Source organism: Prosopis cineraria, unplaced genomic scaffold (genome assembly GCF_029017545.1).
Source record: "Prosopis cineraria cultivar Desert tree isolate PC_DT_omini unplaced genomic scaffold, ASM2901754v1 PC7, whole genome shotgun sequence".
Classification (NCBI taxonomy): Eukaryota; Viridiplantae; Streptophyta; class Magnoliopsida; order Fabales; family Fabaceae; genus Prosopis; species Prosopis cineraria.
Window position 1 is genome coordinate 2,685,163 of NW_026555338.1, and position 144,179 is coordinate 2,829,341.

The 144,179-nt window shown below is 33.1% G+C and overlaps 1 protein-coding gene and 2 long non-coding RNA genes across 3 annotated transcripts; 2 read left to right on the plus strand and 1 right to left on the minus strand.

Annotated features, from left to right (window-relative positions):
• Positions 1 to 46,825: 46,825 nt before the first annotated feature.
• On the plus strand, positions 46,826 to 50,299 carry LOC129315406 (uncharacterized). The gene is made up of 3 exons (XR_008594483.1): positions 46,826 to 49,404; positions 49,482 to 49,976; positions 50,061 to 50,299. It is a non-coding gene; the product is annotated as an uncharacterized LOC129315406 (long non-coding RNA).
• Positions 50,300 to 52,567: 2,268 nt separating this feature from the next.
• LOC129315407 (uncharacterized) lies at positions 52,568 to 55,079 on the minus strand. Its single transcript, XR_008594484.1, has 2 exons — positions 54,534 to 55,079; positions 52,568 to 52,964 (listed from the first exon to the last, which is right to left on the minus strand). It is a non-coding gene; the product is annotated as an uncharacterized LOC129315407 (long non-coding RNA).
• A 9,056-nt stretch (positions 55,080 to 64,135) lies between these two features.
• Positions 64,136 to 73,358, plus strand: LOC129315657 (uncharacterized). The gene is made up of 7 exons (XM_054959535.1): positions 64,136 to 65,246; positions 65,369 to 65,496; positions 65,578 to 66,039; positions 66,405 to 66,881; positions 66,969 to 69,682; positions 69,909 to 72,076; positions 72,130 to 73,358. The coding sequence occupies exons 1-7, from the start codon at positions 64,136 to 64,138 to the stop codon at positions 73,356 to 73,358; spliced, it is 8,289 nt and encodes a 2,762-aa protein (XP_054815510.1).
• The last annotated feature ends 70,821 nt before the right edge of the window (positions 73,359 to 144,179 follow it).

Consider the following 144,179-nt stretch of genomic DNA (forward strand, 5'->3'; position numbering starts at 1 on the left):
TCAAATCCTTGAGAAAATGGAAGGGGAAAGGAGGAAGAGGCTTAGAAATCTTATCTTGGATGATTTAGAGCTTCAAACCTCCTCAAATTCTCATCTAAGTCATGCCTTAGCAGAGCATTGGCACATCTCTCTATTTTCCTCTTTTCTTTCTCTCTATTTCTATCTCATTTCACATCTAATAAATTACAGAAAATGGCCATGCAAAGCAGCACATGGCACATAGAGGTCCTCCCTTGCTTAGAAATGTTTGTGCGCTGTGGCGGACGATTTTCATGTCACGACGTGTGGTACAGCAACATCAACTCTTCCTTTTCTTCTCCTTTTGATGCTCAGGTGGCCTTCCTTGATACTGGACCCACAACTAGGGCTGAAACATCATCAAATATGATTATTAGACCTCTCTGGCCACACACACCACTTCAACTTACTTAATTACCCTAATTAGGTTTAATTAATCAGGGGATTAAAAATCAAAATGTTACAACTCTCCTCTCCTTTTAGGAATTTTGTCTCCAAAATTCACTTAATTTAGCAAAGCTAGTAAAACCTTACCTCATTGAAACAAGTGAGGATATTGGTTTTTCATCTTCTCTTCGATTTCCCACGTAGTATCACCAGAAGTCATCCCTTTCCATGTGACTTTCACAAGATAAGTTTTCTTGTTTCTAAGTTATTTCTTCTTAACATCCACAATTTTCTTCGGCTCTGCCCGATATGTTAAATTCTCATGTAATTCCACATCTTAGGCTCAATCACATTTGAAGGGTTAGGTTGATATTTCTTCAATTGAAACATGTGGAATACATCATACACACCCAATAGATAAGGAGGTAGGGCAATTCGGTATGCCAAAGGCCTAATTCTCTTAAGAATTTTGAATGGCCTAATAAATTTAGGAGTCAATTTCTTTGCACAAATAGACCTCACAATTCTAGTAATAGGTGTGACCTTTAGAAATACGTGATCTCCAACCATAAACTCTAATGGTCTCCTCCTCTTATCTGCATAGCTCTTCTGTCGACTCTGAGTAGTCAGCAACTTCTGACGAATAATCTCAATTTTTTTAATGGTTTGATCCACCAAATTAGGACCTATTATGCTTCTCTCACTTAACTCAGTCTAACAGAGTGGCGATCTACACTTCCTGTCGTGCAAGGCTTCATATAGAGCCATTTGAATGCTCACATGAAAACTGTTGCTATAAGAGAATTCTGCCAAAGGTAGGTGCTTATCCCAACTGCCACTCCACTCGATGGCACAAGCTTAGCATATCCTCTAGAGTTTGGATGGTCCTCTCGGTTTGACCATCAATCTGAGGGTGATATGCTATATTGAACTTCAATTTTGTACCCATAAGCTCGTGCAGTGCTTTCTAAAAGTTTGAGGTAAACCTCGGATCACGATCTGACATAATTTCTTTTGGCACTCCATGTAACATCACAATCTCTTGAATATAGACCTCTGCAAGCTTGTCTAAAGTATAGTTAGCTCTAATTGCTAAGAAATGAGCAAACTTGGTCAATTTATCCACAATTACCCAAATAGCATTATGATTTGCTTGGGTACATGGCAATCTCATAATGAAATCCATAGAAACACAATCACATTTCCACATAAGAATCTCTAATGGTTGTAGTAATCTTGGGGGTCTTTGGTGTTCAATCTTCACCTTCTGACAAGTCAGACATCAAGATACATACTTCATCATATCCCTCTTCATACCAGGCCACTACCACCGACTCTTCATGTCTTAATACATCTTGGTAGTTCCTGGATGAATGGTGAACTTACTCTGATGAGCTTTAGCTAGAATAGTCTCTTGAACCCTTTTATCATTAGGTACACATACCCAATCTCTATACACTACCAACCCATCATCATTGAACCAAAAGTCCTTAATCTTGTTTACCTCAATATCATCTCTAATCCCTAATAGATACTTGTCTTCAAGCTAAGCTTTTCTTAAGTCTTTCTAGAATTCATTGGTGATTACCGTTGTATTCAATTTGTACATGGCAAAATCTGGACTATTCTGGTGTTCACTAAAGAAATCCTCTATTAGCTTATACTCATGGATCATCAACCTCGCAACATGTATGGTCTTGCAACTCAAAGCATCGGCCACTACATTGGCCTTCCCCAGATGGTACTTCAATTCAAAATTATAATCTTTTAAAATTCCATCCACCTTCACTGTCGCACATTCAACTCCTTCAGATCAATTAAATACTTGAGGCTCTTATGGTCATTAAATACCTCAAACTGTGAACTATAGAGATAGTGCCTCCATATTTTCAAGGCAAATACAACCGCTACTAACTTAAGGTCATGAGTTGGATAACTCTCCTCATATGGTCTCAGTTGTCTCGACACGTAAGCTACAACTCTATCATCTTACATTAGCACATAACCTTAGTCCCTCAAGTGATGCATTAGTGTAAACCACATATGGACATTTGGGATCTAGAATAGTTAACACTGGTGCTGTAGTCAACTTCTCCTTCAGAGTCTAAAATGCCTCTTCACACTTCTCCATCTAGACAAACGGTTGATCCTTCTTTATCAACTTTATCAAAGAAGAAACAATCTGAGAGAATCCTTTGATGAATCTCCAATAATAACCAACCAAACCCAAGAAACTTCATATCTCGGTTACCGACGTTGGTCTCTCCTACTGTAGTACTGCATCAACCTTGTATAAATCTACTACTATACTGTCAATAGAAACAACATGTCCTAAAAATTTCACTTCTCATAGCCAAAACTCACATTTGCTCAGTTTGGCATACAACTTGTGCTCTTTCAACACTTGTAGCACTATCTTAAATGCCTTGCATGTTCTTCCTCATCTCTGGAGTATATCAAGATATCATCAATAAAAACCACTACAAATTTGTCTAAATAGGGTTTAAAGATCCTGTTCATATAGTCCATAAAGATTGCAAGAGCATTTGTCAGACCGAAGGGCATTACTAAGAACTCATAGTACCCGTATCGTGTCTTAAACATAGTCTTAGGCACATCATTTGCCTTAACCCTTAATTAGTGATATCCAGACCTTAGATCAATTTTAGAAAAATTACAGCTCCAACAAGTTAGTCAAGTCATCAATCTATGGTAACGGATACTTGTTCTTAATTGTCACTTTGTTAAGTTACCTGTTAATGCACAACCTCATACTCTCATCTTTCTTCTTTACAAACAACACAGGTGATCCTCACGATGATACACTCGGCAGGATGAATCCTTTCTCTAAAAACTCTTCTAACTAATTTTTCAATTCTTCCAATTCTGCAAAAGCCATATGATATAGAGCCTTGAAAATTGGCTCGATACTGGATACTAAATCAATCGAGAATTTAATCTCTTTTCTAGTGGCAATCCTAACATTCGGTCATCAAACACCTCTGGGAACTCATTTATTACACCAATTTTATCAATTCCCCCGTCACATACTTCATGTGTAGAATAGTAGATCATGAAAGCCTAATAACCCTCTTTCACAGACTTCTCTACTTGTAGGGCTGACAAGAACTTGGGAGTCTTATAGTCCACTACTGACAATGACTTGAAAGGTTCAGTGTTAACAGCTGTCACTATGTAAACCAGTAGGGAAACTATCTTTCTATTATAGTCGAGTGTTGCACCATTGGCAAACAACCAATCTATCCCTATTATCACGTCAATGCCACCAAAGGTAAGTAGATTAAGTTAATAATAGAAACTCTATTACCAAACTTCAACTTTAGTTTCAAACAAGCCCGACTGGTCCTCATAGAAGTACTAGCCGGCGTAGACACATTTATGGAAAATGGCATTTCAAGCACTTGCAATTTTAGTCTCGTGGCATAATCATCAGATATAAAAGAGTGTGTGGCACTAGAATCAAACAAAGCATCTATCTGGTGACTATAGAGTGAGATTGTACCTCTAATCAGCTTTGGTGAAGCCTCATCCTCTTCTCTGGTCATAGCGAAGACTCACCCTAGGACATCAAATCTCTAATCAGGAGCAGGTATGTTCTCCGAGAAAAACTTGACTATGAGTCCCACCTTATTGCATTTGAAGCAAATCCAACACTGCCCTTAGTGATGTTTTCAGCATTTATGGCACTGTGGAGCTCTAGCTGGCCTCATAATAGATGGAGCTGTAGATCCCTACTAGGACGTCTAATTTCTGACCCTGCCCATACTAAGACATTGCTCCTCTAGTTGGATCTCCTAGATTGGGACCCCTTCTAAAAGCTCTTCTTCTTGCTTCCTCTAGCTCTGTACCTCCCAGACATACTCGAGTTGAAACCTGACTTCTTACTCACTCTGCCCATGGGCCTGTGTAGGAAGAAAATCTCCCTTGACTATCTCTCTTCTTCTCTTCTACCACTTTACTCCTTCTGGCTATAGCTCTGAACTTGTTGCACATAACCTTGAAGGAAGTAATGTCAAAAGTAGCTAACTGCTGGCTAAATTCAAGCCTCATCTTATTAAGAAACTGCTCAACCTTTCAATACTCATCATTGTGATAACTCAAGTAGGTGAAGTACTTCAATAGCTCATTGAACTTTGCTATTAACTCCTCCTCATTCATATTTCCTTACTGGTGTTTGTGAAATTCCACCTCTTTCTCTGCTCAAAATGAGGTTGGGAAGTAGTGGGTGAAGAACCGCCTTTTAAACTCTATCCAATTCAACTGTGAGCTATCCACTAGCCTCACACTTTCCCACCATTGCTTTACTGCATCCTCAAGCATAAAAGTGCTTAAGAGAACCCTCTGCTCAGTCATATAAGTCATGACTGAGAAGATGGTCTCAAGCCTATCGATCTACTTCTCAGCTACTCGATCCTCCATAAAGCCTTTAAAGGAAGGAGGATTCAACCTCGTGAATCACTTCAAAGCCACGTCTACGAAGCCTTTTGACTCACTTGTCTTAGGCTGTACCAATTGCATCGGCCTCTTAAGAATACTTTCCTCATAATACTCCTCATCTCTATGTCCATGTACCTTAGCGTGCACATCATTTTAGGCTTCCTCTTGATCAACCCCAACTCTCTCTATCATTTTACTACTCTCCCCAGGTCTTCTTCTAAGGATCTCATCATAACCATCCATTCTCCTCTAGATGTCCATCATCATACACCTCAGTCCATCCAGGGCATTGTCTTTGTTACCTTATTATGGTCCTAGTTGTTGCTCTTGGTTTATCGATTCTTGTTCCGATCTTTGTACATTCTCTAGTGCATTTCCTACATTTGTGGTTCTTGTTTACACTATATTCTCCCTTCTTACGGATGGAAGCAATCCTAAAAAGGAAAAAGGGAGTTAACACTAGCTCGATAAGGGAAATAACAAGTGTAATAGGATATTGCCAATTCTCTATATGCAATGCACAATAAATCTAAACCACTCACTCATAGAAACCACAGACCAACTCTCAAAACTAGAGAAACTAATGCAAAGTTGAAACATTCTCACTCTATTATACATAATTAACCAATATAACACCTGGTAATCAAAGACTTAACTCAATAAGATGATTACCAAGGTTCAGTTCAAAAGTAAAGAATCCCAAGTTTTCTAAATAAAAGAGTTTGAATCAATAAAAAATCTTTCATATCAGAGTAAAATAAGTTATGGAAGAATGGGATACCTCAGAGGAGTGAAAGAAGTCAAAAACAGTTGAAAAACAAAACATGTATTGTGATATAAGGCAATATACTGTGACTTGTGCATGTTATGCCACGGCATGTTGCTCTCTATGCCACACACTACGGCTCAAGCACCATGCGCCATGGCTCAGGTGCCATGTGCTATGGCATGTTGCATGAAATTTCTATTGATTCTGCTATCATTTGAAGTAGAATCGAGGAAACTTTCGACTCGCCCCGAATCTTCATCCGACATCCAAATGATGCAATCTAGGTGTTTATAGAAAGCTCTTTACATAAACTAGCTAATGGAATAAGTTTCACTTACAAAACAAGTCATACTAGAAAGTTGGACACTTAAACACATTTCAACTACTTTTCACCACTTTAACACCAAACGGGTGTCCAAAACCCTCAACATGTGCCAAAAGCTTTTCCTAACACTTGATGTAAAATTTAAAAAATTATAACCCTGATTTATTAACCTAATGAAGGTAGTTAGTGAGTTAATGAGATGTGTGGCCAAAGGGGCTTAAATTGGCATAATTGATGTGATTTCAGCCTTACAAGTGGGTTTGGATCGAAGGTGGGCCACCCGAGCAAGGAAAGAGGATGAAAAAGTAAAGAATTGTTTTATGTGCCATACGCTATGGTGTGTAGTTGGTCTGCTGCGGTGCATGAAGACAATTTAAATGTAATGAGCTCTTCTGTGCCCTGCACCGCAGCGCACAGCTAAAAATCAGATAAATCAATTCATGAGCTGCGTGAAAATAGAAGAGAAAAAGAGGAAGAAAATGAAGAGCTTAGTTTTAGCTCTGCTAGGGCACAACATTTGGTCCTATTATTGATAAATTAAAGCTTTCAAACACCCAAGGTAAGATTGTGGTGCCTTCTTCTTCCTTTTCCTCTCTCATTTGTTATGATTTATGGTAGGGTTTGAGTACGGAGATGGATTTTCAATCCATAGGAGTATGGGTCCAATTTCATTAGTTAAAATAAGTTAAATAGGAGTTATTTAATGTATTGGAACACCACATTGATGATTTTGGAAGTGGTTGGTCCATGGGAGCATTTGTTATTCAACAATTGATATTTATGAGGTAGTTGGGAGAGATTAATATGCATTAATGATGGTTTGAGGTGTTATTAATAATAATGTACATTTATGGAATCTAATGAGCCTATTGGGTGAGAATGGGTATTGATTATGAGTTGATAAAAATAGTGTATGTGGAGTTTTATGTTGATAAAGTTTCAAGAGCTAGATATTGATTATATCCTTGTGATATGGTTATAGAGAGGTTTGTTTTGGCACCATTCGAGCTTGTTGAAGCTTTGGAAAGTTGGTAAAGTGAGGGTAAACCTTTGACCTCTTAAAGGTTTGAGGTAACCAAGGGAAACTTAATATAGTTGTATGTTAATTATGTTTGTGAAATGTGATTTGTGAGTTAAATTGATGATGTATATTGGTAAGTGCTTGATTTGTGAAATTGTTTTTAGTAAAGAAAACCTTGATTCTACCACCCTTGATGTTTTATAAAATTACTTGTGATTTATTACTATGGGTGGAGAATTGTCATGAATTATATATTAAATTATGGAGCATATGTGTTATGTGAGTTTATGTGTTGAGAAATTGATGGACCCCATGGCACGAATAACATGGCATTAATGGCAACAAAGCTTGAGCATGGTAATCATGAGTATGGTGACATGGAAGGAGCCCAAGACAAGGAGCAAGGAGCCCAATACTTCTAATCCAACGTACCTAAAGACCCATTACAACATATTGGAGGTCCAATGACAAGAGCCCAAACTAAAGCCATGAAGCAAGCCTTGTTCAGTCTTGTGCAAGAAGTCCAAGAGCTTGGAGAGCATTGGGGCACTCCTCTCAAGCCTAAAGGAAAGTATGTATACATGTATAATGTGCTTAAGATTCAAATTCATGAAGAGTCAAGCCCAAGAGATGCAAACCTTAGCCCAATGCAAGGAAGACTATAAGTTGAGCCTCTTGTAAGCAAGGAGGCAAGAAACCCTTGTGAAGTAGCTAAGGGTGGCGTGATTTTAAATCCTTTATGATCCCTTGATTGTCTCCTAAATTATTTTCTATTTTAATAGTCCTTTGATTTGACTACCTTTCTTAAGAAGCAAGATTAGTCTTAGTTTCCTATTTTGAGTCTAGTCAATTATTAGAATTAATTATATTATTAATTTTTATGTTTTGTAATCCTATAATTTTAGGATCACATCTCCTAAATTATGTGGTGAATATTTTATCATTATTTTATATTATTTCTCCTTTTAGTATTAGGAAATTAAGGTTTTAATTTTAGGAAATAGTCTTCTCTATGAGCCTATATAAATTAGGCATGCTCCATCTTGTAAACAGAACTCTTGTGAGCCTTTATAAATTAGGCATGCAAGAAGTTGAATGAAATTATTTATTTTAGAGTTTATAACTCTTGTAAGCCTTAGTGCTTTGTGGTGGCATCCCGTGTGAGAAACAAATGTGATTAACAGCATGATCAATTCTTGTGATGTCTTCGAAGGTTGAGGTTCCTATAGGTAGGTGCTTTAGAGGATCTTATCCTTGATCATTATCCTGTTGTTTATTTCCTTTCTTTCTTTATTTTTTGTCATAAATTTCATCCCTTTCTTTTTATTGTTGTGTTTTTGTTGTGTTTCATTTGTTCTGTCCCTAAACTAGCACAATTCTACTTCTGCGTCCCCTATCAGAAATGATTGTTAAAATGTATATTATGTGTAAAATGTGCATAGCAAGATCATTGGTGGGAGTTCGCCTAGGGAGAGGAGTAGATTGGTTGAAAATCCACGTGGTATTGGCAGTGACCGCTGGAATCGGGAACTAGGTTTGGCACCGACCGTTGGAATCAAGAGATAGCCCTTGTCCTATGGTTGTTTTAGGACTGTCCCACTTGTTCCACGAGGGACTTGAACCTAACTAGTCTCTATCGGTTCATGAGGAGGCTAGATTAGGGGTATGACACCCCATGGTTGTTAGTATTGGGGGAAACCAATTACATAAGTGAGTGAGTTAACCCTAGCCCGGTAGCTCTTCACAAGTAGAAGGTTGGGTTAGTCTGTGAAGGACGTAGCCACATGATAACCATCAGTTTCATGTTGGAGGTAACAGGAGGATATAAGGTTGGCATCTGATCATGCATATAAATTCAGCCACATGGCTGTTATTTTTATGGTCCGACATGTGTTGAGGATGTATGGTTGTTATTGTTGCAGCCCTATGTTATGTTTTCACTAAATAACATGACAAAATGTTTTGTGGCAAGCCTAGTCACATGGTTGTTAGTTTTGTGAACTGTGGCCTAGTGTCATATGATATATGTGTTTATTTGCCAAATTACATCTGTTTACAATTAATATGTAACTGTAAGGGTTAAGTGAAACTTGGTTACTGAGTGGTTGTACTCACCCCTCAATTCTCAATATTTTTAAGAACTAGCTCATCGAATCTGAGCTGGGGAAAACATACAAAGGCTTAGGATATGTGGAGTAAATCCTCTATATGCCTCTCTTTAGTAGGTTTCATGTGTAGTATTTGCCAACTAGGATTAATTGTTATGATTTGTGCACTACTTGCATGACTTTGTGTATAACTAGTATATTTTATACCCTGAGTTAGTGAGTTATGGTTGTGAACTCATGGATAGAGCCAAAATACTTGTGCAAGTAAGAGCATATGTATTTTTGAGACATATGAATGAAATGATTGATTTTGTGCAACTTTTCCTTCCCTTTTATGTTTTATGAAAATTGAGGTTGAGTCATGGTTTTATGAGATAAGCGTTTTTGATTGTGTGTGGTATGTTACACGAGTCTGTAAGGGTCCATTGAGTGTGGTTGGATAGTTTCTGTAAGCTATTGGCACATGTGATTGAATTGTAACACCCCATTGGGAGATTTTGTGAAAAAGTGGTCAAAATGGGTTTTGGTGTCCAACTTTTTATAGAAAATGAGTTTGAATGTAAAAATGGTGCCATTAGCTAGAACTAGGAGAAAGCTCCGTATAGTCACCGAAACCACCTCAATCAAACGTCGGACAGAGATTTAGGATGCATTAGAAGTTCGCCTCCCGGGTTGTCAAATGACAACATTGATCTATCAAATTTCATGCAATGCGCCATGACGCACAAGTTGTAAGCCGCAGCACATGTGTCCTTTTCTGCACAGAATTTGTCTTTGAGTTTTAAAACTCATTTTTTTGGGTCCCAATTGATTTTCAAACTTCCGTTTTGTTTTCAAAACTCTAATTTGGAGTTCTTAAATTATGTTTGGGATTTGAATTGACAAAAATTGGGATTCCTTTGAAAGATTTTGAGAAATTTCCTTTATAAAATCCTACAGTTTGGTGATTCTTGAGGGTTAAGCCCTGGATTACCATGATTTGGAGTTAATTGTGATTTAACTTCAGGGAGGTTACACCTAGACCATGTTTAATGGACCTAGGATTACCAATACAACACGTCACAAGCACTGAAATATCAGTATAACAAAAATTCACTCAACCCCATTTTACTGAAAATAGAAGGGGAGATAATTTGTCATTGCATTAGTCCAAATTGTTCAAAACATGATCAAATCATTATTTCTACACTCACACTAGTATTTTGGCCTTATAAACATATATATATATACATATACAGAGACTAAGGGCCCAAAATACAAAACTAACATTTCTAACTAAGTGCATGCATCTTAGAATTGGCAAATCATATACTATTACCCAATTAAATATAAACTAGAGGCATACAGTAGGAATATGCTAATTCCCAGCCTCTTTAGCCTTCTCCCTCTCAACACTACAGCTAGAGCCTGAAAAATGTTGAATGAAAAGGGTAAGTCTAGCTACTCAGTTACCAAGGTTAAAACAACCATATGCAGTTATATATCAATTATAAACTAAATACATACACAAGGAAATCAAGTATGTAAAACATGCTGGCATATATCATATTTTGTCATTTATCACTAAATAACTTCTTTAACTCTTATAAACTAGGTGCATTGTCACTATATGCTCAGATATATGACATGACCCATTATTCACATGACTTACCGCCACTTAACACGTGTGACATGTCATATATTTACTTAAGCAATGATCAACCAACTTTATATCCTCCTTATTTCCTCAGACCAAAATCGTGGGCTATAACACTGATTAGGGCTCCATCCATATAACTGGACTACCCAAGCTCTCCAATCGTGAGGTATGACCTGGCCAAAGATTACAAGACCCATTCTTGGACTATGGCTTCCCCATTCTCAAATTACTAGGGTGTCTCATACCTTAGGCTATTTTGCTCATTGAATCAGTGGAGATAGTTAGGTTCTAGTCCCTTGACAAACTATAGGACAGTCCCTCAATAAACTGTGGGACAAGGCTATGCCCCCGTACATTGGAGGGCAGCCTAAATACCATATGAATTTTTCTCTACTCCCAATCTTTAGGTGAACTCTAGCCACTGATCATGCTATAATCAATACTCACTTATTTTAACATTTTTACTCATCATCACAACAATCACGTTAGACTCACGACCATGCGCTACACAAGTGTGTACTCTCATCATCTTCTCAACATTATTCTCACTTATCTCAAAATTTACTTCTCATGAACACATAATTACTTCTACACAACAACACATTTTGCATTTTCAAACCAAAAATGGCATTATGCACATACAAATTTTCATACTCTCATTGAAGCTAATATATAGTTTTACATTAAAAATCAATCTCATGCATGTAACAGTTACAATTCACAATTAATAATCAATTAACATATAACTACCTAAAGTAGGGTTCCCCCAGTTACCTCAAACCTTTGAGAGGTCAAAGGTTGACCCCTCAATCAACTAGCTTCCAAGCTTCATATTTCTAATGCAATAGGTGACCCAAGAGCCAATACTACAATCAATCAAGTTGAATTTCATCAACATAACCAACTCAAGCATTTGAACCTTCAATCTCTACTTCTAAATTGCCCAACATTCACTCTACATGAGTTGGAGCCTATTCATTAGGTTTGATAATTATCTTTAGTCCCCAATAGCATTAATGAGCCATTAAATTCCCGTTAATGGCACCACAAACTTCCAACCACTATAATAAATGAGATTTTTGGATATTAATGGTATCCAACAACCTAATACACCAAAACTCATTATACCTGGGTTTAAATACTCTAATCTACTCCCATTAACTCCATTTGAGTCAACAAATTCAGACCCATACCCTATATGGACTAAAATCACCATCCTCATATAAAACCTAACTCAAATCCTTGAGAAAATGGAAGGGGAAAGGAGGAAAAGGCTTAGAAATCTTACCTTGGATGATTTAAAGCTCCAAACCTCCTCAAATTCTCATCTAAGTCATGCCCTAGCAAAGTATTGGCGTGTCTCTCTGTTTTCCTCTTTTCTTTCTTTCTATTTATGTCTCATTTTGTGTCTAATAAATTGTAAAAAATAGCCATGCGTCACGACGGACGCACAATATGCCGTGGCGTATGGCACAGAGAGGTCCTCCCTCGTTTAGAAATGTCTGTGCACCATGGTGGACGATTTTCACGTCACGGCATATGGCTCTTCCTTTTCTTTTCCTTTTAATGCCTAGATGGCTCGCCTTGATACCAGACCCACAACTAGGGCTAAAATACCATCAAATATGATTATTAGACCCCTTTGGCCACACATACCACTTCAACTTACTTAATTACCCTAATTAGGTTTAATTAATCAGGGGATTAAAACTCAGGATGTTATAACTTTCCCACATGATATCCCCCACACTTCTAGCATTAAGGGGTTCTAGCTGTGCTAAGAGTCAACACAGGCATTGTAGAATCTTGCTGAGATGGCTGTGCACCACTAGCACTATTCTTTGGCCCACTGCTCCTCTAGAAAGAACCTCAAGACTATGATCCCCTCTGAAAAGTCTTCTTCTTCCTAAAGCTCCCAGAACTACCGGAGCTAAAACTAGACCTCTTACTAACTCCACCAGTAGGGCCAAGCGATTGTGAGAATCTGCCCTAACTATCCCTTCTCTTCTCAGTCTCTGCCTCTCTGCCCTTTCTCACAGCTATTCTCAGCTTATTGCACATTTCATCATAAAATGTGATCTCAAATAAGGCCAACTGCTGTCGATACTCAAGCCCTATCTTCTCAAGTAGTATCTCAGCTTTCCATTTTAAGTCATCATTTCTTATGAGATAGGTAGAGTACTTTAACAATTGATTGAATTTAGCGATAAGAGCTTCTTCATCAAGATTCCCTTGCTTAAACTTGTGGAACTCAACCTCTTTCTCTACTCTGAAGGCTACAAGGAAGTAAAAGTTAAAAAACCTCACTTTAAATTCATCCCATGTCTACTTAACTCTACCTTTTGATCTTACCGATTTCCACCAATATTTAGCCTCTTTCACAAACAACACCAAGGCCAAAGTCACCTTCTGTACCTCTAAGCATGGCACAACTTCAAAGATTATTTCAATTATCTTGATCCACTCTTTGGCTTTGCCCTCTTTCATTGTTCCATCAAAAGTCGGTGGATGAAACCGTGAAAAACTCTTCCATGCTCGATCCATGAAATTCTGTGAACCACTGCCACCGACAGCTCTAGATTGCTTGGGTGTGCTTTCCTTATACGCTTCATCCTCTTCCTCATATATCTCTTCTTCATTTTCTATTATTCTACTATCACCTCTTGCTCTATCATTCCTCAATACACCTTGACCCCGCACCGAATTGCATATTTCTTGCATCAAATTTCTCATCTCCAAAAGCAAGGCCTCATTATGCTACAGCTTATTCCTCGATTGTTCCAAGTTCTGACTAACCAGAATGTGATTCTTTGGTAATAGCTCATTAGTCTCTGGTACCATATCAGTATTAGATAGGTTACCACCCGTAGCAATTCTGGTGACTCTTCTTCTTTCCATCCTCTCTCCCCTCCTAAGGATGGAAGTAACTACATAAAGAGCAAGCATTAAATGAGATAACTATGCAAACAGAAGGTAAGTGTAACAAATATATATGCCAACTTCTAGACATGAATGCAACAATAATGCAATCCAACAAAACAATCACACATACCAGTCTCAGAATGCTTGAAACGGATACCAAATTGCAATGTCTGCCTTGACATTACCAGGACAACATCCTTACATGCTGTTTTGATAACCAAGATTAGATAAAATCCCAAGCAAAGGTTATCACGACTTAAAGGTTTTAAAAGATAATTAGTTAAAATAATAGGACCTCAAGAAAACCCTTTTTGAAATATTGTTTGAGTTTAAACCATGGTTAAAAATTAATTAAGAATAAATATGGAAGCATGAAAATCAAACCACTTCAAAATAGGCTGAAACAAGCCATTTTTCCAAAAATCTAGCCTGTTCGTCGTGGCGCAAGCCACACTTGTTGCGACAGATGGCATAGAGGGACAAGTGCCACAAAGGCTACTTACGTCATGGTGTAACTATCATACGCCACACCACGACCCTATTGTCATGATAGTAGATTGCTGTCATGATAGCTTTCTGAATTTTTGGAGCATGCCATTTCGCCATTCGACATCCAACTTGAGTGATTCAAGTGTCCACGTGAAGCTCTTTGAGCCCTCTAACTAATGACACTAGCCTCACACTTAAACAATCATCCATTTAAAAGATGGACACTCGAAACCAAAATAGTTCATTTTCACCTCAAAACACACACAAAGGTGTCCAACTCACAATGCCAAATGCCATTAGCCCTAGAGACACTTTGACCACCTCAAATGGACCACACACAACATGACAATTCAATTAAAACACACAATTAAGCATTCACACTCAAAATGACCACTAAAACCCTAATTCACAACAACATAAAGGGGTGGATAAAATCTAACACACATATCAACTTGGTCATTTTGGCACATAAATCACTTCAATTATATCACTTGTAATTGTAATTTGGCCAAGCACACACAACATCAACCTTGGACTAAGATATGCACACTTATCACAAATTCATACAAGTGATATCCTAAAATAATGTCATATTCCTAAGTTTGTATTATATAATGGCAATATTCATTACAAACACAAAAGAGAAAGGGGAAGAGCTATACTATAACACTCTTCACTCTTCAATTGCCCCTACCGGAGCCCTCACCTGTAAAATATAGCCACGGGATAAGATAAACATCTCAGTAATAGAATAATCTACTACTATTAATTAACATGGATAACCATCAGGAAGTAAAGCTATTAAAACACCAAGAATATTCTTTTACCATATTATAATATTCTTTTTCATCAATACAAATCATTTACTACTAGCATGATTATTTTACACCATCTGATAACCTTGCTCCTTAAAAAATATTTTGTGATCAAATCTGCACCTTTACCACAAATTGAATTTGCAGTCCCTACTCCCCATAGACCCTTTTACATTTACCAATTCCAATACGTACCGATCCATCAACATCCAAACGTACTTCACTCGCTGCTACCAATTTCGAAAGGCTAGACGGCTAAAATAATATCACTGTTTACTTGAATCCGTGAGAGAGGAAACAGTAGTCTGTCGTCTTGTTTGAATAAGCAACATCGGTCTGACTGTAGCACATGAATGACTAAACTCTAGCGAAAGTATCTTTGATTCCCTAATCCCTGCGAGTTAATCTTTACTTCAACCATCACTTATGGCTTCTCCATTTCATAGCTTTCATTAGAACACCCTATCTTTGGACCCAGCCTCCCATTCTTCGCATCTGCTCACCCCATCTCTTCCACCTTCTTTTACCGTGTTCTCCCATCTCTTCTTGGCATCATGGTTCTATTGGTCACCGTTACTTCATCTCCATTAGTGCCGTCAACATTAGTCCCCATTTCATCCGTCCATTTTGTTGTTGTGCCGGGGATTGTTCTCATTTTCTCTGTGTCGCATCATCCCGTTCACTTGCTCGAGTTTGCCTTCCATATGGTTGATGCAATTGGGGTTCTCGGTCGCCCTCTCAGGTTTTTTTCCCCTATAGCTATTTTTATCATTCTGTTGGTGTGTTTAGTTTCTCGATTTTCCATGCAATTAAACTCCTCCTTGCTGTGTTTACTTCGGTCGACTGCACTACCGATCAGTATCCCTCTCCATTGTATCTCATTTATGTGTAATCACTGAGTAGGACATGTTCTTGGGTTTTAATGTGATTGTTCAAATCCTTGGATGCTGTGCATATTTGGCTGCTTTGAATGTTGTTTGGGTTGAGTTCTGCAAATCTTTGCATGATGAATTCTCTATTTTGAGCAAGATTTGGTCTGATTATTCTTAATACTTTATTGTTAGGCACATTTAACTGGTGTGAATGCTCTGTAGTTCTGAGGTTACCTGCTTTTAATGGACTTTGTCATGTTTTTGCTGCTTATCTGAGACAGTTCTAAATGCTTTACTGTTATGCACTTTAACTGGTGCGATTGCCCTGTATTTCTAAGGTTACCTGCTTTTCATAGACCTTGCCCTGTTTTTGCTGCTTATCTAAGACATGCTTTATGTCTATGGTTACCAATGTGCTTACGCACTTGTCATTCTGCCCTTTGATGGGCAATTTTATCTGAGTGTCTGGGGTTTGTTATACAAATCCTTTGCTTCACCCAACTGTGCCTTCATCTTATTTCTATAAAAAAAAGGAAAAAAAATAGCCCTTTTGTCCGAAGCAAAACAATTTTCCCTCTTACCATTACTTTACAACGTGCTAAGCATTATGATCTAGTGAAGGAATTCAAGGAATAGAAGCAATTAAAATTATCATGTTGATTTCTAAATTTTGGTGTATATATTCAAAAAAAAAAAGGGAAAGGAAAGGAAAAAAGTTTAGAAAAATAGAAGTAAAAAATGAAAGAAGAAGATAAGGGAAAGGATAAAAGTTGATCCTCACAATTGCAAGTTGGTTTGAGTGAATGAGTTCATCCCATGTTTGGAATTTCTTCATACAGATGCTTAGCGCAAACTATAGTTGTTGGTTTTACCCTTTCATCACTTTCACTTCATCTAACCTCACACATTATGACTCTTGATAAAGTCCTTTTAATTTGTATGTGCAATGAGATAGCAAAGTAGAGATTAGGATGAGAAACAAATTTATGGTAGATGGATTGCAATATGTAAAACTGAGTGAAACACAAGCCAACAAACACATTGAGCGTTGAGTTCAAACACTTGATTAGTGAGGGACAACCTATTGAGATTAATCTTTTCCTAATTAGTTTACCTTATTGCTTGCATTCTTTTAGAGTGTAGAAGGTATTCCTCTGAAGACTAACTTCTTGAAGGTCTGAAATAATTTTGACTTGGCAATGTTTATAGTCTTTTTGCTTATTTTGATTCTCTGTGTTTGGTTGTTTTCATTTATTTAGCATTGAAAAGAGTACTATCTGTTGGTTATCTTAATGTCATTAATTTCTTTGTCATTGTATTGCTCATACATGAGAATTTTTATTGTAATATGTAGAAAACAATAGTCATTTTTTGAAAAATATATCGATGGCCCTATTGGATTGCATGAAATCTAATGAATGAATTTAATTGTTCAATGTGTGCAAATTAATATGAGTAATGATGATGTTTTTATGCATTCAGTTAGCTGGTCAATAATGTTGAGGCATGTGGTGAAATTAAAGATGAAAGTGCTCAAGGGATGCACGGAGGGTACTACCATCTTGGTTTGCCTCTTTCATACCTGTAAGTTTCTTTTTTCTATACTCTCTCTCTTACTTCTTTGGATTCTTCTTCATCTTTCTTTGTTCTTGTGTTGCTTATTTATGGTCATAGCCCTGGTTGATTTTGGCCTGTGACTATTCGTTATCCATGGCTTTGATTTCTTTTGTTGATTGAAATTTTCTATTCAGCTCTTTTATTGATTGAAATTCACAAGTTTAGTTAAGGAATTGAGGAGAATTCAGGAAGTAAAGTATGTTGACTTGACTACAAGATCTAAATTCTGGAAGTAATAACATATAAATTAGATTGGCTTCAAGAAAAGAAAATAGGAACAAGAGCCCAATTCCAAAAGTAACATGTATAATATTTAATATTCTAGTATTGAGTATGATAAACAAGTAAAGTACTCAACCTCGATATAAACAAAAAATTATTTTAGGGTAACCTCACTGCCGGAAGTAAGGTTAAGAATAGTGAAAGTGATAAGTTTAAATATTCGAAATAATATTGGTACTTGAGTGAAAAACATTTAACATGTGAAAATACATTTACTGATAAACTTACAACCAATATACCTTTTCTTTTTGATTAAATAAACCTTTTAAACATACAACCTTCTGTAATTTATCATTATCAAAACTAGGTTTAATATTTGTTCAACATTTCTCCCCCTTTTGATGATGATGAAACGTAGATGCAATGAGAAGAGATTGAGTCTCTGCTTTTAACAGATAATGAACATAATTATAGCTTATCAAAATCCCAAAAGCTCATATCCTCAATCGTCCTCATGCATCTTGACTCTTCTCCCATTTGAGGGAAAATGAAGGGTCAAGATCACCTAGGGATGCTGTGTTTGCAACAACAGTACCTCAATCAATCACATGTCCACATCTGATAATGTGTCTTCTGTAGATACTTTGTCCTTTAACTCCTTTAACTCATCTACTACCTCACCAACTCCCAGAACATAATATGATGGAGTTGGCTTGAGGGAAGAGCTCATGCGAGATGTCAATTTAGACCATCTAGATTTAATTTAGACGGTCTAAATTTAATATTTTTATTTTTATTTTAAATTTATCAAAATAAAAAATTTACAAGGCTATTCATATTAAATCTGAATTATTCAGGGTAGTAAACAAATTTATATAATTTTTTTTATTTTAATGAATTTAAAATAAATTTAAAAATATTTAATCTGGAGGGTCTATATTGTATAATTTTATTTTACCATTTAATATGGACGGTCTAGATTTGCACCTCTCTCACCCTCTAAATTTGATGTCAGGTCTCATCATTGTATTTTTTTTAGGATTTAAACTAGGTGCCAAAAAATATGAATCTTTTTATTCTTTCAATTCTTCTACCAGCACCTCACTTCCTATGCCTCAAGCTTTTACTCCTGTCGACCCCTTTGTTGTATCTCTCCTTCACCTCCTCCTCCTCCTTGTCCAACTTAAAATTGTAGTAGCACAAGACATTTTCAAATAATTGGATCTATTTTGTGCTTCATATTAGCTTTGTTGTTGAGATAGAATAGTTGTCTTTTGAATAAAAATGTTGCTTTGAATCAAAATTTGTCAAAAAGCTAATATAGATTTTTTAAAAGTTATCCATGGTTTTTACCTTTAAATAATGTTGAGTTATTTTCTAGTGATAAAAAAATAATTGTTACTTTCCATACAAGTTTTAATTTATTAAAATGAAATTTTTAAAAATACACCTATACATTAATCTTCTCTCCATATCAAATATTTTATTAAGCGGTGCTTTGAAAAATAAAAATTTGTTATAAAAAAAATAAACATTTAATAGATAAGTTCTTGAAAAGTTGTAATCAAATCACAAAAGGAAAGGAAAATTTATAGGAAAAGGACAAGAGGGTTGATTCGGTTTTGAACAAGTCAAGGGTGTAAGACTAAGGGTGAATTCTATCCTAATAATTTATAGGGAGGAGTGCATGTATAATTGCTATGGATGCATAAAAAGGAGAGGGATAAAATAAAATGTTCACGATGATTTTTTTTATCATGTCTTTGCTTTATTCTTGTTTTTTTATGAAAATAAAATATTTATTAATAACAAAATTAAGTACATAAAAAATTAAAAAAGGCAAAAAAAAAAAGAAATATACATATCATCTTCTTCTCAATTCTGAGGTTTTATAATTTGATTACATTTATCTAATATATAAAAAATTATTTCCCTACGTCGAGAAAGATGAATAAAATCATAATTATTGTTATATAGCAACCCTTTGAAATAGTTAAAATTTTCATGGCCAAAAATGCGTTGAGCGTCTTATAATTCATCATCATTAATCTTTTTATTGTTGAGCATTTTTGTTAAAAAAGTAACTGTCGGCGGACATTGTGGTGGTGGATGTGGTTGGTGGATAACGAGAGCTTTTTGTTGTTGCTTCTCGTTGGGAAATATTATGCATAAAGCATTTATAAATCTTCTATGTGGTCTGTCATCTAGCTCAAGACCAATAGTATTTTGAAGTTGGTTTGGCTGTATAAATTATAAAATGAAATGATAAGTATTAGAATGATAAATATTAAATTTATTAAAATAAATAAAAAATTTTGTCACTTGTGAATAAAGAGCATAATATAAAAAATTAAACTTTTTTGTTTAATCTGCTCACGATTGTATTTATTAGCATTAAATATGTTATTTAATGTATGTGCTTATTAGTTTTTGACTTCATTCGTAAGGTCATATGAAATAGACATGTCTATGTTTTCATTTTTATTTTGAAAAATTTAAATTAAGTGCTTGGTTGCTTCAATCTCCCAAAGAAAATGAGAAGACATATTGATAAAGAAATGATACTGTAAGGTGAGTGAGTAAGAAAAAAAATAAATATGAAAATATGGTATTATTTAAACATTTAAAATGGAATATATTCAGTAGCCAAAATTAATGTAATAATACATTAAAAATCATAAAAAGCAAACTCGTTTAGCATTTATAAAAGACTCAAAACACTTTCAAAGTAAAATTGTTCTATTCAAGTCTTGGGTCTGATTTTGAATAAAATTTTCAAATTGGTATAAGAGCATGCATCCTATCTATCCCAATGAAGAGAAATAGGGAGAGCAAAACATCATTAAAAATAATAAAGTACTTTTGCTTTTTTGTTTGAAAATAATAAAATAATTATAAAGTTAAATATATCTATAAATGGGGTGTAATCAGGTTGCATGCTTAGGGGCCAAAATTTTTAAAAAAGTTTTGTACTTGCATCTATTTATATATTTATTAATAGGTATAATAATTAATTTTTATATATTTTTAGGTTAAAACTTATGCATAATCTGTGTGAAATTATCTCCATTGCATACTCGATTTGTTAGCATAGAAATTTTGTCTTTCATACGCCAAGGTCCAATTATCTTCTTTTATGGATTCGATTAAAAATGCTTTTTTTTAACATATATCATTTTGTCAATTCTTTAATTTTCGAGCATATAATTCTATTTTATTTGAATCATAATATAGGGTATTGGTAACTAATTTATAGTTTATAAAAAATAATTGAAATTGTAATCTCTTGAGAAATTGTATATTTTTTAATTATACTTTTATTAAATAGTTTGTATAAGTCTCTAAACAATGACAATTAAAATTTCAATGCATGGTTTTTTTCCCAAAAGGACTAATAAATAAAGTATAGTTGAAAAATTAATTGTAAAATTACTTAATGTCTTATATTTTGAATCGAGGAGGGTTTCTGAAAAAAAATGTCCTATAGATGTTGTGGATTTGAGGGAGTTTGTAATTTTTTCTCTAATGATTTTCTAAGTTATAAAATTATATAAAAATTAAGTATTATAATTGTTAATGAATATATAAATACATGCATGTCTATCAACTTTTTCGGCCTCCCTTAAGTGTGCAAATTGGTTGTGCCGTTATTTATGGATATTTTTAACTTTAGAAGTACTCTATTGTTTTTGGTCAAAAAACAAGAAGTACTCTATTATTCAAAATGATGTTTTGCTCTTTTTGTTTTTGTTTTTGTTGAGAGATCGGCTGCATATAGTTCTAATACTAAATTGAAAATTTTATTTATGGCGTGACCCAAGAGTTTAGAACAATTTTATCTTTAGTGCATTTTAAGTCTTTTATATATGCTGGGTAGATTTATTTTTTGTATTCTAATGAGTAATGTTAAATTATATTAATTCTGGATATTTGACAATGTTGTCCCTTTTTAATGTTTAAGTACTTCAAATTTTGACATTTATGTCCTTTTTCTCACTCACTGCCTTGCAGTAGTATTTCTCCGTCGCTATATCTTGTTATTTTTGATGGAGGATTGAAGCAACCAAACGTTTGATTGAAATAATGTTTTAATATTTAAATGAAAACATGAATGTTTTTATTTTGTATATAAGATCAATGGGTATATGCATTGAATAACACATTCAACACTAATGAATATAATTTTGTGAGAATTGAATGAAAGATTTTATTTTTATATTAGGCTCTTTATTTGCAAGTGGTAAGTTTTATTTATTTTTAATAAATTTAATATTTATTATTTTAAGACTTATCGGTACTTGTCATTTTGTAATTTATACAGCCAATTGGAATGCTGTTGTTGGGCTAGATGGTGACTCGCATAAAAGATTTGTAAATGCTTTATGTATAATATGTATAATATTTCTAAATGAGAAGCAACTGTAAAAGACTCCTGTCATTTAAAAGCCCCTGCAACATCCTACGTCAGCATAAATGGTTATTTTTTAAACTGAAATGCGTAATGGAGAAAATGATGATGAATTTCAACAAGTTCAACGCATTTTGGGCTATGAAAAATTTAGTTATCTTAAAGGGTTTTCATACAACAATAATAATGATTTTAATCACTTTCTGCATAGGAGAGTATTTTTTGATAAATTATATGAATGTAATCAAATTATATAGCATAGAGATGAATTTGGGGAAGACGATATGTATATATTTTTATTTATCTTTTTTTTATGTACTGAATTTTTTATTAATAAATATTTTATTTTTTAAAGAAAAAAGAATAAAGCAAGGGCATCTAATAAAAAGATTATTGTGAATAAAGTCTCATTTTTTGTGTACCAATAGCAATTATGCGTGTGCTTTTCCCTCCATCCATTACCAAGATAAGATTCATCCTTACTTATTAACACCTTGATTTGTTCATTCGGGTTTGTCTTTTTGTCTTTTTCCGATAAATTCCCCTTACTTTCGTCTGTGTTTTGATTTTCAACTTTTTGTTTTTTTATAACAAATGTTTATTTTTTAGCAAACCATTTAATAAAATCCAAGACAAATGGGCAAAAATACTCATGAAGTTGTTAATCAGGAGTATCCAATAGCTTAAAGTAGGAAAAAAAGGGCAAAAATATCCATAACTTTGTATAAGTTAGTGCAAGAGTGACTATTCTGTTAAATTCCTCTGACGTTGACCATTTAATGACACTTAAGCAAATGTTAACCATTTTTTTGTTGACGTAGACTAAATAAGGTAAAAATAGCCATGAAGTTATTGACTAAGGGCATCTAGTAGCCTAAAGGGAGGAAATAAGTAGGAATATCCTTACCATTACTTTAATATGTACAATAATGATCAATTTGTCAATGTTTAGCTGATACTCAAATAAAAGTTGACCATTTTTTTTGTTGATGTAGACCAAAAAATATTCTTAAATGGAATTCTGCGCAGGTTGATTGGTCATCATATGATGATGAGTCTCCACTTGAAGCTTTGGTTTTGACGACAGGAAAATGTTTTGATGGAATAACAAGTTAGATCACTCACTTTTTTTTTGAAATTCTTGTACCATTGAAGCTTCTTGATTATTTGAATTGATAAAGGAAGTTCCTTACAGCTCAATGTTCTTTTTAACTTCATTTCCAACATCGTATCTCGCTTTGGCAAGCTTAGCAACTAGGGTTTAATGCCTAGTTGAGAGGGTCTAACAAATCGTGTTTCATTGTTAGAGATTTTTTTGAGAAGTCTTCGCTCAAGAAATGTTTGAAATCTCTATTAAGGGTATTGCCGGATTGAAAGAAATGAGATGGCATGGATTTTGATGGATTGATCACATTTGATGAAAAGACATACAAAGAAATCAAAACTATACATCCTATCTCCTATAACCTGGCTTTCAACAAATGATTTTTTCAATGTAAGACCAAAAGTAAAACATGTTCACCATCATAGTCTACTAACACATGCTTGGTTCTCAAAATCATGAAAGCTAGAGCCATGTGCTTGTGCTCTCTTGTCTGTCTCCTACTACCCTTTTGATTATACATTTTTTCTGTCTCCAAGAGAAATTACTAACTACTATCAGCTTTTACTTTTGTTACTAGGAAATTTCTGTGTTATCATTTACATGGCAGAACAAACACTGCTTCTACAGTATTGTGTAGGGTAATAAACCTCAGCCATTCAACTGAATTAAAAATAAAGTTATAGGCAGATCTAGTCCTGCCCATGTGACCAAACATGATTTTCCATCCAACTGAGAGAAAAAGAGCAATTTGATTTTTTCTGTGTTTAAAGTTTACACACCATACAAAATGGTCTAAAGAAATGTAATGCATGATTTAAAATACATTGTTTTTGGGATATATCCCAAACAAAGACAAGAAAAAAACACAGCCTTGGTTTCTTTGGGATTTTTGGGGAGGGGGACTTCAAGTTAATTTTATTTTCTTGAAAAGAAAAGCTGATTGGTTGGTTCCATCATAAGCTCCTTGTTTTACTTTACTCCATAAAAAGAGCAGCACCCAATTGTAAAACATGAATCAGTGTCAACAAAAGGTGGAAACAATAGCAAAAACCATACTCACATGATAAAGAACTTGATAAATTAAAATTTTAGTACGACTTCAGCTTTAGCCTTGTCTTTTCTACTGTAGCCTGCCTTGGTCGGACACTTGCTTGTAAGAAGGACAAGCTTTTTTCATTTCTTTCAGAAGCAAAACTATCAGACAAAAGCTAGGTAGTGGCAGAAGTTTTGAGGCCTGTGAGGTTAGCAGCAATTAATTTAGAAGACAACTAAGAGCCCTTTTCACAATATTTGCACCATCCTACAAAAAACAAAAATTATGTTTGACACATATTTAGTTAAGCAATGAAAAATTTGTGTTATTGAACAGAAAATGATAGTTATGAATATTTCTCAATTAAGAACATAGATAACTTGGTATTCTAGATAAGAAATTCTCTCAGTTTTCTTCTGTCATATAGTTTGAATGTTGAAATACGCCCATATGGAAAATAGGCTCATTTGTTTTACCTAGTTTTTCCAACTCATTAGTCAAAAATTAGTTCCCATGTCGTTAACTGAAATAACATTGGAAAGACTAATGAAAAGCACAATTTTTCTTTGTTTACTACTTAAACAGAATTTTTTTTGTGATATAAAGTTTATATAGATTAAAACTTTTCAAGGCATCAACCATTAAACCTTTTTAAGGCATCAACTACGCATTACTTTAAAGTTGCTTGGGCATTTTAGTGTCTTCCCTTCTGCCTAAGCAATTTGTTCCAAGTTGTTATGCACTTTTTTGATGCTTTTTTCAAGCATTCTGTCATGTTGATGCTTGCAAGGATGACTTTGGGCTTTGGGACTTCTTCAAAATGGAATTGAGCTTCTCACGAAATTGTACGACAATTGGATGAAGTATTTTGATATTAGGATGCATTGGGCAATGAAAAGGTTGTTAAAAACCATATTAAAAGAGTTACAAAGAAAAAGGAAGCTCTCTGAGCTCTACTAATCTAAATAACTCCATTCCCTTCATCCTAATGGGATCAATTAATAACATGAAATGCATTTTGATATTGTACACAAATCACATAAGCTAGTTTGCACATTTACTTCAAAAATACATGTATGATCAATAAGATGTTCCAATCATTCTAGAGATAATCTGGGTTTTGTTATTAAGATGACTAAAGAAATACATTTCTCTGCTCAAGGCCCCACAAATAGAAAAATGCCTAGCTGCATGAATAAGGTCAGCTTATATTAGAAGTTCTCCTATCAAGAACAGTGTTTCATTTCAGTCCATAATGCATAAATAGGTCTTGAATTTTCCCATGTTAATTATCTATTGATTAAAACCAGAAATAAATATATCATTCTGCCCCAATTGAAGAATAAGTTGAACTTATAGGTTAATTGGTTGCACTTTGCAATCAATAGATGTTGCTATGACTTCGTGGAATGCATAAGAAAACATGTCCAATGGCTTTTTTGACATGAAAATCATCTGAAATTATCAAAAAAGGGTGTAAATTGAAAGACTTAAATGATCCTAACAATAAGATACATATTTTTTGCAGCAAAGCTGTAACTGACAAAGAAATTGTTTTGCAACAGAACTAATAAAATGATAGGTGATTTTATCATTTTAATTTTCTACCTTAAATGAGGCTAATAATAAGATGCATCCATTTATACCAAGAAATATACCATCTAGGTTCCTCAAAATATTCAATTAAATGTAATATATTTGAGCATGAAACAACATATTTTTTAGATCAAAGGATCATATGGTTTTGAGAGTTTCAAACCACTAAAGTAACTTTCTTTAGTGACAACGACTACCATCATCGCTCAAGTCATCAAAAATAAAAATTAAGCATTAAGTATAGAAATTGCAACATGAAAGGATACTTTTAGAAATACCACAGATATTTATCCTACAAGCTAGTAGTGAAAATATATTCTGGTGCTTCTTTAAACTGCAGGAGGCAATGGTTTTATATGTCATAACCAGTGATAGGTGTTCAAATGTTTAAAAGAAATAAGAGGAATAAATCTATTAAGATGATATAAAATAAGAATCTCATTTTATATCTCTCTCAATAGTCACACTTAGGAGAATCTTCAAAGAGTTTAAAGGACTATTTTATTAATCATGATATGCTAGCTTCAAGATTGTTAGTCATATTTATAATGCTAAATACAATCTAAAATAAAATCTAGATAACTAGATAACCAAAGAAAATCTCCTAAAATCTAAAATACGAATAACATCTAAATAGATAAAATACTAAATCTAAATAAAATCTAAAGAATGAAATAGAATATGAAGGAATATCTAAAAACTAAATAAAATACTAAATCAATTAAAATTAATCCTAATTTATCTTCTACTGCTTCCTTCTTGAATAAGTTTGAATTCTATTCAGAATTTTATCACCTAGCCAAAAGGTTTTCATACCAAGGTAGTTATATATTCTCAAAAAGCTCCTGTCTTTCAACTTTGTGAGATCAACCACATCCACCGTGCTCTCCAATGGCCTGACATTGCAAAATAGAGTAGAAAAAGATGAAGAGGGTTAGGAAGAAAGAAAAATTGTTGGAGAAAAAAAGGAGCATAGAAAAATATTAATAAATTAGTAGAGATTGAAAGCGAGAAAAGAAGTCCTTTTGCTCGAAAACAAAAAAAAAACAGAGAGAGAGAGAGAGAGAGAAAGGAGGAAGAAGAAAAAAATGTAGCCACTAGAAACATATAAAAGTAATAGAATGAGGAAAAAGAACAGATTAATGATATGATAAAAGGACTTGATTCAACATAAAATTGGAAGGGAGAGGAGTGAAGATCATTGGGTTTAGGGCTTTTTCAACTCGCTGCTTGTTTTCTTGCTTCGAATAGGCAAAGGGATTGTATTTCACCCCTGACCAAATCTGAAAATTATTCTTTTTTGGTGGTTCATGTCTTGTCGGGGCCTTTGATAGGGAAGAAGGCAGTTGGTCATTGATGGAAAAGAAGGTGGTTTGTTCCCTATAGGAGTGAGAGAATAATTGGGGTGCAGAGTAGCAGGGAGAGAAGAGAGAGAAGGATGTGGGGAAAAGGGAAAAAGTGATGGGAAAAAAGATAGTTGAATCCTTGCAAAACAGGGAGTAATTAAAAAAAAAAAAGAGGGAACTTTTCACATGCCAATGTATTTTTTGATACTTTAGTAAAATGTGATTTAGTGCAAAAAATATTTATAAAAATAAGGAGTTAGAATATTGAGTGGTTAGATGTGGATCAATATCATTTTTCATTAACAAAATATTGAAATATAGTATTGAAATATCATATATGAATTTTTCTTTAAGTGGGTAATCCCTCACTTGGGGATATCATTTGGAATTTCAGATGCTCAGTTACAATATGCTTTTTTAAAATTTTAAATTATTGTAATGTGTTGTTTTTCCATTGTTTATTTTTGTTAAAAACATGGATGCATGCGTTCATAAGTGGGACTCTACTTCATGTATACATATACATATATTATTCCTAGAAATTTGATAGGATGCATGCTATACCTTTTGCATATTCTCCTCGAGATTCTGTTCAGTTGATTGAATGGCCTCTAGTTTGTTGTCCACGTGCATTGTTAATAGCTAATTTCCATGGGAGGGTGACCATTTGGACTCAACCATCTCAAGTAAGAATTGTTGATCCCATTCTTAAGGCTACATAAGTGGATGATGCATTGCAAATTTCCTGGCTTAGTTATTAAGTTTTATATAACATAATGTTCTTTGGCATGGTTCTTTTTGCAGTAGTTGTGTAATCACAGTTGAACCAGTAATTTTCAGTTGTATAATCTGATTTAATTCCAATAATTTCAGTTATTAAGCTTGCTATAGATATATATATACATATTGTCAAATATGTTACTTAATCTGATACTTGCTTCCAATGGCTGGTTGGTTTTCCAAATCTTGATATTGAATGACTTAATTGTACAATATAGCTTTGTTGAGATGGAACTTAATTTAATTGATTATGTCTATCTTTTGGTTGACCTTTTGTCCACCTTCTCTCTTTTCCTGCCTTCACCATTCCACAGCCTCACTTCAGTTTTATGTTAGTTGCTGATTTTTATCAAGATGGCTTATTCTCTATCCATTCATGATCCAGCTAATCTTGTGCATGATATTAGTTGCTAGCGGCATGAGCATGAGTGGCAGCAGGATGTTGTAGTTATTACAAAGTGGCTATCAAGGTTGTCTCTGGTATGCAGTTAACATCTCTTGTGTGCTGATCTGATGCTTAAATGTTCTGAAGATTTAGAGAAACGATTGCACGTTTATTGTTTTCAGTTTTGTTTCTTGGTCTAATTCTTCCTTTACAAATTGTTTGGATATCTAAGATAGTTGAACTGATAATTAGTCCCCACCCAAAAAAAAAAAACTGGTTAGGTATGACTCGCCATTGTCCTCCAGAAGAATATGTTCCACAAGATTGTTCAACCAACTCTATATGGACTTAGATCATTTTTTTTAATGAGGCTAGTGCTCTCAAGTTGAAAGGAATTATTTTTTTTTTTAACATCAACTTGAGCATTTTTGGTGAGGACTAAAGAAGGCAGGCTTTATTGCAGTTTGCTATTTTTGCAGTCTCTTGGTTAAACCAAAATGCTAATATTATCAAGAATATTTCTCAGCACTTAGAACAGATTTGGGACATTGTTGCTTATGTTTGGTGTTTGACCTGTGGTTATTAGTGGAGTCTCCTTAATAGACGTGTTAACAAATTTGGAAGATTTATTTTGATACTGCAATAATTTTTTCTTTGACGTGTTTTTTTCATCTTTTGGAGGAGGTTCTCTACAGTAATCTTTCTTTTATCCAAGATTCTTTAGCATCTGCATCTTATGATTCTTCAGGAAGATAAAGTCCAGTTTGAAATTTTCTTTCAGTATGATGACGCATTCTCTTTTTAATGGTCTCTGCATTGACTTGCATGGCTTTTAGGACTAGGTATTGTTTTTCCATAATTATTGGATTAAGTGTTGTTTATCCATAATTCAGTCCTTTGCTCTTTGATGCTATGCACGTGTGAATTTATTCTTATATTTCTCTTTTTTAAAGTTTATCCTATGTGTGGTGCTATTTTTGAAGAGCCAGTATGGGAATCCTTTCACTAATACTCAGGTTTTTGTGTACGGATTTTGAAAAAAAGATCATTTTTTTAATTCCTATATATTAAGGTATTGCTTTTAATAACTATAGCGCCTAGAAGCTCGTCTTTTGTACCGGGCTTTTAAACTTATGCCATGCACATGGGGTGGCAATATTCTTCATTATGTTTCTTAAAATTGGACATGTTTGAAGACATGACCTCTTATTGTCCAGGATTACTTGCAGTTGAGGTCTGCGAAGTCTTGCAAAGACCTATTTTTGGTCCCCACCCCACTAGAAAAAGCTCAACACCGAAGTTGCTGTTAATCAGTTGATGAAACTGAGTTGTGCCTGCCCCAACATAACTGTCTGTGAACATAGTTTCACGTCAGCAAAGAAGAGAGCCACTAAGAAGATCTTCAAGTTAGCCATGAAAAGGTTGTCTCATCGCCCTTAATTGAATTGTAGGCTTAATTTAATTAAATTGGAAATCATGAGGAGCATTGCTGTAACAGAGGCTTTTGAGTACTAAAATTAAATTATTATAAAACTGGGGAACCAAAAATTTAGTTAAACTTTTTTTATTTCTGATTTTGTTTGTTCGACTTAATTTTCTTTTTTTAGGATATATTACTTTTGAGTACTAAAATTAAATTATTATAAAACTGGGGAACCAAAAATTTAGTTAAACTTTTTTTATTTCTGATTTTGTTTGTTTGACTTAATTTTCTTTTTTCAAGATATATTACTAATATGACAATTTCTATTATCAATTACTTTTCTTTTTAATCTGAATTTAGTTTTGAAACATCAGTATCGGTGGCTTTCATCCAAATCAAGTGTTTCTACCATTTTGACATCAACATTTGTGGATAAATTTCTTTTACAGTAATCTCAAAGTTCAGGTTCTGTTTATATTATCATTTCTTTATCCTTGTTTCATCTTGTAATTGTCTTTTCAGGTTTTACTTGCTACCGAGAGGTGAAATGTTGTATTACATTTACATATGATATTGTAGAATCTTTTAATAGTTAGTTAAACGGTGGTAATGCAATATCTGGGAGGAATAATACCTTCTGTTCTCTTGAGTTTTAGTAACTTCTTTACTAATAAAAAAAATTGGAAGTGTAGCACAACTTTTTATTTTGAGATAGGCTTATTTATATTTGGAAATAGAGGGAGGTTCAAGAATTTACTCAAAGATTTTGTGGTGTCATACCATATGGTAAAAGTCATATCCCAACTTTATACATGTATACAAGTTTAAATTTGTAGCTACATTTTTGTTAACATTGTTATTTACTAATAAAATCTTTTGTGAAAAGTATGCATGCATACATGCATGCAATGCTCCTTGAGTTTTTGGGAATATTGTACATAAAAGAGGGGAAGATCTGTTTTTAGATTGTTCTTTCCAATTTTAACTTGATAACTTCTATAATCTTTCCAGTTTTAATTATGGTGGTGACTATCAATATCAATAGCAGCAATAAAAAATATAAAAACTCAAATAAGCCATACTATTTATTAGTTGCTAATACAGTGCATTCGAGACTCTGCAATATGCAAGGTCCTTATCTGGTTATAATGATGCCTTAAACGTGAACAGTATTGTCATCTCTTCTCTATAGGTTCCGTAATTGCTTGTTCATTCATTTCATATGGCTCTCTTTTTTGTTGGTTAAAATTGCAGTTCTATGTATTTAACAGCAGTGAGCTTCTGTATCTGATACAAAAGTTGTTTTGATTTTAGCTCGATGGCCCTATTTTCTTTGCGTCTGTTCCATCATCAGCTCTGTCCTAATGGCCTCCTAGTCAAAATGGTGAAGCAACCAAATGGTTTCGCACTAGTAAAGGGCTCTTAGGTTGTGGGCCCCGTGGAATTATGGTTGCTGACACTATCGTAACGGCCAGTGGCACCATGCATATGGCAGGCATGCCACCTGTGAACCCATCCACCATTGTTGTTTGGGAGGTTACTCTTGGGCACAGAAATGGCTTCCGAGTAACTCTAAAGACGAGTACTAGTAATGTTGTCCTACCTTTTAGCCTACCTAGTTGGGCAGGTTTTGCACCTTTAGCTGCATAAGGCATCTGATCCATCTGATGTTCAAAGTGATGTTCGAGCACTTTCTCGAGTTGTTTACTCTACTCAGGGTGCTGAAATTGCCATTGCTTTTCTTCATGGTGGAGTCCACATCTTTTCTGGCCCAAATTTTACACCTGTTGACAGTTTTTGGATTAATGTTGGATCTGCAATTGCCGCTCCTGCTTTTCTTTCAATAAGCTACTGTGCAGCAATTGTTTGGCATGACACTAGCAAGGACCGTAAAATATTGAAACTAATCAGGGTTCTTCCTCCCACTGTTCCAGTTAGTCAAGTAAAGACCTATTAAGTATTTTGAAGCATCTCATAAATTTATTGCTTATCCCCATCTTTTTTCATTTTTTCCCAAGCTGATCAAAGACTAGATTTGTCGCATGTTTCAAAGATTTGCTCTGTCCTCATATCTGTTGGGATAAGCTGGTTTTGGTGGAGCCTTATGGTTGGTGTTGATTGGTGGGATACTGTAGGCTGCACACACAGTGTTGCTGAGGATGGTGTAGGAAGTGGTTGCATAGTTATAATTGATGAAATAGGTAAATGTGTTGTGTTATTTAATATACGTGTAAATACTGAGTCACTTTAGAATTCTTTGCAGTAGGTTTTTAGGATTCTAAAGATTGGTGGCATGTTTTTTCAAGTTATGTTTATTTGATTAGTTACAACCCATTCCTTTCTTGAACCTTGTAGTTGGATGGTGATTTTGCTTATTTAGATTTAATTTGTTTTTTTCCTCTTATGTAATGAAGACTTTAAATTTCCTATGTATAAACAATTTTATTAGCATAAATTAATAATCTTTAGTTAAAGTATTTTCTCCCCGTGCAACGCACGAGGGAGTAATTGTTAGTTATATGATATATAGAGGAAGAATGTGCATGGAAAAAAGCATAGAAGAATATTGATTTGACTGCTCTTCTCTTATCTATCTGACCTTTCTACTATGTTCTTTTCATTCTAATATTGTAATAGGCTTTTGCTGAACAAGACATTATAGAGATTTCTACTGACTTTTCTACTGTGTTTGCGTTATATAGCATGTGTGTATATGACTTCGGCAATTTGGAGCACCAACACCGGTGAATTCCATATGTGGCACAAGTTATTTGTCAACGGCATTTTTGCGCTTGTCATGCTTATAGAGATAAGGTTTAAAGAACAAGAAATGCCAAATGATTTTTATTTAGAAGGTTGCATGCTTTCCATAATGCAGGATGTTTGGCTTTTAGTGGATGCTTTTAAATGGGGCATCATTAATACAGCTTTGAGAGTGCTCTGGGGAATATGGGACCAATTCTTGTGCTGGGGACAAGCTTGTGAAAGACATTGATCAGTTCCCCATATATTTGTATATTTACTATCGGGATTGAAATTCACACACCTTAACGGTGCTACCAAAATTTTGTTACACTTGGGCTTGCTTAATGGCAAATTTCTTTGGCTCTGCCATTATGGGCAAATGGATAGTTTAGATGTGTGTGGATTTAAAAGCCAAGAACTATAAAAAATTCATATGTGGTCGTCTAATTCTAGATTATTTTATTCATAGCATTGCCTTTAATCATTCAGTTTTGACCAAGTTATTTTATTCATAGCATTGCCAGGACTGCATTCCAAGATGTGCTTGTGCCTAGTGTCAGTTATGATAATGTAACTTGGTGTTTGACTTAAAAAATTTTAAGTACCATTAACCCAATTAATTGGAGAAGAATTAAAATCAAAATTAGGAGCAAGGATTAGGTAGTTGAGTCATCCAAGAGAAGTTTATATCGTTGATTTTACTTACATTTTTACACTTTTTACTTCATTTATTCCAATTTAGTTCATCAAAATAAACAAAAGAAAAAATAATAATATTTTTTATTGGTTTTATTTTAGATAGTTTGAACAAACTATTGCTTGTTTTATTAATGTTTTTAATCATTAAAATTTTAAAATAGCAACTACTTAAAGGATTCAATCTTAGTTGATTTTAAACTATGTTAGAGTTAATTTTATTAATTTGAACTTATACAACTAAAGGTTATCAATATTGTAATTATGTGGGTGGGTATTATAAATTTAAATTTTTTTAAAAAAATTTTTACCATCAAGGTAGGTACTGTATATTTATAATACCTACCTATCTTTTTCCTTTTTTAAAATTTTTATTTATTAATTTTTTTAATATAATATTGTGGAGCGGTACTATTCATCTATAGTACTTATACTATAGATATCCAGTATTATAGTATCCATTTGAATTTCTTTAAATTTTTATAAATTATATATTATTGTGGGATTTACACTACTCATTCGAATTTTTAATTTTTAAATTTTTATTTGTTAATTTTTGATATGATATAGTAAAAAAGGTAAGGAATACAGTATGTTACAATATTGATCTACAGTATCACTTTCTTTTTTTAAACTTTGTCATTTCCTTTCTTTTTTTATTTTATTTTAGATGGGCACTGTCCATACAATTGTAAATGAATAATATTTTAAATGCACTTAATGATATTATATAGATTGCCTCTGTGTTGCTCAACTCTATATTATTCGTTTTAGTGTTGTCATACTCTTGCTTCTTGTTGCCTTTTGTTCAACTGGTCGCATCGCATACATTCTCCTCCTCTCTTGACCCCTATGCCCAACTCTCATATTACATGTATGTTTTAATAAACTATATCTATACATATATAGATATAGTTCTAAGCTCTCTCTCTCTCTCTCTCTCTCTCTAGCTAGATAATCAACATTATTATTATTTTTTTAAAAAGGGAATAAAAGTGTAAGAGTGTGTGTGTGTGTGATAGAGCTAGGAGAATAATCAACATTATTATTATTGTTTTAAAAAGGAATGAAAATGGGCCCTTGGATTGTGTCCCATTCATGATATTATTATTATTTTATTATTATGTATACATTTTTACATGCGCACTAACATATTATATAAATATTTTAATTTTTTTTAGTTATTTTTTTCTTTAATTGCTAATTTTTAGAATTTTTTTAGTTACATTTCCTTTTGATTGCTAATTTTTTGGAAGTGACAAATCTGAAAATATTTAAGGTGGGTTTATACTTTAGCCATTATTTTTATTTTCTCACTTACTCATTTACTAACTTACAGTTATTAACATATTCTCACGTGTTTGTTGGGGTGTGATACAAACACGATACTTTATTCAACTAATACTTGAACGCAAAAATGAAAATATGGATATAAATATGTCAGATAAATTTCTATCAGGATTGAAGGAATATTGGGCAGAAGCTTTAAGTCATTAATTTACCACTAACCAATACACTCATGCAAGAGGGAACATAAAATTTTATTTTTAAAAACTCATAAAAATAATGTAAGTTTCTTTATTTATTTTTAATAAATTTAATATTTATTATTTTAATATTTATCATTATTAATTATTTTATAGTTTTATACAGCTAAGTATTCTCGCCCGTGCTCTTAGTCAAGATGTAAATAAAAACATACATTCTAGATCTCTAAAAGCCTTAATTATAATAATATTTTCTCCTACAGACGAAGTTTTGTTAGTTTTAGAGCCACAATCAGTTTTACCAACTCCACAATAACTGATTAATTTTTTAATAAAAATATTTGAAAATGGTGAAATAACTTAACCAAAATTTGATAATGTTCGTAATTAAGAATAACTTGAGCATTCTGAAATTTCGGTTCTGTTATTTAACCATTTTCAAACATTTTCATTAAAAAATTAACCAATTATTGTGGAGTTGAAAAGGCTGACTATGGCTGTGGCTTTGAGACTATCGAAACTTCTTCTGTAGGAGAAAATGTTATAGTTAAGGCTTCTAGAAATCTAGAATGTATGTCTTCATTTGCATCTCGACCAAGAGCACGAGTGATAATACTTAGCTATATAAAATTACAAAATAATTAATAATAATAAATATTAAATTTACTAAAAATAAGTAAAAAAAACTTATATTATCTTTATGAGTTTTTAAATATAAAATTTTATATTCCACTCTCGCACGAGTGTATTGGTTAGTGGCAAATTGATGATTTAAAGCTTTTGTCCATTATTCCTTCAATTCTGGTGGAAGTTCATTTGACATGTATATATCCATATTTTTATTTCAGTGCTCAAGCATCAATCGAATAAGAGATTATATTTGTCTCACACCCCAACGAATACGTGAAGACATGTTAAAAACTGCAAGTTAGTAAATGAATAAGTGAGAAAATAAAATTAATGGTTAAAATATAAATCAGCCCTAAATATTTTAAAGTTTGTCACTTCCAAAAAATTAGCAATAAAAAAAAGAAAAGTAACTAAAAAAATTTAAGAAATTAACAATTAAAAAGAAAAAGTAACTAAAAAAATTAAAATACTTACATAATATGCAAGTGTGGGTGTAAAAGCGTATACATATTAAAAAATAAAAATAAAAATAATATTATGAATTGGATACATGAGCTATTCTCTTTTTAATCTCCTAGCTCTGTCAAGTGGAATATATATATATATGTATATAAGTTTTTAAAAAAATAAACAACCTAATCTCCCTCATCATCCTCTATCTTCATATTACAAAATAGAATGTTTAAACCAAAGAAAAGCCCAACTTTGTCAAGAGTGTGTGTGTGTGTAGTTTTAGAAATAAATACACTTGTGAGATGAGAGTTGGATGTAGGGAGTCAAGAGAGGAGGAGGATGTATATAATGCGAACACAACAAGCAAGAGCATGACAACACTGAAATGAGTAACACAGAGTTGAGCAGTGCAATGCAAAGCAAGGGCAACCTATATAACATCATGAAGTGCATCAAAGATGTTGTCAATCTATAGTTGTATGAACAGTGCCTATTTAAAAAATAAAATATAAAAGAAGAAAGGAAATATTACTTAACAAAGTTAAACAAAAAAGTGATACTATACATCGGTACTGTACTCCCTACCTTTTATATTATGTCATATAAAAATTAACAAATAAATTAAAAAGTCGGATGAGTAGTATAGATCCCACAATAATATATTATATCATTTAAAAAAAATTAATAAATAAAACTTTTAAAAAAATTCATATGGGTATTATAGTACTGCATATCTATAGTATAAGAACTATAGATGAACAATACTGTTCAACAGTAATATATTGAAAAAAGTTAATAAATAAAAATTTAAAAAAATGACAAAAGTTAGATAGTTACTATAGATATACAATACCTACCTTGATGGTAAATATTTAAAAAAAAAACAGATTTATAGTACCTATTCATGTAATTACAATGTTGATAACCTTTAGTTATATAAGCTCAAATTAATAAAATTAACTCTAATATAGTTTAAGGTCAACCAAGATCAAACCTTTCAAGGAGTTGCTATTATAAAATTTTAATGGTTAAAAATATTAATAAAAGAACAAGTAATAGTTTATTTAAACTATTTAAAATAAAACCAATAAAAGATATTACTTTTTTTGTTTATTTTAATGAACTAAATTAGAATGAATGGAGTGAAAAGAGAGTGTATAAATATGAGTAAAATCAATGATATGGACTTTCGATTGACTTAGCCACCTAATACTTACTCCTAATTTTGATTTTAATTTCACTCCAATTAATTGGGTTAATGATACTTAAAATTGTCTAAGTTGAACACTAAGTTACTTATATAGCAACAATAAACAACCCAATGCTATAAAAATTACTCAATTACTTGATAGATTAATTTGGACAGTTTTTAACCTTTGTTCCAACCATAACACAATCTGTGTTCAATTGAGATTTTGAATACTAACCAATAAATATAACAAGCACAATTATGTCTCACTGATTAGTCACATATTTTATATACTAAAACACTTGATTTTTGGCATCAAATTGTACATATTAAGGTTTTATTCTCAGTTTTAAATTATCTCTTTCATATCAACTATGTAAACCCTAATGTTGCTATTTGATGATTGATTTGTCACTTTCAAAACCATATATTGGTATCTTGGGCATTAATTCTTTTCTCTTCCTTTTTAATTCTCTTTTTAAAATTTGTTTAGTCTTGTATTTTGATTTTTAAATTTTGTGAGGGCAATCTTAAAATTAATTATCAAAATCAATTCACTTGGAGGAATTAAAGAAACGAAGAGATAAGAGGGTGATGTGGCGCCATTTTCCAGATTTAATTAAGAAAGAAACAAATAAATAAATAAATAGCAAGGAGCATGAGATGCATTGAGGGATACATCATCAAAGGAGGAAAAGGCATGAGAAATGTGACATAATTAGATCTTAAGAGAGGACATGTGGCAGTTGATTAGAAGCTTAATTGAGTCACATTCTCCACACCTTGATCGTACGTTCCATGCATCAGCTCATTTACACGCCATTATTACCTCAATTTTCGGGCAAATTGTGCTAACTTTCCAGCTCATTTCCAGCTGGATATTGAGCATTCAGATCTGATCCTTCTTTGGTTTTATTACCTTTCACATTGTTCTTATCACCTTCACATTTTCCATACTTATATAAGTCTTAATTTCATTTTTAACTTCATTCTTCACCATTCTCTTCAGCCACTTTTCCAGATTCTCTCATCTTCCTCAAGCATCAAGTTCGTCCAGCCTATATCTTTCATAATTCCAGATTGATTCTTCTTGTTCCATCATTCATCATGTCCAGATCACATTTTCTCATCCAAACCTTAATTTCATTCAACACTTCCTCCATTCCAGCACCCATTTCATCCAGATTCAAGGCCAATTCCAGATTCTAATCTTCATCTTTATTCATCCATGGAAGCTTTTCAAACTCAAGAACTCAACCAAGTAATGGAGAGGAGTATGAGTGGCTGATCTACATTGAGCTCCAAGAAAGAAGACTTATCAACTTGAGAGTTCCAGATTTATTTTCCACATTTGCTTTCTCAACTCTATGATTTCTTCTTATTCTTATTTTGTGTCGCACCCGGAAATGCGACACAGACGGTGCGAGAATAGAGGTTCCGGCCTTCACAAAGAAGACCGAAGAGATCAAGACTCATATTGAGCATCAAAGTGCAAAGGGAACCGAATCTCATATTGATTCTGCACATCTTGAAAGTTTCTCTTTTCATATTGTTGATTCTTTTCACTCTCATGACATGATTTGCATTTTGGATGATATTGAGTATGAATCCTTTTTGTTTAATTTTGAGGATTCAATTAATTCTTTCATATACGCTATATTGCCTTTAGTTCCTAGCACTTTTGATTCTTATGCACCTATTGGTATGATTTTGGGAGCTAGAGATGATTTAGGCATTTTTTTACATGATTTTACTTCTCCCCATCTTGGTGAACTTGAGTTTTATTTTGTGAGCTTACATGATTATATACATGATGCTATATTTGAGTTCTTAGTTAGGGAATTTGCATTTTATATACCTTTTCTAAGAATTAACCACATGCTTAACCCCAAGTGTGGGGTGTAATTTATGAGTTGCCTAGCACTTCTTATTCCGTATATGATGATTTGAGTTTGTTAGATTTCATTGATTGTGTAAGGTACTTAGATGCTTCTAAGTAACAACAAAATCCAGTAGCAAACTTGATCAAAGAGATGACCAAATGCTCCCACTACAATACTAAATTCTAGAATTAAACAAAAATTCAACACAAATTAAAATGGTAATTGAATCAAAACACAAGACTAAACAAATTCTAAAAAGAATTAAAAAAGGAAAAGAAAAGAATTAATGTCTAAAATAGCAATACATAGTTTGGAAATGACAAATCAATTATCAAATAGCAACATTAGGGATCACATAATCAATATGAAAAAAAAAAAACAACTCAAAACCAAGAATGAAACCCTAATATACACAATTTGATACCAAAAATTAAGTGTTTTAGTATATAAAAAATGTGACTGATCAGTGAGACGCAATTGTGCTTGTTATATTTGTTGGCTAGTAGTCAAAATCTCAATTGAATATAGATTGTGTTATGGTTGGGGCAAAGGTTAAGAGCTGTTCAAATTAATTTATCAAATAATTGGGTAATTTTTATAGCATGGATTGTTTATGGTTGCCATATAAGTCATTGGAGAGAAACTAAAATCAAAATTAGAAGTAAAGATGAGATGGCTAAGTCAACCGAAAGTCCTTATCATTGATTTTACTCACATTTTTACACTCTTTTTTCACTTCATTTATTCCAATTTAATTCATTAAAATAAACAAAAGAAAAAAATAGTAACATTTTTTACTAATTTTATTTTAGATAGTTTGAACAAACTATTACTTTTTTTTATTAATGTTTTTAACAATTAAAATTTTATAATAGCAATTCCTTAAAAAATTTGATCTTAATTGACTTTAAACTATATTAGAGTTAACTTTATTAATTTAAACCTATATAACTAAGGGTTATCAACATTTTTTAAATATATGGGTGGGTACTATAAATCTAATTTATTAAAAAAATATTTACCATCAAGGTAAGTACTGCATATCTAGAGTACCTATCTAACTTTTTCTTTTTTTAATTCTTATTTATTATTTTTTTAAATATATTACTATCAAACAATACAGTTTATCTATAGTATCTATACTATAGATATGCAGTACTATATTACCCATCTGAATTTTTAAAAATTTTTGTTTATTAATTTTTTTAAATGATATATTATATTATTGTGGGACTTACACTACCCATCTGAGTTTTTAATTTTTATTCGTTAATTTTTTATATGATATAATAAAAATTGTAGGGAATATAGGACTCTACAATACCAATGTATAGTATCACTTTTTTTTTAACTTTGTTAGACAACATTTCCTTTCTTCTTTTTATATTTTATTTTTTAGATAGGCACTATTCATACAACTGTAAATGAACAATATATTAGATGCACTTTATGATGCTATATAGATTGTCTTTGCGTTACTCGACTCTTACTCAGCTGTGTTACTTATCTCAATGTTGTCGTGCTCTTACTTGTTGATATCTCTCGTTTAACTGGTCGAATCACATACAACATCCTCCTCTCTTGACCCCCCACACCCAACTCTCATCTCACAAGTGTGTTTATTTCTAAAACTATATATATATATATATATTTTTTCACTTGACAGAGCTAGATTTTCCTTTAGTTTAAATGTTTCATTTTACATTTTTGATTATTAACCATCATCTTTAATTATGAAGATAGAGAATGATGAGGAAGACCAAATTGTTTATTTTTAAAAAAAAATTATATACACACACACTTGACAGAGTTAGAAAAATTATCAACATTATTATCATTTTTTACAAAGGAAATGAAAATAGGCCATTGACTCATATCCTATTCATAATATTTTTTTATAATATGTATGCATTTTTACACACACATCAACATATTTTATAAGTATTTTAATTTTTTTAGTTACTTTTTCTCTTTAATTGCTAATTTCTTGAAATTTTTTTGGTTACTTTTTCTTTTTGATTGCTAACTTCTTAAAAATGACAAACTTGAAAACATTTAAGGTAAATTTATACTTTAGCTATTATTTTTATTTTCTCATTTGCTCATTTACTAACTTACAATTTTCAACATGTCCTTACGTGTTCATTGAACTGTGAGACAAACACGATACCTTATTCGACTAATACTTGAACACAAAAATGAAAACATGGATATAAATATGTTAGGTGAACTTCCACCAAAATTAAAGAAATATTGAACAAAAGCCTTAAATCATCAATTTATCACTAACCAATACAATCGTGCAAAAGTGAAACATAAAATTTTATATTTGAAAACTCATAAAAATAATGTAAGTTTTTTTATTTATTTTAAGTAAATTTAATTTTATTATTTTAATATTTATCATTATTAATTATTTTGTAATTTTATACAACTAAATATTCTCGCTCGTACTCATAATTGAAATGCAAATGAAGAGATATATCCTAGATTTATAAAAGCCTTAACTATAATATTTTTTCTTATAGAAGCAGTTCCGATAGTCCCAGAGTCACAACCATAGTCAACTTTTTCAACTCCACAACAATTGGTTAATTTTTTAATGAAAATGTTTGAAAATGATAAAATAACTTAACCAAAATTTCATAATATTCACAACTAAAAATAACTTGAGTATTATAAAATTTTAGCTAAATTATTTTACCTTTTTCAAACATTTTTATTAAAAAATTAACCAGCTATTGTAGAGTTGAAAAAACTAACTGTGACTATGGTCGACTCTGATACTATCAAAACTTCTTCTGTAGGAGGATATATTATAGTTAAGGCATCTTTATTTGCATCTCAACCAACAGAATGAGCAAAAAAATATTAAAATAATAAATATTAAATTTACTAAAAATAAATAAAAAAAATTATTATCTTTATGAGTTTTTAAATATAAAATTTTATATTCCACTCTTGCACAAATGTATTGGTTAATAGCAAATTGGTGATTTAAAGTTTCTACCCAATATTTCTTTAATTTTGATAAAAGTTCACCTGACATATCTATATTTATATTTTAATTTTTACGTTCAAACATCAACCGAATAAGATATTGACTTTATCTCATATCCCAATAAACATGTGAGGACATGTTGAGAACTATGTTAGTAAATAAGTAAGTGAGCAAATAAAAATAATGACAAAAGTATAAATCAACCTTAAATATATTCAAGTTTGCCACTTCCAAGAAATTAACAATTAAAAAGAAAAAGTAATTAAGAAAATTCTAAAAAATTAACAATTAAAAAAATAACTAAAGAAATTAAAATACTTGCATAATATGTTAGTCTGCATATAAAAATATATACATAATAAAATAATAATAATAATAATAATATCATGAATGCAACACATGAGCAAATGACCCATTTCATTTCCTTTTTAAAAAATAATAATAATGTTGATCATTCTGTTAACTCTATCAAGTAAAATATGTGTATATATATATATATATATATAATTTTTTAAGAAAATAATCAACCTAATCTCCCTCATCATTATTTATCTTCATAATAAGAAACGATGGTTGATAATTAAAAATACAAAATGGAATATCTAAACCAAAGGATAGCTTAACTTTATTAAGTGATATATATATATACACACACACACATAATTTTAGAAATAAGAAATAAACACACCTGTGAAATGAGAGTTGGGCGCGGGGGGTCAAAGGAGAAGGAAGATGTATGCAATGCGACCAGTTGAATAAAAGACAACCAAAAAAAAAAAAAACAAGAGTATGACAACAATAAGACAAGTAACACAAAGCTAAGTAAGAATCGAGCAATGCAGAGCAAAGCAAGAGCAACCTATATAACATCATAAAATGCATCTAAATACCATACATCTACAATTGTATAACAGTGCCCATCCAAAAAATAAAATAAAAAAGAAGAAAGGAAACGTTACCTGACAAAGTTTTAAAGAAAAAGTGATGTTGTAGATTGGTACTGTTACATACTGTATTCCCTATCTTTTTTTTATTATATCATATAAAAAATTAACAAATAAAAATTAACAAAATTAAAAAGTTGGATCAGTAATGTAGATCACACAATAATAGATCATATCATTTAAAAAAATTAACAAATAAAAATTTAAAAAAATTCAGATGGATACGATAGTACTAGATATTTATAGTATAAGTACTATGATGAACAGTACCGCTCCATAGTAATATACTAAAAAAGTTAATAAATAAAAATTTTTAAAAAAAAGGAAAAAGAAAGGTAGGTCCTTGATGGTAAAAAATTTTTTAAAAAAATCAAATTTATAGTACCCACCTATATAATTACAATATTGATAACTCTTAATTGCATATGCTCAAATTAACAAAATTAACTCTAATGTAATTTAGAATTAACCAAGATCGAATCCTTCAAAGAATTGTTATTCTAAAATTTTAATGAGCAAAAACATTAATAAAATAACAAGTAATAGTTTATTCAAACTATTTAAAATAAAACTAATAAAATATATTACTATTTTTTGTTTTATTTATTTTAATGAACTAAATTGAAATGAATGGAGTGAAAAAAGTGTAAAAATATTAGTAAAATCAATTATATGAACTTCCTTGGATGACTTAACCACTTAATCCTTACTTTTAATTTTAATTTTAATTCCTCTCCAATTAATTGAAGAGCACACGCATAATTACTATTGGTACACAAAAAATGAGACTTTATTTATGATAATTTTTTTATCAGGTGCCCTTGCTTTATTCTTTTTTCTTTAAAAAAGATAAAATATTTATTAATAAAAAATTAAATACATAAATAAATAAATATATATATATATATATATATATATATATCATCTTCCCCGAATTCATCTCTATGTTATATAATTTGATTACATTTATACAATTTATCAAAAAATACTGCCCTACGCAAAATGATTAGAATCATTAATATTGTTGTATAAAAACCCTTTAAAATAACTAAATTTTTCATGGTCTAAAATGCATTGAACTTGTTAAAATTCATCATCATTTTCTCCATCATGCACTTCAGTTTAAAAAATAACCATTTATGTTGACGTTGGATGTTGAATAGAACAATTTTATTTTGAAACTGTTTTGAGTCTTTCATAAATGCTAAATGAGTTTGCTTTCATGGTTTTTAACGTATTATTACATTAATTCTAGATACTGAACAATATATTCCATTTAAATGTTTAAATAATTCCATATTTTCAGATTTATTTTCTTGTTCTTACTCACTCACCTTATAGTTTCATTTCTTTATCAATATATCTTCTCATTTTCATTAAGAGATTAAAGCAACCAAGCACTTAATTGAAATTTTTCAAAATAAAAATGATTTCGTATGATCTTACGAATGAAGTCAAAAACCAATAAGCACATGTATTAAATAACACATTTAACACTAATAAATACAATCATGACAGATTAAATAAAACAGGTTTATTGTTATATTATGCACTGTATTCATAAATGACAAAAAAATTTTATTTATTTTAATAAATTTAACATTTATCATTCTAATACTTATCATTTCATTTTATAATTTATACAACCAACCCAACTGCAAAATACTATTGGTCTTGAGCTAAATGGCAGCCCATATAAAAGATTTGGAAATGTTTTATGCATAATATTTCTCAATGAGAAGCAGCAACAAAAACCTCCCGTTATCCACCAACCACATCCACCACCACAATATCCACCGACATAGGTACTTTTTAACAGAAATGCACAACAAAAAGATTAATGATGATGAATTATTAGATACTCAACACATTATCGGCCATGAAAATTTTTAACTATTTCAAAGGGTTGCTATATAACAATAATTATGATTTTATTCATCTTTCTCTACATAGGAGAATGTTTTTTTTATATATTAGATAAGTGTAATCAAACTATAATACCTCAAAATTGAGAAGATTATATGTATATTTTTTTTGCCTTTTTTTATTTTTTATGTACTCAATTTTTTATTAATAAATATTTTATTTTTGTAAAAAAAAAGAATAAAGCAAAGACATGATAAAAAAATTATCGTGAATATTTTTATTTTCTCTCTCTTCTTTTTGTATACCCATAGTAATTATACATAGACTCCTTCCTATGAATTATTAGGATAGGATTCACCCTCATTCTTACACCCTTGACTTGTTCAAAACTGAATCAACCCTCTTATCCTTTTCCTATAAATTTTCCTTTCCTTGTGATTTGATTTCAACTTTTCAAGAAATTATCTATTAAATGTTTATTTTTTATAACAATTTTTTATTTATCAAAGCACCGTTTAATAAAATTTTAGTTATGGAGAGAAGATTAATGTATAGGTGTATTTTTAAAAATTTCATTTTAATAAATTAAAACTTGTATAGAAAGTAACAATTATTTTTTATCACTAGAAAATAACTTCAACATTATTTTAAGGTAAAAACCATGGGTAACTTTTAAAAAATCTATATCATCTTTTTGACAAATTTATATTCAAAGTAACATTTTTATTCGAAAGACAACTATTCTATCTCTACAACAAAGCTAAAAATAGATCCAATTATTTGAAAATGTCCCGTACTACTACAATTTTACGTTGGACAAGGAGGAGGAGGAGTTGAAGGAGGAGAGTAAAAGAGTAAAAGGGGTCGACAAGAGTAAACGCTCGAGGCATAGGAAGTGGGGTGCTGGTAGAAGAATTGAAAGGATAAAAAGATTCATATTCTTTGGCACCTAGTTTAAATTCTAAAAAAATACAATGATGAGACCTTACATCAAATTTGGAGGGTGAGAGGTGTAAATCTAAACCGTCCAGATTAAATGATAAAATAAAAGTTATACAATATAAATCTTTCAGATTAAATATTTTTAAATTTATTTTAACTTCATTAAAATAAAAAAAATTATATAAATCTATTCAACAGTCTGAATAATTCTGATTTAATATGAATGGGCTCATAAATTTTTTATTTTGATAAATTTAAACTAAAAATAAAAATATTAAATTTAAACTATTCAAATTAACCCAACTCCATCATATTATCCTTTGGAAAGAAGGTGAAGTAGTAGATGAGTTAAAAGAGCTAAAGGACAAAGTATCTACAGCAGACACATTATCTGATGTGGACATGTGATTGATTAAGGCACTGTTGTTGCAAACACAACATCCCCAAGTGATCTTGACCCTTCATTTTCCCTCAAATGGGAGAACAATCAGGATGCATGACAAGGCTGAAGATATAAGCTTTTGGGATTTTGATAAGCTACAATTATGATCATTATTTGTTAAAAGCAAAGACTCAATCTCTTTCATTGCATCTACGGGAGAAATGTTTGAACAAATATTAAACCCAGTTATGATAATGATAAATTACATAAGGTTGTACGTTTAAAAGGTTTATTTAATCAAAAAAGAAAAATTATATTGGTTGTAAGTTTGTCAATAAATCTATTTTTACATGTTAAATATTTTTCACTTAAGTACCAATATTATTTTGAATATTTAAACTTGTCACTTTCACTTCTTAAGCTTACTTCCGGCACTGTGGTTACCCAAGATAATTTTTCATTTATATCGAGGTTGAGTACTCTACTTGTTTATCATACCAATACTGGAATATTAAATATTATGCATGTTACTTTTGGAATTGGGCTCTTATTCCCATTTTCTTTTCTCCATGGTATTGAAAACCGAACTAAACCGGCCGATCGGACTGGCAACTCGGCATCTAGTCCGATTTGGTTTAGCTGGGCAAAATGGACACCCTTGACCCGGGTTAACGTGGGTGACCCAAGATTAACCCAAGTAACCCTGCCCAACCCCTCGGGTCAGGAGGGTTGGGCGGGTTATTATTTTTTAAAAATCTGACCCCCAAAACGACGTCATTTTGGGGGTCATCATATAAAAAAAACTGAAGCATGCGTTCGTGTTGCCTTTGCCTTGAATCGTCTGTCTCGATTTTGCCTTGGATCAAAAATGATCAGAAGCCCTAAGCACCCCAAAATGACCTGCCTCAAAGCCTTGCCCAGCCCTCATCTCGTCTCCTCTCTATGGTTGTACTTTGTCTGAAGCCCTGAATCTGAACCTGTGAACTAAGAAGGCAAGAACTCTAGTTGTACTATGTTTGAAGCTCTGAATCTTGTCTCCTCTCTGTGGTTGTCTCGTCTTAGCGTCTTTGATCTTCCTTCTTTCCTCTTTAAGCTTGGAGGGTCTCGTTTCACCTGCTGTCGTGTGTCGTCCTTAGGAGCTTTAACGGTCAACTTAGGTAGCTACTCTCTTTCTCCCTCCGCTTGATTCAGGTATGGCTTCTCTCTCTCCCCTCTTCAAGCTTTATGTTGCTCATTGTTGCTATTGCTCTATCTCTTCAAGCTTCATTTATGATCTGCGTACTATATTCTGATTTACTCTATACCTATTATTACTTTGTATCTTTGAAATCTGCTACTCTATACTCTTAGAGTAGTATGTGTTCGAGCTTCATTTTAGTTGAAATTAGTCTAAGGAGTGTTTGTTCGAGCTTCACTTCTTGAAATTAAATTAATTGAAATTAAATTGCTCTGTATGTTCGAGCTTTACTTCTTGAATCTGCACTCTGTTGGCATGTCTGCTTTAATCTACACACTTGTTGAATCTACTCTGCTGGCATGTTCGAGCTTTACATTTTTTTGTATTAGATATTTATTTATGTTGACATTATTATAGCTTGCAGATTAAAGCTATAACATAGATATTGTAAATAATTATAGTAGTGAAGGAACTGAGAATCCCACTCCTAATTCCAATAATCCTACTCCCAATTCCAACAATCCCACCCTTAATTCCATTAACCCCCTGCAAGTCATAATGACTCCGCATCTAGAACCCCATCAGTTCGTGGGAAAAAAGATCCTGCATGGGCACATGTTGCCTTAAGAAAAGAGGGCAACAAAAATGTGTATATATGTCTTTATTGTGCATTGAGCTATAAAGGAGGTGGAATAAATAAATTGAAGCATCATCTTGCTAGTGTAAGTAAAAATGTAGTTTCTTGCAACAAAGTTCCTTTTGATGTTCGTCATCAGATGCAAGAATCATTGAAAAGTGGGGAAAAGAGAAAGCTTGCTGTTGTACAAGCAGACATGGGGCAACATGTGTCTAATGCTAATAAACCCAGTGCACCTACTCCATCTAAGTCAATCCCTAAGAGTAGTGCTAGTTAAAAAAAAACCTCCTACTATTCTAGTTGAAAATTATTTCGCTTCTAAGACAACTTTAGGTTCTTAACCAGGCATTAAGAGTGCATTTGCAACTAAAGAAGCATAACACAATGCAAAAATGGCCATTGCTGAATGGGCTATCATCAATTGCATTCCATTAAATGCATTAGATTGCCATTTCTTTCAAAAAGCTGTAGATGCTATTGCTTCAATTAGGCCGAGGTTTAAGGATCTTAATACTTATGAATTTAAAGTTAACTTGTTGAATGATTGGAAAAAAGAATGTGAGCTACTTATTGAGAGTCATCGATGTAAATGGAAAACTTATGGATGCACATTCATTGCTGATGGTTGGACAGAGGTAAGGCAACGAACTTTGATAAATTTTCTTGTCTATTCTATACATGGCATAGTATTTGTGAAATCTATTGATGCTTCTGATTTAGTGAAAGATGCCAAGACTTTATTCTCATTGTTTTCTAAAGTGATTGAGTGGGTTGGTCCCAAAAATATTATGCATGTGACTGATAATGCTGCTAATTATATAGCATGTAGCAAATTGATTAAAGATAAATATAAAAGTATTTATTGGTCACCTTGTGCTGCTCATTGCTTGAATCTCACTTTGAAAGACATTGCAAGCATGTCTCATGTGTCACAACTTGTAACAAAGGCATCAAAGATCACTATATTTGTTTATAATTATATGGTCTTCTTGTCATGGCTTAGGAAAAGAAAGGGTTGGAAAGAAATTATGCGTCCCAGTGTGACAAGGTTTGCTACAACATTTATCACATTGCATAGCATATATATGCACAAGCATGATTTGCAAGCTTTAATCACTGATAAGTATTTTGTGGATCACAAATTATCAAGGACCGAAGCCGGAATAATTGTTAGTGCCATCATATTAGATAATTAGTTTTGGAATGAATGTCTTGAAATTGTGAAGATTGTGTCTCCTCTCATAAAATTGTTGAGAATTGTTGATTTAGATGAGAAGCCTTTTTTGCCTTATGTTATGAAGGCATGCAAAAGGAAAAAAAAGCAATTAAGGCAATTTTCAACAATAAGAAGGATCAATACAAGCCTTACACAGACATTATTCAAGCCCGATGAGATAAGCACTTGAAGACCACTCTTCATGCAGCAGCATATTTGTTGAACCTTGCCTTCTTGTATGATGATGACTTTGTTCACAAGAGAAGGTTAATGGATGCTATGCTTTCAGTGTTTGAGTCAACTGAAAATGAAGATGTTGATTATATTGTGATGATGAAGCAATTGAGCTTGTATCGTGATCGTAAAGAATCTTTTGATAAAGCTTCATGTCATAGAGCAGCACAGAAACTAAACCCTTGTAAGTATTAATATTTAACATGGTCATGATAATTTTATTTATCATATAACATATAACTAGTTGTCCTTTATTTGCAGATGAATGATGGTCATTTTATGGAAGTTCTGTTCCAAAGTTGCAAAATCTTGCAATGTGTATTCTTAGCCAAACTTCTTCTTCCTCTAGTTGTGAGAGAAATTGCAGCTTGTTTGAACGCATCCATACCAAAAGAAGAAATAGATTGGAACATCAAAGACTAAATGATTTAATCTTTGCAAACTACAATCTACAATTGAAGCATAGGAAAAAATGAAAGTTATGAATGTTTTTAATAAATATGAATTTTATTACTATTTTATGGTAGATATATACTTATATTTGATTGCTTTGACCTCATCAAAGGAGCTAATTGAAGAAAAAGACAAGTTTTAATCCAATTGATTATGAATCTATTGACAAATTGGACTTTTGGATTGTTGAAGAGGAACAAGAGCCAGCTCTAGAGTTTGATGCGGATAATGTCACTAATATGGAAAGTGCTATGCATAATGAAAATGTTGTTGCTTCATTAGCTTTTGAGAGAAATAATGAAGGTTCATACTTACTAACATGTCTATATTGCATAATATATAATTATTTTTTACACAATGATTAATGTTAATTCTTGTCATAAATAGGTGAAGAAGATATCAATATTCTAGAGCATCCACATTTGATTGATGATGTTGGAAGTGGTTTAGGTTTCTCTCAATCATCTCCTAATGTTTCAATCCCTACTCCTGGAGATTTGAATGAAATTAATGAAGATTTTAGTGTTAATTATTATTAGCTTTAGACTTTTTGATGATTAAAGGACTGTAATGATGAATATTTTAAATGTTGTATTTTTAATGATGTTTTGATGATTGTGTTAGACTTGTATGTGGTATTGTATAAGATACTAAGTCTTATAGAATTTATTTTTATTTAAATCATATTATTTTATTATGTTCGGTTTGAACCCGGGTTGACCCCCGGTTGAACCCCTGACCCCTATCCTTGACCGATTCAATAGCCAGTCCGATTTTTAGTACCTTACTTTTCTCAAAGCCTATCTGATTTATATGTTATTACTTCTAGAATTTAGAAATTGTAGTCAAATCTACGTACTTTACTTCCTAACTTCTCCTCAATTCCTAAACTAAACTTGTAAATTTCAATCAATAGAAAAGCTTAATAGAAAATTTCAATCAACAAAAGAAATCAAAGCCATGGATAACGAATAGTCACAGGCCAAAATCAATCAGGGCTAGGACCATAAATAAGCAACACAAGAACAAAGAAAGATTAAGAATCTAAAGAAGCAAGAGAGAGAGTATAGAAAAAAGAAACTTACAAGTGTGAAAGAGGCAAACAAAGATGGCAGTACCCTCCGTGAATCCCTTTAGCACTTTCATCTTTAATTTCACCGCATGCCTCAACATTATTGACCAGCTAACCGAATGCATAAAAACATCATTACTCATATTAATTTACACACATTGAACAATTAAATTCATTCATTAGATTTCATGCAATCCAATAGGGCCATCGATATATTTTTCAAAAAATTACTATTGTTTTCTACATATTGCAAACAAAAATTCTCATGTATGAGCAATACAATGATAAAGAAATTAATGACATTAAGATAACCAACAGATAGTACTCTTTTCGATGCTAAATGTATGAAAACAACCAAACACAAAGAATCAAAATAAGCAAAAAGACCATAAACATTGCCAAGTCAGAAGTATTTCAAACTTCAAGAATTCAATCTTTAGAGGAATACTTTCTAGATTCTAAAAGAATGTAAGCAATAAGGTAAACTAGCTAGGAAAAGACTAATCACAATAGGTTATCCCTTACTAGTCTAAGTGTTTGAACTCAACGCTCAATGCATTTGTTGGATTGTGTCTCACTCAATTTTATATATTGCAATCCATCTACCATAAATTTGTTTCTCATCCCAATCTCTACTTTGCCATTTCATTGCACATACAAATTAAAAGGACTTTATCAAGAGTCATAATCTTAGAAGCACCGATATGCGAAAATGGCCGGCGTGTCCGTGTCAGATACGTATTCGACACAAACATGCATTCAGGACGAGGGGACAGTGCATCCCTTTTCTCAATTTTTGGCAGACGCGAGCAGATGCGGGTCGAGACGGGTTGACAGGGGCGGACAAAGGTCGGACGTGAGCTAACATGAAACTCTATATTTTTCACCTCTTTTTACTCAGTCCCAACTCCAGAAACCTGATGCCCTAAGATATTCATCTCCAGTCGACCCCCTTCTCGTGTTTTCCACTCTATCGCTCACTGCCTGTGTCAATCACTGTATCGTTCTTCAACCCTATATCATTCTGAGTCAGATGCGTTTTCACTTCTCACTTCGTACGCTGCCTCACTCTCACGTCTTCGACCTCATCGTTCTTCAGTCTGCAGTCTTCTGCTTCAATCTTAGTAATTTATTCAGCTTCAATCTGAGCTCTGCCTCAATGTCTTCGACCTCGTCTCTATCTCTTCTGCTCTTCACTTTTTTATTGTTCAATGTTGTGTTGCTGCCTGATGGATATTTATTGGGATTATTGCATTGCTGGATAATGAATATTTATTGCTCAATTCTTCACTGCTGAACCGAGAGAGGCAGAGCAACTGATCCGTTTTTCAAATTTAATACTGAATTACTAATTTAAACTTTTTTTTATTTAGATGGATTATTTTGTTGAGTTAAACATTGATTTATTTTAAATTTTTATTGGCTCTCTTCATGTTAAAATTTTTATTAGAATTACTTTAAGTTGATAATTATTTTTTGCCACTTGATAGTGTTTAAGTGCTTAACTATTTATTGTATTATATTTTATGATGGCATTAGATATCTTGAAATTGTATTTTTAGACATCCAAATATTTAATATTTAATTATTTATATAGCCATACCTATATCCTAAAATTTTGAAAAATAGCCGTGTCCACTCGTATCGTATCGTACCCGACACTCATAGCCGTATTGGTGCTTCTTAGGTCATAATGTGTGAGGATAAATTTGTTTCTCATCCCAATCTCTACTTTGCCATTTCATTGCACATACAAATTAAAAGGACTTTATCAAGAGTCATAATGTGTGAGGTTAGATGAAGTGAAAGTGATGAAAGGGTAAAACCATGAACTGTAGTTTGTGCCATTGTTTTTAAAACCAGACCAGTCGATCAGACTGACAAATCAGCGAACCAACCGTGCATCCAGTTTGGTTTTCTGTTTCAAGGTGGACACAGTTGACCCGAGCCCGCCTAAGCCCATGGGTCAGGCAGGTTGGGTGGCCTGATATTTAAAGAAAAAAAAGGGCTGAAACGATAAAGAAAGAGAACCCAAATGGAAGAAGAATGAAGAAATGTATGAAGATCTGGCAAAATGAGGAACAAAAATGAAAGAAAAATGAAAAAAAAACTAGACTTTATTGTTGAAATTAAACTCGATGCTCGACTGCCCCAGTGAAGCTTAACAACACGATCTTGCCTTCCATAATAAAATGCCGAAGCTAATCCCTCGCTGTCGCCTGACACAGATTTTAAATGGAAAGGTGAGAGCATAATAACAAATAGAAAGGACAGAGGAAATAGCCTTCAGAATCGCGGCTTGCTGACAAGGGCACGTTGCTCTCACTTGTCATGTCTATTCAACGGCGATACTACCTTCTTCTGCTCAGTAGAAAGGAGGGAGGAAATAGCCACATAAAAGAAGAATTGAAAAGAAGTGAGTGACTCCTTCACAGCATCCAACACTCTTTTTTTGCTACAACAGTACACGTATCCATTGTTTATTGCTCCGGCTCAGGCTTTTTTGTTTTTTTCATCCTAGACTTAACCTCTAGAAATCTATAACAACATTATTTATTATTTACACATTTAAAAAACTCTTTATTTTTTCATATACAAATATTAATAGTAATTAATTATTAAAGTATAATATTTTATATTTTATCAAAATAATATAATATTTCATTTTATTTTTAAATGAAATTATATTTCCTATATCTTTAATATTATAGACTAGTTTTTATTTTTTTAATCTGCAAATTTTTCTCAATTTAATCTTATTACTAGGTAAATTTCTTGTTTTTAAAATATTTTTATTTGAATTAATCTATGTAAAATTAAAAATAAATTAGTTTCTATGCTCCTAGTTTCACTCCCGGTTGAACCCCCAACCCTTGATATTGACTGATTCAATCATGGCTCAATTTTCAGTATTTTAATTTGTGCTAAGCATCTGTATGAAGAAATTCCAAACATGGGGTGAACTCATTCACTCAAACCAACATGCAATTGTGAGGATCAACTTTTATCCTTTCCCTTATCTTCTTCTTTCACTGTTTACTTCTATTTTTCTGAACTTTTTTCCTTTCCTTTCCTTTTTTTTTTTTGAATATATACACCAAAATTTAGAGCTCAACATGATAATTTTAATTGCTTCTATTCCTTGAATTCCTTCACTAGATCGTAATGCTTGGCATGTTGTAAAGTAATGGTAAGAGGGAAAATTGTGTTGCTTTGGACAAAAGGGCTATTTTTTTTCTTTTTTTATAGAAATAAGATGAAGGCACAGTTGGGTGAAGCAAAGGATTTGTGTAACAAACCCCAGACCCTCAGATAAAATTGCCCATCAAAGGGCAGAATGACAAGTGCTTAAGCACATTGGTAACCAGAAACATAAAGCATGTCTTAGATAAGCAGCAAAAACAGGGCAAGGTCTATGAAAAGCAGGTAACCTTAGAAATACAGAGTAATCGCACCAATTAAATGTGCATAACAATAAAGCATTTAGAACTATCTCAGATAAGTAGCAAAAACATGACAAAGTCCATTAAAAGCAGGTAACCTCAGAACTATAGAGCATTCCCACAAGTTAAATGTGCCTAACAGTAAAGTATTCAAAATAATCAGACCAAATCTTTCTCAAAACAGAGAATTCATCATGCGAAGATCTACAGAACTCAACCCAAACAACATTCAAAGCAACCAAATATGCACAGCATCCAGGGATTTGAACAATCACATTAAAACCCAAGAACATGCCCTACTTAGTGATTATGCATAAATGAGATATAATGGAGCGGGATACTGACCGGTAGTGCGGTCGACCGAAGCAAACACAACAAGGAGGAGTTTAATTGCACGGAAAATTGGGAAACTAAACACACCAACAGAATGATAAAAACAGATATAGGGGAAAAAACCCGAGAGGGCAACCGAGAACCCCAATTGCGTCAACTAGATGGAAAGCAAACTCGAGCAAGTGAAAGGGAAGATGCGACACAGAGAAAACGAGAACAGCCCCCAGCATAACGACAGAATGGATGGATGAAACAGGAACTAACGTCGACGGCACTAATAGAGATGAATCAATGGTGAACAATAGAACCATGATGCCAAGAAGAGATGGGAGAACACGGTAAAAGAAGGTGGACGAGATGGGGTGAGCAGATGCGAAGAATGGGAGGCTAGGTCTAGAAATAAAATGAAAGCTATGAAATGGAGAAGCCACAAGTGAGGATCGAAGTAAAGATTAACTCACAGGGATTAGGGAATCAAGATACTTTCGCCAGAGTTTAGTCATTCATGTCTCCCACTACAGTCACACCGATGCTGCTTATTCAAACAAGACGACAGACTCTAATGTTTCCTCTCTCACGGATTCAAGTAAAAAGTGATATTATTTCGGCCTTCTAGCCTTTTGAAATTGGCAGCAGCGAGTGAAGTGTGTTTGGATGTTGATGGATCGTTACGTATTGGAATTGATAAATGTGAAAGGGTCTGTAGGGAGTAGGGACTGCCAATTCAATTTGTGTGCCAGCAACTTGGGTTGACATAAAACAAATTGATTTTTTTTAGCTCATTAGGGTATATTTGTTTTTCAATTTAAGTTATAATTATTATTTATATAATTTATTATAGTTTTAATTTTTATTTTTTTTCTAAACTAATGAATGAACCAATATATTCTAAAAAAATTAAAACTAATTTTATTTTAATTTGTAAGTAGTGAGAAATTTCAAGAATGTTTATATTTTTAATTATATATGAGAATAACACATAACAAATAAAAAGTTGTTATTTATATTTTAATTTATAAAAGCAATAAGTGATAGATCTAATAATATTTGTTGAAGGATAAATTTTCTTCTAAAAGGGCAGAACTTAATAATAAATTGTTTTTAATTAGTTTCAAGATTTTTCTTATATTAATCAAAAGTAGAGATAGAAGACTAACATATTCATTCTGAGGCAACACTTTCAAAATAATAATAAGTTAAGATAAACTATGCTGTTAAATAAATAAGGTCTCATGTATGGACTTGCTTGCCTCTCCCCCTATGAAAGCCTCATGCTCTACTACTGAAAAGAGAAGCAAGAAATGTTAAAAAGATAAATAAATATTTATTTAAAATAGATACCTGATTTTATTTTAAATGTGTTGTTACAAAAATGAATGTGTTAACCTTTTATACTTGTAGATATGAGAAAATTTTCAAATTAAAATAAAAAATAATTTTATTATTAAGTTGTACATATAAAATTAATTAGTTTTAATAATTTAGTTATTTTTATATATAAGTAATTTACACATTACGTACTTCAATACTCTATTAATTGTACAGTATCAAAATAAAAAAAGGAGAAATGTCAATTCGTTTCACTCAACTAATGTTTCTTATTTTATTAATTAAACTTGCTTCAAATTTTTTTCTTGATGATTTAATATTTCTTATTCAAAGGATAACTTATTCCAATTTTCTTTGGCAAAAGGCATTCCAAATTTGTTGCACATAAAACTCTTTTGCCTTTATTACCTACTGCTATGTTATTTTTCTTTTTTCTCGAATGATTATGTTTATTTTTTTGGTTCCTTGGTTCTGCGTTCACACACACACATTTGCACTTATGATTATGATGGAGTTCAAATTTATATATTTTAAATCTTTAATTATCTTTGCAAAATTCACTATGCTAGATTGGATTTTATAATTTATGGTGCTAAATTTTCTTATGTTTGGATTAGGTAGAATGAAGGGTTATGCAAAATGATATTACCAAGGATTTGGAGCATTTCATGTAATGTATAGCATCATTCTAGAAGATAATGAATGAAAGTATTTATAAATTAATGTGGATCAAATTGAAAAGGCCCCATATTAGGTTTATTTATGTGACTATTTTTATACATAAGTAGTTTACTTGTACCTAAATAATATGTTAATTGTGTGGTATTAATTTCAAAAATGAGTTATATCATTTTGCTACACATAGAATTAGTGTTTCTTTTTTTAAGCTCACATCAAATATTTTTCTTGACAATTTAAATATTTTTTATTTAAATGGTGATTTAAATATTAATTTTTTAAAGTAATTGTTGGGTAATTCATTTTGAATTTCAAACTGTAGAGTTGAATTTTTATCATTTGTAAAAATTAAATTTATAATTTTATTATAAATTCTTTATTTATATTTTTATTACAAGTTTGACATTTATAATAAAAAAAGTAGATAGATTAAAACATAATTTTAAAATTATGATTGACTATATTTATCTGCAACATTCAATGTTAGTAATTTAAATATTTTAACCTCACATCAAATAATTTAATTCTGTCATTTTGTTGCACATAGAACCAATATTTTTTTTAAGCTCACAACAAATTTTTTTCTTGATAGTTTAAATATTTTTTTAAATGGTGATTTAAATATCTATTATTTAAAATAATTGTTAGGTAATTCACTTTGAATTTCAAATTGTAGGGTTGAGTTTTTATCATTTGTAAAAATTAAACTTATAATTTTATTATAAATTATTCATTTATATTTTTATTACAAGTTTGACATTTATAATAAAAAAAATAGATAGATTAAAACATAACTTTAAAACTACAATTGGTTATAGTTGTTTGCAACATTCAATGCTAACAACTTTAATATTTTAAAATAAAATTTTAATTTTTTTTAAAAATAGTTGGTTTACTATAAAATTATAGTGATTTATCTTAAATTTAAATTTGTTAAATGACCTAAATCTACTTATTTAATGAGTATATCAATTATATCATTAAATAATATTAATACTTAAAAATTATCAAAATGTATTTTCTTATACAATTTTAAAATAACTCTCAAAATGAAAAGACTCCTCACATTTGTTGTCTTTTTAAAAAAGGAAGAATTTCATTTAAGGAACTAAGAAAAAATATATTTTTTGGTGGGTCCCAAAAAATTCTAAAACTTTAGTTCAGTCCTCAGAGATTAAATTAAAAATAAATTGAATGTAAAAAAGATGAAAATACCCTTAGTTCAAATATTTTTTTAAAAAAATACCAATCACCGTCGCTGGTGGCTGGAGAATTATGAAGAATTAATTTCTCCAAAGGTAACCAAGGTGAATGTAAAACCCATGACCTCTTTGTTCATTAAAAGATTTTCGACCACCAAGCCATTCAACCCATTCAATTTTATTATACAAAAAATTATATATATAGTAAACCTTGTTTCCAAACCATTTGATTATTACGTTACTTGTTAATTGCGTAACTTTACTTGTTAATACCTTAATAAGACTTGTTAATTACTTAACTTTTCCTGTTAACCCTATGACTCCAACAACAGAATTAAATTACTTGTTAATCGCTTAACTACATTTGTTAATACCTTAACAAGACTTATCAATTACTTAACTTTCTTTGTTAAATTCGGAACTCCTGCAAACAGTACATTACTTATTAACTAAATAACTTTATTTATTAATACCTTAACAAAACTTGTTAATTACTTAATAACTCCAAACAACAGAACTAAATTACTTGTAACTGCCCATTTGAATTTCAGTTGGGTATAATAGATTATGAAAATAATTAATTAAGTGGTAGATTTTAATCATAATTGATAATGTTATAATGCAATATGTTTGGATACTATTTTTTTAAAATTAATTTTAATAGAATTGAAGATGTTTAGATAATTTAATTAGAATTAATTTTAGCTATATAAATTACTATATAATTTAATTCTTAAATACCAAACATCAATTTTTTGAGGATATAAAGTTTGAATTTTATTAAAAAAAAAAAGTTAAGAGAAGAGAGTTTAGTTTTATTTTTATTTAATGTTGTGCCTTGTTTATAATTTTTTCTTGGGCTTTTCTTTATAATTTTTCCCAACACTTTTGATTAACTTTTTGTGGAAACCTAATAAGAGAGCTTACAAAAAAAAATGCACGTTTAAGCCAATAATCAATTTTTGATTTTTTTTTGGTTGTTTGGATAACTTGGCTCAAAAAATTGATTTTGGGCTAAAAAATTAATTATTACTCTTATCCAAACAGATACTCAATACTTTAGCAAGATTTGTCAATTACTTAACTTTTTTTATTAAGTCCATAACTTCCACAACAGTATATTACTTGTTAATCACATAACTGTACTTGTTAATACTTTAACAAAACTTATTAATATGTTAACAAGACTTGTTAATTACTTGAATGTACCTGTGAAATCAATGACTTCTTCAACTAAACTACATTACTTGTTAATCATATAACTTTACTTGTTAATTACGCAACAATAATTGTTAATTGCATTACTTAACTTGTTAATACCATAACAAGACTTGGTTAACTGTTGTTCCGAAAAAGCAACTAAATTACTTGTTACTTGCATAATTTGTTAATTTCTCAACAATGCTTGTTAATTATCTATTGTCACTTATTAAATGAATATATAATTTACATTAAAAACTTGAGTTTGTTAGATAACAAAAGCGATGATAGTCAAGTCCTCCTTATCAGTATTCATCAAACTAGCTAGATACTCAATTATATAAGTATATATATCTATATATATATATATATAGAGAGAGAGAGAGAGAGAGCAATACCCTTAAAAAATATATTATTAACAATTAAAATTAAAGAAATGACAAGCTATATTAGGCTTTTAACAAATATACTTCTTGTCATAATACTCAAGAGGTTTGAAAATAAGATTTATTATATAAATAATTTTGAGGGAGTCACAGAATTAACTAGTAAAGTTGCGTAATTAACAAGTGAAGTTGCACAATTAACAAGTATTATTATATAATTAACAAGTAATGTAGTTCAGTTGAAGGAGTTATGGATTTGACAAGTAAATTTAAATAATTAAAAAGTTATGTTAAGGTATTAATAAGTACAGTTACACAATTAATAAGTAATATAGTTATATTGTGGGAATCACAAACTTAACAAGAAAAGTTAAGTAATTGATAAATTCTGTTAAAGTATTAATAAATATACTTGTGAACACCGTATTTTGTCCGGGCATTTTTTTTTTAATTTTAATAATAAAAAATCAAAAAATATAAAAAATATAAAAATGAAATTTAATCCTTTTAGGATTATATTTTCAAAAAAAAAATCTTGCTCAATTTTTTTTAAAAAAAATCTCTCTCAAATTATCCCAACCATTCAAAGATATTGGGAATCAATTTTTTTTTTAGACTCAACTTTTTTTTTAAATTTCTCTCCTTAAATTTTTTCCATTTAAAAATATGTATTTTAAAACTAAACTTTTCTTTCTCTCCCTCAATCTAATTAACAAAAAAAAAAGCATTAAAGAATGGCTAAAAAAAAAAGGAAGAAAGCATCAGAACACACGCACACACATACTCTTTCGGCCATGTGCAGAAAAAGAAGAAAACAGCAGAAAAGAGACACGAAATGCAGAGACACAAAATGCAAAAACAGCAAAGAAATGCAGAAACAGCGAAGAAACACAGGCACAGAGACGCAGAAATAAAATAAGCATACACTTTCGGCCATGTAGCAGGAAAAAGGACAGAAACAACAGAATGCACGAGCTGCAGACGCTGAAAGAAACAGCAAAAAACAGACATGAAACGCAGAAGAAGCAAAACAGAGCATAAAGAACAGTAAGCAACCGGAACACGTACGCATATACTTTCGGCTGGCAGGAGAAAAGAAACAGAACTAAGGATGCACGCATGCATGAAGGAAATGGCACAGCAGAGAAAACAGACGGGACAGCACAGAAAATAGAGACAGAAATGCAGAAAAACAGAGCAGACTTCGGCGCACACAGAAAACGCAGCAGAAAGGAAAAGCGGAGCAGGAAAGCAATGATTCACCTCTTCCATCCCCTATATAAGACTGAATGAAATACAGAGGGATGGACAGTTTTTTGGACTGAAAGAAAGGAAGAGAGAAACAGACAGACAGAAGAAACAGAAAACAGAGCACAAAAAAAAAACGAAGGAGAAGAGAAGAGAAGAGTGACCGAGAAGGAGGGGGGAAGCAACGTAAAAATATATACAGAGGAGAGAGAGGACCGAAAGAGGTGAAACAGAGGCTGAGAAAGGCTATTCCGGCTGGAACAAAGTAGAGGAAACGAAGAAGAGGAGTGCGTTTTTTTGGCTGGAGAAAGGAAGGAGAAACGTACGTACGGAAGAAACAGAAAACAGAGCACAAAAGGAAAAGAAGAGAAGAGGCGGAGAGGAGAAAGAAGAAACAGAAACGGAGAGGAGAAAGAAGAGGCTGAGACAGATCTGGACGTCCCATACACGCAGGTTCTTGCTTCTGAATCCAAAATATACGTGTTTAATTTCTGTTTACTATTCCAAAATGGATTTCATGTTTAAATGTTTTGTCTCATATTTTTCAGCTCCCAAGTGATTTCATTGCAATTGTCATATTTTTTTTTAAGAAAAGAGGGTTTGAAAAAGAAATAATAAAGAAATTGCAAATGATAATTTTTGTTTTCTATCATAGCTAAGCTAAATTTGATTATTAGGCACAATTTCATTTCAAATACAGAATTAGTGTAATTATTAAGCGAGGTCTTTTAATGTGTATATTAACATGTATGAGCATTATTTTTTTATCTCCATTAATTCTAAGGTCCTTTACTTGTCAATAATATTGTTACACTCATACCGTATGACACTTTCTATCCACATGTACAATTGTATAAAAGATTAAGAGGAGAGAATTCAATTCTCATCTAAAAAAAACAAATGAATAAGAGAAGGTTTCTTGTATTTTATTAACTTGCCGTGTGAGATTTTAAGAATTTTCGCAGGCATTTAAAGTGATCTTATACCGTGTAAATCAATAAGATTTCGTAGGTATAGAGATCCAATTTATATGTACAATCAATGGTTTCAATGACCAACCGTTAAAACCAACTGTCTTTTTATAATCTAAATAATCCATTTAAGTTCCGTGTAAGATTACGAGAATCTTTGTAGAGACTTAAATTAATCATATTATCGTGTGGGATAATAAATCCTCGCAGATATAGTGATCATCCATTTTTATAATAAATAAATAATTTTTGTAAATAATCATATAGTATACAATTTAAGAAACTTAATTAACCAAATTAATATATTTAAATTGTAACCATATTTACCAATTATATCTTTTAGTCATGTGAGATTTTTGAATCTCCGTAGGCTTCTAAGATCATCGTGTTATCGTGTGAGTCAATAAGACTCTGCAGATATAACGATTTAGTTTTTAAAATATATATACATATATATTATATAATTAATTAAATCAATTAATTAAATTTAATTCCTGTATCGTGTGAGATTTTAGAATCTCCGTAGATATTTAGGATAATCATATTACCGTATAAGTCAATAAGGCTTTGCAGGTATGATGATTAAAATTCTTCAAAACATGTATATACATACTTAAAATATATTTTTAATACTTAAAATGTACATAAGAATATAAATAAATAAATTAAATTGCCAAACTCTTCTATCATGTGAGATTTCAGAATCTTCGCAGATACTTAGAGCAATTGCATTACCGTATGAATCAATAAGGTTCTACAGGTACTGCAATTAAATTTCTAATCATAAAATATAAAGAAAAATAATTTTAAACCCTTTCCTTTCTTTATTCCAAAATTCAAAAATCCAGAAAATAATTAAAATTAAATTACCTTTTGCAATTTAAAACACACATATCAAAATTTCAGAAATTGTTTTATTTGCAAAATGGTGAATTATTTATAATTAATTTCTCTTCAAAAAAATATGTTTATACCAACAACTTTTAAGCCCGAACTACGTGGACTTTGATCCCCATCACAGGGTACGTAGGCCTCAGAGTCAGATTCTGAGTCAAGTCCGTCCTCCCTCGTAAATAAATAAACATTTCTCACATAATTCTTATCATTTTTATCAAACACATGAATACAAGAGGGATAATTAAAATAATTATAAAACCATACTAAAAGAGCACAACAAACTTCAGGTAACTGTTCTGACGAACGGGTGTTGTGGGGTGCCTAACACCTTCCCCATACTCAACCGACTCCCGAACCTATTCTCTGATTACGCAGATCATCCTTATCCTCCATTTAATCGGTTTCCCGAGATTTACCTCAAAATCTTGGTGGCGACTCCTCGTTCGATTCGGTTCCCGCCGCGAAGGCCGGGGCCTCCGCTCGCGCGCCGTCCGCGTCGCATTTTTACGGGTGCGACAGTTGGCGACTCCACTGGGGAAAATATGAGAGTCAAGCCTGTATAAATTTGTTGTGCTCAAAATATATATGGTTTTTCTTTTATTATTATTATCCCTTTTAATTTGTGTGGGTTTTTTCCCTTCCTTTTTTTTTCCTTCTCTCTCTCTCTCTTTTGATTCTTATAACATGTCTTAGGATAGATAACATGCGGAATAAACCTTAAGATAGATGACTTTTATTTGTACACATATTTGTTTCTCTATTTGATCTGATTAAAAGTTGGGAGTTGGGTAGCATATGAGAATAAGATAGCATGCTTGCATGCTCTCATCACACTATACACTTACACAATTTGACACACATATTTTGGGCCCTATACCCGGGTCTGTGAGTACTATAGGTTAGTAGAGGTTAGTAGTGGTTTCCCTGTGGAGTTTTTGAACTCTCGGAGGTTACCATGAATACCTCACCCAAGCTGTTACTTGCCTAATAAATTTGGTCCCTGTAGAGCTTATGTTCTCGGAGGGCCAAAATTATTAAGTAAGGTCTTCACCTTTGTGTGAGGGCATCTTGGGAGCCTTTTAGGAATATACATCCACCCGTGAATTACACGTTTCAGACAACAGCTAGTAGCCAACCATTCTAGTGAGCACCCGATTATGAACTTAAGTCTCCTGAATAGGACGCAGGATGAGAGTATTGATCTTTTATTGCATCATTGTCATAGCATGTCATCATAAAGTATTCGCATTTTTAAAAAAAAACCACAAATTAAATAATTTCTCTTGTCATTGAGTTATTTCATTTTTAAAGTTGAGACTTTAGCCATGTGTCAGTTTTAGCTGCACATAGGCTAATTAATCCCTTTCTCCCTATGGGGCAATAAGCACATTGAGGAGAGAATGGATTTTTTCCTTGCATATCTATTATCAAAATCATTTTTATCATTTTTTTCTCTTTTCTCAAAAATAAGATTGTAAGGCTAAACCTTTCAACATTAATCATGTAGGGGATTTAAGCCTCTCGTCCATTAATTGTTTACTCCATCTCCCTATGGTGCAATAAGTATCTGGAGGAGAGGGTTTTCAAAAAAGTGAGCCAGATAGCTTGCTAAAATTATGAGAATTGTATATTATTAACCTTTGTTTTGATTAACAGGAACCGTGAGTTATCCAGAATCTTTGTGAAATTGGCATAAGGGATAAATGGCACTCGAAGGTAGTACAAATCTAAGTCATACTGGAAAATTATATCAGGGAAAAGGGATCAAATTATCTGTAAAAGTTGAGCCGCTGGAAACCTTAATTGAGTTGAGCCGTCATATCAAAGGGAAGATTATGCAAGATTTTAAAAGGAAATATGGAAATATCTTGGATCTTCTGTCAGTCACAATACATAATGATGCAATAATGGAATTAAGCCAATATTGGGATGCCTCGTTAAGATGTTTCACATTTCAAGACTTCCAAATGGCACCGACTTTGGAAGAATATGGAGAAATTTTGAGAATGCCCCTTAAGGAGAACATGGCAGTATATCTTTATCCTGGATATTTACCATCTCGAGGCACGATAGCGAAAATTTTGGAAATTCCTAAGGAAAAGGTACGAATGGTTTGCCCAGGACAAACAGAGGGAATCTCAAGAGCTGATGTAGAAGCCCACTTGAAAGTTTTGGCAGGAAAAGAGGCTTGGGTTACATTTTGCAGAGTCTTTGCCTTATGCATATATGGAATAATCCTGTTTCCATCATCAATTGGCATAATTGACTTAGGAGCCATTAGTGTATTCCAAATGGTGGAATACCATAACGTGAATCCGGTACCAGCAATCTTGGCAGAAACGTACTTGACCTTAACTCAATGTCACAATAAAGGGAAAGGAAAGGTCAATTGTTGTATTGCATTACTGGATTTATGGATGCTTGGCCACCTTTATGGAAAGACGCTTCCTTTCAGAAAGAAGAACGACTCAGACAGTAATCCACTCATGTCTTTTAAAGGCCAATTCGTGATTGACGGAATGAGCTACATGGATTGGAAAAGAACCTTCTCAGAACTTAAAGAAAGTTCCATTTTATGGAAACTAGACTGGTGGTGGAAAGAGGAGGTTATTTACCATTGTGGTGACTTTCCGAATGTGCCTTTAATGGGACCCAGAGGGTGTATCAACTATAACCCTTCCTTAGCGTTAAGGCAACTGGCCTATAAGCAAAATGTTCCTTCTAAGAAAGAGGTGCAGGAGTTATACTTTCTACATAAGGAGGATGGGACAAAGTTATCAAACCAGAATGTCAAAGAAGCATGGCAAGAGATAGGTTACAAAGGAAGATTGAGCTAGGGATACGTGTAGTAAACTCAAGTCCAGAATACACTACTTGGCTGAAGAGTATGATTCAAGGAGCAAATCCTTTATTTCATCCTCAAAATCCCTTGTTAGGCAATGACTTGAAAGAGATTAATGGGCAATTGGTTGAATGCTTGAAGATGAAGGAAAATGAGTTACAAGCGCTTGCTAACTCAGAGTCTAAGAATAAAGAAGAATTGGAAAAATACCAAAACGAATGCGTTGAGTTACGGAGGAAGCTAGCAAAGGAAAGAGAAGGGCATAACCTTGAAGAAACACCTGAGACTAAGAAATTGAAAAAGGAAAATGCCAAACTGAAAAGGGAAGTGCAAACTAGTGATAACAAAGTTCAAAGTACTAAAGCAAGACTTGTCAAAATAGTCAGAGAAAATGATGCATTGAAGAAGGAATTACAAGACATCAGACCCATTGAGGAGATGCAGCAAGAAATCAATACGCTCACAAGACAATTGGAAAGGAAGGTGAATGAACTAGCCAGGGTGAGAGGAAGTGCAGCTGAGACAGCACAGAACTTTGTTCAGAGGCTTAATCAACAAAATGAAGTCTTAGAAGAGTGGAAATCACTTTGCCTTGATCAAACAGAAGAAACCAAAGAGTGGATGTTAAAATGTAGGCAGATAATTGATTTGGCTAATGACAAAATTCCAGAATTTGCAAGAGCATTTAAGCAAGCTGAAGGCATGGTTCTCCCTGGAGGAACTCCATTAGAGATTGTTGAATTCTTCCATTTGTGCAATGAAATTGTAAAAGAACTCAATAGCGTGACAAAGTTCTAAATCTGTATTAACATTTGAATCATTGTATGAGGATCCAGATGACGCTTTGTGGTTGTGAAATTGTTGATTGATTTGTACTACCATCATTGTCTTAAAACCTTGAATTTTGATAGGATCCAATGTCCTTCTAATTCAATGGTCAACTTTGAATCCCCTATGAAATAATAAATTTCTGGAGGAATTTAAAGGGTGCTAGTGTCGTGAAACCCTTATGTCTACACAATGCTGGATATCTTACAAAACAAACGTAAAGGTAAAACTTATTAAAATTAATTATTATGTTACACAGGTAAGCCAACATTGCGCCTCGAAAGAAAAACTCGGTTGACCAGATTCCCGCCACTGGAGCATACAACACACGATCGCGTAGTCGTGCAATGGAAAATTCAAACGTGAATGAGTCAGCGACCTTAAATGATCGGATGTCTGCAGTGGAGTCTAAAATGGCCGAAATAAGTGACATGATGAAATTGCTAACAGAGGCTCTAAAAGGACGGAGTGATGATAACCCACCACAGAATACCGTAGCAGATGAGAACGCAGCTAATAGAACAATTGAGCCAAACAGAAGATCAGATCCTAAAGTACCCACGCCAGAGAAACAAGATTCTGGGATAGGGGCCTTTAACATACCGGATGGTCCTGGGGAAGATCATGCCTACATGTTCCAAATCCCACAAGTGCTACATAAAGAGAAGGAGTTGAAAGAAGAACTTGGAGAGATGAAAGATCAATTGAAGGCTCTTCAAGGATCAAACACGTGGGGTTCCTTAGACTTGAAAGAATTATGTTTGACCCCAGAAATTGATGTTCCCAAGAAATTCAAGATGCCAAGCTTCGATAAATATGATGGTACAAGTAACCCAATTTATCATTTGAGGGCCTATTGCACAAAGATGTCCATATGGTCACAAGATGAGAAGTTTCTGATAAACTTCTTTCCTGAAAGCTTAACTGGAGCCGCATTGACTTGGTACATGCAACTAGACCAAACCAAGATCAAAAGATGGAAAGACCTTGTGGATGTTTTCATGAGACAATACAAGTTCAATCTTGATACTGCTCCGACCAGAGAACAATTGAAAGCAATGACCAAGAAATCATCAGAGTCATTCAAAGAATATGCTCAAAGATGGAGAATAGTGGCTTCGCAAGTGCAACCTCCAATGGTTAATTCCGAACTTTGCTCGTACTTCATCCGTGCATTGCCTAAGCCATTTTACCAACACATGATAGGAACACATGTCACTGATTTTGCTGATTTAATGGTAATTGGGGAAAGGATTGACATAGACATACGAGAAGGGAAGATAGCCACTTCTCAAGCTGAAAGTAGTTCACGAAAGAACTATGACCAAAAAAAGAAAGAAGGGAATGTGAACTATATTCAACCTATAAGACAAGCAGCTACCAATTCTCAAGTCCCTTATCAAGTAGAGGGAAGGAATCAAAGACAGCAACAATTTGGGTTCAGGCCTAACAAGCACGGACAGGATGGAGAGAGGAGAAATGTCCAATCCAGGGATAGTCGCCCATGGCCCAATTTTGGATTAACAAATGCTGAATTGTACCATAAACTTTTGACAGCCCAATTATTAGGTCCGCGACCTTATAAGCCTCTTGGTCCGCCTTACCCGGCATGGTATAATCCAAATGTTGTTTGTGAATACCACATGGGTGCACCTGGGCACTCAATAGAAGACTGTGTGACGTTTAAAAGGAATGTGCTAGACCTAGTTGATTCTAACCATATCCAGCTTAAAGAAGAGGGAAGCTCTACCCTTACTACTGATCCACTCCCAAATCACGAAAAACGAGTCAACGCTATTGAAGAAGAAGATGCGTGCTTCAAAAGCTCCGCAAGGATCAGGATGCCTATGAATGAGCTTTATGCTCACTTAAAGGAGTATGGCTATATGCGAGAAATGCTCCTCACGAATAATATCAGTGATCAAATGCCTGGATACTGTGAATATCATCAGGAGAAAATAGGCCATGACATAGAAAGTTGTGAACAGTTTAAAGGAGCTGTTAGAAAAATGATGGCGTTAGGGATCGTGTCTGTAAAGAAGGGAGACGCCAAAGTGTGCATGGTAGAAAAAAAACATGTTGAGCTTGTCATTAAAAATTCGAGCCCAAAAGAACGGGTTCAGGCAGTCTCTTTTGTGATAAACAAAGCCTCTGCAGATCTTGTACCTCACGTAAGACAACCAACATTGACCATAAGCACGCCTCATCCCTTTCCCTATGAAAGTGATCGAGCAGTCCCGTGGAAATATCAAAGCATTGTGGAGAACCACAAAAACCCAACGTTGATTGCCGGGACAAGCAATGAAATGGCAAACCAAGGGGGTGTTACTCGAAGTGGAAAACCATACTTACCATCTTACATTAGGAAAATGGTAAAAGAGAAAAATGCAAGTATTAACAGGCCAAAGGAAGACAATCCTAAAGAAATGGAAAAATTAGAAGATGAGTTTTTATCGATTATGAAGCAAAGTGATTACAGCATTGTGGACCAATTGAAGAAAACTCCAGCGCGTATCTCCATACTTTCTTTGATTTTGAGTTCCGAAGCGCATCGCCAAGCATTGCAAGAAGTGTTGAATCAAGCTTTTGTGCAGCCTAATATAACCCCTGAGAAGGTGGCAAGTGTAATGAATGTTGTAAAAGCCTCCTCTACCATTTCCTTTTCGGAAGAGGAAGTTACAGAAACCGCTGTCCACCAAGCCAAGGCTTTGCACATCACTTTGAAATGTGAAGGGTTCATAATCGCAAGAGTATTAATTGACGGAGGATCAGCGTTAAATGTCTTGCCGCTCTCCACATTCGAATCATTATCACTAGAGGCTTCAAGTGTACATAAAAGTAATATTGTGGTAAGAGCATTCGATGGATCAAGACGGGAAGTATTAGGATCCGTTTGTCTCTCCCTGGAGATAGGGCCAAGCAGGTTTAAGGTGGATTTCCAACTCATGAACATAGACCCAAGTTACACAATGCTGCTAGGAAGGCCATGGATTCATTCTGCTAGGGCTGTTCCTTCTACCTTACATCAAAAGGTTAAATTCATCAGTGATGGGAGAATTATAGCAGTTAAAGGAGAGGAGGAAATCATGGTGAGCAAACCAAGCTCACTCCCTTATATTGAGGCTGCAGAGAAAGATCATGGAGTTTCTTTTCAAAGCCTAGAGGTTGAAGATATTTGCGATAGTACTCACAACATCAATTCCGTCGTGGCTAAAATCATGACGAAGAGTGGGTTTATGCCAGGGAAAGGTTTAGGCTCTCATTTACAAGGAATTACGTGTCCAATTAAGGTTTTGGATAATTGTAATCGCCAAGGGTTAGGGTATGAGCCTACCCTAGAAGACCAGATGAAAGACAAAGCAAGCTTGGCAAAAGGCAAAAAGGCTAGTAAATTGGAGATTCCACACATTAAAGAATCCTTCCCAGGCCCGTCCGAGATGATATATAAACCAACTATCTCAGTGATCTCTTTTAATGAAGATGTAGCATGCAGAACAAGTGCCTCAATTGCAGTCGATGATTCCAACAAAGTTCTGGCGAATTGGGAGTTTGAAGAGGCCAATGATGTCATTAGCTTAGAGTAATTGTTTCAATTATGTTGTTCCTACTTTATCCACTTTTGAGCCCAGGTTTAGGTAATAGATCTTGGGTATTCACTAATGCAAACTTTTGATACACATAATTCATGAAAATGAATTTCAATTGCATTCATGTCTATTTCTTTATTCCACCCTATCTACTTCAATACATCTTTCTCCATTTCATTCCTGTTCCTTATTTTATCTCGTTCCATATTCATTATCCAGGGATTTTGTTTCTTCTGATTCCATCTCCCACCCAGAGATTAATAAACCCTGTGAAGATGATTCATTCGTTGCCACTGATATGCATGATTGTGAGTCTGATGATGAAGACATAATCCAAACTTTTTCAAAGATGCTTGAATTGAGTGATAAGGGAATATGCCCACATGAAGAAGTGATTGAGATGGTTAATATGGGAACCGAGGAGGATCAAAGAATGCTCAAAATAGTAGATAATCCTGAAAGAGAACAAATGATTGAGTTGTTCAAAGAATACATAGATGTGTTTGCATGGTCATATAAAGACATGCCTGGGCTAGACCCAAGCATTGCTTCTCATAAAATACCATTACTTCCCAAGGTCGAGCCTAAGAAACAGAAGTTAAGGAGAATGAACACGGGGGTGTCCTTGCAAATAAAAGAAGAAGTAATAAAGCAGTTAGAAGCAGGATTTTTGGAGGTAGTAACTTACCCACAATGGGTGGCAAATATTGTTCCTGTTCCTAAAAAAGATGGTCGGATTCGAATGTGTGTTGATTATCGTAATTTAAATAATGCGAGTCCGAAAGATGACTTTCCATTACCCCACATTGATGTATTGGTCGATAATACTGCTCGAAGCTATCGCTATTCCTTTATGGATGGTTATTCAGGGTACAATCAAATCCCTATGCATGAAAGGGATAAAGAGAAAACAACCTTTACAACCCAATGGGGAACTTATTGTTACCGGGTAATGCCTTTTGGTTTGAAAAATGCTGGGGCAACTTATCAACGAGCTATGGTAGCACTATTCCATGACATGATGCATAAAGAAATTGAAGTATATGTAGATGATATGGTAGCTAAATCAGCAAAGAATGAGAGTCATGTTGGAGTCCTTAGAAAGCTATTTGGGAGATTATGCGAATATCGGCTAAGATTGAATCCTAACAAATGCATTTTTGGAGCTCTTTCTGGGAAGTTATTAGGATTCATTGTGAGTCGTAAAGGGATAGAAGTAGATCCAGATAAAGTGAGAGCAATTCAAGAAATGCCATCTCCCCAAACAGAGAAAGAAGTTAGAAGTTTCTTGGGACGATTGAATTACATTGCTAGATTCATTGCCAATCTAACAGCCACTTGTGAACCAATGTTTAAGCTGTTAAAGAAAAATTGCAAGGAGACATGGGATGATGATTGTCAAAAGGCCTTTGATAAAATTAAAGATTATTTATCAAATCCCCCGATTTTGGTCCCTCCATCACCAGATCGTCCACTAATCCTTTACCTAACAACTTTACCTCGATCAATGGGAGCAATGCTAGGTCAACTTGATGATTCTGGAAAGAAGGAAAGAGCGATTTATTTCTTGAGCAAGAAGTTTAATGAGTGTGAAGCTCGTTATCCGGTGATTGAGCGAACTTGTTGTGGACTAGTATGGGCAACTAGAAGGCTAAGGCAATACATGCTTTACTACACTACCTGGCTAATCTCACGAGTGGACCCACTTAAATACATCTTTGAGAGCCCGCACATTGCTGGTAGAGTACTAAAATGGCAAGTTGTACTATCAGAGTATGATATAAAGCATGTGATGCAAAAGTCAGTCAAAGGTAGTGCAATAGCAGATCACTTGGCCGATAATCCTTTAGGGGATGACCAGCCATTAGATTTTCAATTTCCTGATGAAGGCATATGCACTATAGAAGAAGGTTGTGATGAAGGGAACAATGAAGAGCAAGAATGGGAAATGTATTTTGATGGAGCCGCCAACATGCATGGAAATGGGGTAGGAGCGGTGATCGTTTCACCAGAAGGAAAACAATTTCCAGTGGCCATCAAATTAGAATTTGATTGTACTAACAACATAGCAGAATATGAAGCTTGTGTTAATGGTCTTCGAGCAGCTATTACCCTTGGTATACGGCGTTTGAAGGTATTTGGTGATTCAGCTCTCATTATTCATCAAGTAACAGGAGAATGGAGAACAAAGGATGTAAAATTGATTCCCTATCAAGAACTCCTAACAGATTTGATTAAGCAATTTAAGGTTGCTAGCTTTCATCACTTGACTAGAGATAAAAACCGTTTCGCTGATGCTTTAGCCACTTTAGCAGTAATGATCCAACTTGATTGTGGAGTCCATATCCAACCCATCCAAGTGGAAGCTAGAAGCTTTCCAGCGTACTGTTGAATGTTGAAGAAGATCGAGAAGAATATCCTTGGTTCCAGGATATTAAAGATTATATCACTAAGAGATCATACCCAGCTGGAATGACTGAGAATGAAAAGAAAACCCTTCGTCGTTTGGCTATGACATTCTTTATCAGTCAAGATGTTCTGTACAAGAGGGGTTATGATGGTACTTTACTTCGCTGTGTGAGTTCAGAAGAAGCAAAGAAAATCATGGTTGAGGTACATGAGGGCATATGTGGCAAGCATGCGAATGGTCACACTATGGCCAAACAGATTCAAAGGTGTGGCTACTTCTGGCTAACAATAGAGAAAGATTGCTTTGAGCATGTCAAGAAATGCCATAAATGTCAGATCTATGCTAATAGGATAAATGCTCCTCCAATCCTATTACATAATTTAGTATCACCCTGGCCATTCTCAATGTGGGGCATTGACATTATTAGCCCAATTAACCCAAAAGCTTCGAATGGACATCGCTTCATCCTTGTCGCGATTGACTATTTCACAAAATGGGTAGAAGCAAATTCATTTGCTAGCATCACGCAAAAGACGTTCCTTAAATTCATGAAGACCAATATTTTATGCCGATATGGGATTCCTAAAAGGATCATTACTGATAATGGTCCTAATCTCAATGGAACGGAAATCAGGAACTTTTGCGAGAAGTTCCAAATCAAGCATCATAATTCAGCCCCGTATAGACCTCAAATGAATGGAGCAGTTGAAGCAGCCAATAAAAATATTAAGAAGATCATTGGAAAAATGACAGTAACTTATAAGGATTGGCATGAGATGCTTCCCTATGCTTTACATGGTTATCGTACTACTGCACGCACATCCATAGGGGTGACCCCATACTCCCTTGTTTATGGAATGGAAGCTGTTACACCCATTGAGATAGAAATACCATCTTTAAGAGTATTGGCAGAGGTAGATTTAGAAGAAAATGAATGGATACGAACCCGATTTGAGCAACTTAACATGATTGAAGAGAAAAGGCTCATTGCAATGTGTCATGGACAATTGTACCAAAAGAGAATGGCAAGAGCTTTTGATAAAAAACTTCACCCACGGGAATTCAGTGCTGGAGATCTTGTACTCAAGAAAATATTGCCTAACCAAGAAGATAATAGAGGCAAATGGGCTCCGACCTATGAGGGACCTTATGTTGTCAAACATGCCTTTTCTGGAGGAGCACTGATCCTAGCTGACATGGACGGTCAAGAGTTAGCAAAGCCCATTAATGCAGATGCTGTCAAGCATTACTTTGCTTAAACAGAAAATGAAAAAGATTGAAGCGCTCGTTAGGTTGAAAACCTGTAAAGGCAACCTAGGCAAAAGTTAGAGCTAATAGAAAATGAAAAGGGAAGAATAGCTCATTAGGTTAAAAAACCTGTAAAGGTAACCTAAGCAAAAGTTAGAGCTAAAAAAGAAAAAAAAAGAGGGGCAAAGCCATTATAAGAAGAAGAAGAGTTCGCCAAGACAAAAGGATGTCTTAGGAGAAGAAAAGGAAGGCATCAAAAGTTAAGTATCTATGTTTGGGAAAGTTGACTCCATCGTCTCTCATATTATGCATATCAATAGCAGCTCAGTGAAGCACCTGTTGGGGTTTTGAAAAGCTAAAGGAAAGAGATGTGATTAAGTAAATCCATATATCCCATTTATGCTTTGGCCATTTGTACTCATAAACCAAGATATTCCCATTTCTCTATGAATTTTAGCATCAGTGAATGAATTTTTTCCGCCCTTGCTCCTTTGAGACCATCTTTCTTCTCGTTTAGTGTTATCATATTCAAATTCATATCCCTTATATTGCAGCAGGTTCGCATTCAAGGAACAATGTTTATTGACATGTTTACTTGACATAGAATGTTGGTATCTTCATTCTCGCCTTTCTCCCTTGAGATATCAAGATCATTGCGTAAGTGTGAAATAATAATGAGAGCATGTGCGCTATCAGTGTTCGGTCATAATAGTTGGTCTCATTAGCTTGAAGACAAGATCAAGTGACAAGAATTTGGTCATTGGAATTTTCTAAAGAGGAGCAACGGCATACTGTGATACTACACCTATTAATGAATAAAGGTTAAATAACAGACTTAGAGGTATTACCTTATGTTCGAAATGATTTATTCAATGTGCACAAAATTTTCAAAAGCGGATAAATATTAAGATAGTTTTCAACATTAAGCTTTCCAATAAAATTTTTGCAATACATTTGCATTATTCATACATTTGCATTGGGGCAAATAAGCGCGTCTTACCCTTTGCATTCATCATAAAAGGAAGTCTCATAAATTGAGACAAACAAAGGTTCAAACCTTTTACATTGCAAATCATCCATCCATGGTATATTGTACATATTTTCAGCACTTACGAAAATCATACAAGGCGCATTACCACATTGCATCCCTTGTCATAGAAACACGCCACATTTGGATTGGGGCAAAATGACATATAAAAAAAAACAAAAACAAAAACAAACAACAACAACAACAACAACAAAATTTTTTAAGAGAAGAAATAACGAACTTCACATGTGAGTTTCTCATAACTTCCATGTGAAATAAAACCTATTCTCACCCCCCAAAGCCCAGTACCGGCTGGCATGATTCTTTAAAGCCCTGTAACGGCAGGCACCCTAAAGCCCTGTCACGGCAGGCAACCCAAAGCCCAGTACTGGCTGGCATAATTCTTTAAAGCCCTGTAACGGCAGGCACCCCAAAGCCTTGTCACGGCAGGCAACCCAAAGCCCAGTACCGGCTGGCACAATTCTTTAAAGCCTTGTAACGGCAAGCACCCCAAAGCCCTGTCACGGCAGGCAACCCTAAAGCCCAGTACCGACTGGCACGATTCTTTAAAGCCCTGTTACGGCAGGCACCCCAATGCCCAGTACCGGCTGGCAAGATTCTTTAAAGCCCTGTAACGGCAGGCACCCCAAAGCCCAGTACTGATTGGCACGATTCTTTAAAGCCCTGTAACGGCAGGCACCCTAAAGCCCAGTACCGGCTGGCACGATTCTTTAAAAGCCCTGTTACGGCAGGCACACCAAAGCCCAGTACCGGCTGGCACGATTCTTTAAAGCCCTGTAACGGCAGGCACCCCAAAACCTAGTACCGACTGGTACGATTCTTTAAAGCCCTGTAAAGGCAAGCATCCACCAGGTCCTTTGGAACATAGGAATTTCATCTCCATTGAGGTTTTGTTTTGTTTAGTTCTTAAGTCACATTTCATTTTAAACCCTTTGTTTTATTTTGTTTTGTTGTTTTGTTTTTTGTTTTTATTTAGTTGTAGGTACCTAAGAGTCTTGCCCTTCCAAACAAAATACATGTTTCTCTCTTCATTCATTTCTAAGATAAAAATATCATCTTATGAAATTTTCACTTAGAAATCAAATGATGAGGGGGCAACTAGTCAACATATATTTTGTTTGGATCGTTGTCATTTGGTTATTTTCATTTGCATCACAAAAACATCAAGAAATAAAAAAATTCATCATTTTACAGTGTTCGTTATCCTATAGTCTTGCATTCTTTTATGTTATTTGGTTATTTTCATTTGCATCACATTGCTCAAAAAAAAATCAAAAAAAAAATCATTTTATTGTCTTGCATTGTGTTTGGATCTTTGTCAATTGATCATTTTCTTTTGCATCACATCATCTCATCACATTACTAAAACAAAAAAAATCATGTCATTGTGTTAGTTAAGCAATAGTCTGGCATTTAATTATATCTTGTCGTGTCAAGGGCAATTAGGTCTTTTCATAGGTATTGCATGGCCGGCCAAAATACATGTTCTATCTTTACTTGTCACTTATGTAAGAATTCAAAAGCACACTTTTTCATATACTTACATAAGAAACAAGTAAAGAGGGGCAACTGTGAACACCGTATTTTGTCCGGGCATTTTTCTTTAAATTTTAATAATAAAAAATCAAAAAATATAAAAAATATAAAAAGAAATTTAATCCTTTTAGGATTATATTTTCAAAAAAAAATCTTGCTCAATTTTTTTGAAAAAAAATCTCTCTCAAATTATCCCAACCATTCAAAGATATTGGGAATCAATTTTTTTTTTAGACTCAACTTTTTTTTTAAATTTCTCTCCTTAAATTTTTTCCATTTAAAAATATGTATTTTAAAACTAAACTTTTCTTTCTCTCCCTCAATCTAATTAACAAAAAAAAGCATTAAAGAATGGCTAAAAAAAAAGGAAGAGAGCATCAGAACACACGCACACATACTCTTTCGGCCATGTGCAGAAAAAGAAGAAAACAGCAGAAAAGAGACACGAAATGCAGAGACACAAAATGCAAAAACAGCAAAGAAATGCAGAAACAGCGAAGAAACACAGGCACAGAGACGCAGAAATAAAATAAGCATACACTTTCGGCCATGTAGCAGGAAAAAGGACAGAAACAACAGAATGCACGAGCTGCAGACGCTGAAAGAAACAGCAAAAAACAGACATGAAACGCAGAAGAAGCAAAATAGAGCATAAAGAACAGTAAGCAACCGGAACACGTACGCATATACTTTCGGCTGGCAGGAGAAAAGAAACAGAACTAAGGATGCACGCATGCATGAAGGAAATGGCACAGCAGAGAAAGCAGACGGGGCAGCACAGAAAATAGAGACAGAAATGCAGAAAAACAGAGCAGACTTCGGCGCACACAGAAAACACAGCAGAAAGGAAAAGCGGAGCAGGAAAGTAATGATTCACCTCTTCCATCCCCTATATAAGACTGAATGAAAAACAGAGGGATGGACGGTTTTTTGGACTGAAAGAAAGGAAGAGAGAAACAGACAGACAGAAGAAACAGAAAACAGAGCATAAAAAAAACGAAGGAGAAGAGAAGAGAAGAGTGACCGAGAAGGAGGGGGGAAGCAACATAAAAATATATACAGAGGAGAGAGAGGACCGAAAGAGGTGAAACAGAGGCTGAGGGAGAAAGGCTATTCCGGCTGGAACAAAGTAGAGGAAACGAAAAAGAGGAGTGCGTTTTTTTGGCTGGAGAAAGGAAGGAGAAACGTACGTACAGACGAAACAGAAAACAGAGCACAAAAGGAAAAGAAGAGAAGAGGCGGAGAGGAGAAAGAAGAAATAGAAATGGAGAGGAGAAAGAAGAGGCTGAGACAGATCTGGACGTCCCATACGCGCAGGTTCTTGCTTCTGAATCCAAAATATACGTGTTTAATTTTTGTTTACTATTCCAAAATGGATTTCATGTTTAAATGTTTTGTCTCATATTTTTCAGCTCCCAAGTGATTTCATTGCAATTGTCATATTTTTTTTTTAAGAAAAGAGGGTTTGAAAAAGAAATAATAAAGAAATTGCAAATGATAATTTTTGTTTTCTATCATAGCTAGGCTAAATTTGATTATTAGGCACAATTTCATTTCAAATACAGAATTAGTGTAATTATTAAGCGAGGTCTTTAAATGTGTATATTAACATGTATGAGCATTATTTTTTATCTCCATTAATTCTAAGGTCCTTTACTTGTCAATAATATTGTTACACTCATACCGTATGACACTTTCTATCCACATGTACAATTGTATAAAAGATTAAGAGGAGAGAATTCAATTCTCATCTAAAAAAAACAAATGAATAAGAGAAGGTTTCTTGTATTTTATTAACTTGCCGTGTGAGATTTTAAGAATTTTCGCAGGCATTTAAAGTGATCTTATACCGTGTAAATCAATAAGATTTCGTAGGTATAGAGATCCAATTTATATGTACAATCAATGGTTTCAATGACCAACCGTTAAAACCAACTGTCTTTTTATAATCTAAATAATCCATTTAAGTTCCGTGTAAGATTACGAGAATCTTTGTAGAGACTTAAATTAATCATATTATCGTGTGGGATAATAAATCCTCGCAGATATAGTGATCATCCATTTTTATAATAAATAAATAATTTTTGTAAATAATCATATAGTATACAATTTAAGAAACTTAATTAACCAAATTAATATATTTAAATTATAACCATATTTACCAATTATATCTTTTAGTCATGTGAGATTTTTGAATCTCCGTAGGCTTATAAGATCATCGTGTTATCGTGTGAGTCAATAAGACTCTGCAGATATAACGATTTAGTTTTTAAAATATATATACATATATATTATATAATTAATTAAATCAATTAATTAAATTTAATTCCTATATCGTGTGAGATTTTAGAATCTCTGTAGATATTTAGGATAATCATATTACCGTATAAGTCGATAAGGCTTTGCAGGTATGATGATTAAAATTCTTCAAAACATGTATATACATACTTAAAATATATTTTTAATACTTAAAATGTACATCAGAATATAAATAAATAAATTAAATTGCCAAACTCTTCTATCATGTAAGATTTCAGAATCTTCGCAGATACTTAGAGTAATTGTATTACCGTATGAATCAATAAGGTTCTACAGGTACTGCAATTAAATTTCTAATCATAAAATATAAAGAAAAATAATTTTAAACCCTTTCCTTTCTTTATTCCAAAATTCAAAAATCCAGAAAATAATTAAAATTAAATTACCTTTTGCAATTTAAAACACACATATCAAAATTTCAGAAATTGTTTTATTTGCAAAATGGTGAATTATTTATAATTAATTTCTCTTCAAAAAAATATTTTTATACCAACAACTTTTAAGCCCGAACTACGTGGACTTTGATCCCCATCATAGGGTACGCGTAGGCCTCAGAGTCAGATTCTGAGTCAAGTCCGTCCTCCCTCGTAAATAAATAAACATTTCTCACATAATTCTTATCATTTTTATTAAACACATGAATACAAGAGGGATAATTAAAATAATTATAAAACCATACTAAAAGAGCACAACAAACTTCAGGTAACTGTTCTGACGAACGGGTGTTATGGGGTGCCTAACACCTTCCCCACACTCAACCGACTCCCGAACCTATTCTCTGATTACGCAGATCATCCTTATCCTCCATTTAATCGGTTTCCCGAGATTTACCTCAAAATCTTGGTGGCGACTCCTCGTTCGATCCGGTTCCTGTCGTGAAGGCCGGGGCCTCCGCTCGCGCGCCGTCCGTGTCGCATTTTTACGGGTGCGACAATACTTATATAATTAATAAGTAATTTAATTATACAATTAACAAGTAATTTAAACGGGCTCTCAACCTCATAGGGGATCCGGGAATCACGATACTTAATATCAAAATTTAGTCATTCATGTCTTTCACTTTAGTCCGACCGATGCTTCTTATTCAAATGCGACAAAGGGAAAGACTCTACTATTTCCTCCCTCACGGGTTCAAGTAAACAGTGATATTTTTAACCTTCTAGGCTTTTGAAATTGGTAGCAGTTGACCGGAAGCGAGTGATGGCTCATGTAATGGCATTGGTTAATGTGAAAGGGTTTTTAAGGGCTACAAATTCAATTTATGTGTTGGCAAGTTGCGTTTATATAAAATAAATTGATTTTTTAAGTTAATTATAATATATTTATTTTTTAATTTAAGCTATAATTATTATTTATATGATTTATTATAGTATAATTTTTATTTTTTCTAGACTAATGAAAGGACCAATATATTCTAAAAGACATTAAAACTAATTTTATTTTAATTTTTAAATGGTGAGAAATTTTAAAAATGTTTATTTTTTTTAATTATATATGAGAGTAACACATAATAAATGAAAAGTTATTATTTATATTTTAATTTGTAAGGGTTATAAATGATAGATTTAATAATATTTGATGAGGGATAAATTTGCTTCTCAAGGAGCAAAACTTAATTATAAAATTATTTTTAATTTAATTTCAAAATTTTTTCCATATTAATCAAAAGTAGAGCACGAGTATAGAAAATTAACATATTCATTCGGGGACAACACATTCAAAATAAATTAAGCTGTTAAATAAATAAGATCCCGTGGAGCATTTTGCTTCTCTCTCTCCCTCCACGTGGATGCCTATTGTATATAGCATGTAAGTATTCGTACTTTATTGCAGAAAAAGCAAATAGGGAAGGTCAAAAAGATAAATAAATATTTATTTAAAGTAGTTACTTTTATTTTATTTTAAATGTGTTGTTCTCAAGATGAATGTATTAATTTTCACACTTATACTCTTCTTTTAATTGATGAGAGAAAATTTTAAAATTAAAATAAAAAAATAATTTTATTATTAAGTTGCATAACATATATAAATTAAATAAATTGTTATAAATTAAATAAAATTAAGTAAGTTGTTAAATAAATGAAGTCTCTCATGGAGCCTTTAGCTTCCCCCCCCCCCTCTCTACGAGGTCCTCTCTACTTGGGTGCCTATTACGTGTAGTATGTACTGAAAAGCCAAGCAATGAGAGTTAAAATGACAATAAAGCGTCAGCACATTTTTTGAGTTAATAAAAAATAAAAATTTAGAAATTTCAAAATATTTATCTAAGAAGTGACAGTGATAAGGTTGTTTTTAACTTTTTGAGGAGGGATTGTACTATTGCAGTGTTGTGAGCATCCAAAGCCTGCCTGAAACATTTATGACTTGCATAAAAAAAAAAAATAAAGGTCAGAATGAGTTAACTTTTCAAGCAAATTAAAAAACAGAGAATGATAATTAAGAATTTTTTAAAAATATTAACTTTAATTACGGATCGTGAAATTTTAAAATCCTAGTTAAGGATCATAATTCTTAATTATAATAAAAAAATGTAGTTTGTGAGGTGGAATTTACTATTGTCACTTAAAAATTTACTAATCCAACTTGAAAAAATTTATAACGTATATTGTGAAAACATGAAACCCCACCACTTGAAAATTAATTGTTTAACAAAAAGTGCCACTTGAGAATTCACTAACTTAACTTGAAAAAAATTCTAACATATATTGTGAAAACATGAAACTCCATTTGAAAATTGATTGTTTAATAAAAAATCAATTTGGACAAGTCACTTTTTATTAAATAATTGATTCTCAAGTAGGGTTTCATTTTTTTACAATATACATTAAAAATTTTTTCAAATTTAGTTAGTAAATTTTCAAGTGGCACTTTTTGTTAAACATTCCATTCTCAAGTAGGGTTTCATGTTTTCACAATATACGTTAGTAATTTTCTCAAGTTGGGTTAGTTAATTCTCAAGTCAAATTAGTGAATCCCACCTCACAAATTACATTTTTTTTATCATAATTAAGGACCATAGTCCTTAACTGAGATTTCAAAATTTTACGATTTGTAATTGGGATTGATGTTCTTAGAAGATCCTTAATTATCATTCTCCTTAAAAAAACACATCAATCATTTTATATACTCTCTTCAACTTTATTTATAAATTACATTTTAAAAAATTTATTTAATCTCATATATAAATTATATTCTGATTTTTTAAGTAATATTTAAAAAATATCTGCTATCATCCCTATTGTGTTATCAATGTTTTCTGCTTTCTTCTTACTCTAGCTCATTCTTCTTCTAACCTTTTGGTTGGTTTGTTAACTCATTCTGTTCACCTTTTGGTATGTTCAGTTTGGGAAATAAGAAATCGTCTTCTTAGAAGTACTAGGTAGGCTATGCTGGTTAGTCACTGCGATCAGTGCCACCCACTGGCAGCCCTCGATGCTAGCCACCAAGGCGAGTGAGTGCTATTGCTCTATTGTCGGGGAAACTAGGCAGTTTGTTGTTAGCCACTCTGGCAGGAGACTTTGGAAGGTCTCTAGGTGATAAGTCCAAGTTCAATCTTCTTCCTGTCACTCATGATGCAGGGAGTGTGGTCTGACCACTTCTCCAAGGCTTCGTTGCCTGGGGTACCTAGTAGTAGTCCGAAAGGGCATCTACTATGTATCCTCAAGGAACTTGCATATGCCTTCCACTAGCATGACTAGAGTGTTAGGTAGAGCAGGGGTCTGTGTTGTAATGAACTGAAGGTACAACACATACTTCACGTGAGTAGTCTTTCTGCCGTGATTCTATGCAAGTGAAGATGGCCTTTGTTTTGTATGGTGAATTGTTGATTAGTGTGGTTAACGTAGGGCAGCTGCGTTGGCTGCACTAGTGAACATGAAAGCATGCAAAGGTGGGTAGTCTCCCTATTCTGACCAGATCGTCTGTCATTGACTTGAGTTAGAAGGTCTTTTGGCACTTGATCTGCACTCTAGCACTTTTTTGTGGTCTCTCAACATGTCATCCTATTATGGATTCCATCAGTATCGAAGCAATTTGGTATTGGTCTTATCTAGAATAAGGTGACCTGCTGGGATGCCGCCTACAGTCAGATCCTGCCTAGACTGTTAGCGCTGTATGAGCTTGCTCTACTGAAAAAAAACATGACATCACTTTTTTATTTATTATATAGGGATATATTTAAAATTTTACATACTTTTATTTCTTATTTTTTATATTAATATTGATGAGGTTCATAAAAATAATTTATAAAGAAAATGGAAGGATTGTAAATTTAATTTTACTTTAATTTTTAGATTCAAAGGTAGAATCATAATATTTTTGTTTTGTTTTCTTTTTTGGGGGAAATCGCTATGAAATTTCTATAAACATTTTATTTAGTCAAAATATTACTAAATACATGTAATATATGTTTGGGTTTTAATTTATGTATGATAAAAACACATTTAAAAAATTTAATTATTTATTAAATTTGTCATAAATATATTTTAAATGCAGTTTGAATATGTTTTTAAAAGTCACATAAACAAGTCTTTAATAATAAATAATATTAAATTTAATTTTGTTTGATTACTTTAAAGCAGGCAAGGATGAACATATTTGATGTGACAGCTCAATCGATATGTTGGACTTTCTTTTTCTCCCAAAATAAATAACCTCGCAGCCAAAATAGGCAACATTGTATGTTCTTGCGTTCTTTTCTTCTCCAGTACAATCAATTCTTTTAATTAAAAGATGGGCAAGCAAAGCCTGAGTCTCTTGTGATCCCGCTTTAAGTCTGCATCAATATATGTATTTTTACGTGATATTTCATTCCATATTTAATCAATAAATGATTACTTACATTTAATATTTCATATAAAATTTTATAAAATATATTAATTAGAAAAATAAATTTATAGGCCCTTGTAACTTTTATAAATTTTATATTATGTCCCTATAATTTGTTTTATTTAATCAAACTTTCATAGTCTGATCAATTAAATATATTAATCTTTGAAGATTAAAATCTTTGAATTTTTTTCTTGTAAAAAATGAAATTAAAAACTTTTATATTTTTGTTTGAATATTATATAACTTTAGAACTAATTACATAATTTTTAGAAATCATAATTTATATAATTAGATTATGTCTTTTAAATAATTTTGGAAAAATAATAGTAAAATCTCTTTAAATTATCTAAATAATATATTAATCCTACGAAATGGTATAATTTTCCTGAAGTCTCGTGAAATTTTTTTGTTATTAGAAAATTAAGAAAATGACCAAATTACCCTTAATTAAAACAAAAATCTCAAGCCTCAATGCAAAGTACTTGGCATGCATTTTTGCTCCTCCTCTTCCTTCTTTGTCTTAATTTTTTTTGAGCTGTTGTACGTGGGTAATTTTTTTAGAGCTATTTTACATTAGTATATATAAGTAACCATTCTTTCTCTGTATGCTCGCATTGGGGTAATGGAAATTTCTTTTGCTATACGTGGGTAAATTTCTTCTCCTACTTGAAAATTTCTTCTCCCATATGTGAGAGTTAAAGTTGATGTGGGTTAATGTATATAAATAATTGAGGTCTTCATTTTCTTTTGATGCGTAAGGTTGAATAACATGGGTATGGATGCTGACTCATGATAAATGATATATCATTTGCAATTGTATTGTAAATACATAAATCAAAGTTATGAATAACTAATACAAAGTTGTAAATATAAGAAAAATAGTTGTTGTTGGATAAAACATAATAGATATATGATCATGATATTTGGGAAATAGACATATTGACGAATGGTTATTTTATTGTTTTAGGGTGGCATGAGAAATGGCTTCTTTTGCTTCTAGTTTTGAAAATGAACTATTTTGTTATTTCCATTTAGGGGGACAATTTGTAAAAAAATATTGAAGGTAAAATACAATATGATAGGAGGAGTATGAGAGTAAAAATGATAAGAGAAGGGATGACATTTGAAGAATTCAGAATAATGATATCATCTTATTTTAGCATTGACACTAATTTGAGTGACATGAAATACACCATGAAATTTGATGAAATGACCCTTATATACCTTGTTGATCATTGGGGAATTGCTACCCTATTTAAGTATAGTGTTGGAAGCAATCATGTATATATAGGTTGTAAAGGAAATGGCAGTAGAGAAACAAAAACTGAGGAAGCACTAGTGTAAGTTACTATATTAATTCCTCTAAATAAAGTTGTCATTTACTGAAGGATAATTGTTATTTTAGTAACCAAAGTTGTGATTAATCATTATTACTCACCATATAATAGGCACTAACTAACGCCTTTAATGGCTTATCATGTTGTGAATCTAGGAAATATTCCATCAACCTGTGTTCTTGTACCATTAGACTAGCCACATGCAAAGTCTTTTTGCTCAATGTATTCACAACCACTTATTTATGATTTATGAATCGACTTATGGCATGTTATTATGAAAGTAAAGAATTGTAATGTGTGACATGTTGAGTATATGGAGTATATTGAGTGTGAGTATATGAATTTATATGACATGAATTGGTCTATTTGAATGCATAAACATGTGAGTTATGCATAACATGATCATTGGTGAGAGTTTGCCCAGGGAAAAGAGTAGATGGTTAAATCCACATGGCATTGGTAGTGACTGTTGGAATCAAGAACTCAATTTGGCATTGACAGTTAGAATTGGAAGGTAGCCCTTATCTCATAGTTGATTCGAGACTGTCCTACTTGTTTTATAAGAGACTTGAATCTAACTAGTCTCCACCAATTTATAAGGAGGCTAGATTAAGGGTATGACACCCTATGATTGTTAATATTAGGGGAAACCATGTTACAAAAGTGAATAAGTTAACCATAACCCAGTAACTCCTCACAAGTGGAAGGTTGGGTTAGTCCATGAAGGACATAGTCACGGAATAGCTTCCAATTTCATGTCAGAAGTAATAAGAGGGTATAGGGTTGGCATTTGATCATGCATTTAGAATCCGGCCACATGGTTATTATTATTATAGTTTGGCATGTGTTAGGGATGCATGGTTGGTATTATTGTGATCCCATGTTATGCATTGCTATTTAATATGGATATTTATGCCTTTGGGCTCAGTCACATGGTTGTTAGTATCGTGAACCATGGCTAAGTTCATGGTATTTGTTGTAATTGTGTGTTTTTTCCCATTTGCATATGTTTTTAATTGATATGCAATTGTATAGATTATTTAAAACTTGGTTACTGAGTGGTTGTATTCACACCTCAATTCTCAATATTTTTAGAGCCTTAGTCATCGAATTAGGACCGGGCAAAACATGTTGAGGCATAGGATACTAGAGTAATCCTTTTTGTATGCCTCAATTTGTTGTTTTACATGTATGAACTTTGTTAATTTTCCAACTAAGATTCACATGAATATTTTTTTACTACTTGCATTAGTTGTATCACTCTTGTGTATTTTATGCCTTTAGGTTAGTGAGTTTAGGTTATAAACCTTTAGATATAGCCAAAATACTTGTACGAGTAGGAATAGGTGTATTTTATTTGATTTGGAATGAAAATGATTGATTTGTGCAAGAATTTCCTCCCTTTTATGTTTTAAGAAAGTTGGAGTTAGGTGCTGATTTTGTGTTATATGCGTTTTTGATTGAGTGTAGTGTATTGCACGGGTCCTTTAGAGTCTACTGAGTGTGCTTGGATGGTTAGTGTAGGCTTTTAACACTTGTGTTTGAGTTGGGACACCTTTGATGTGAGTTTTATGTGAAAAAGTGATAAAATGGGTTTTGGTATCCAAATCTTTATAGAAAGTGAATTTGAATGTGAAACTTTTGTCATTAGCTAGAGCTAGGAGAAAGCTTTGTGTAGACATTAAAATCACCTTAATTGAACATCGAACGAAGATTCAGGATGCGTTAGAAGTTTGCTCCTACTGTCGTCAAATGATAGTAGCTATTTGCTATCAAATAGCGTACAATGCGTCACGACGCATGTCCCATTTTCTGTACAATTTTCATTGTTTTGAACTCGTACTTAATTGTTTTGGGTCCCACTTAATTTTCAAGCTTCCATATTACTTTGAAATCATGTTTTGAACTATTATTGTGAATTTAAGGGAGAGATTTAAATGTGAAAGTGTGGGATCACTTCATAAATGGTTTTAAACCACTTCTTCATGCAAATTTGGAAAACTTAATGTTCAATTAAGGATTATGAAAACTTGGAAATCTATAATGGGCTTAGTTCCATGATTACCTTGATAGTTGTGCTAAATGGTGATTTGTGGTGAGGATATTACAAACTTAGTATCAGATTTTCTACTTATAAGAACTAGTTTGTGGTTGGTATGAGGAGTTTTCTTGTGAATTGTGCATTACATATAGAAAGTTGAGAATTAACATTATACACATGTTGTTTTCCTTTATTAAGCTAGTGCTAAATCTTTTCCTTTTATGGGATAACTTTCATCCTTAAGGGTGGAGAATGGTGCAAACAAGAAATACAGCCGGCAACATTCCAGCAAATGTATTAAGACAAGTGTAATGCCCGTACTGACATTACCATACGCTCTACCACTTATATTCCTAATCAATCCAAAATTATTTAATTTGAAAATTTTGGAATCCCAAGAAAAGAATTATGAAAATTATTTCATAAATTACCCAAATTACAAAACCCTATACACAATGGAAGCAAAAGGTATAAGTGCATTAAAGAACAAGAAAATATGTGCATTTTAATAAAATTAAGTTAAAATAGGTGCAGCGCACCACGACTTGTGCCATATGCGCCACGGCATGTGGCACAGAGACCACAGCTGCTGTTTTATGCCGTGCACCGCGGCATGCGGATACATGCACTGCAGTGCACACACTTGAATTTTCTATCAAAATGCAAATTCTGTTATGAATTTCAGATGTATGCCATTTCCACATCCGATATTCGATTGAGGTGGTTCTAGCGTCCACATGAAGCTTGTTTCGTGATCTAACTAATGACACTAGTTTCATTTCAATTTGATATCCCATCTAAAAGTTGGACACCTAAGTGTATTTTGACCTTTTAAAGTCAAAATTTGCCACTTGAGCATTTTAATTCGAAACCAAACGTCATTAGCTACTTTTTGAGCCTTGACCATATCTAAATGGACAATATACACTTGATTGACCAATCATATAAGTAATATAACATGCATACACATATTTGGCCTATAAAACGCCATATCCACACATTGGGCCAAATCTCATTTCTTTTTTTTTTTTTTCTAATATCATACAAGGCCAAATTTTCACAGAAACTTCAAGTACATCTCATATTAACACATATTCACATTTATCCACTAGCCTATTCTTTTTATTCACTATTCATACATATACAATGGGCTAGGGAGTTCAAAATCACCAAAACACAATATTCATACATAATGCACATGTACTTAATTCCTATGGCAACTTACACACAAGTTCATAACTAATAATTTATAGATTCATTACACTAATTCTTATAAAAAGGCTTAGGCGAGTAACGTCAACTCAGCCTATGTCCTTCCCCTTTGAACCACTAATGCTAGAACCTAAAAAATATGAATGACCACGAGTGAGATAAATATCTCAATAATTAATATAGTTCATTAAATGTCTATTACCATAGATAACCGTGCTAAAATAACAAAACTAATGTAATATCAGATATATATCAAAGTATGATGAAATTTCATCTTTTTAAAGAATTTCTAAATAAATGCACACTAGCATGATCATATAGCCACTAAATCTCCAATGCTCCCTGACACAAAACCATAGGCTCTATTGGATCAATCACTCATTGATCCGAGCTCACTTTCAGTGGTCGAAGCACTCGGCCAAAGGTAATCTAACTTACCTATAGACTATGGTTTCCCTCTTCACACACTTGTGATAGAGGCATCGTTGACTCCTAACCGCACCCTTACGAGCATTAGAGAGTTGCTAAACTACTTGGATGTCCCATGATAACAGTCTTATAGTATGCTGTACCGGATTACTCATGGTAACAACTCATATAATGCTTCATTGGATGTCCCATGGTGCCAACCCAACTATATGGATTTTTCACTCACTTCTCCACACACACATACACATCTCCACATATCTTATGTGAATTCCTACCTTCTATAATCATGCTCTTTTCACAATTTTCACTGCTTTCTTCTATATTTCCATAACATACACTTTTATACATAACATATATATCAATCAAGACCAATAACCTTTCAAATTTCATTTCACAAATCAATGTTCATGCTAAAACCATTTACAATATCAAATCATGCATAGAAATCAACAAAACCACATTTATAAAATTACTTCTACATAGTTGTAATAGTTAATAAACATAACAAATTATATGATCACCTCAACCCTTCTATCTGATAGAAAAGGTTACTCATAATTTCCTTACTTGAATCTCTCTTTGCTTATTTACGCATCATACACTAGAATCTATACAAGATTGGCATCCAAAGTCAATTTCACTACTGACACAAAAATGCCAATTATCACAATTAAGCACCTATTCACTATTAATTCCACAATTCACACTCGATCATGTGTATCACAACTGATTACCCCTCATTACTAGCTTTAACCTTTACCTAGCCAAATTTCTCTTACTACTCTCTCTCTAAATTAGGGCAAATCATGCTTACAGCTTTAAAGCTTTATCGTTCTGACTCAAACCAGTCACAAAGTGCAAGTTTAGTTTTGGAGAACTTTTTTATTACTATAAGGTAAGAAATCAACTCCTTAAAACTTTTGAATTCAATTTATCACTAGTTAAAACTAAGAGAAAATAGGGTAGAATCGGAGGCTAAGGCAGTAGGAGACTTACCTACTAAGTAATAGGTCAAAAATGTTGCTCTTGCTCTTGATTTTGCTTGCCTTAGTAGATGTGAGCCCCTTCTCCACATCTGAACCCTTTTCTCTTATTCCTCCCTTTTATTTCTTGAGCAATCTGATTTCTACACCATACATTGCAGCGCATCTACTCTCTATTGTTGTGCGTGGCACGGTGAGATAAATCCTTATTGCACTCACACGCTGTGCTTGAAAACTTCTTTCTTTTACTCATATCTATTCATATAACATCCCTATGAGTCAATTCAACACTACATTATCCAGAATACTAATCTTACATTAAATCACTAACTTAATCCCTAATCAATGTTAACGTAGAAATCAAAATTTGGGATGTTACAACAAGAGTGAGAAGTCTTGGTACGAGAAGAGAATATAGTTTCAAGTCAACAAGTTGAGATGGGTTAAGGCTCAAAACAAGCTAGAGAGCAACCGAGACCTACTATGGGCAATGACAATATATTGCTCGAATTGAGATCTGTGATGAGGAGAATTGAGTAAAGGATTGATGAACATGATAAGATCCTCAAGAAGAGACCCCGAAGAGACTAGCAAGACATAGAGAAGGTTGGGGCTAGTCATGGAGAACTAAGATTAGATAGGGAGGCATTTGGCCAACCTGAAGATGATTATTATGAAGAGAGTAGAACAAGAAGGCCTGAGCTAGTGATGTACCAAGACGTGCCTGAACTTGCCCTGGACGTGCCAAGACTTGCTCGTGACAGGTCTGGACGTGCTGGGACGTGCCTGAACTTGCCCTGGATGTGCTGGGACTTACCCGTGGCAGGCCCGAATATGCCCGGACTTAGACATACCAGGACGTGCATAGACTTGCCCGTGGCAGGTCCGGACGTGCTAGCACTTGCCTTGGACGTGCTAGGGGCCTGTCATGATGTGCCGGACCTTGCACCTTCTTGCCCGAACCATGCCAACATTTGCCACACGCTTACTCGAGGTTTTTCCCTAGCTTTTCTCGTACCTTGCCAACAGTTGCGATGACCTTACCAACACAAGCCACGGGCTTTACCCAAACCTTGTCAATGCTTGCCCGGGGTTTGGCCCGAGCTCTCTTGGAGCTTCCAACCTTTGCCCGTGCCTTGCCAACACCGCCCACGGGCTTTGCTCGGACCTTGCCAAATGCTTGCCCGGGGTTATTCTCGAGCTTTCCCGGACCTTCTACCCCATGCCCGTACCATGCCAACACCAGCCACGGGCCTTACCCAGACCTTGCCAACGCTTGCCTGAGGTTGAGCCTGAGCTTTCTCGGACCTTACAACTCTTACCCGGACCTTGCCAACGCTTACCCGGGGTTGAGCTCGAGCTTTTTCGGACCTTACAACTCTTGCCTGAACCTTGCCAACGTTTGCCCGGGGCTGAGCCCGAGCTTTCCTGGACCTTACAACTCTTGCCTAAACCTTGCCACACGCTCACCCGGACGTACCTAGACTTGCCCGGACCATGCCAACACTGGCCGCTGGCTTTGTTTGGGGCTTGCCAACAGTTGTGACGACCTTCCCAACACAGGCCATGGGCTTTGCCCGAACCTTGCCAACGGTTGCCCAGGGCTTTGCTCGAGATCCTCGGACCTTCCACCCTTGCTCGGGGCTGAGCCCGAGCTTCCCCGAACCTTTCACCCCATGCTTGTACCTCACCAACACAGGCCACAGGCTTTGCCTGGACCTTGCCAACGCTTGCTCGGGGTTAAGCTCGAGCTTTCCTGGACCTTCTAACTCTATCTCGGACCATGCCACACGCTCGCTCAGACCATGCCACACGTTTTGCCCGGACCATGCCAACATTTGCCACACGCTTGCCCGGGGTTTTGCTAAAGTTTGCCCGGACCTCTATTATATATTTAAACACGCAACACGCTAAAGCGCTTAAGCGCTGAGCGTGCTAGTGTGGTTCTTAGAGGTCCATAAAAAAGTAGGGTGGGACCCCCCGAGGTTGGGTGCCCCCTCTAAAGAGCAATATGGGCTTTTTCCACTTTGGCACGAACAGACATACTTTTTGCTCAAGTGACAATGGGGACCTAGAGACCTCCAATTCATGTGATTTTTTGTAGGCTTCTTAGGCATGATATGAGGATAAACTCTGCCAAGTTTCATAATTTTTGGACACCCACAGAATTTTCTAGAATTTTTTGATTGCTCCAAAGAGTGTGGCCTCCACGGGCCACCACGGGCGGCGGCTCCAGCAGCCGGACCTCCAAACATGTCAAGGGGGATGATTTTGAGTTAATAAAATCAAAAAATCACAAATGTAATGAGTATATTTTATTTTGGTACTGGTAGGACTCTTTTTGCACTACCAGGACTTGCCCGTGGCAAGTCTGAACATGCCAGGACTTGCCCTGGACATGCCCGTGGTAGGTCTGGACATGTCAGGACTTGCCCTGGACGTGCTTGAATGTGCCCATGGCAGGTCCGAATGTCCCAAGACTTGCCCAGACGTGCCCCGGGAAGGTCGGGACGTGCCCCGGGCAAGTCCAGACGTGTTAGGACTTGCCCGGATGTGCCTCGGCCTGGCTGGGACATACTAGGACGTGCCGGGACCTGCCAGGGGCCTGTTAGGATGTGCCAGACCTTACACCTCCTTGCCAGGACTTGCCCCGGGCTTGTCCCGACTTCGCCCGTGGCAGGTTCGAACCTTAGAAAACACCTACCACGTCCTTTGCCCGAGGTTGCCAACCCTTACCCCGACCGTGCCAGAGCTTTGTCGGTAGTTAAGACAATGATGCATCACTTGCCATAGGCATTGGCTGAGGTCAGCCAACCCTTTATTCGGACTGTGCAGAGCTCTCACCAATACTTGCCTCGGGCCTTTGACCGAGGTTGTCAACACTTGCGCCATCCTCGTCGGAGCTTTTGCCAAGGCTTGCCACAATGCTTCGTCACATGCCATGGGCTTCGCCCGAGGTTGTCCACAACTTTAGCAATCTCCCCTGGGGCTTAGCCCGATGCGCGCCGTGGGCATGCCCTAACCTTCGGCCCATTTCTTGGCACGGAAGGTGGGGTGACGAATTGAAGCGACTTGGGATGAATCTCAGTGGATCGTGGTAGCAAGGCCACTTTGCCACTTACAATACCCAATCGCGTATTTAAGTCATCTACAAAGGATTCTACTCGTCGCTCGATGGGAAATTTTTTAAGGCGTCCTTGAGACTCATCCGCCGCGAGGGTGCCGCCAACGACATGTGCCTTTGGGGGCCGGGGCCCCTACTGCTGCTTGGCAAACGGACGGCGAGCGCACGTGTTGATTCTAGCCCAGATTTTGACTTAGAGGCGTCCAGTCATAATCCAATGCATGGTAGCTTCGTGCCACTGGCTTTTCAACCAAGCACGATGACCAATTGTGTGAATCAACGGTTCCTCTCGTACTAGGTTGAATTACTATTACGACACTATCATCAGTAGGGTAAAACTAACCTGTCTTATGACGGTCTAAACCCAGCTCACGTTCCCTATTAGTGGGTGAACAATCCAACACTTGGTGAATTTTGCTTCACAATGATAAGAAGAGCCGACATCGAAGGATTAAAAAGCAATGTCGCTATGAACGCTTGGCTGCAACAAGCCAGTTATCCCTGTGGTAACTTTTTTGACACCTCTAGCTTCAAATTCTAAAGGACTAAAGGATCGATAAGCCACGCTTTCACAGTTTGCATTCATACTGGAAATTAGAATCAAACAAGCTTTTACCCTTTTGTTCCACACGAGATTTCTATTCTCGTTGAGCTCATCTTAGGACACTTGCGTTATCTTTTAACAGATATGTCGCCCCAGCCAAACTCCCCACCTAACAATGTCTTCTGCCCGGATCGGCCCACCGGGCGAGCCTTGGGTCCAAAAAGAAGGGCGTTGCCCCGCCTCCAATTCACGGAATAAGTAAAATAACGTTAAAAGTAGTGGTATTTCACTTTCACCGTTTTCGACTCCCACTTATCCTACACCTCTCAAATCATTTCATAAAGTTGGACTAGAGTCAAGCTCAACAAGGTCTTCTTTCCTCGCTGATAATTTGTATGTTTATATAATTTAATTTGCAAGAAATTCATTTAAATTTTTGTTCACAAAATTATTATACCAATTTAAAATTATTCATGAAATCTCAGTATATAAGGAAGTTATATATGGGATCATAGGAGAGAATATCTATAAGATTCTAATTTAATTTTTAGATTTAATTAGAATTAATAAAAACATGATAGAAAGAATGTTTAAAGATAAATAAATTAATTAGGAGATTTTAGTTTCACTTAGATATAATTTTATGTTAAGTGTTGCTTTTAGGAATTGGAAATAATAATGATAAGTGATAATATATATATATATATATATATAATAAAGAGAAGACTTAATGAGGAAGTATATTGAAGTTAAAAAAAAAGAAGAAGAAGAGGCGGTGGAAATTGAGGCCAATATATATATCTCATCATCTTTGCTCCCTTATCTCATTTTCACATACAAGACAAGAGAGAAAGAGAGAAAGAGAGAGAGATAGAGAGAAGGAGAAGGAAAGGAGAAGGATAAGGGCTTGAAAGCATTTTGAGGTAAGATTTCATACTCAAAATTATTTCTATTCTCAAAACTTCTTTTATAAATATTTTCCTACTCATCCAGAGTTTTCTAATGATAGTAAAATGTTGATGAGTAAAGCAAATTCTAAAGTTTAAACTTAGAATAAGTATTGACTTTTAACAACAGAAACTATTAATTAGTAGAGATAAATTAGTACTTAAATTCTATTAGTTTAGATTTGTTCTATTAACTGATTTGAGAATTTAAAATTAAGTTTTTAGCTATAAAATTTGTGATTTCTGATGTATAGGATATCTATATTAATTAAATTATGTTTTTAGGATTTAGATAAGTTAATTTAATTTAATTTTGGATTTTTATCGGAGGGATTTAGATTGGAAGGATATAATTGTAAATTTGAGAAATTTAATTAAATTTTATATCTAATGGTATTTATATCATTCAATGTCGTAGATTAATCTATTATTATGGCTAAGAAGTTTCCTACACGTCTAATTAGTTATAACTTGAAAAAGAGGTAACATTGGATTATCCTTTCATATATTGAGATACTGGTTTTTATTATATATATATATATATATATACATACACATATAAATATATATTAATACTTGTGTTATCTTATTGTGGAATGTAATATTTGTTTTATGTGTGAAAAAGAGGTAATAGGGATGGCTAGTAATATGATTGTTTGTTTGGGGTTGATAATTGAATATTTATGCCACAGGTTTGCCTCCACTACGCGCGTAGTGGTTGGCCTTTTCTTGTAGTTCCCAATGTTTTTGACATTTTGGGATGATGGGCACTTCCTTTTTAAAGAGGGGAGTCCTATTCTGATGGCAATGTACCTTTGGCCGGGTATAACCTCAGTTTAGGCTCCAGCTAGCAGTAATAAGAGAGTTGAGAGCTATAAGAGTGAGGTTGAGAAATGTATCACTGTTGTTTTAATTTGATATTGATTTAGAAATTGTTATGTAATTGTGAATATTACATTTCTTATTTTGTATATTGATTGTGAAATGCATATGTATATCTATGAATATGTTTGCGAACTGATTTCAAAAAGTATGTTGGTATATGTTAGAATAACCAACTGTTACTAATATTTTGATCTCACAAGTTATTTCTTATCATTTTTAGGTGAGCAGTCAAGTGGAGCTACAGGGAAGGCACCGAAGAAGTGAGCTTAGTGTCACAGGGCTAGTCTTTCAACCTGTACGGCACTTAGACAATCTTTATTAGAAGTTGCTAAGTAAGCATAACTCATAGAAAAGGAGAATACTTGGCTAAGTTGAGAAAAGGGAAAGCTTGAGGGCAAAGGATAGTTGAGAGAGCTTAAGGAATGTGAGAGTAGTATTGCTTTGATAATTCAAGATAGTTTACAAATGAGGAGGGGTGAGGTATTTATAAACCTCCCCTTGAGTTTAAAAAATTCCCACCTCCTTAATGGACGATAAAGATTAAATTGATCCTATGGTTACAATTTATTCTCTAAATTTCTCTCCTAGATATTTTCATATAAATATATAAATATTTATATGAAAATACCTAGAGGCAATTTTAAAATATTGATACTAGAGTTGTGTAGGTTTCTCTAAAATGTTCTTGCACTCTTTAGCACTCTTAAGGTTATTCAAGAGCCTTCTAAAGGGTTTTGGAACATTCTGAACCTCCTTAACCTCATGAAAAATAATGGATTGTGACATTAGGCTCCCTTCTCTCAACTTGGCAAGTGGTTTTTTATTTATTTTATAATTGTAATTGCCATGACCTAAGGACCTTTATAAATTTTGTTCTAGATAATTGTTATAGGTTATTCAATTATAACTACTTAATCTTTTTGTTTAAGTTGGATAACTTTTACATGTGTCGATCTGGACCATAGTTTTCTATTGGGCCAAGCCCATTTATTTTGGATTATAAATAAATGGTATAAAAAAAGGTGTGCTTAGCAGAGTTGATTATATCTATAAACTATTGTTGAATCCTGAACTTACTATAAATTGTTTATTGGGCTTCATTTGCCCTAAACCCAATGGTGATTGTTAATCTCAATATCATTTTGTTTAGACAAGTATATTTTTGAGAAAAATGTGTATTTATAAAAAGGGGGGAAGGTTTTCTTTTGTAAAAGAAATTGTGGTAAAAATTATGTCTGTTACAATATCAAGAATAAAGGAAAGCAATTTTTGTCAAATTTCAAAATAATATTTTTATATAAGAATGGTATTATTTATATAGATATATTTAATAAAAAAATTGAAAATAAATTTCAAAACTAAATGCTACATGGCTAAATTGTAGGAATGGGAGAAATGGACACTTGTTATCATTGTAGTTATGCTTGTATTCTACTTTTACATATATAGATTAGTTGGCATTATCTTTGTAGCTCTACCTTAAAGTTAAGTCTGTGCTAATTATATGTTTAAGTATTGGAAGTATAACATTTATAGGCCTTCCCTTTCTTCCAAAACATTCCCAAATCTTTAATAGATGGTGGAGATTACTCTAATCTTACAATGTACATTCATTTTCTAGAATATTTTATAAAAACTACATGATATTTGCAAGAAGAAATCTAGAATATGCAAGAGAGAGATATTCTTAGAATAATCAACACAAATTTTGCACTCTCCACATTATTCTACAAATATCTAGGTCTTTCTAGATTGCACTAGTGTATTCCAAAAGACTCTAGTACTTCTTGATCGTTGTAGATCACTCCAATCCCCTATGGATTGTTTTGAAGACTTTTAAAATATCTTATTCTCATTGACTTTTTTCCTTAAGAGACTCAGGTTTTATCATCTAGATGTACTATAAACAATCAAAATTTACCAAATTTTAATATTAAATTGAACCTTTCAAATTAAATATATACAGGCTAGATTAGTAATAAACAAATTGATTAAAAAAATTTATTTTGATAAATGTAATTAAAAATAAAAAAAATTCTAAATTTGGATGGTCTAAATGTTTTATAATGTTTATATTAATAAATATAATAATTTAAATATTTAAAAATTAATTTAAAAATTAATTTAAAATGATAGATTAGTAAAATGAAAGGCCGTGGTTACGTCCGAGCGCTCGGTGCTCATCAGCTAATGCAACTGCGTAGCACTTGTCTTTTGTTGTTGGATGAATAGGGAGGGATGATGGATGAATAGGGAGGGATGAGAACACAAAGAGAAGTTGAGAAAAGCAATGTTCCTGGTGAGTGGTACTATGCCTTTTCTGCCCTCATGCATCAAAACAATTTTACCACCATGTTCTTCTACTTCTACTCCTACTTCTACCCAAATTTCTTCCGTAGACCCTCTTCTTCTTTCAATGTCTGTGAATTGATTCTTTTTAGCTTCATTTTCTTCTTCACTCATATCTATCATAGGGTGTTCTTTGATCCTTCTAGTGTTATTTTGCTATAATCCTTTCTTGGTTGCTGCTTATTGGGGGTTCAGTCAAAGCTTCAGCAATTGCAAGGTTATTGTGGTTTTAGGAGTTTAAGGGAGTGAGATTTCTCTTGTTTTGTGATGATAAATTTCAGATTTCATAACTATTATAGTTAAACACCCAATTAAATAGTAAATATAGAAATATGGTTTTAATTTAAAAATAAAAAACTATTTTATTAGGAGATGAGATTTGATTAAAAATAAATTATATCTTATTCCTGTACATTGCATAGGTTATAAATTTTAAAATAAAATATTCTACTTAAATTTAAATTTTAAAATTTAATATATATATATATATATATATATGTATATATAAATTCCCCATTTTCACTCTGGTATCTCTAATTGTTAATGTAATCCAACTGGCTTTTGATGTTCTGCCTTAACTTGTTGTCATGTCAAACAACATGAAACAAAGTCTGCTACATCTTTTTTTTATACCATCCCACCAATACAATTATTTTAGATCCTAGTATATTTTTGTTGCTCCTGAATGAAAAGTATATACAAAGTGATGAGCCTTTTCCAAGATGAGTCGCTTTTTCTCTTATGGTATGCAAACTCTACCATCACACCTTAATATCCCTTCCTAGTCAACTACAAACTCAATGTCACTTCCTGCTATGACTGCTTCCTTTAACTTGCATAACTTTAGATATAAAAATTGGATACTCTTAATCTGATCCATTAAAGAAGAATGAGCTTGTACATGAGCTCAAAATGTTCCCTTGTCAATAATCTCAAATTTCACTCCACTTTGCTCAAAACTGGTATCGAAGTCAAATATTCCTTCAATTTTTAAAAACTAACTTCACACTCAAGTTCTATATTCTTTTGAGCTAGTCTCATCAGTGGAGCAACTATCGTGGAAAAAATCTTTTACAAAATGATGATAATACCCTACAAGACCCAAGAAACTGTGAATTTTTGTGACTGTCGTGGGTCATGGTCAATTTTGCCTTGCTTTCACTTTGCTTGGATCTATTTGATACCATTTTTGGAAAAATGTGCCCCTATAAAGTAATTTTATCAAGCCAAAATTCACGTTTAGAGAATTTGGCATGAAGTTGTTGGTCCCTCAATGTTTGTAAAACAAGTCACAAGTGTTGTTCATGCTCCTCTGTGATCCTTAAATATATCAAAATATCATCAACAAGAATGATTATGAACTTATCATGGAATGGTCTAAACAACCAGTTCATTAAATCTATGAATGTTGTTGGTGCATTAGTTAATCCAAATGACATTACAAGAAATTCATAGTGACCATATCAGGTTCTAAATGCAATCTTAGGTATATCTTCCTTCTTAATTTTTAACCGTAGTAATTCTAGAGCTAATACGTGCAACAAACCCCAACTCATAAAAGGGATGCATTTATTGGATAAAAGGCCGATGCAGGCTGTGCCCATTACTGAGATGATTGATGATAACCTGACGGATCGCACGGTCTCAGTGCTGGCAATGTATCATTCAAATTTATGCCCTATCAACTTTTGATGGTAGGAGAGTGGCCTACCATGGTAGTGATGGGTGACAGAGAATTAGGGTTTGATTCTGGAGAGGGAGCCTAAAAATGGCTACCACATCCAAGGAAGGCAGTAGGCACGTAAATTACCTAATCCTGACATGAGGAGGTAGTGACAATAAATAACAATACCGGGCTCATCGAGTTTGGTAATTGAAATGAGTACAATCTAAATCCCTTAATGAGGATCCATTGGAGGGCAAGTTTGGTGCCAACAGCCACAGTAATTCTAGCTTCAATAGTATATATTTAAGTTGTTGCAATTAAAAAGCTCATAGTTGGACCTTGGGCTGGGTCGATCGGTTTGCCTCTGATGTGTACTGGTCGGCTCCGACCTGATATAAAGAGTCTGGCCTATGATATAGAGCTCTCTGGTGTGCCTTCTTCATCAATCTATGCATTAAAATATATAAGTGACATCACATATTGCATATCAATTAATAAATTCAAAACATACCACTTGTTGTTCGGTCCCTGAATACTCTAAGCACCCTTTTAGGAAGGGAAAAAGATTTTTTGCCCTTAAATCTTTATTTCTCTGGCTCAGTTCCTAAAAAAATAAAACATACCATGATTTTAGTGATCAATTCATATAAAATTATTATACAAAATATTATGATCCTTACCAAGAATGATTTGTTAAGGCGCCTAGCAACAAAAGCATAGTAATACTCTTGTTTGACAATGTGTCTTATCAACTCAGGGACTGTAGAACTAATATGACCACCGGTATGAGTAATATATTTTGATCCTACAAAATATCAAAAGGCACGATGTGCCTTACATGCTACTTCTATGACAAAGTGCCTTCAAATGGCGTGATACATGTTTGTTATGATAATAAAGCGTGAGTGTTATCCTGGTAATGTTAAGGTGGATATTACACTTAACTTGCCTATTGTTGCTACTTTTATAGCATAAAGATCACTTGTATTTGCTATTATAATGTGTAGTTGTGATTAATATAATTCAACAATTAACTTTAAATTGTTGTGATTTATGTACTTGTGTTGTTTTTTTTAAACTTAATAAATTATATGATTTAAAATTTTAATGAATGTTATTATCTAGATCTTTCTCTGATATTATCCCATTTATCGGGATAGTTGGACGTTCTGATCTTGTCCCGTCCTGTCCAGAAAGTCAGTTCATAAATGCACCAAGAAAGTTCCATATGGAGGCAACAATAAGAGCACATTATATATGGTAAACAAGTAGGTGACATTAGCTTTAAAAATCACTTATGCAATTCATTTTATGCATGAGCATTTTACATATTTTTTAACAACATATATGCTATAGGCATTGGAATATTTACACTATGTTAATGATGTATATAAATTTAACTTTCTTTCTAATATTGTATATGCTTTGTTATCTCAGCCTTCTCTAATTAAAATTTATGGCTCCGCCCTACCCTTACTAATCCTTCACCTTCTACAATGGCAACACTCTTCCAAGTTTTGAATTGGTTGAACCACCGTACCATTCACATTTTGAAATCGACATCATTTGGCGCATTTTTCACTGCCTTAGAGCATTTTTTGGGTCTTTTGTAGAATTTATTGAAAAATATTTCCTGCATGCTTCATAAGAGATGAATTTTGGCTTGGTTTATATCTATGTATGTGTTTAATTGATGCATTAAAAGAGAATTAGTATTTAAACTAGTCATTTTCATTTTTTTCCTATTTAAAAATTTTTAGCGTTCCGTATTTAAATTTTCTTTGTAGTAGTGATTGATATATTTTTTTTTAAAAAAGAAACAAATTATTGAATTTACAGTCCGCATATTCTCACATGAACATCAAATATCTTGACAACATTTTACATGTATTAATTTAAAACTGTATTGGTAAATATGGCATCATATGAATATGTACCTGTTAAAACATTATCTATATTTGTCATTTCTTACAATCAAACTCTTTTAGAGTCTTAAACACATCAATTCACGAATAACCTCTTATTAAAGATGCATGAGTATTTGTTAATTAATGAATAACTACTTATTGAAACATGATCTATATTTGTCCCTTTTCACAATCAGACTCTTTTAGATTCTTGAACTTATTAGTTAGAGAATGCTTTTTTGTTAAATATAAATAAGTACTTGTTAATTAATTAATGATTACTTTATTAAAATATGATCTACGTTTGTTCTTTCTCATAACCAAGCTTGTCTTTCATATTGTTGAATTTATTAATTAGCTAATAACTTCTTGTTAAATACAAATGTTTATCTGATAATTAACGAATAAGTACTTATTAATTAAAAAAAGCAATGATATTATATTTTTTATTTAAAATTATTTTTAAATCAGTTCTCTATCCTTATTTTAATTTTTTTGTCTTTATTTGATATTAAATATGTGGTACTTGAATGATATTTTTCCATAAAAAAATTATAATTAAAAATTTTTATGACCTTATCTTTATTTTCCTTTGTAAATCAAATAAAAAAGAAGGGGGAAAGAAACACCAATGGAAATTGGGAGGGGGCCACACACTCTCTCTCTCTCCCCCCTCTCTACTCCTCTCTCTAGGTGAACCCCCACCAATGATCATGCTATACATAACTTGACACTTTATGCCATTTAACACAATTATGCATATCTTGATACTAGTTGTCATCTTAACACACTTTATACACATATTCTCACTAACTTGATCATCACACCACACACATCAAAATAGCACATTGTACTCAATTTCACAATGACATACTATTCATCATAATCTTAAATCTCAATATGCATCATACATGAGGTTCATTTTCCATAATTCTTTCGCAAACTTATCACATTGCCAATTTGCATCAAATGACATTAACATACAAATACTTCTTTAAATTTTTTTTCTAATATAGCTCATTTGTGCGGAGTCCCATCGATACTAGATAACACATATGCATTTCCTTTAAGAACTTTGCTAATTTTAGATGTGTGTTTGACTGTGACGGAAAGAGCCGTTGACCACGATTAAGTAATCTCTATATCATATGCCATGATGGAAGCCTCATATCAAAATAAATTTGGGTAGTATTAATCTTCCTAACTTCTAATATTAAACAGTAGCAAACTTGAAAAGAAAAAGTAAAGAGATTAAGAAAAGGCTATATAAATGAACAAAAGTAGAGGATGATATATGTACAGGTTTTGTGACATTGCATGGTTACTGAATGAAAATGATCTTTGATTGAATAAACACATGAAATGGTGCAGTTATGTATGTGTGTGTGTGGATAGTGGTGATTAAAAACCTATGATCGGACCTTCTTGAACTCTTTCTTGTATCATGGGATCCATAATCTAAAGAATATATAATAGTAATAAGATATCAAAGTTTTAATTGATTAATGTTATCCTAAATACATAAATAGCTCCTCAATTATATCATTTATTTTGTAAGCATCATCCAACCTCTCAAATATATGACGTGCCCTCATTTTTCTTAGTATCACACACACACACACACACACACACACATATTTGTAGTAGTGTTTACATGTTAAATTCTCCAATATTACGTGGTAACTTGTAACTCAAAAAATAATAATAATAATAATAAGGCAATAATAAATGGGAAAAAAAAGGTTGGATGGGTATTATAGATCTACAGTATCCATCCAACAATATTTACATAATATTATAGATATAGATAATAGGATGTTGGTTGGTCATTAGTGACCTCTCTTCTCAAAAGGTTTATAGAAAATCAATTTTTAAATACTTTATCTTTTCTAAAACTTCAACAATCTAACGCCCCCTAATTTTTCATTCCTTAATTCAATTTTTAAATAGCTACGCTAAAGTATGAATAAAATATGAAATAGGCTGAAATCTAGTGGTGGATCAAAGTGGTGAATTCAAATAATTTTCACAATTTTAATTAAGAATAAATCCTAAACCCAATCACACTAATAATTGAAGAATGCTTACCTGCCTCTTGAAGATTATAGAATTTGTGTCCATTTGTCCATCTTAAACCCAATTTTAAAAGGAAAGTATCATGTGGACCATTATGTAAACTCATAATTCCAGAACCACCAATAAAGTTCACTTTAGCTAAACTCACTTCTAGTGACTTCCAAATTTCTAGCCCTAAATTAGAAAGATCATAACTTTCTTACACTTATTTGTTTGACACAAAATAGAACTCACTTTAAATCTTATCATGTCTTCTAAAACTTATCCAAATTTTTTCCACCATCTTTTAACAGCACTAACCAACTACACCGTAGCCAAGATAACTTTCTATTTTGAAGTACAAATCACCACCTCAAAGATGATTTCTATTCATTCTATCCATAATTTTGCTTCACCATCCCTCATACTTCTATCAAATGTTGGCAAATTGAAAGAACCCATTTGAGATTGTGATGGGACAACAACTCTCCCAACAGCAGAGATGCGACGGCAAGGAGAAGCGTAGGCTGATGATGAGCAACTGAATCCGATGAGGGGAGCTGAAGAATGGATCAATGGCGAAGACCAGAGGAGTACATTAGCGGTGGTGGAGAGAAAGAAGAGAAAAAATGAGGATGGGATACTATGTTCCGAAGTTAGAATAGCAGAGGAGAATAAAAATTTGATTCAAAAAGATAATTGGAAAAATTATAAGAAAGGGCATAAGGAAAATTACAAGAAATATCACAAATTTTTTTTATAATTAGAAACAAAATAAAAACCAAATATTTGCTCAATAGAGTTTAAACTATGGATCTTAAAAAAAATTACTAACATAAGTTTCATTAAACTATCACAAACAATTTTATTTAATTTAAAAATCTGGGGTCGTTACACCATTACTACTACTCCTTCCATAATAACCCAGAACAATTGAACCCAATCAATTCAATCCAACGGCAATGTGGGGTAACCCTACTTTACTCAATCAAGCATAGAGATAATCATTCCAAAGGAAATAAACCACCAGGCTAGACAGAGTTTAGCTTTGGTGATCAACAAGGATGTGCTTTAACGTGTGTTTGATTTTTAATTTATCAATAATTTATTTATTAAAAATTTAGCAAAAATTAATTTGTGAAAGTTAATTGTCATAATAAAATTTATATTTAAATACTTTTTTTAAAAGTTAGTTTAGTAAACTGAAAGTTGTTTGAATTTTAGTTAGGTATAATTGACTATGAAAAAAGTAATTAATATGATTGATTTGAAATATAATTGCTTATATTATACGTTATATACTTGATTTATAAAATTAATTAATAACACTAATTTTAATCAGAATTAAAGAGTATAATTGAAAAGAAAAATTGAAAAACAAAATTGAAAATAAGGTAAAACCATAGTCCACCTCTATTATAAAAGAAAAACTACATACATCTATTTTCATATTATACTTCACATATACTAAAACTTCCTATTTTTCTTTAATAACTTGATTTTAATATTTTTAATGAATTTACGGAGAATTTTTAATTTTATGAAGCATGTCTTAAAATTAATAAAATTTCAAACTCTATGCCTATTAAGTAGAGTATATTCTTAAAAAGATGACTGTGAAATATAAACCAAAAGCCAAAAACATTGAATAAAGAAAATCTAGAAGAGTGTAATAAATATTCTATATAGCATCTTATAAAAGTGATAAATTTTTCCCTAATTATATACCATTGTCCTTTTATAAAATTTTAATATCCTTAATTGTAAATAATATTTTTAAAATCCTATATGTGTTATGCTTTCTAATAGAATAAAAAAAAATGTGTGATGGTCAGCTAATTGTAAAGCCTCATAGTATGTAAATATGGGTCAACCAACCTGATTAAACTGGTAAATTATTAAACAAAATTTTAACTGATTTAATAAATACTTTTTCTAAAGGCAAATTCCAACACAACACACACACTAGAGTTAGCCACCCACCAGCATGAGCAAAATAAATTTATATCCCACAACAACTGGAATTAAGTTTTATAAGATACTAGAATATCATATCAGTTTTATAATTTAAATTTATAAGATAAATTCGAATTAGATATGATATTGTGAATTAAATTTATGAGATAAATTTAATTAAATTTTCGTGAGGCTAAGGCAAATGTGGTTGCTGATACATTGAGTCAAAAGACATTGCATGTGGCAATTTTAATGTCACAAGAGCATAGATTGATGGAGTCTTTTATAGAATCATTGCGGGATGAGTCATTGAAGGCATTAGTCGCTGAAGCCACCTGTAGTGAACAAAACTTGGAGGAATTACATTTTCATATAGGGACCGCATGCTTAATTATTTGTAGGACAAGAGACATATAATGATATAATCCCTCGTCAAACCACTACAAAAGAAAACTAGGGCTTCGGCTGCCGGTGATAGTGACAATTTTTTTATATAAAAAAAGATTAACCGTCATTGGTGTCATTTAACTAAAAATTTTAATTGCAATCGAGGCATTTGTGATAGCGCAATAATTTCATCTTTTATTGGGCCCTCTTTGTGAATATCATTGTTTTGAGGGCATCTAATGGGATTCTACCAATATCTTACTCCTTTTGATACCTATTATAAGTGTTTTTGATTGTGTGTGGTGCATTGCACGAGTCCGTAAGAGTCTATTGAGTGTGGTCGGTCCTCCAAATTTCTCACACATCTTACTTTTGACTTCTCATATAGCTTTTCTTGAAAATGATTGCACCATAATACTTTTGAAATCTCCTTATTGGCTTTTTGCGCGTGTGCGCGTGTCGCTGTTGAAATGTGTGTGTACTGTAGGGATAATAATAATGATGGAGATGGGATGGGAGTAGATTCAGTAATTTACACCAAGTTTGAAAGTATGGAATACCTCAGAGGAGTAAAAGAAGTAAAAAATGATTAAGAACTAAATATGCACAGAAATACAGAGCAATGTGCTACGACTCAGGCGCCATGCGCCACGAAGTATTGCACAAATTTTTCACCAATTTTGCTATCAAAATGATAGCAGAATCAAGGAACTTCTAACTCTCTCCAATTCTCCGTCCGACATCCGAATGACGTGATCTAGGTGTCTACAGGAAGCTCTTTTCCTGTACTAACTAATGGTATGAGTTTTACTCCCAAAACAAGTCATCATCATCAACAAGGTATAAGGTTTGAGTTAACAAACTCATGCCAGTCTTGTTAAGGCAGTACAATTTTTGGAGATTGTTTAAAAAAAAGAGGAGACGAGAGATCTGGATTGGAGAGAAGGAAAATGGAAGAGTCAAAGAGAGGGGCCCTATAAAACCTAAATAAAACCCCACAACTCAGATTATTGCCTAACCAAAGCATTGTGACTTACAAGGTCACCTCAGCAATTGTGTCCAAAATCTTCAGCAATTAATACTCTCTCTAAAGATGTTCTCAATTGACAAATAGCTCTAGAACAGCTTATTCTGCTTCACATGCCCTCTCATCCTTTACATTCTTTCATATAGTAAATTTTTCTTCTTAAAATCAATAAGCTGGAGTAGTAGCCAAACGTGGTCGTGAGGCTGAAGACAGCCAGAGGAGAGACAGTAGGGGCTGTTTCTCTATATATACAGGTCCTATTGGAAGTGTTGGTAAGGAGGCGCAGGGTTAACTACAATATTTGAGACAAAAATTACCAGTGAGTAATGTTTCAATTAAATTTTGACATAAAAATTTTGAAGATAGAAATAATAGATTTAATCTATATGATTAAATTATTCTTTCGGCCCTTCTAATTTCATTGAGATTTTATTTCAGTCCTATAATTTAAAACTTGTATTGGATCCTTATTCTTTTCGGGAGAAAAATCAATGTAGTTTCTACCTTTAAACTTCTGTCAGTATTTCATTTCCATGTCATTTTAGCATTATGCATACGCATGATTTAATTTTTTTTAAGCCAGCAGAAAAGAATAAAAGTAGATAAACATTGGGATTGACTGAATTTACTAATGAGATAAATATATTTTTAAAAAGCTAATTTTATTATTATTTAAATTAATTAGTTAATGTTTTAATTGCAATTTTATACTTTAATTTAGATGTTTGACATAACAGATCCATTCTCTAAGGAAGAGGTTGATGATATCATCACATACTGGGCACAATATTTTGTGGATGGTATGTGAGGTTTAGGTAGTTATTTAGGAAATTGTATAGACAATTTTGAGTTTTATGTAATTTCTATAAAATTTTGTACTGAAATTTGGATTATTTAAATGTGTATCATTCATTCAATTTATTGCTCCTTCTCCTTCTTCTCTTTCTTCTTCTTCTCCTTCTCGTCTGTTTTTTTTTTTTTTTTGAGGTTGACAGTCTAACTTGCAAGTCATCAAAGCATCCCAATCCTCTCACTCTTCAAGTCAAAAGTACAAATAAGCTTGGTCATTAACAGAAGAGATGTGATGTACAAGTAATATACTTGTGCTGCTGGCTTAAGCTCTTGAGAACTACAATTGTGTGGTTATGAAATGAAAGATAATTACATTATCATATGTCAATTACATTACCTATAGTTGAGTAAAGATGAAGAAAGATAACTACATCTTTTTCATTGCAGACATTGCATAGTGACTATAAGTAGCCTTAAGTAGAGAAGACCCATAGATTTCACACTAGCCTTGTGATGAATTCGTTTTATAGGATTCTATATGAAATTCCCTGAAACAAGAAGTACCTGATGCTTTTCCTTCCATCTTGGAAAAAATACTACGTATCTAAAATTTTGTCTCGAACTTTAGAACAACCAATGGCATCACAAATATTTGTGAAGGATTTGGGGAGTAATTGTTCTGTTCCAATAATGTTTGTTACACAGAATCTTGAAATAGAATATTTCTTCATAAAATATGTCATCGCAATTTAGGACAATCACTAATATTAAAAATGTTAATGAAAATGAACTTAAAATAAACAAAATATTAAATATTAAATAATTTTGTTATGAATATTTTAGTTATTGTTTAAATTTAATTTTTATTTTTAAATGAAAATAATTTAAAATATAATTAAAAGTCATTGCTAAAAGTCAAATTTTTTAATAGTAATTAGCTAGGGATAAAATTTCTTTTTAATTATCTTATATGACAAAGGAATTGACAATCCCTTAGCATTTATAGAAAGTGTTAGCCATGTTATTTTGGAGCTAAACGACGTGGGTGGCTTAAGTGAATATCTACATTAGATTTTATGGGTAGCCGACATAGATTAAAGTTCAACTATCTATGTTAGTTTACTCCTAAAATAACGTATAATCCTTAATTAAAGTTCAAATTATCTAAATGTGTGTCACCGCCTTTTTATTCTACATTGGTTTTAGCCCAACTAACGTAGATAGGCGACGTCAATTCTATTTTTTTCCTAGCTAATCTTTATCCAAACTATAAGTTATTTAGTATTTGTGGAAATTTTTTTTCCATTTTCTTGATTTATTAACTTAGCTTCTAGTTTTGTACTGTGAATTTTATTAAGATATTTTTCTCATTTATCATAAATTGAGACTAAGAATAAAAGGAAAAATTAATATATATTTTTCTGATAATAAAAAAATTATTAATATATATTATTATTTATAAAAACTGTTTATATTCTTTACTAGAAAGAATATTCTATAGTCCAGAAAAAAATATAAAATATGACACTAATATGAGTGGAACGAGGGGTAAGTAGGTTGGGCATTCGTATGACTGCATGAGGAAGGCGTGGCTGGCCTAAGAGTCAGCGCTCGGACGTTGAACTTCAAGTAAGCAACTTACGATGTCATTGATTTCTCGGTTGTACATTTATCATTTTATGACAAGTACACACTGCTCCTTTTTATTAAGTGTGTGTGCGCAAAAATATATATATATATATATATATATTAAATTTTTGATATTGTTTGGAAAACAAAGAATTTTTTATTAGCATGTTTATGCATAAGAAGTTATGTTTGTTAAGTGATAAAATTAATGGCTTGAGGAGAGGCACTTGATGGGTGCCATTGGATTAAGGTTTAATGGCACTAAGTGTTCAAGATCCTCATTTGATAATTATATACTATTACACAAAATAAATCTAAATCAAAGGCATACAATAGAAATATGCTAATTTCTAGCCTCTTGAGTCTTCTCTCTCTCAGCACCAGAGCTAAAGTATGAAAAGTGTTAAATAAAAGGGATGAATCTAGCCACTCAGTAACCAAAGTAAAACTTACCTTATGCAGTTGTATATCAATTATAAAACAAACACATGCATATAAAATCGAGTTCACAAAATATGTTTAAACAATGAATTTGGCTCAAATTCAAATTCAAATCCAAATTCATATATATCCAAACATAGCATAAATTCCTTTAGTTTTATAAAAACTACAAACGCCTTGTATTAATTGTTTCCTTAAATTTAATCTAATTTTTAACATTGTCAATAATATTTTGGTAAAAATACTAAAATAATTTTTATTAATTAAATTTTATGTTAAAAATTTTAATTAAGTATTGTAATATTTAATTAACAAATATTTTAAAAATATATATTAAAATTTAGTAAAAATCAACGTAAACTATATTAACAAATTTAACCCTTATTTTAATTCCTAATTCATTAAGTTCTGTTACTTGCATGTTTGAAAGTTTTTTTAGCCAACATGTGGGAGTTAAGATAATTAAAAGCACATATTGAGAGATCAAGATGAAAAACTAACATTAAAAAATATTAATTATGATAAAACACCAATTTTGATAGCGATATAGTGACGGTGGTTACAACTTACAAATATTCTCTTCCCATCACTCTTTTAGTCTTTTCCACGAGTTTTAGTTTTTATCATATATTTAATACACTCAGGTTTTTTTCCCACCATTTTCATTACTGGGATGGCTATAACATGGAAAAGAAGTAATTGATTCAGAATCAAGTGATAACTATTCTTTTTTAAAAAGATAGAATTAATTAAGTTGATCGAGAACATGCTTATACCTCGTGGTGATGAATACAATACTTTCTGCACTAAGCCATTCAAGTCTACCAGAAAACCTAATCTCTACTCTCTAGGGTTCCCTGACTAGTGATGACAATCTCTAGTCCCTCTACAAAATAGGTTAAGGACAAATTGGCAAACTAAGAAATATGTAATAAAGAGATAATCATCCATGGCCACGTTTTAGCATGGCAAACATATAAAAGAGCGCTCACTCACAGAGTACTCCCGTAAGTGTCACATGGGAGCACTCCTATAATGGCAATATGGCTATTCAATGAAGTTATATGATGTTATAGATAGATAATGAACCCAATGGATAAGCTCCAACTCATATAGACTGAATATTGAGCAATTTAGAAGTAGAGGATTGAGGGTTTAATGCTTAAGTTAGTAATGTTTATGAAATTTAACTTGGTTAATTGTAGTTTTTGGCTCTTGGTCACTTATTTTGGCTTTGCTCAATCTATCTTTTTTAAATAATATTATATATAAATTATTTAAATATTATTTTAACACATAAAAAAATATATTATTTTTCAGGTCTTCAGCAATCATTTTCCCAAATTTTTTTCTGTATGAACTGATCATTCTATCCTTACTTTGAAAGATAATACATTAAATATTTATTCTGCTTCAAATATTTTGGACTTGCAGAAGTGAATGTACATAATTCATCAACGGAGGTGTAGAGAATGTGAAAGTACATTAGAGTCCCTAACGTGACAAAAAGCAGTAATGTCATAGGGACGAATGAAGGAGAATATCCTAGTAAGGCCCCTAAAGCAATTCACTTGTTCGTAAATCAGGGTATGAATGGTGAAGCATTGAATTTGGGCAGATACAGTGAAGAGATGTCATCAATGGACATATTAATAAATGAAAATAAAATATAATACATATGCATACATTTGTAATAATATATTATTTGATATATGTATATGTAGTTTAATAATATATATTTAATTTCACATATAACAACTACAGGTATATTTCAGCTCAATTGGCAAAAAGGAGGATTTAAGGCTTGAGAGGTGGAGATTAAGGGCTCAAATCTTGACTTGGACATATTTCATAATGAATATGTGGATGTAAACCACCACACATCCCTTAAACCTTGAATTGAGTAATCTTTTCATGATTAAGACCTAATTATGTTTTAGTTTGAATTAAAACATGCATAAATATTTTTTGTATTCAAAAAAGTTTCATCAATACTAATTATAAAAAAGTAAAAAGAATAAAAATGTGTAAAATTTTAAATATACCTTTATATAACAAATCTAAAAAGTAATATCATATTACTTTTTTTCTCCAAGAGTAATTTTGAAAAAAATATTTTAAATATTACCTAACAAGTCATATATTGACTTATAAGTAAGCTGAAATAGACCTTTTAAAATATGTTTTACAAGTAAGACATAAGGGAGTACATATTTTCAAGGTGGATACAGACTTAAATTTTTTTTTAAGTATAATGAGGACTTAAAGTTGTTGAATCAAGTTAAAATATTCAAAGACCTAATAGGCCCCAACACAGGATGAGCAATGATACTATTAGATTGAAAACATATGGTTGTACTCCCATGCAAAATCATGTCCCCTTGTGACAAGTTCATTATTCACTTTCTAGTTAAATAACTAGATATATTAAATGTGTTTTTGATTATAAGGTTTTATTTAGAATTTTATATAATCGTTTTATTTCAAAGTTTATTAAATTTTATAAAGCTCATTGCCTATATTATATATTAATTAATATTTAATTTTACAACATGTATAAGAATAGTAAATCAATACTCCCTTTAATATCACATTTTTCAAGGCATTCAATTAAATCACACACCCAATAAAATAGTTAATTATTTTTAAAAATTATATAATTTTTTTATATTTACAAGACATGAATATTGAATAATATAATTAACTTTTCCTTTTCTAATACATAAGGCTTTATCAGTATAGTTGGAAACCATTTTGATAAACTAACTTAATTAGCTACCCTAACTAATCATTATAGACTAATAGACTTGATTAGGAGCTAGTGTGAACTATATGTATTTGGGTTGGACCTAAATTAATATACAAATACTTCTTATTATATGCAAGCTATGATGCTACTAGCATGATAGGTTGGTTAGTAATGGTGAATGGTCAAATTTTTGGATTGGTAGCCTTTGATTATTAGATATATTGGTAAAAAGCGTGTTTTCGTCTGTTGCATGCATGCATGCATCTCTAGTTCTGTCTCTTTTCTTCTGCTGGCCGAAAGTGTGTGTACGTGTTCTCTCACTTTTCTCTTTTGCCGTGCATGTCTTCTTTAACTCTTTTTTCTACCTGTGTGAATGTGTGTCTTTGCATGGCTACTTTCTGTGTGTTTTTCATGTATGTTTGCGTCTTCTGCGAATCTGATCTCCCTGCATTTTTTTCATACATGTGTGTCTGGTAGGTTCTCTTTTCTAACGTTCTCTGCTCTCCTCTACGTTTTCATCTCTGGGTTCCTCTCTTTTGGGCTGTGGTTCACCCAACCTTATATTATTATTATTTTTAATTTATTTTCTTTTTTCTTTTTAGATTAACACACACACACATGTATATTTTTTAAATGAAAAATAAGATTTAAAGAGAGAAATTTAACTCTCAAAATTTGACTTCCAATATTTTTAAATGATTTAGATAATTTAGAGAGAGATTTTAAAAGATTTAAACAAAATTTTTTTTTGATTTTGTTAAAATATAATCCTAAAAAGGATTAAATTTTATTTTTTTATTTTATTTTTTTGATTAATTTAATGAACTAAAAGAAATAAAATCCTAACCAAAAAAAGATTATTTAAAATAAAATTAAACCCTATTAATTAAATTAAATTTTTTGTTTTGAAAATATAATCCTAAAAATTTTCCTTTCCATTTCTTCTTTTTAATGCGAAAAAAGAAAATTTATTTAATTTGGAATACTATTTTATAGCTTCGGGTTGAACTTGACCAAAAGGTAAATTTTTTTTTTTAATACGTTACATCAAGTTGCATAGCTTCATCATTGATATTTAAGACGGAGAGAATAACATATTCTAAATTTTGCATATCTCTGATACGATAAATGAAATTTTAGCATGCAATATATAAGGTAGGGCAGTCATGAAATCAAGTTCTTAGTTCATATATAATTTTTTTTTTTTTTGCTTTGCTTTTCATACATATTTTTCATGCCCTTGCTTCTCTATGTGCGTATTTGTGTGACACACTTGACTTACGATTTCTGACTTTTTAAACAACTAATGACATCTGATATTGACTTGTCTCTTTCTTTACTTGTGGTTGCCCAATTCAACAAGTGTGAACGTCAATCGCAGAACTTTGAACAGCGACCAAATTAATGAAAGAAACTTGAAAAAGAAAGGGCAATAATATCAAAGGCATGTCCTTGAATCCATCCTACAGCTTCAAGTATAAATAGAATCTCATATCTTGCTCCTTATCATATCTCAACTTCAGTTCACATTCAACCATCTTCACTTTCACTGAGTTTCTATTAAATTTCTCATAAAAATAATTTTATAATGACTTAATTCAAAAATAATTTAAGAAAATTACTTTTGTTTCTCTTAACACTTATAATCTGACTTTGAGTTACAAAACACATAAAGTCCTAGATTAGATGAAGTTTGTAGATGTCCTAACTCCGTAGTCTTTTAGGATTCCATCTCATGGCTATAAAAAATAATTTAAAAATCTTATTCTATTTTAAAACAATGTAATGTTACGCTATTAATAAAAATTAAATAAAATGTATAATTTTTGTAATAAAGTGATGCATTCAGAGAATCTATATATGTTTTGAATAAAACAAATAAATTATTCTATCTTATATTTTTATAGTCTATCCCCTTATGGAAATCTTGTAATCCATCAGTTTTTCTTTTTTGGGTGCCAACTTTATAATTCAGTGAGAGGCCATATTGATACATGTAATGTGTTGGCATTTTGAAACAAATGTTCGGAAATTTAACAAACTTGATTGAATTATATTTGGATGGAAATTATTTCAATGGGTTTATTCTTAACACAGTTAGAAAATTACGTTCGAAGCCTTCGACACTTGAGCCTTAAGGAAAATATGGGCTCCGCAACTACGTGGTTAAACTTTAAATTTATAATTTCATCGATTTTTTCTCTTTACTATTAGGATGGAAATTAACTAAAAGCTATCTGAAAACATGGTTAAGAAAAAAAATAATAAGAGATTATTAAAAGAGCAATGATTAAGCTGATTAAAAGAAAAAGAACGGTGATTAAGTGAGAGTTCTAATCACAAATCATTTCCAACATTTTCAAATGATTTATGTTTTTCATTTGATGAATCGCGTGAGAAACTCATGAAAACCAGAAGGGTGTGGTTGGGAATTATTTATAGAATAGATGTATTCATTATATTATGCTGGGGTAAGTTGTTGTCAATTAATCAACTTGTTATACAAGGAATAATTAATCATAAAATAATATTATTGGCAAGACTTTCATTATTTTTATTTTATGTCACTTAATGGAAATTTTAATAACACTTTATATGTGGATGATGATTTCATCAATCGTATGCAGAGTAAACCATTAGACATTTCTATATGGAAAGTGATTTATTAATTATTACATTATCACATAGACTAGTTATTTTTAATTTTTACAAAAATAATCTAAATATAAAAAAGTACACCATTCAATCCTTAATATAAGATAAATTAAAGTTCATTTAAATAAATGATCTATATTATGGACTAACCTAACTTTCTTAGATAATTTAATAATTTCATTTAAATAGATGTCCCAGATTTCATCCTGGAGGGAGTAATTTAATAACCTAATATGTTAGGCCAAAACAAATTAACGTAACTTCTTTTTGACCAACAAATTAACATAACTCTTCAAAACACTTTTTCTCCTCATTCGTATTATATTCACCCGCAAACACACATCCAATCTTTATAATATCATGCTTCATCACCGCATAATTAATTGTGGTGATGAAATATAATTATCAAAAAAGTTGGAAGTGGGAGAGGTGCACCTTGTAGACGACGCCAAAGCTACCCCATTTGATGATGACGTCTGGCAAGAATTTGCTGGTGGCCTTTTCGATCTCCTCTATGGCAGAAAGACCAACTGGAAGGGAGGTCGGAGTGGGGTGATGACAAGGTGCCTTTCTTCTTGCACAATCACACAAGTGCATCTTTGCTTTTGAGATAGGGTTTCTCATTATACTTATATACCCATCATTTTTATTGTCTTTTTCTTTCTTAACTTAGCACATGCTTTTACTCAAGTTTTTAAAACATGATACATTTTCATAATAGTCGTAAGCCAAATAGATTACATAGTTGGGAAAATCACATTTTTCAAGGAATTCAACATAAACATCATCATCATCATAAACATTTCATAATCATACATGACCCCCACATGACTTATAAAAAGCTCGTAAAACAAATACAATAGTTTTAGTAATAATATGTTATTTGTCTCGGTTACTTTCTCCTATACCTTTGACCTTGAGGTACATTCACAAGTATCAAATCCTATTATATAAATTAAATATTATTCTTATAAAAAAACTGGATAATAAAATTTTTAATTATTATTATTAATGTATTTATATAAAATCTATAATGAGAGTATAATTAATAAATATACAATTTTAAAAAAATAAGTTTTGCTAATTTTTTAAAAATATGAGTAGTAAAATAGCAATCAATATTATGTATTACAAGAGGAAGAGAGTAATAAATATTATCTTTCCCTGGTATTAAAAAATAAATTTTATTTCTTTTAATTATTTCTTGCCTTGAGAGAGAGGGGCCTCTAAGGAGAGAGAGAGAGAGAGAACTGATGAAAGTCAGAGTTGTACATTATTACAGCCTTTCAAATACTACTCAAAATTAAATTAAGAAAGTTGGCACTGTTAATATCATTAACATAACTGAATTACTTGAGGTTTTGGATTAATCTACGACCATCTATATTGGTCATTTTATTTATTTTGGCCACAAATCTTATTTTCACATTTAAATTTGTCACCAATTAAAACATTTTTTTAAATGACACATGTAGTTATCAAGTTATTATAACAACAATTTAGGTCTACCTTTTTCTTTGTTGTTTTTTTTTTTGGGGTCATAGAACATTTTAGACTTATCAATGACATGGAAAGAAGATAAAGAGGAAAGCAAGAACGTGGCTATTGAGAGAAAGGAAGCCATATTATTAAGATTGTGATTGATAAAATGTATCGTATAGGGTATAGGGAGAGGTATTTGAAAAATAATTGACAATGATAATGTGCTATCCCAACTCTCATCGTTCCTCTTTCTCTCTTCAAAAAATGTAAGACACATGTTTCTGTGCAAAGAATTATCAAATATAGACCCACCATTCTCTTTTGCTACATTCATAAAACAGTAATATTATATGTATTCACGTAAACAATTATAGTCAATATTCTCTTTTGCTACACCATTCTCTTTTGCTACATTCATAGTGGGTTAGATTGGTGTTGTAATTTTGAGTCTTATCATCCTTTTTTCTTTCACCTCATTCATGTCACTCTCATACACATATTTTTTTAAATAATAATAAAATAAATATATACTATTATTTAATTTAATAATATGAAAAGATATGTATTCACGTGAACATTTATAGTCAATATTCTCTTTTGTTACATCATTCTCTTTTGCTACATTTACAGTGGATTAGGTTGGTGCAGTGATTTTGAATCTTATCGTCCTTTTTTCTTTCACCGCACTCATGTCACACTCATACACATATTTTTTTAAATAATAATAAAATAAATATATACTATTATTTAATTTAATAATATGAAAAGATAGGATTAATTAAAAAATAGATAATTATTTTATTAAAGATGAAATTTGATTAAAAATATCTTACATTTTTAAATAGAGGGAGTATTGTTTTTTAATTTCACCTTTAATTCCAATTATCAATATAATTCTTAATGAATGAAAAATAACTTTATACAAGAATCTAAATTAATAAATACATTTTATTTTATTGATATATAATTTTTTTGAAGTTGTTTATATTTTAAATCAAACAAAATATATGTAACCAATTATATATTATATATAAAAATATGTGAAGAATAGAAGAAAAGATAATAAATAAATGAGAGTGACAAAGGGGAGACAGGAAGCTAAGTGGCAGTAGTGATAACATGACGTGAAGTGAGGGAAGAAGAAGACAGAAAAGACAATAAGAGGGGAACAAAATAAAGGCTACGGCTATAAAAATAGCTTCCAAAAGCCAACGCATGAAAAAGTAAATATTTTTTATTAGAAAAAAAAACCAACAACACACACATGTTTGTGTGTAGAGAATTACTAAACATAGATCCACGATAAATAATAATTTTATATATTTTTATTTTTTTAATTTAAACTTTTAAATATTTATTTGAAGTTAATTAAGTTTAATTAAATATTATTTAATTTTATTAGCCAATATTTAATTTTAAAATTTTAACTAACTAAATCTTTAATTTTAAAATATAAATAATATTTTAAATATTTTTATATAGGTACTATTTAATTTTATTTTATTTGTACAGCTCAGTACAGGAAATATCATTTTCTTTTGCTACAGTCATAAAATAATAAAATTATATATTCTTATCAAATAACAGTATTTATGTGAGGATTATTACTCCCTCCTTTTATTTTTGTATGTTTATCATCTTTTCTGAGTTTTATCGTTAAATAATAATATTCATGTGGGTTAAGTGGTGCAATCATGTTGAGTCTTATCATTCCTTTTTCTTTCACCCCACCCGCGTCAAACTCATACACTTATATTTTTTTAAATAATAATAAAATAAATAAATATTATTATTTAATCTAATAATATGATATTCGAGTTTGGCTTTTTCCCATAGATCTCTACAAATAGAGCATCTCCGGGTTCACACTAAAAGAGGCACTTTTCCTGCATCGCATTAGAGATATGTTCCTTGCTAGGCTATGTTGCATCTACAAGCATGCTGACTGGACAGAGAGAACTGAGCTTTTAGTCAAAGCATTTAAACAATGACACGCCATCCACACTTCCTCAGTCAATTCACATGGCCATTTCTTTTTCGTATATTTAAACATATCTACAGTATTCTTCTTCAATTCACGCCTCAGCTAATTCTTGTGGAGAAGGAGGGAACACTGAAACTCTGCCGCAGTTTGGAAACTAACAATCAAACCCAATGGTTCTGGCGGATAAGAATATCCCAACGAATGTGTTATTGATAATTAAATCTAAAGTAAATATAAATATTTTGAATATCTAAATTTGTGATTAAGGATTTGTGTTGAATATCACATAAAGTCATTTAGTCCTTAACTGGCGTAATCTCTCCGATGAAGAGTATCCCCCCCCCTCCTCTCCTCTTTTGCCGTGCAATATCTGAACAATATTTCTTGAGATTTGAAAGGTGTTGGGTATCTCACCATTTAACTTGGCTATTATTATAAGTATATTTTCGATATCAAAAAGTGTCTAATATATTAATCCAATCCTGTTTGAAAAGTGGAGTTTTGGTCTTTGGGTGCCTCATTTTCAAAAATTAAATGCAAAAAATCAATGCATAATATATTATAAATTTTTGGAGTTTTCCAAAGCCAGATATGGTTGATTCCCTTGTGGCATAGATTTTCTTGGCTGAGCAGCCTACTGATGTTGGGGATATTGGGGCAAGGGCGTTACACTCTAGCGGAGTTTTTGAATGGCAAGTAAGGTACCATCTTCCTTCACTAGCCCGAGGAAGAAGATATTATTGGAGTGACAGGGAAGGGTTGATTGATGATATACGGACGACCTAGACGATAGCCAATAAAATGGAGGAGAGCAAGTCAAGCTTTGCTTAATTGCATTTTCAATTTTCCAGCTATCTGTTCTGCTGGAAAATGAGTTGTTTGAAAAACCTGCACCTGAGGGATTCTGATTCTCGACCGCGTCCCTTCTTTAATTTGTGCATCCTGCGGCATCGAAACCGTCCATGTTATCCAGCGCTTTACATCGTGCCACGTGTTCCTTCTTCTCTCGTCTGCCCTCTGTTCATTGGGATGCTGCATGTCACGCTGGAGCTGGACTATGGATTAACACTTTCTTCTATTTCTCTGTCACAAGATTCTCTATCGTTTTTGCTCTCCGTGTTTTTTTTCCCCGTTTAATGACGTCTATAGCTTCATCTTTTGCTTTGTTTGAGGATTCAATTGCCTCTCACACCACCACTGCGGGGGAAATTTATGATGCTTGAGAATTATTAACATACATGTCTTTTTAAAAATTTAAAATACTTCAAACACACATCAGTATATTGACTTTCCAAAAATTTAAGATTTGATATTTTCTAAATATTGTATGATAAAATTTCTAACAATCATTTGATTAAATTGAACAGTTATTAATTGTGTCACATAATACTCATTAAATGACATGAATGGACTTGAATTAGTGACTCATCATATCCAAATTCGACTAGAATAGTTGAAGGGGAGACCAAAAAAAGTCAAGATCCCTGCGTGATTTGAGAAAGATGAAGGCTAGGTGTAATTCAGAGTTTTTCTTTTTCGTATATTTACTTTTTTTCAAGTGCAAATTACTAATCCCATGAAATTTAAGGCTATTGTAAATAATATTTTTAAAATCATGTATGTGCCATTCTTTTTAATAAAATAGAAAAAAAAAACATATGTGACATAACTTAGAGTTAAATAAAATGAGTTTAATTATATATGGTACGGTTTTAACCTATCTCATATAACTTGATTTATTAGTTTTAGCTCACTGTAGGATCTACACTACCTATCTGATTTATTAATTTTTTAATTTATATTTATTAATTTTTTATATGATATAATAAAAAAAAGTAAGGAACAAAGTATGCTGAGTACTCAAATTTATAGTATCACTTTTTTTTTTCAACTTTGTTAGGCAACCATTTTCTTTCTTTTTTTTAATTCTTTAGATGGACCTTATATGCATTATATAGGTCTTTCTTAGTCCTCACCTTCCTCTGCGTTGCTAAGCTCCTTTCTCCCTTGCTCTTTATTTGATTGTTTTGTTGCTCTTTTTATTTGACTGGTCCTCCTCCTCTCTTGACAACTTGACCCATTGCTCTCTCTTCTTGTTCAACTGATCTTCCTCCTCTCTTAGTGCTTCACGTCTTGGTCCTCCTCTTCTGAGGTGTGTTTACTCATTGCTTTCTCTCTCCTTATTCCATTGGTCCTTTTCCTCTTGACCACAAAATGATTGCACCTAACCCACGTAAATGCTATTATTTGATGATAAGATAAGACTCAAAATTCCTAATTCTTCTATTCTTCACATATTTTTATATATAATATATAATTGGTTACATATATTTTATTTGATTTAAAATATAAAAAAATTCAAAAAAATTATATATTAATAAAATAGGAAGTATTTATTTTATATATATATATATAATAAATAATAGTATTTAAGTTTATTCCCACAATCAACTCTTATGTTTCAAATTTATTTTTATAATTATATATATATATATATATTTTACTTGATAGAGTTAGGCTTTTCTTTAATTTAAATATTTCATTTTATATATTTGATGTTCAAATATTTAGAATAGATTTATACTTTAATCATTTTTTTATTTTTTTATTTTTTTATTTACTAACTTGCAGTTTTTATTATGTCTACACATATTCATTGGAATGTGAGACAAACAAAATTCCTGATTTGATTGATGGTTACCTACAAAACTCAAAATATGGATACATATATGTCTGAGCTCCCACCAGAAACAAAGGACAATTGGGCAGCAGCTTTGAATCACCAATTTCGAACTCACATGTACACTAGTATAAGAGTGGAGCACATAATTTTATTTTTAAAAACTCATAAAAATGATGTAAGTATTTTTATTTATTTTTTAGTAAATTTAATATTTAATATTTTAATATTTATTATTATTAATTATTTTTTAATTTTATATAGCCAATTACTCTTAAGCGAGCTATTGCTCAAGAAGTTGGTGATGAAGTAGATCCTAGATATCTACAAGCCTTAAATACAATATTTCCTCCTGATGAAGAAGTTCCGATAGTTCCACAGCTAGAGCCAGAGCCAGAGCTATAGCCATAGCCAGAGTCACAGCAACAGCTATAGCCACAACCATCTTATCCAAATCCAACTCCACAATAATTTATTAATTTTTTAATGGACATGTTTAGAAATAATGAAATAACGGATCCAAAATTTCATCATGCTCAAGCCATTCTTGGTTATGAGCATTTTGATTATTGTAGAGGAATCTTGTATAATACTAGATTTGATCCTACAAATCCTAATCGGCGTAGGAAAACTTTTTTAGCTATGGTAAAACAATGCAGATGTGTTTTAAAAAATTGAAAAAGAAGATATTATATGTAATTTTTTTATTTTCTCTATATTTAATACTTCAACACTCTGAATTACATCTTATCAATCATAGCTTTAATCGTACAGTTTTCTTCCCTTGTCCCTCTCAACTTCTTCTATTCGCATCACACACTTCCGCCCTTCTCTAATGCTGTGATTTGCAAACGTAGATTATCTTATCTCCTTCCTCCACTTATAAGTCAAGCATTTTTGTCTAATCTTTCCTTTTTTTTAAATATTAAATATTAAACAAAGGGAGAGATCAACGTAAATGTTAGAATACATTTATTTTTTAATTTCAGCAATAATTATTATTTATACAGTTTATTATAATACAATTTTTATTTTTTAGGTGATGAATGAGTCAAAATATTCTAAAACAAATTAAAGTTAATTTTATTTTAATTTTTAATGGATAAGAAATTTTAAAAATGTTTATATTTTTTATTATGTATGAAAATGACACATAACAAATAAAAAGTTGTTACTTATATTTTAATTTGTTGGAGCATTAAGTGATAGATTTAATAATATTTATTGGAGATAAATTTTCTACTCTGAGGCATAACTTAATAATAAAATTATTTTTTATTTTTTTAAAAATTTTTCTCATATTATCAAAAGTAGTGTATAATTATTGAAAATTAACATATTCATCCTAAGCAGAATACATTTTAAATGAAATAAGTTATTAAATAAATAGAGTCTTGTAGCATTTTGCTTGCTTCTCTCTCCACGTGGGCACTTCACTTCCTCAAAGGTGCTTATATTCTATTATTAAAAAGACAAGTAGGGAAGAGTTAAAAAAAACAAATAAATATTTATTTAAAAAGGTCAGTGGTTAATATGAAGGGGGTCATCATAAGACAGGATAAGATCATCCTGTAGAGTGAAATGCTCACTTTGTCAATGCAATCAAACAAAACTGTTGATTCTTTTTATTTTTCTTTTGTAAAGTGTAACCTTCAGAAAGATTAATAAAAACGAAAGTAAAGGTAATTAAAATTTGTTGGCTTTAATTGGGGGATAACTTTAAAAAATAGTGATGACTTTTTATTATCATTCTAACACAAATCATTTTTAACTATTTTTTAATTCTGATAAAATAATTAAAAGTGTGTTATAAAATAAAAAAATATAAAAAAAATAACCTTCTATTACAAATCTTAATAAAAGAGAGGTTATTCTAAATTCCAATTGAAATTTCCTATACAATTTTATGGGATCAATCTCAAGGTTATTAATTTTAATTATTTTAATAATTTTTGAGTGGCATAGGCACAACTCTTAAGCCCCAATTTATATTGAGAAACTTATTACTTTAATATATTTAAACACGGCTATTTTTTTTGTCAAAAAAAAACACGGCTATTTTTTTGGGCTAAAAAAATATAGCTCATTTGAATTTATTAATAAAGTTGGTAGTAAATCATTGAAAGGCTTGTATTAAAGCCTGCACATACAGAAAATAGGCTTGATGTGATATGACTATGGGCTTAAAACTTTCACAAGAGTAGGGAGCACGCTTTGTCTACTATAAATATTTTTTTCTTAAAATATAATATTAAAAAAATATAAAATGCAAACCATGTCTGTATATAGTACACATTCCATTTCTTTCATATAATATCAAAAGTCATTTGCTGATTTTAAAAAAATAAAATTCACAGCCACGCCAGTATATGCAAGAAGTAAGAGGAAGATGGCATAGAAATACTGTCTCAATCACAGAAAAAATGGAAAAACAATAAGCATTACATGTGAAAGAGGTAATTATATTAATAACTAATACAGGGATCAGAGACCACCGCTTTGCTCGGGATTCTCAAGATTTTTTACATGCCAATAATGAAATTAAATTCAATAATTATATTTAGTATCCGCACTTTAAATTATTAAAATTTAGATTAATAATTTTAAATTTATACTTTACTTAAAATAAATAAATAAGTAAATTTATCTAAACCATTAATTTGAATTTCAACTATTTTGAAGGTATCGGTATTCAATGCCTATATTAATTATAGTTACCTAATTCAAATCTAGCTAATAATATATTTAACTAGATAACATCTCTCAGCCATCCAAAATTTAAGATTTCATACGTTAATATTGTCCGATTTTGTTACTTTAAATTTAATCAAGTCACCTAAATAAACTCAAGTCTAAATGAGCTTTATCCAAATATTCAAATTCCTTTTTTATTAATAATAATATGACATTAACATTTGTTTTAACTTTTTTATTAAATATTATTTTTTCTTTATATGAAACATAAGTTTTATTTTTTTAATTATTGCTTGGCTAGAAAGAGAAGGGAGAACTTTGAATTTGAATAGAAAAAGAGGACAAGTGAGAGTTGGGGTTGCACATTATCATCATCAATTTCAACTTTTCAAATACTTCTCCCTGTACCCTACACGTCACATTTTATCAATCACAATCTTAATAGTACAGGTCCCTTTTTCTCAATAGCCGCTTGCTTTACTCTTTATCTCCTTTCCATGTCATCGGTAAGCCTAAAATGGTCTTCGACCCAAAAAAAAAAACAAAGAAAAAGGTAGACCTAAATTGTTGTCATGATAACTTAACAAATACACGTGTCATTTGAAAAATATGTTTTAATTGGTGAGAAATTTAAATGTGAAAATAAGATTTGTGGCCAAAATAAATAAAATGGCCAATATAGACGGTCGTAGATTAATTCAAAACCTCAAGTAATCTAGTTATGTTAATGATATTAACAGTGCTGACTTTCTTAATTTAAATTTAAATTTAAATATTATTAAAAATATTAACTTTTATTTAGTTTAAATATAAAAAATGATAATGATATTGATAGTGAGGCACATAACAATACCCCCCACAACCTATAAAAAGAAAAGAAACAAATAGTACAATTTATAAAGTAAAAAAAAAAACAAAACACTCAGTGCAAAAAAAAAAGGATGGATTTTTGGAGAAAGGAAAAGGCGCATGGTTGCTATCCATGTTATTGTTCTTGTTTTTAACTTAAAAACTTTTATTCACAATAAATATTAATTAATTGAGTAAATTACAATGACCACCCCTCTTTTTTGTTAAAATTACAGAGACCTCTCCTTTATTTTCAAAACTTATACTTTAATCTAATTTCTAACATAGTTAAGAATATTCTGTTAAATATTATAAGATACTTTAATTTTTATTTTTAATTATTTAAAAAATAAATTTATTAATTTGCTTTTATAATCTAATTTTATATTCTCTCCCTTTCAATTTAAGAAACTTTAAATAATTATGAAAAATAGTTAAACAAATAATGTGGAAATGTTGTGTTTAAATTAAATAAATTTTTAAAAAATAAATATAAATTACATTGACTAATTTATTTATTATATTTTAAATCATTATTATTTTAGAGCTATACATATATCGGCATGGTTGTGAATTTTTTTTTGAAAGTGTTTGTGCTAAATATGAAATGTCTCCTGCCAATGCATTTGAGTAGGCCATAAAGTCATAGGGGCTAAGTAACTGAAGAGTGAAGCCCAATCAACAATCTAAGGGCCAGCTCCAGTCTCAGTGGAAAGCTTGAGATGGATAAGTATGTCAAAATCTCGCCAGTTACAAACTTACTTCGTGGACCATTAGTACATAAAGACATAATCTCAAACAGTCTCGGATTCCATAGTTACAACATCATTGTGCCCAAGTATCTCAACAAAATGGGTTGGTTACTAAAAATAAAAAACAATGATTAAAGATTGTGCCATGAGTTTTATAAAATCCATGCATTAGATAAGTTTATATATTAGCACTTGCAATTTCATATGTGATATAATTTTAGTTTCATGTAAGTTTTGATCACACGAAATAGTTTTGGCTTTCTGCTAGCCATTTCATGTAAGATTTTGTGACTTTTAAAAATGCTTCACCCTTTACTAACTCAATTAAACCAGTAGTTTTAACTATTTATCAAAACCCTAAATATGCCATTATTAAGTATTAGGAGCTTGCTATAAGATCATCTTTAAAACTTTTTGCTTAACTGCACTTAAAAACCATACCTTTCTATCATTGATAAATTAAAACCCTTTTCAACTTTCAAAAGATGGCATACTGATGTAAGATTGCAAAACTCTACATGTTTTCTCAATCAAGTCATTTGAGCCTAAGTGACATTTCAATCCTTATTTTTCTTGTCTTCTCCTTTCTTCACTTAGCACAGGCTTTTACTCAAGTTCTTGAAACATGATACACTTTCATATGCCATAAGCCAAATAAATAACATAGTAGGGAAAATTACATTTGTCAAGTAATCTAACGTAAATATTTCATCATCATCATAAACATTTCATCATTATACATGACACACATACAATCTTATAATAATTATTACATCATGGATTTAACATGAATAATTTTGCAAGGATGTCTCACTTGTCAATAAAGAAATTATCCAAATTATAGTACAATAAATAATAACTAAAATTATGTTATAAATATTATAATTTGTAGATGTCCTAACTCCATAGTCTTTTAGGATTCCATCTCATGGTTATATGGGATGCACATCAATCTTCATTGGGATTGATCAATGAGCTATCAATAAGCCTTTGAATCCCCTCCTTAACTAGTGACTTTATCCAATCGACTCTTGTACTTACAACATAACAGAAAATTAATTGTTTATCTTTATCATTCATCATCATAGCCATAGCAATTCCAAGTTTAGTTTCATCCAATTCTGAGCTAATTTCATTTAATTGTTTTATAGTGCCCAAGGTCATTGGACAATTACTAAATATCGATGGAGATGAACAATGCCACAACTTCCTTGGCTTCTTGAAATGTTTCACTAATACCTGTAGTGTTGCAATGACAACGTTATAGCAGTAAGTAGTCACAATTTAAATCCATCTAAAATGAAAATGAATGAAAAGGTTTAAACTGACTTTCACTCAGTAATTTTGAACCCCATTTAGCTTGATATTCATATCATTCTGGGTATTTTGGTAGCCTGAAACTGAAGGAGGGCATTACATGCATAAGAACTTGGATTTTACCATCAATTTCTTCCCTTAAGCCTCTTTTAAATGTAATAGTCCCTTCTAGAAAAGTGCTCATCTTTTCAGGTGCCACATATCCACAGTTTTATATTTTTCATTAGTAAAGATTTTGATTACAAGGTCTAGCTCAAAAGGGTTGAATCAAGAAAACTATGACATAGAAACCAAGAGGTAAGAGTTCTTTACTCAATTGAATAATTGGTTTGAAAGTTTGGTTGAGAAACACTTGACAATGGTGCTGCCTTGATTTTAGACCATGAGTAAATTAAGGATTTTAATGTAGAATTAGACTAATTAATAGTAGTAGGATGGAATTATAGTTCAAGTATTATAAGAGACATCTTCAACATTAGTTCCCTTAGCTTCCATGGCATCAAAGACACAGCAACTCATCAAAGCATACATCACAGTAAATATATTTGTTCTACATGTTATAACAACTCATCCAAAAAATGCTTTTCAAGACACAAATTGAAAATATATACCTAAGTGACATAGTAAGATTGTAATTGTTGAGATTTAGAAGTCAACTTTTCACGTGATAGTAGAGGCTAACTGCGTGTTCTTCTAAGATATGGCATTTTCACCCTATCTGTTCAAATAATCCAACCTTTAACACAAAATATCTGGCGAAAGACCGATAGCGAACAAGTACTGTGAGGGAAAGATGAAAAGGACTTTGAAAAGAGAGTCAAAGAGAAATTATCAGGAGGGAAGCGGATGGGGGCTGGCGATGCGTCTCGGTCAGATGTGGAACGGTGTGAGCCAGTCCACTGATCGACTCGGGACGTGGACCGATGCGGATTGCAGCGGCGGCCCAAGCCTGTATTGTTGACATGCCTGTGGTAACGTCGTCACCGTGATTGTGGCTTACAACGCGCGCCATCACGGCGTGCCCTGGCACCCGCGCGCTCCTGGCGTCGGCCCGCTAGCTCCCCATTCGACCCGTCTTAAAACACGAACTAAGGAGTCTAACATGTATGCGAGTCAACAGGTGAGTAAACCTATAAGGCGGAAGGAAGTTGATTAGCGGGATCCCCCAGCGGGCTGCACCGCTGACCGACCTTGATCTTCTGTGAAGGGTTTGAGTGAGAGCACGCCTGTCGGGACCTGAAAGATGGTAAACTATGCTTGAGCGGGGCGAAGCCAAAGGAAACCTTGGTAGAGGCCAGAAGCGATACTAACGTGTAAATCATTTGTCTGGCTTGGGTATAGGGGCGAAAGATGTTAACCTCTAGAAGTTCATGTTATTTCATCATATTTTCCTTATATTCTAATCCATTTTGGCTCAACTGTGTATGTTTTTACTGCCCAAATTAGGAAAATGTACATTTTGTTTTGGGTTTGTATTCTTAGCTTTGATTTAATATTTTTGGCCTAATTTGATGTTATTTTGGTTGAAATTTCAATTAGAAGCATTTCTAGAGCTTTGTGGATTTTTTGGAAGGCTTTTGGATGAAGAAATCAAGCACAAAATGAATGATTTTCATTAGTTGCAAAAACAGTGTAAAACTGTCAAAGTCGTCCCAAAGTCATGACTTTTGTTTGCGACTTTCGCTGCTGTTAGAAAAATACTGTGTTTCATTTATCAGAAATTGGTTGACTAGGACATATATATACTGAGAGCTCAACCCAGAATGCATTCTTCAGACTTTTAGACACTTTTGGAGCTTGGTTGTGCTAGGGTTTGGGCATTGGAAGAGTTAGGATCAAGAGATTGAAGCTTTGAAGACATTTGGAGCTCATTTTCTTCAGTTTTTCTATTCCTCTTCCCTTTCCTCTCTTGTAATTTGAAATGGGTCCACTTATTTTGTCTGTTTGTAGCTTGTGGATGATTATGAGTAGCTAAACCCTTTGTTTTAGGATTATTTGGAACCCTTGTATGGATTAACACTATATTTCTCCTCTCTTTTTGTGATTAATGATATATATGTGTTTATTTTATTCTTTCCTTAATGCTTTTACATGATTGGCCACCATTTAGATGTTGGGTTCACTTAATTGATGCTTGAGAGGGCTAGGTTGAGTGCAGAACTTGGGTAATATTGTGCAAGAACTTGATATTTGCATGTTGAATGGATGGTTTTGCTAGTAAGATAGAGATATACTTGCTAGCCTTGCATAGCCACATTAGAGTTGGTGTTTAAAATTGAGTTTTATTAATTGTAATAAGAGCTTGGGCAATTAATTTAACTAAACACTTGTTCATGACTTGAGATAGCTCGGGCTCAGCCCCGGGCAAGCGTTGACAAGGTTCGAGCAAAGCCCGTGGCCTGTGTTGGGAAGGTCGTTGTAACTGTTGGCAAGCCCTGAGCAACGGTTGTGACCAGTGTTGGCATGGTTCGGGCAAGTCCAAGCAGATCCGAGCAAGCATGTGGCAAGGTCCGGGCAAGAGTTGTAAGGTTCGGGAAGGCTCGAGCTCAACCCCGGGCAAGCGTTGGCAAGGTCCAGGCAAAGCCCGTGGCTAGTGTTGGCATGGTACGGGCGATAGGGTGGAAGGTTTGGGAAAGCTCGGGAATAACCCTGGGCAAGCATTTGGCAAGGTCTGGGCAAAGCCCATGGCCGGTGTTGGCAAGGAACGGGCAAGGGTTGGAAGCTCCAGGAGAGCTCGGGCTAAAAGTCGGTAAGCATTGGCAAGGTCTAGGCAAAGCCCGTGGCCTGTGTTGGTAAGGTCATCGTAATTGTTGGCAAGGTACGAGAAAAGCTCGGGCAAAACCTCAAGCAAGCGTGTGGAAAATGTTGGCATGGTCCGGGCAAGGAGGTGCAAGGTCCAGTACGTCATGACAGGCCCCTGGCACATCCAAGCCAAGTGTTGGCACGTCCAGACCTGCCATGGGCAAGTCCAGGCACATCCTGGTACATCCAACCCTACCACGGGCAAGTCTGGGCATGTCTGGACCTACCACGGGCAAGTCCTGGCACATCTAGGGCAAGTCCAGGCACGTCTCGGCACGTCTTAACCTGCAACGGGCAAGTCCTAGCACGTCTCAGGAAAGTCTAGGCACGTCCTGGTACGTCCAGACCTATCACGGGCAAGTCCAAGCACGTCCCGGCACATCTTGGTACATCCAGACTTGCCACGAATAAGTCCTGGCATGTCTAGGGCAAGTCCAGGCATGTCCTGGCATGTCCAGACCTACCACGGGCAAGTCTAGGCACGTCCGGGCAAGTCCTGGCACGTCCAACCAGTGCAAAAAGAGTCCTACCTGTACTAAAATAAAATCTACTCATTACATTTGTAATTTCTTTATTTTATTAACTCAAACTTATCCCCCTTGACATGTTTGGGGGTCCGGCCGCCGGAGCCGCCGCCCGTGGCGGCCCGTGGAGGCTGCACTCTTTGGAGAAATCAAAAAATCTTAGAAAATTCTATGGGTGTCTAAAAATTATGAAACTTGGCAGATTTCATCCTCATATCATGCCTAAGAAGCCTACAAAAAATTGTGTGAATCGGAAGTCTCTAGGTCCCTCAAAAGGGGCATTATTGTTTGAGCAAAAAGTATGTCTGTTCGTGCCAGAGTGAAAAAAGCCCATATTGCTCTTTAGGGGGGGAGCTCCAACCCCTCCCCCAACCAGGTGGGGCCCGGACCTGGCGGCGTGGGTCCCTCATGTATTGATGGGACCTCGAACCCACATGACTGGCAGGTTGTGTGTGTGTGTTCGAGGGTTTGTTGGTGGGTCGCTTGGAGGGCATTTAGCATGCGCACGGTCCCTTGGCTTCTTCCGGCGAACCCTTTTATCGATGGTTGGTTTTCTTGTAGGGGTTCGTTGGTTGTTGTTGAGGGGTCGCAAATACTGTTTTAGAAAGATTTGGTTTGCCCTCCCCCCTTTTCGGAGGGGGTTAGCAAATCGCCACCCCCTCCTTCCACGTGCCTTCACCTGCAAGATTCCCTAGTCGCGCTGGTGAACAAGCTTTCTTTATAGGAATTTGCCCAGGATTGGTTGGTAAGAAAGAGCGAGGGATGGGTGTGCCCCGGTTTGTGAGGGAAATGATGGGCCTTTCTCGTATTTGATTCCCGTTATACGCATGCAGACAGGCATGAAGGTTGGCATTTCATGGGCCTCCTCCGATTGCTTGGTATGAGGCAAGTTGTGATAGGATTCTTTGTCGGGGGCCACTTTGTGGAACTTGCATGCTTGGGTTTCTCCCGTCCCGAGTGAATCCCGAAGATGCATGCCTAGGCATCTTCCTCTGTCTGCTTGGTAGCTTTTAGCGTGATGGGGTTTCTCACCCGCGCTCGGCGCATGGCTAGTAGCCCCGTTCCCCATCGAGCTTGAATAATTCGCTCACATATTGGCAGGCAATCAGGTGGTGCGTGCTCCCAACTATAATATGTTGCACAGGGCCCACCCTTCGTGTTGCTTGATAAGCTTGAGTGGGGGCGAATTGCCGCGCACGGTGGTGTCCGAAGGTGTGTGAGGGGTTGGTGTTTTCTATCGTGGTGGGTGATCTTGTTGCCTTAGATTTGACGGTTTCCTCGAATGTCCTGGCTTGATGTGTTGCTCATGCCTAGCGGTGCAAGTTCGGCGCCTCTCGTCCCTTCTATTTGCTTGCCTCGCCCTTCGGGCTCGCGGGGAGTGGTTGGCAAGGGGGCATCGGTCTACTTGAATGCGCGAGCATGTGAGTAGTGCTTGGATTGTCTGTGTTGGCTGGCTCTATGCCGAGCATCGAACTGTCAAACACGCAATCGTCCTCATGTCTCGTCCCTTCGAAGCATTATGCCTCAGTTTTGATTCGGGGGTGGTTCTTGTGTTGCTTACTGCCGCTGCGGAAAGCAATGGCTTTGAGAAGGTTCTCCATCTGTTGCCCCCCAAAGGGGCATTGGAGGACTAGATAGCATTCCTCGTGCTCCCTCGAGCTGCCGACAGTCGATCGGGCCCTCGAGGTCATATGCTATGCTCTCGGACGCGGTGCTCTGTGCGGACGTGGGGCGGGTGCCCTTACTTGTCCTGGAAGAAGGCTTGACCTCCTAGAGGACCCACCTGTATTGTTCCTGGCAGGCCGATGCACGGGCAGCGTGCGGCGTCATGAAGGTTTGCTACTTGGTTGATCCTGCCAGTAGTCATATGCTTGTCTCAAAGATTAAGCCATGCATGTGTAAGTATGAACTAATTCAAACTGTGAAACTGTGAAAGGTTAAGCCAGCCATTCATATGCTTGTCTCGTTTCCCGTGCACCGGCCCGCCGGGAATGATGCAGGCGCATTTCTCACTGTACTATGCACTGCGGCTTGAGCGAAATAGGCCGCGGCGTATGTGTCCATGACGACAATGCTGTCATGATAGCTTTTGTGGACGAACTTCGAATGCGCGCCATTTTCACATCCGATGTCCGATTAGAGTAATTCAAGTGCCCACGCGAAGCTTATTCAATAAGCTAACTAATAATACAATTTTGTTACAATCCAATACCATATGAGAATTTTAGACACTCAGATGCAAAAGTCAGTTTTTTAAAGAAATTTTCAACCATCCAAGTACCAAAAACTCATAAATTATACCATTAACCCATTGTGAGGCTTGAACTAAATCCAATAGACTAAAATACACTTGAGTGACCAATCAAACACATAAAAACATACCAAACACAAAATTTGGCCACTCAATAGCCATTTTGCCTAATATGGCCAAAATGCACAATTAGCACTACAAGCACTATTTGTCATCTATTGCCACAGAATACACTACCAATACATTGTCACCACATAGATAAAACATTCTTCACACTTGTATTAGTATTTTAGCCCATCACCATAAAAATTATCACATATTCACCTCATATATAATATTGGGCTAAAATACACAACAACTTAGTATGAAACAAGTGCAACCAATCAAAATGATATGCATTCCTAGTTGGTAACATATAATGTCATATAACAAGTTTATGTACACCACTCAAATCAAAATTGGGCTTTATAAAGAGTGTAGCAGATATGCTAGCCCCTGCCTGATTCCCTCCCTGGCTCAGTTTTACTAGTAGCACCTGTAAAATGATAATCCACGGGGTGAGATAAAAATCTCAGTAACTAAGATAATCTACATTATTGATTAACAAGCCAAGTTATAAACAAGCATTAAAATAAGTAACATGATCACATCATATAAGATCACTACAAATTTGCATGTATGATCCTTAACCATCTAGTCCTCTAATACTCTTGACCGAACTAGTAGGCTATTTCACAGAACCAAACTACATGTATAGTTCCCAAGCTCACCATCCATGGTAGGACTACTCGGCCAAGGTGTTTTAAACTACTTCTGGACTACTGTTTCCCCCTATTACAAGTAATTGGGGTGTTGTTACTCCAACACCGCATCCTACGGATGCTAAGGAGCATAGTCTTTAATTCCGTACCCTTTTGGGTACTAAGGAGAGTAAGTCTCCAACACCGTACCCATTTTTGGGCACCAAGGAGAGTAAATGCTGCACCTGGTGTCCCAAGGTGCTAGCAATGCCATATGGACTTAATCTTCACTATCTCCACTAGGGTGACCTCCCACCCTCTAATATGCCACATTTCACTACATATCTCCACTTAACCATGCATAAACAACTTTCCAAATAAATATAACAAATCTTATCATTTACTTCAAAAATATAGAATTTTACAAACCAATACTCCACTCATTTTCTAAAATAGTTAACCTTTAAAGAATTTGTGCATATATACTCAACAAGTCATAGAAAAGCAACTTGAGAATAACTTATACAAGGTAATAAACAACGTAAATTATATAGTTACCTCAACCCTTTTGTTACTAAAAGGGTTACCCGTAATACTAATTCTCTTATTGTATTAAGGTAAGTCTTTCCACACCACAATCTACATCAACAAGTACTATATGTTAATTTTTAATTAACACAAGCACCATTAGCTAATAATAACCTCCCAATTCTCCCACTTCTCACTAAATTCTCAACAAATAGACTTGTCAAGATTAGAATTTGTTCACATCATCCATTTAAGCCTCTTTCTAACTCTATCACAATATAAAACTCAATATCTCAACTTATCACACTTTAACACCCTATGATCGAGATGAAGCTTGATCTAACTCCCACTAAACAACAAAGTAGCTTCATATTATCATATATCTAAGATCAATAAACCTAAATTAAACCTTTAGAGTCAATATAAACCTTCAAAACATTGACTCATGGTTTAATCCAATCAGACCAAATTCTCACTCTTCCAAATCCCATGGAAAATGAGATGAAAAAGGTAGAGGAGAAGGGTAGGAAACTTACCCAAGAGTTTGAAGGCTTAAAAGATCTTCAAAATCCTTCCAAATTGATGCCCTAGCAATGCTCAAAGTTGCCCCTTTCGTGCTTTAGGTTTTCCACCCAAAAACTGTCCATTTCTGTTGATTCCCGAAAATTTAAGTTGCTTGTTGTGCCGTGCACCACAACACATGCCACGCAAGCCGCAGCTCACGGTGCAGTGAGCAACAACTTGATTTTGCTCCCCCTGATGCCTCCCGACTTGATCCAACTTTCATCCTATCTCAATTTAGAGCTAAATATGACCTAAAAATCCAATTAGCCACCTAAAAATATAATTAAATAAATTAATCATATTTTTAACTAATTTATCCCTCAATTAATCTACTTTTCCAGATTTGAAGTTTTAGGATGTTACAAATACCCCCTTCAAGAACCCTTGACCTCAAGGGTTAGAAATAACAAAACTAGGGTGTTGTTTCTATAATTGAAACAAAGAAATCCAGCTAGCCTCTTCATCTGGAAGGTTCTTCCATTTTACAAGAACTTCTATGATAATCCTGCCTTTTCTTCTACCCCTTCGTTCATTCAATATTTTCTCTGGAGTCAAATCTGAAGGAGATTCTGGCCAATCAATAGGGGGATGCCGTTGCTTTACTGAAGGATCAGGGCATAATTTGAGTAATGAGACATGAAAAGTGGAGTGAACCCTTAATTCTGGAGGTAACTTAAGTTTATATGCTACTAGCCTTATCTTTTTACAAATTCTATAAGGCCCAAAATATCTTGGGGCTAATTTCTAATAGCTTCTCGAGGATGCAGAAATCTGATGATAAGGCTGTAACTTCAAAAATACCCATTGTCTTATCTCAAACTCTCTATCACTTCTGTGCAAATTTTCTTTATGCTTCATTCTATTCACAGCCTTATTGAGATGATACTTTACCATTGCTAGAGTCTCTTCTCTTGCTGAAAAAGTTCTATCAACAGCTTCTACTACCACATCTCTAGGTAAATATGGAATATTTATAAGAGGAACCTTTCCATACAACAGTTCATAAGGAGTAGTTTTTGTGGAAGTGTGATAAGATGTGTTATACCACCACTTTGCTAAAGAAAGCCATTTGTGCCACTCCTTAGGTCTTTCCCAGCACATACACCTTAGATAATTTTCCAAACAATGATTAAGCACCTTTGACTGCCCATCTGTTTATGGGTGATATGAGGAGGTAAGTTTTTGTTCCACTTCCAAAACCTTCAAAAATTCCCTCAAAAAATTACTGATAAAGAGGGGATCTCTATCGCTAATAATTTCAATCGGTAACCTATGCAATTTGTACACATGGTCTAAAAATTGTTGTGCCAATGTAGATGCTATGAAAGGATGAGATAGAGATAGAAAGTGCACATATTTACTAAAACGATCAATGATTACCCAAATAGTGTCTTTCCCATTTGATTTGGGCAACCCTTCTATAAAATCCATGGTCACACTCTCCCAAACTCGGCTGGAATAGGTAAAGGTTGTAGCAACCTAAGATAAGCCACTGATTCAACCTTACATCTTGCCCAAGTATCACAGTGCCTTACAAATTTCTTAATGTCATTAAATAATTTTTGCCACCAAAACAACCTTTTAACTCTTTGATACGTAGCTTGTACCCCTGAATGTCCTCCTTATGGACTTACATGAAGCCATTCTAATATTTTCTGCCTTACGCTAGGAATATTCCCCACCACTAATCTGCCCTTCCTTCTTAAATACTGACCATCCCAAGAATAATTACCTTCTACACTCCCTTTTGCTGCAAATGAGCTTTTAAAGCCCGCAAATCAACATCCTTATCCCAACTTTTTTGGATTTCCAAAAAAAGGAATTTTAAACAAGTCTGCAAAGATACTTGGAAAAATTCACTTTTTGGCATCCTTGAAAGAGCATCAGCTGCATTATTGTCGTTGCCCCCTTTATAATGGATCTCATAATCATATCCTATATGTTTGGTCACCCAATACATTTGAAATGCAATTTTAAGCTTCTGATCTAACAAGTATTTAAGACTTCACTGATCAGTTTTAATAATAAACCGCTTTCCTTCCAGATATTGATGCCAATGTTCCACAGCTTGTACTACCCCTAACAATTCCTTCTCATAAATAGAAAGATTTAGATGTCTAGGAGCAAAAGCCTTGCTGAAAAAGGCAATAGGTTGACCCTTTTGCATCAGAATAGCACCAATGCCCGAGCTACAAGCAGCAGTCTCAACCATAAACACTTGTGAAAAATCTGGAAGAGTAAGAACAGGGGCTACCACCAGTGTTTCTTTCAACTTTTTGAATGTAGCAGTAGCCAATTTTGACCACTAAAAGTTATTCTTCTTAAGTAGTTCAGTTAGGGCCTTAGTTAAGGAACCATAACCCCTAATAAACCTCCTGTAATAACTTGCAAGTCCCAAAAATGATCTTAGTTGTTTTACTGTGGATGGTTCAGGCCAATCCATGACTTCTTTGATCTTCTTGGGGTCTATTGAGACAACTCCTCCACTTATAATATGTCCTAAATATTCTACTTGTGTTGCAGCAAAAGTACACTTGCTTTCCTTCACAAAAAAAACAATTTTTCCTTAATATTTCCAAAACCACCCACAAGTGTCGTGTGTGAGATTCTAAACAGGGACTATAAATCAAAATATCATTAAAGAAAAATAAGACAAATTTTCGTAAATACTCCCTAAATATACTATTCATGGCCCCCTGAAAAGTTGTGGGTGCATTAGTGAGCCCAAAAGGCATCACTAACCATTCATAGTGACCCGAATGAGTACGAAAGGCTATTTTATAAATATCTACAGGCTCTATTTGAATCTAATGATAACCCACTCTTAGATCTAGCTTAGTGAACCATTTAGCAGTCCTTAATTCATCCAAAAGCTCTTCCACCAACGGAATAGGGTATTTATTCTTGATCATCCTCTTGTTCAGCTCTCTATAATCAATGCACATGCGCCATGACCCATCCTCCTTTTTCACCAACAAAATTGGTGAAGAAAATGGTTAGCTACTTTCTTGAATGATTTGAGATTGTAACATCTCCTTCACCATATCTTCAATAGCATTCTTTTGAGCTGCTGGATATCGATAAGGTCTTAAATTGACTGGATTAGAACCTTCTTGCAGAATAATAAGATGGTTGTGGCCCTCTCTCAAAGGGGGAAGAGATTTAGGCTCCTTTAATACCTTTAAAAATTCCTTCAACACTCCTTGTACAGATTTTTCAGAACCCTTCTCCCCCTGCAACTAAAAGTAACACTGCTCTTGATCCTCCTTTTCCACTAGTTGCAGTATAAACATTTGTCCTCCAACTTCTAATTCATTTTCAATCTTTTTAAAATCAACAATTTTACCCCCTATAGATCCTTGAGACTGCAATTTACATACTTTTCCATTATACCAGAAGGTCATGGAAAGTTTGTCATAATCCTAATGAGCCTGATGGATGGTTTTAAGCTAAGATAAACCTAAAACCATATCATAGGTCTTGGCTTCTATTATTTGAAAGTCCCCGTGGAACTCTACACCCTGCATCTTCCACTTCACCCGTTTTAAAATCCCATATACTTTCAATTTTCCACCCCCTGCCAATTCCACTTTTGCCACAGGGTTGAGATCGCCCTTCCACCCAACCTTCCTAGTCAAGTCATAGTCCATGTAAGCATGAGAAGCTCCATTATCTATGAGAATTTGTACTTTCCTTCAACCCATATATCCTGTAATTCTCATAGCCAAGGGTCCCACACTTCCTTGTATTGCATGTAGTGAAATTTACAAACATTCAGAGTGTTCTAGGATGTATTCGAATTTTTCTAGTTCTTCAACTTCTAGATTCATGTCTTCATCAACTTCCTTGAGCCCCTCCTTTTCTAATTCAATAAGTTGCAACTACATTCTTTAAGTGTGAGAGCAGATATGATTTTTGGAAAAAGATTGGCGACAGTAGAAACATAAATTTTTGGCCCATAATTCCTTTACTTCTTTTGGGGTTAGCGTTCTAGTGTTGCTAGCATTTATTCTTGAAGACCCAGCCCCTGTGTGCGAAGAAACAGAGGCAAAAGAAGCTGTCTTGGGTGTGAAAGAAAGAGAATTAAAGGACTGGACCGTTTGACCCTTACTAAAAGAAGACCCAATACTGCCAAATGGATTCTTCGCATCCCTTCACCTAGTTGCTCCCTTCTGTTCACTTGGATAAGTATCCAAGACACCCCCTTGCAGTCTCATCTTTGAGTTTTGACCCTATTGAAACAGAGCCTGATTGGACTACATATTAACAAATCTTGTAACTAATATATGGTTGGTCAGCATATATTCAATGGCATTAATCCCCATTTATCTTTCGCATTCTCATAAATATCGTTTCTCATTTCAAATGAGTGTATTAACTTTAATAGTTTCTGCAACTTCATTCACATCTTCCCTATTCCCAACGCTCATTCCAATAATCCTGTTAGTTACTGCCTAGCGATTTAGAAGTTTTCATATTAGTTCCAATTTGTGGAGGCTGATCTTTGTTCTTGTGACACTTCTTCGTATTCATCATTATTCGTCTTCGTATCCACTCGTCAGAGTATCATAGACATCAAGTATTTTATTTGTCATTCATCCTTTATTAATTTCTTAAAATTTTATTTAACTTTGTTTTATGTACCTCTATTTGGTCCCCTCTGTTTTCCCCCTCCATTTTAAATTTGAAGAGGTTATCTATTTTTCCTCCTACTAATCACCTCTTATTATTACTCATTCCTCTTAGATGTCGCTGGATGCATCACTTGTATTGGTCCCTCAAAAAGGAAGTTAAGGACGGCTTTATCTGTTGGAAATTCTCCTCCATCCTAGAGGACACACTTTTTGCTTTGTTTAGGTTTCTATTTATTAACAATTAACAATATATATATATATATATATATATTCTCTCACCCTTCCTAATTTTTTTAAGATCATTTCTGTGTAGTGATAATCGTCTCAATTGTTGACTTGAGGATGGCCCATCCAGTCATGCATTCAATGACTATATTCTTGAATCTGAAAAAAAAAGATTTGGTTGCCACAATAGAATTTATGAGGATGGCTGACAAGAACGGTGAGTCATTGTTTTCCACATGAACATTTTATATAGCACAGAGGTTTTTCTTATCTAAAATAGAATGATTCATAGTTTTTTTTCTTTTTCTGGCCACTCTTCCCTATGTCATTTGCTTAAGCAATGATGATCTAGGTAAGAATGGCTAATTTAGTGAAATCTAGTCCTAATACTCCCCAGTTCAGCAACAATGGTCAAACCTAAACTACCTAGACTTAGAAAATGTCTCTCTATGAGTAGTTCAGAGAGCAAAGAATTAGAGGATACTGAGAGAGATTGGAAAAGCTAGACATTGCAAATCTCTCCCTCAAGCTCAAGTTTTGGACAACGGTAAGTTATACCACTCTTCCATTCCTTTCTTACAACATTGATTCATCATTGGGTGGTAGAAAAAATTTGAATCTTTCTAACAGTTGTGTGGGAAAGGAAAATGTTGTCATACTTGCAATTTGAATCTTGAGTTGTTTATGAACTAATTCTTGGATAGGATTCTTGCAGAGGTAGCAGTGAATGAGATTAATTGGCAGCCAAAGTTGAGAATTTCATAAATGTTGGAAGCAGTGAATGAGATTAATTAGCAGCCAAATTAAAGCTTTGAATACTGTCAGATAATTACTATGCCTGATTGGAATGCATGATTGCATTTTTATTTGCCCTCCTAATATATAACTTATTATATACTCATTTTAACATGAGGTCTCTAGTAGGTTATGACTAAATTTGTATGGATCTACTCACTGCAACCACTTTTGGTTCACCTTATGGCTGTCTTTCCCATGAAAGTCAAACTGATCTTGGATGTTGCACCTTATGTATTTTCCAATAATGAATGAATTAGAGATTGAGGTTGCATCACATATTTAGAACCGAGCTGGGTGGAGATAATGGGTACAAGTGCTGTTAATCAAAATCAAGGAAGAACTATAGTTGATAAGAACTTGGTTCCATCGAGAGAGAAGTTTGACAACACCATTGCAGTTCTGATTTATGAGCAATTTTGGCATAACAAAGTTCCTTTAAAAGAACTTTTTGGTGACTATGCACTATGTAGTCTGGTCCATTAGTTACCCAAGTAGTTGTATTGTTTCACCTAATTATATCTTCACTTTTTTATGTTGTTAGTTAAGAATTGAAGCAATTGATATCATGGATTTATCGTCCAATGATGCTGCTTTTCTTATTATACCAGTGCCTTTTTTATCACTATCATAATATATATTTTAATTCTTGTAGCTTGTGGATCCAATTAAGAATCAATATAAAGATAAAGAAGCAAGAGAATGAGCTACAAGAAATCTATTGAAGTGCATTATTGATCATGTTTGTGGATTCCTATCTTCCCTAGGATAAAGAATTGGTACAATAACACACAAGCTATTAGATATTATAGTGAGTTTGCTCGTAAACCCATGTTAAGCAGTGTTGTTAAAGGTGCTCGCCTCAGCGCCTAAGGTGCAAAGGCAAGGCGCTGAATGTGGCCATCGCCTCTCAATGAAGAGAGGCAATGGGTTTGGTCAGGCACTCACTTAAGAGCGCCACTTTGCATGACCAAAATGCACTTGGCTAATAGCAACCTGAAGCAGTAGAGAAGAGAAGATCGAGATCAATAAGGATTGGGTATTTGAGAAGCAAAGATGACAATTGGGACTGTGTGTTGCAGAAGAGAAGATGAGGAAGAAGGACGACGCTGGTTGGGAATAGAAGAGAAGATGATTCATCCACCGACTGGATATTGCGTGACCGACTAGGCATTGCAATCATGAGTCACAATTTTTATAAAAATGGAAGATTCATCCATGGACTCGTGACTCATAAGCGTGATTGGGCAGTGGGTATTTCAATATTTTATATCATATTTTAATAAATATGATATAAATATAGAAAGTTATTATATGATATAAAAAATAAGGAAACTTGTATCATATAAGAAAATAGGAAAGATTTTAATTTATTATAAGAAATTATTTTTGATTGAATTTTTAAATATGATAAGAGAACACAATTTCATATGAAGGTTTAAATAAATTTATATTTATCATTTTATCTATGGTTAGTTGGCTATATATGTTGCATTTTTACGTGGTAACACCTAGCTTCATTCAAGCGTGCACCTTTCTAGCGCCTTGCACCTAAAGCATTTTACAGGGTTTGCGTCTTGAGTGTGCCTTTTGCCTTTAACAACAATGATTTTAAGTAATATAGCTTTGTTGTTTCTGATCATTAATGAGAGCAACAAGGCAAAGAATTGGCTAGGAGAGAAATTATAGAAACAAGATTTCTTGCCCAAAGACAATGGACCCAATTATATGGTCAAATGATATTAAAAGCAGGGCTGAGGATTTGAAATTATTTGAAATTGGCAAAATTGCACTGACTCAATTCTTTTTTTTTCATGATTCAATTAATGCGATATCTTATCTACTTTATTGGATAGTAAATTTGAGTTTTCTTTTTCTTTTTCTCCTTTTTTCCCTTTCTTATTCATCAAGTGATTAATTTATACAAGAATCTAAACCCTATTTTAACCATATTTTCTGTAACAAATAGGATCAAGGCATGAGGCAATCTTTAAAGCATTAAACTTGACAAGAGAGTTAAGCAACTGACCAGAATTTTTGGATTGATGCAGCTTACAAGTAGATCTTATATTACTTTCAAATTGTGAGGCCCAGCTGTTAGCAACTGATTAGAATTCATCCATGTCAATATGGGATCAAAATGTCAAGAAATTAACCACATCCAAATGAAGTAGAAATAGGCAGTACATTGGGTTTCACATAGCTAAAAGCATCCTTTTGTAATCATGGAAATGATAATTTTAAAAAGTTAAATATACTAAATTGATTACAATATTATTCCATGGACAAGGATAATTTTTTTTTTCTTTTACAGTTTATCTGGAGTGATAATTAGATATACTAAATTATTAGATATACTCATAGGATAGTGAACACACAAGATTATTGGATTTACTCATCACCCATATTAATAATTTCTTTTAAGTTCACTATGAATAATTATTTGTCTGATCTTGCAGTACTTGAAATGGGCATATTTGGAAGTCATTGATTGTCATGCTAGCAAGTAGGTACATGGATTTTTATTGTACATAAAGGCTGACATTATAAGCTGCTCTAGATCTTGTGACTTGTATTGCTATTTAAAACTTTCTGTCACTAATATTTTTCTTCTTGTGTTTTCCTATTCCAAAGCTTGAGCAAGATGATTATGAGCAAGGGATGAAAGGAAAACATTATTACATGAAGATTCAGTTTTAAACTTGACTTGATATAAAGCAATTTAAGTTATGGCTTTCATTTGAGATATTTTATTATAGACATAGTGAAACGTCAAATTTGTACGGGTTAATCAATAACTCAATTTTATTTTCAAGATGCGATAGATGCAGATTCCTATAGATTTATACTTATAAAAAAATAGATTAAATAAAGAAATATTTCCTAATTTCACATAAAATGTAAATTATTAAGATAACCTGCATTCTTTGGTAGAGATGTAGAATAAATAGAAATAGGCATAATAACATTTATTATACTCAGATTTGCAACTTAAACAGACTTATTTTATTATATCTAACTTGTAAAACTTATGAGGAATGAGTTAACAAATTTCGCTTGAAAATTGGTATTGGAAAAAATAAAGTAATTTCGTACCATGCAAATTTGTTCAAAAGGTTAAAAAAAAATTAAAACAATCCACCAATTTCACTAACAAATTTTCTTCAAAGATTGAAGATAGTGATAATTAATTTATTCTTCATTGACAATCCCGGTAACGGATGGGAGCCAGCCAAGATTTTTAAAATCACATTAGCATTTTACACTGGCTAAAAGGAAAATCTAAGATATAAGACATATGATTACTTACAATTTTTTCCACAATTTTTTTTAAAAATGAATCTTGATGTCGATGAATTTATTTAATGAGATGATATTATTAATTTTCTTTTAAAATTCAAAATGTAAAGGTCTCAGGTACTTCACTCAATTGTGTCAGGTAAAATTCGTGCAGTGCATGGGATCTGACCTCTTATTAGTACATGAATTTTTAAAATTAGATTACCATCTTCCAAAATCTAAAAGAAATATGTAAGAAATAAGACATATAATTATATACAATTTCTATAGAAGACATCCGTGTGATAGTTTCCATGAAAGTACTCTATAAACATGAATCTAAATAATAATTAGAGTTAAGTAGAAAAAAATTGAAGACACCATCAACAAGCACTCATTTTCATCTTCCAGAAATTATTTTAAAAAACAATTTCATTTTGATAAAGAAATCTAAAAAGATGACATTATTAATTAGATTTTATAATTCAAAATGTTGAGGTATCACCAAATCTCTCCTATTGATCAACATACTTTGGGATAATGTTAATTATCCTCTCCCATTGATCAATTAATTTTTGTATAATTAATTTACTTTTAATCTAATATTAATATTACTATTTTATTGGTTGATGTGATTGAATATTTTTTTTGATTGGCTGACCGAATTTTTTTTCTCATTTAGTTTAATTAATTTTTATCTTTTCATGAGATGATCAATTTAGATGTGATTAAATATTTTTTTTGGATGGGTTGACAGAATTTAATTTATTTTTTATTTATTGTAATTGATTTTTATCTTTTCATGGGATGATCATTTTAATTTTAATCTAATATTAATATTACTATTTCATTTGTTGATGTGATTGAATATTTTTTTTGATTGGTTGATAGAATTTAATTTATTTTTATTTATTTTAATTTATTTTTATCTTTTTCACGGGACGAGAGTGTTAAATTCTATTTCAAATTTTTCTTGAGTCATTTATCATGGAACATTAACTATGTTGTTTCTCATGTTCTCGAGTCCAGCTAGAGAGTTTTAGTTCCTAATACAAGAATACCTTTGTGTGTCTCTTAGTTTCATATGCCCTAATTGATGATTGATCAACCATTATCCCAAGTGGGTTTGTTGTCGATGGTGGAGAGCTAGGCAACCGGGGTGGAGGAGTTTTGTGCCTCTTTCAGGCCAACGTCAGGGAGAGGATGTCGGGTTCATCCATATACTTGAAGAATTTGAGAGCTTGACTTCATCGTGCTTGAATGATAGCCCTTGAGATGAGTTTCTTTTTACTGGGTCCATCGCCATGGTCTCGCCCGTGGGAACGTTAATAGTGGATTCATTTGTGACTGGGCATTATAAGATAAGGCATTTCAATTTAAAACAAGTTTCCAACTATGAAGAAAAGTTGTGATGTCACGAACACATCGATCATATTCATATGCACACTCATGCAATGCATGATCATGCTCATAAATCAATAGAGGAACTCTCGAAAGTTTAGCCATCTCAAATGTGTCAATATCAATGGTATCAAAAATATTTGTTTCAAATTCCTTAATTCCAACCCGTGCCAACGCACGGGAAACTGTCTAGTTATAATTATAACTCATTAAGGAATAAGGAATACATAGAAAATATTTCAGTTTGATACAATATAATTAAAAATTAATTAATTGATCTAAAGTTCTTGTATTACGATACAAAGTTTTTTATCCTTTTATGGTCAATGCTATGATGCAAAGGTTTAAACACATATATGCATGCTTCTAATAAATTAGATGTAAATAATTACCAAATTTTTTTAAGAAAACATTAAACATTAAACAATATTACTCTAAATAAAACTCAAAAATATCAAATGGCAAAAACATGCAAGTTCATAC

Excerpts from the sequence above, each read along its gene's own strand:
- LOC129315657 (XM_054959535.1), top strand. The coding sequence starts at position 64,136 with ATGGCACTCGAAGGTAGTACAAATCTAAGTCATACTGGAAAATTATAT. Across the intron at positions 65,247-65,368 it reads AGAAGCATGGCAAGAGATAG|GCAATGACTTGAAAGAGATT; the intron begins GTTACAAAGGAA and ends ATCCCTTGTTAG. Across the intron at positions 66,040-66,404 it reads TCCATTTGTGCAATGAAATT|ATTCCCGCCACTGGAGCATA; the intron begins GTAAAAGAACTC and ends TCGGTTGACCAG.